At 41.6% G+C, this 144,179-nt stretch overlaps 2 protein-coding genes across 2 annotated transcripts; both read right to left on the reverse strand.

Moving 5' to 3' along the window:
* Nucleotides 1-36,018: 36,018 nt before the first annotated feature.
* LOC133802220 (probable gamma-secretase subunit PEN-2) lies at nt 36,019-41,219 on the reverse strand. The gene is made up of 2 exons (XM_062240492.1): nt 40,791-41,219; nt 36,019-36,547 (listed from the first exon to the last, which is right to left on the reverse strand). Exons 1-2 carry the CDS (start codon nt 41,041-41,043, stop codon nt 36,387-36,389), a joined length of 414 nt encoding a protein of 137 aa, XP_062096476.1. The 5' UTR covers nt 41,044-41,219; the 3' UTR covers nt 36,019-36,386.
* A 6,755-nt stretch (nt 41,220-47,974) lies between these two features.
* LOC133826415 (plastidic glucose transporter 4-like) lies at nt 47,975-97,061 on the reverse strand. The gene is made up of 7 exons (XM_062258798.1): nt 96,986-97,061; nt 50,116-50,262; nt 49,952-50,025; nt 49,136-49,224; nt 48,868-48,982; nt 48,318-48,464; nt 47,975-48,163 (listed from the first exon to the last, which is right to left on the reverse strand). The coding sequence occupies exons 1-7, from the start codon at nt 97,059-97,061 to the stop codon at nt 47,975-47,977; spliced, it is 837 nt and encodes a 278-aa protein (XP_062114782.1).
* Between the last annotated feature and the right edge of the window lie 47,118 nt (nt 97,062-144,179).

The raw sequence follows: 144,179 nt of genomic DNA on the forward strand, positions 1-144,179 counted from the left end.
TAAATCCGGGCAGCTGGCTATGGCCATCTTGAGTGAAGAGGAATCCCAGGAACCCTTGGCGGCTCCTGAGATTGAAAAACCTCAAAACGCCAAAGGGGAAATTGTCACCTTGGGAGAGGACATTGACCCCCGGGTAGGCGAAGACAGATCCGAGCTCCAGGCTATTGAGGAGCTTGAGGAGGTGAACCTTGATCCACAAAATCCATCATGGATGGTCAAGCTCGGGAAAAACCTCTGTAGCAAGAGGAAGACGGAGTTGATTACGTTTCTGCGGGCTAACTTAGATGTATTTGCCTGGTCCCACGAGGACATGGTGGGAATTAGCCCAAGTGTCATCATGCACACGCTCCATCTGGACAAAAGCGTTCCTGCCAAGTCTCAGAAGCAAAGACGTTTAGGAACAACCCGAGCTGAAGCCCTAGAAGAAGAAGTGACCCGACTCAAAAAATGTGGCTTTATCCGTGAAGCCAAATTTCCAATTTGGGTCGCCAACCCCGTGCTAGTTCCAAAGCCCAACGGGAAATGGCGGACCTGCATTGACTTCTCCGATCTGAATAAATCCTACCCCAAGGATTGTTTTCCATTGCCAAGGATTGATCAGCTGGTGGATGCCACGGCGGGACACGAGCTCATGTCCTTTATGGACGCGTACTCAGGCTACAATCAGATCGCGATGAATCTGGCAGACCAAGAACACACCAGCTTCATGACCCCGACTAATGTTTATTGCTACAAGGTCATGCCTTTCGGTCTGAAGAACGCCGGAGCTACCTAACAAAGATTAGTAAACAGAATGTTCGCGGACCAGATTGGGAAAAACATGGAAGTGTACGTTGATGACATGCTAGTCAAGTCAAAGACTGCCGACAACCATGTTTCCGACTTGGAAGAATTTTTAAAATACTACGAGAATATGGCATGAGGCTCAATCCCCAGAAATGCACTTTTGGAGTCGCGTCAGGAAAATTCCTGGGGTTTATAGTCAATACACGAGGAATCGAGGAAAACCCCGACAAGATCAGGTCACTACTCGAACTCCCTTCCCCCAGGTCGCGGAAAGATGTCCAAGGCCTCACAGGAAGAGTGGCAGCACTCAACCGGTTCATTTCCAAGTCAACCGATAAGTGTTTGCCCTTCTACAACCTGCTCCGAGGAAACAAGAAGTTTGAATGGACAGTAGAATGCGAAAGCGCATTCCTTGACCTGAAGGCACATCTGGCTGAACCGCCCGTGCTATCCAAGCCCAAGGCAGGAGAGCCTCTTTTCCTCTACCTGGCCGTCACTGAGGACGCGGCTAGTGCCGTACTAGTACGAGAAGAGGAGCAAGTTCAGAAGCCAGTCTATTACATAAGCAAGAGACTCCTCGAGGCAGAATCACGATACCCACTGATGGAAAAATTGGCGTTCTGCCTAATCATGGCCTCGCGAAAGCTCAGGCCGTACTTCCAATCTCACTCGGTACACGTCATGACCGATCAACCTCTAAGGCAGGTTTTGCAAAAGCCTGAAGCATCGGGACGTTTGTTAAAGTGGGTGGTCGAACTCAATCAGTTCAAGATTTTCTATACTCCACGAACTGCCATAAAAAGTCAGGCCTTGGCCGACTTTGTGGCAGAATGCACGGGATTCCAGGAGAATCCAGTGGAGTACTCATCTCAGCTCACCTCGCCCCAATCGTTGTGGAAGATCTTTGTAGATGGTTCATCCAACGAAAACAGCTCCGGGGCGGGAATCATTCTGATATCCCCCGAGGGACATAGGTTCCACTCGGCGCTAAGGTTCGGGTTCAAGGCCTCCAACAACAAGGCGGAATACGAAGCTTTGCTGGCCGGCCTAAGGATAGCCAGGGAGTTAAAGGCGAGCTCCATTTAGTGCTTCAGTGACTCCCTGCTCGTGGTGAACCAGGTCCTGGGCGAATATCAGGCACGGGGACCCAAGATGGCCGCCTATTTGGCGAAGGTAAAAGCCGATCTGTCCGCGTTTGAGCGAGGATCGATCGAACAGATACCTCGAGAACAGAACACCAATGCAGATGCTCTTGCCAAGCTCGCCACCTCAGGAGAGACAGAGACCCTGGGGTTGGTGCCAATAGAATTCTTGGAAAAACCAAGTATAGAAGGATATCGGGCAGAGGTCGAGATGATCGACACCAGGCCAACCTGGATGACCCCCATTCTTGAATATCTCGTCGAGGGCAAGCTGCCTGAGGGACGTAACGACGCGCGGTGAGTCCTATATCAAGCTCCGAGATATACGATAGTCAATGGAGTGTTGTACCAACGTGGGCACTCCTTACCTCTCCTCCGGTGCGTTCTTCCAAGTGAAGCGAAGGCCATCCTGCAGGAAATTCACGAAGGATTCTGCGGAGACCACACTGGAGGGCAAAGCTTGGCCTTTAAGGTTCTCAGGCAAGGTTATTATTGGCCGAATCTGTCCAAAGACTCGATTTCATACGTGAAGAGCTGTGACAAGTGCCAGGGATTCGCTGCGGTTACCCGAGCTCCTCCAGTCGAGCTAAAAATGATCTCGGCCCCTTGGCCGTTTGCCATTTGGGGAATAGACTTAGTAGGCGCCCTGCCCATTGGAAAGGGCGGGGTCCGTTATGCCGTGGTCGCCATCGACTACTTCACTAAGTGGGACGAGGCAGAGCCGTTGGCAATGATCACGTCTAAAAAGGTGCTTGACTTCGTGATTAAAAGCATCATCTGTCGATTCGGCCTACCCAAGAAGATCGTATCCGATAACGGCACTCAGTTCGACAGCGACCTGTTCACCAAGTTTTGTGAAAGGCACGGAATTGTGAAAAGCTTCTCCTCCGTGGCCTATCCTCAGGCGAACAGCCAGGTCGAGGCTGTCAACAAGACTCTAAAGGCGAGCCTCAAGAAAAGATTAGATGAAGCGAAGGGGGTCTGGCCAGAACAGCTCCCCCAGGTCCTATGGGCATACCGGACCTCGCATCGGACTCCTACGGGTCATACTCCTTTCTCCCTAACCTTCGGGAGTGAAGCAGTCCTCCCCGTGGAGGTTAAGGTTCTGTCGCATAGAGTCCAGTCTTACGACCAAGGTCGGAACCATGAGCTCCTATGCCATTCCCTAGACCTAGTTGATGAAAGGTGAGAGGATTCGCAACTCCAGCTCGCCCATTATCAGCAGAAGATCACTCGCTACTTTAACACCAAAGTCAGAAAACGCGCCTTTAGTGTTGGCGACTTGGTCCTAAGGAGAGTCTTCCTGGCCGGGAAAGATCCCAAAGATGGAGTCTTGGGACCAAACTGGGAAGGACCCTACCAGGTCATCGAAGTCATCAGGGGGGGAACTTATAAGTTAGCTCGACTTGATGGAGGGGCCGTCCCACGGACTTGGAACACCATCCACTTAAAGAAATATTATCAATGATCCACTTGTAAGGCCTGGAGGGCCACTTTTTATGTATTAATAAAAATCAGCTTTTTACGCATATTTGCAAGTGTAATCTTAAAGTAACCACGAAAGACCCTTTCCCAGTTACTTGGGGGGCATATGGTGCCTGGATATAACCAGGTCTCCTTAACGACTTAGATGTTGATTCTTATCGATTGACCGTGGTTTTCTAAAAAACGCGGGGTATTGATAAGGGTTAACACTAACTAAGTCCTATCCTAGTTTTAACCGGGTCATAAAACTTAGAAGTTGATTTAAATCTATTTCTCGTTGTTCTTCTTAAAGAGCTTGAGATATGGATAAAAGTTAACACGAACTAAGTTTTCTAAATAAGTTCTTGGTTTTAACCGGGTCATAAAACTTAGAAGTTGATTTAAATCTATTTCTCGTTGTTCTTCTTAAAGAGCTTGAGATATGGATAAAAGTTAACACGAACTAAGTTTTCTAAATAAGTTCCTGGTTTTAACCGGGTCATAAAACTTAGAAGTTGATTTAAATCTATTTCTCGTTGTTCTTCTTAAAGAGCTTAAGATATGGATAAAAGTTAACACGAACTAAGTTTTTCTAAATAAGTTCCTGGTTTTAACCGGGTCATAAAACTTAGAAGTTGATTTAAATCTATTTCTCGTTGTTCTTCTTAAAGAGCTTGAGATATGGATAAAAGTTAACACGAACTAAGTTTTCTAAATAAGTTCCTGGTTTTAACCGGGTCATAAAACTTAGAAGTTGATGTAAATCTATCTATCGTTGTTCTTTTTAAAGAGATTGAAATATAGATAACGGTTAACACAGGACTAAGTTTATCAAAAAGATATATATATTGTAGCCAAAAGCATAAAATAAAATAAAATAAAAACGTAAGTTAAAGGCGTCCAGGCAAATTGTCTCGAGGTGAAAACACCTCATGCAAAGGTTACATACAAAAAACTTAAAAATATTCAAAGGCAAAAAAGAAAAAGCGCCCTAGGCTCCGTCAGTTGGCCCTTTGGAGGTCGCTGTTTCACCCTGCTCCGCCGCACCAGGGGCTTCCCCAGTTTCTGAAGGCGGCGCCTCTTTCTCAAGGTGAGCTTGATACTTCACCAGCAAGCTCACCCAAAGGCTCGGTGACATGAAGGAGAAGTCAGCCTCCGGGTTGAAAGCCCAGCAGTGATAGAACAGATCCTGCATGGACTGCTCCGATGTGGTCCGTTCGGCCTCCAGGCGACCTGGGCGGCTTGGATCTCAGTCTTCGCAGCCTTGAGGTCTTTCCACGAAGTGGCAAGGGAGGTCTCGAGCTCTTGAACCTTCAAGCGGGTCTTCTCCAACTCGGCCTTCGAGGTCGCCAAGGCATCTTTAGTCACCTTGGCCTCCTGAAGGGTGGCCTGGTGCTCGGTCCTCATATCCTCGAGCTGAGTTTTGGCCCTGGTGATGCTCCGGTGAAGAGCGACGACGCCCTGCGGGAAATGAAAGATAAATTTCCTTAGAGGAAAAGTAGGGCAGAGTATAATGGTAAAAGCCTAAGACAAAGAAAAAAGGAGGGGGCAGCTTACCGTTAGAGTCATGCTCATTGAAGACTCCATTACATCAACCGGGCTCATTGTCTCAATAGCCCGGAGTTCCTTCTCGGTGAACTTATAGATATGGTCAACGGCGTAGTTCGCCGATTCGTACACCGTTCCCCGGAAGGCCTCGGGAATCTTCTCCAGGTTCTGAGGGTTGACGAGGATGCGCACATCGAAGGCCACCGCAGCTGGAGCCCCGAGCTCCGTCCCTGCGTCCTGGGTGACGGTTGGAGTTCGCTGAGGTGGTGGAGGCATTTGGCCTGCTCTGGAAGCAGGAAGAATCGCTCCCGCGTCCTGGGCTGACGGGGTTTTCTCCTTCTCCTTTGCCAGAGACTTGGTGGAGGTCCCAGCAGTGCTCCTGGACCCCCGGAGCCTTTTCAGTCTTGGCCCGGCTGAGGGGTTTCCCCCGAAGACTGCGCCTCGCAGGCTCCCCTCGGGTTGAGACATCTCTTCTGTCAAACAAAAAACATGGTTATTACAAGTTAACAATCATACAGAGATAAAGACAAAAGGTTAAAGCTAAAAAATATACGAATACTAAGGGAGCCCTACCCCCCGAGCTCGAAGAGCCTAAGACGATTATTTCCCGAACTGGCGCAGGTTCTGGCTCCGGGTCCGATTCGGGGCTAGATTCTCCTACGTACTGCCTAAGCCCCGGAGCATAGATACCCCTCTGGAGTGATGGCCATGTGCGTAGGTTTGTCCCATACTCTTGGAAAAGGACCGACCTAAAGGATAAGGTGTTATCTACTACTACGGTACCCCTAGGCCGGCTCTCCTGGTGGTCCAGCACGAGCCGGTCGACATAATGGAGCAGGAGCGTGTTCAGGTCCGGATCGCTCCTGTGACAATGGACGAGCTGCCTAGGATTGAACCTAGCCAGCCGGGGGTCCGCGGCGACCCTATCTAGACTCCTAAACAAGTAAGGGTTACCTTGGCCAGAAGGACCCGCAGCTGCTCTGGATTGGATCCTCTCCTCGCCCGTCCTCTGGGCGACCTCCAAGGTCCTCTTCCTGCTCCTCACGAGCGAAACTTCGTCGCCCTCGTCCTCCTCATCTTCATCTTCCGCGACCTCCTCCACGTTGATAGGTCTGGTGTCCCGAGCTGGAGGCGGCCCCCGGGGCCTCTTTAGGTTCAGGGTTTGATTCGGAAAAATCAACTTGCAAGCCACCATCGTCTCGTCCGTCACGAGCACGCGATAATCCTTCTCACTGGGGGGCAAGCCCGCCAGTGTTTCATACTGTGCCCCGAGGTTCACAGATTTCTCTGTCCTCGCGAAGATGGCTGCGTAATGAGTTTAAGTCAGAAAGGGGTGCAGGAGGAGCTAAAGTGATATTTAAACACACGAGCTAGGGTTAGAGAGAACTTACGAGGACGATTGAAGTAGTGGTACTCGCAGTTCCAGAACCCAGTTGACATGAAGAACTGGTCCTTGAAATCATTGGGGTGGCTGGGCAGCTCGATGACCGCCGCCGTGTTGGGAAAATAGGTTAAATAGTAAAACCCGTCGCCTCGCCCCCACTGGTCCGGGCTGGCTTTGAGGCAAAAGAAATATAAAATATCCGCAGGAGTGGGGACCTCCCACTCTTGCTTCTGGAACAAGTACCTCAACCCTGCCAGCAGACGGTAGGAGTTGGGGGGGAGCTGAAATGGGGCCAACCCCACGTAGTTCAGGAAATCAGCAAAGTACTGATCCAGGGGAAGGAAGGCCCCTGCCTTAAAGTGTTCACCGCTCCAGGCCACGAACGATTCGTCGAGCGGCGCGCAGATCCGCTCGCCATCCGAGGCAGGTCAGGCAATAACGGAGGCTTTCCCCAGCGCGATGTTGTGAGTGAGGAAGAGTTTTTTAATCTTCGTCTGGTCGGTTATCTTTGAGATGATTCTCTCCGCCTCAAAGAATGCGTCAGGGGCCACCTCGTCCTCCTTCTCCACTGCCGGCCCGAAACGGGGGATCGAGGAGCTAGGCATCACCGCCTTTCCTTTCCTCTGCTGGGAGGCCGAGCTTCCAACGTTATTCTGGGGGAGATTCTTTTTTGGAGCCATCTGGTCGCCTAATGAACAAAAGAAAACACTTTAGAAAAGGCGACTCAAGCAGGAGGAAGAAGCAATTATTACTTGCACGAGCTGAGGTAAGCCCAACCCGTGGAGAGTGGAGCCACGCAGTTTAGTGAACACGCGCTCATACTCCCAACAGATCCTCGATTACTCAGAATTCGTGTGTCAGGAGGTTCAGAATAGAATTTTCCTTGGGGGGAAAGTTTCAGTAGGTAGAAAATTGCAAAACCGCTTGTGAGGTGTGTTCCCTAAGCTACCCGGTTTTGCACCCAAAAATTCCCAAAACTCCTACCCAGAAATTTTCCCAGGAAAGGCATCCTGAAACCCATATTCTAAAGCGATTTCCTACAACAAATATACCCTAACCTAAAAAGGCTTTCACCCTCCATATCCACAAAACCCAGAAAACCCTTGCATGCGGCTACAGTAAACTTTTTTTACCTAAGCTACAGTAGCATGTTTTCAAAGCACACAGGGTCAGGAAACTTACAGTGTATGGCTGGGAGGTAGACGAGAGTGTTGCGTTGGTAGGAGCTTCGTCAGTGCAGTAGCTTCCAAAGCTTTGGAGAAATCCGTACGCCTAAGCTTCTTGAACGATGAAACTGGCAGCAACAGAGTCGAGGGTTTCGTTCTTCGGGAATATGAAGAGGAAAGAGGAAAAGAGGTTTGGAAAATTTCGAATGAAAGGGTGGCCCGTGCGTAGGGTGGCCACCCCCTTTTTATATGCGTGAAGGATCACGTGTAGAAGGCTCTTGGATGGCCCTGATGAGGGATCCGAGGCCCTCCACTCGAAATACGAAACGATGGTTGGGCATAGGCTAGGCCATTAAATGCGGTTCTCGTAAGACATACCGTCACCACCCACGATGTTCCACGTATCAGGCGCCTGCATAAAGAGTGGAGCGCGAAGAGTTTGTGGGGAAGTCTAAAAGCCCCTACTGTGGTCTTATAGGCGACATCATATACCACGAGCAGGAGCTTGGGGGGCAGATGTACGCCCTGATTTTCCCACGGGCTGATTAGCAGGCCGAGCTTCGGACTAATCATGGTTAGTCCATAAACATCCCCCAGACCGGAGCTCCTATCTTGAGGTCGTACCCCCCTTAGCTCGAGGAATCCTCAAGGACTCGCCAAGACTCACCAAGACTGGGGCAAGGAATCGGAAGGCCGAAGGTCGGGTCAAATGCGCAGCTCGTGGTACGACCTAGATGTGGAGGCTATGACCCCTTGTAAAGTCAACACACACAAGATAAACGTGCATATATATGACATCACGTGTCCGATATCTCCCTGACTTCTCGGACACGCAGCAGGAACGTGCTTGTTCAGACACCCATGGCTGGGTTGGGCCGTGCGGCCCAATACCTCCTTACCTATCGATTTGACCACACTTATGTGTCAGGTTTAGGAATTAATCATGAATGTCACAGAGTTGATATGACAAATAAGAAGGTCACGGGATGACCTCCTTACCAACCTCCAGGTGCCTTCTCCTATAAATATGGAGACCCTGGGAGTTGATAAGGGTTGGAAAAATAATCCCTTGTAAGAAATACTTTGTCACCAAATACTCAGTATAGATCAATAATATTGACTAGTGGAGTAGAAGGATTTTAACCTTTGAACCACTTAAAAACCGTGTCTTGAGTCACCCCGTTGGTCCCCTAAGATCATACATCTATTTCGGTTCACATTTAGCACTAATCCTTTTCTCTCATTCTCTTAATTACCTGTTGGCGAAGAACCGCGTCAACAGGTATACTGGCAAATATTTCAACACAAGCAATGAGAGCACGAGTTAACATATTTGTTTTTAGCCTGACTTGTAAATTTTCGAAGTTGAAAAGGGCCATTGAGCTAACTTGTTTATCAATGCTTAAGTAACTTGACATCTTTCAAAATTCCAAGTTAAAAGCAAATATTTGTGTAAACATAAATATTATGCTCATAAAATATTAGAGCAATAAGAGTGTGAGAAAGTATACTTGGCAGGAACTTGCAAAATGTCTAGAATTTCTAAGTTATAAAACTGAGTACTCATGCGAAAATATAAAGCATTTATCAAAATGACCTTAATATTCTAAAAACTCATAATGTTTTAAGTCTACAGAGACTTAGAATATTTCAGGTTAGCAACAAAAAGTTAAAGTCAAGTAACTCAGCCATACGAGAAAACTATCAAAGTTGATTATCAGTAATTGTCTCAACAAAAGTATAAGAAAAATAAGTAAATTGTTGGCCAAATATAAAGTTTCTACTGGTCAGATAGGAGGCTCTCTGGTCAACTAAGGCATGTTTACTGGTCAAGTAAACTAGTTTCTAGCTGGTTAACACCATCATCAGCGCCTGGAACCTCCTCTGGTCGGAATGATAGAGCAGGAGAAGCAGGCACAACACCATTTGGATTGGCTGCCTCCTTAGCGGCCTTGGCTTCACATTTGGCAAGCTCTTCTGCCTTTGCCTCTTCTGAGAGAAAGTTGAGGTTAAGAGACTTGTGTTAGCTTCCATATCTGATAGTAGCAGTTGAAGCAAGTCTCTTCATAATGAGAAAGATCACCTTATTTGTCTTGTTTCAACTCTTCATTCTCATGAGTCATTTTCTCTAGCTGGTCAGTCAATGTCTTGTTGGCTTGGATCTACTTTTTATTTTCATCAGCCAACTCCCATAGAGATCTGTCTCGCTTGGCAAATGTCTTCTCTGCCTGCTCAGCCTTGGAGTGAAGATCTTTCTCAGATTTCGTCAAAGTTTCAATCTTAGCTTGGGCTTCCACCAACTGATCATTCAAGACATTGATCAGATCCTTATAGTCGACTGCTCGGTGTTGAGCATAACTAACAGTGATAAGTCCCTGAAGTAAATAACCAGGAAATATTAAAATAAGAATAATCAATAAGAAAGTGAATGATTTTTATAAGATGCTTACACTCATAATTTGAGCAAGGCCTTTGTGTAGGAAAACTTTGACGCTTTGCAGGGGTAGAGTCTCAAAGGTCTGAGTTGTCATTGCATGGTGAAGAGTATGGTCTATTAACTCTTTGTCATATTCACCAACAACGCGAAGAGGCTCGCTTAAGTAGGTTGACCGAGTAGTCTGTAGGCTAGCAGAAGAGGGAATTGACAGAGGAGCCAAGCGTGGGATAATGACTGACTGGTCAGATGGTTTCCCCTGGCTAGGTGGTGTAGTCCTCATAACCTTGCTCGGAGGAGTCAAGCTGCTACCTTCACCAGTTTTCCCCTTTTGGGCAGAAGGAGTGTTGAACTGCTTGAACATGGTAGGATCTGCATAAAAGTAAAGCAAAAACTAGGTTAGTAGAAACAATAAATGAACATAGGTGAAAAAGAAAATTCTACAGACTCATCACAAAATCTAGTTATGGTTAGTGTTAGTAAAACCTGAGTTTAGAACTTCATTGAAAATCTAGTCCTCATCTTTCGACGATGAGCTGTCTTCTCTAAAGAGCTCAATGCTTTTTCCTTTGCCAGGACTGGCGGGGAAGGCGGGTCGGTGAGGATTTTCAAAAAGAGGCTCTCAAATGATAGGACCACTTGGTCGACGTGGCTGAGGGGATGGTATAGGAGAAAACTGGTAAGTCACTACTTCGGTATCAGCATTAGACTGATCAGTCGTGTCTGTTTCATCAGTCGTACTGCCTACAGCAATATCTCAGTTGTTCGGTAACAATCCCACCAATCGGAGATTCTCCAAGGAGACCAACTGCTCAACATCCTTCTCCTCTAGGGGCATGTTAGCAAGATCTTCTACTCGAGCATGCATTTCCCTGGTTGGGAGAGGTTGATCAAAAGGACCTGCATGCGTAAAAGCCAAGTTGTTGGCTTTAATGTCTGGATTAAGGAAGTATTTCATATAATACTTCCTAGGATTCGATTTATGGGCCATACCATGAAGGTACTTAACCCCTTTTTGCCTATGAAAGATGTTGAAAAACCGTGTATTCTTGTGGCTGGGGTTAGTCCTAAAATCAAACAAATAGTGTACCTCGTGAGGAGTAGGTGGGTTCCAGCCCTGGAAGTGGTAGAGAATGTATAAAGCAGACAGGGCTTGTACCCCATTTGGAGCAATCTGGAAGGGAGAAACATTAAAGTAATCTGCTATTGACCTAAAGAAAGGATGCAAGGGGATTGTAGCTCCTGCATAAATGTGATACTTAGACCAGGCACAATAAGCTCCACCAGGATTATTGGCTCTTTGGTGTGGATGTGGACAAATCACATTCACTCCTTCAAGACCCAAAGTCTGAATATGCCTGTCAAACATTTTGGAGTTTAGCTTAGAAGCCTTAGCTACAAACCAGGAAGGCACACGATCTTCTTCTTTCCTCAGCTTAAGTGTATCAGTTTGTTGGATTTTTGTGGCAAAAGTCTGGGTAACCTTTCTCTTGGGTTTGCTAGTTTTTCAAGCTTGGCGAGGAGGTTTTGAAGGAGCTTCAGTCGCAGCTTCTTCTAATAGATTTTCTCCTATATAGGGTACTCGTTCTACCACCTTTTGTGTCGCTCTACGAGCAACTTGGGGATCTTGTTCCTGAGGGAGTCGATTAGACTTCTTCACCCTCATCGTTTGGTGCTGATGTTGTTTCTTAAGGAACTAATCTTCGTGAAGAAAGTATAAAGCTGATCGCGGAAGGATTTTCTTGAGATGACAAAGACAGTCTTCAGGAGTTCGTTTGCTGGGGGATTTGGAAGAGGAATCGCTGCTCGTAAGAATATCACTTGAAGCGGGAACTGAGGAATCAGAGTCTGTTTGGTTGTCACATCCCCTATAGTTGAAGCGATTCATCTACAAAAAATAAGGGGAGGTGAGTAAACCAAACAGAAAGTGAATGAAAATAAAAAAATATTCATTACTCAGTGAAAAAATTTCTCTAAGAAGTGGAATCAATTTATCCCAGATAAATACATTTTTTGGGTAATGATAACAATTGTAAGCGATTCACAAAGAAAAAAGTAAATTGTTTCAGATGCCATGTGTTCGAGGGCATAAGGCCTAAAGTTTTCGTGCTATGAATTTTTGTGCTCGGTTAAATACACACAAAACCGAGCGACTAGGTGCGTGTTCTGAGCGGCTAAAGTACTTCGTCGAACCCGAGCAGCTACAAGGAGTCCTAGGGGGCTAAGGTTCGTCGAGTGGTTAGAGGTATGTTCTGAGCGGCTAGGTGCATGGTCCGAGCAGCTAAGGAGTGTTGTTGAGAAGATGTTTGGATTCCAAGGGCTTTCGGTGTCCGATCGGCTAGAGGATCCCGAGGAGGCAAGACACCCCGAGGAGTTTGGCTGCAAGAGATCCAAGCGGCTAAGGGGCTATTTGGGTGCCGAGAAGATGTTTGGGTTCCAAGGGCTTATGGTGTCCAATCGGCTAGAGGATCCCAAGGAGGCATGACACTCCGAGGGGTTCAGCTGCAAGAGGTCCGAGCGGCTAAGGGGCTATTTGGGTTCCAAGGGGCTAAAAGTGTCCTGATGGCTATAAACTAAGTGAAATCTGGCCGGCTAAAAGGTATGGAGCATAACGTGAAGCATGAACATATTTTCCTAATCTTGGGGTATGCAAACAAGATCAAAAAGTGAAAAATCTCTATTTTACAAAGATTCATCACAAAAATTTCCATAATGCATTCCAAAAGGGGGTTTCGGCATGTACATGTTCTAACAAGTTTTTGTGTAGAATTTTAATGCTTAAAATGCTTGAAAGTAAAGGTCAAGAAGAGAGAACTTACTCAAATGGGTGGAAGAGCCTTGGGTTTCTTGAGATTTTCCTTTGAAATTGCTTGGAGAGACACGAAACCTTGATGAAGAGATTAGCCACAGCAAACAGGAGTATTTTATTATGTTTGTTTTGGTATGAGAGGGTGAGGCAAGCATGGGGTTATTTATAGGAAAAGAAGGAGTCCTTAACTCCTAATTTTTCATGTATCCCATTATCCCACTTTCTGGAAAATTGGTAACTGCCCTTTTAGTGGACTGAAAAATTTAATTATACCTCTATTTGAAAAAGGCGAGAGAGTGCCAAAGGTCATTTTAGAATTTTAAGACACAGTAATTATTAAATTTACTGCGGGTCCTTACAATGAGTTAGAGGAAAAGTTTATCATATGAGAAAATCATATAATAAACTTGGGGGCAAATGTTATCCCTAAAATTTCATTTTAATAACATGGCAATCAGAGATGACAGGTGGCAGGAAATGATCTACCCGACCGGAGAATACTTTTTTCTGGTCAGGGAGAAGTCTCACCCGACCAGACACACGGTTTGGCCGACCAGTCAACTTAGAAAGAGACTCATCCGACCAATCATCTCAGAGATGGGTTTCATCCGACCAGTCGTTTCAGAAATGGGTTTCATCCAACCAGCTATGTCAAATTGAGGGTGTAGCCGACCAGATATGTCAGAATCTCGGGAGTTAACTGCCAAGTGACTTCTTTACAGAACCTCAGTAACAATTTCAACCTGAATAGCTCGCAACTACCACGTGAATCTCTCAAATATCTCGAAGTAATAGCTACATTGTTGTAATTTGAATTTGTTTATTATTTTATTAATTGAAGTTGGTTAGAACAACCAAGGACCCCGTCAAAACAGAATATTTTTTATGTACGATTCATGAGCCTATAAAATAAAGCGCTCATGGCATCATTGAGGGGATCTGATCTTTTTGAGACTGGAAAAACTCTCTAGTTTTGAGACTTTGGGACCATTACTTAGGGCATTCTGGGAGCATTTTCTGAGAGTTTAGAGAGAGAAATATTGTACTTTCCTACTTACACTTGAGAAACTCAGTTTACTCAGGTTCATTTGATCTTAAGTATAAGCTACATATATCATAACTCCAAGTGGATTAGGCTATTACCAACAAATTGGGGTTGAACTACTATAAAATTATTTATGTCATTTATTTTCTATTTAAGGTTTACTGTTGGTTTTGCGTCTACTCGTCGTTGGCCAAAATCGTGGTCAACAAACATGATTTTAATTTTATTTACAAAAATCACCTATAAATAATTATTTACACATATATCTTAATCTATACCTTAAATTTTTTTTTTTAATTATTATTTTTTCTCTTTCTTCAAATCTATCTATTTCTCTTTGCTCTTTTTTCTCCAAAACTTAAAAATAAATTATGGTCACACTGCTAGTCATTTGGACTCACGGGTGGTACCATCGCGACCTACTCTTCAATGTGGTTATTTTGATACGTGGGAAACATAAGTTTTTTCGTTGTCACCTGAGAAGATGACCAGAATTAAAAGTAACATTTTAGTTTCTTTTATATTTGGTTAACCAAAATGTTTCTTTTTTGCTTTGTTGTATTTAAAAAATAACTATGTAGTTGCTTTCTAATTTGGTTAAACAAAAATTCATAATAAAAACCAAAATGTGTATTTTTTATTATAATACGAAATTAACTTCTAAGTTTCTTTTTTGTTGATTAATAAAAGAAACACAATTATTACATGTAAATAACATTAGTGACTAAAAAGTGAATTAAAACTTTTCAATAAAAAAATTACTATATAGTATACTAAAAATAACTTTTGATAATAAGTTAGGTAGTAATTTGTTATAATTTACTGTAACTCATTAGTTCCTAAAACAAGTTTGAAGGTAACATAAAAGTATTTTAAATAATAAGACACTATAATATAACCTAAAAAAAAAACTAATCAGCATTTTAAGATAAAAAAATTTCAACAAATAAATTTTGGAGGGAATTAAAATGTATAAAATAATATGCTCTAAAAATAAATATTTTTGTGAAAATGTAACCAATTGGTAACTTACCATCATTTTAAGTAACCAAAATGTTACTTTTGAAAACCCAGAAAAATGAGAAATTTGGGATTTCAAAAATGTTTCGAATTCAGGTATATTATTTTTTAAATCCGGTATTTTTTGATGATGTGGCAAGACATTTTTGTAAATAAAATTATGTAGGTGATTTTTATAATTATTTTATATTATATGTATATAATTGTAAAGATCCCAACCATTTAAGTTATTTTGATATACTTAGCCTTGATTTTGAGACTTTTATATTTAAATTTAATTAATACTTATTTAGTTGTAATGTAATATTTAATTCACATAAGATGATATTTTACTTATTATTTTATTTGTATTATTATTTATTTAATAAATATTAATTTGTAGCCTTTAAATAATTATTTGAAATTAATAAAATAAAGAGAGTATTATATATATATATATTTATTCAAGAGAATGTATTTTTTAATGTGATATTTAGAGTATTGGGCTGGAGATTAAAATAAAGATAGAGTATGAATATTGTAAATATATAATGTAAAAGATAGAGTAAGAAGAAGAATGTCCTAACATATTATAAAGTAATAATGATATAAGTCGACAAAATACAAAATAAATTAAATAACTATACTATAATTATTATGGCTTTGATATATTACATTACTTGTATGAAAACTCATTACATTGCATTCAAAATGTATTTACAAATTTATTTGTTTAATAAATATTTTGTTAAATTTTAAAATCTTAGGATTTTGCATTACCACCCATTAGTCACAACTAATATATGGGTACGTTTGGAAAACTATTTTGTAATTGGAATTGGATTTAATTAGTAGTAATTACTAGATTTAGCAAGATTGTTTAAATAAGTAATTACATAGTAACCATGTAATTGGAAGTAATTGAGATGTCTCAATTACACTCTTCAATTCTCATGTCCCTAAGGTATTGGTGTGATTACATTGTGCAATCACTACATGAAATAGGTCTTTTAGTGGTGATAGATGTCGATGCTGAAAACCCTAGAATTTGTCGCTAATAGCCTTTCGCGGCAACATGTTACTGCTAATATGTCGTCACCGATATCTCGTCGTTGATACCAACTATTAACGACATCATCACATGACCCCGCTAAAGGTGAACTATTAGGGGTGACTATTACCTGCTACTACTTGACACAGTCGCATCAAATTGGACACAAATTTGTTGAATCTAGTACTTATTTGCGATGATTCATTTAAATATGTCATCGCTAAAGTGATCTGTGTCGTCGCTAATAGTTTTGTATCTCCGACAATAATTTAAATGTGTCATCACTAATAGTTTTGATTTGTTGCTGCTAATGATAATTTTTAAATAAAAATTTATTTAGAAAAAAATTAAAATTAAAATATTATATTAAATATTCAAATTAGTTGATTATTAGTTTCCATGTTCGTTTCTTAATTAGTATTCGATTATTTAATATAGCAAACTTAGTTAACTATATCTCTTCTATATAATACGTGTGTAAATAACGGAAATTCTTGGTTTTGACGGTTTTTTTATTTTTTTAATGTTAACTTTAACGGAATATTTTTATATTTAACAGAATATTCTTATATTTAACGGCAATTTGTAAACACTTAAACTTAAATACAATAAAATAAAATAAATAATTAAAAAAATTAAAATATGATATGTTTGAGATATTTATAATGATAATTATTTAAAAATAATAATTAATTAAACAAATTAAAATATGATATTTTTGAGATATTTTACAATAATAATTATTTATAAATAATAAATAATTAAACAAATTAAAATATGATATTTTTGAGATATTTTACAATAATAATTATTTGAAAATAATAAAATCATACGTTTTATAACTTAAATAAAATTTAATTAAACTTAAACTCACTTAGAATAGTATCATATTAAACATATAATATAATCTACTGTCAATTAGCAACAAAATATTTTAAAAAAAAAACTAGCAAGAAACTTAAATTTAAAATCCACTTATAATATTTAATATTACATTAAACATCTAATATATAATCTCTTGTTGTCACTCTCAAATTAAAAAACTATAACAAACATGTACGCCCTGGTTTTCTCACGGGCTGTTTAGCAGGACGAGCCTCGGACTAAACATGATTTAGTCCGAGGCTCCCACAGGCCAGAGGCTCTATTTCCAGGACGGGCCCTTTCTAGCTCGAGGGGGTCCTGTTTCCAGCTCGCTCTTGTTGCACCAGGAGCTGGGAATAACATCCGGCGACCACTGACGGATAAGCTCGGGTTATGGATTGCTTCGGTAGCGAGCTTCTCAGGAAGCTCTGACCTTATGGGAAGTCAACACGCAAGATAAACGTGCATATTCCTGCCATCACGTGTCCGATATCCCCCTGACTTCTCGGACACGCAGCAGGAACGTGCGTATTCAGACACCCACGGACGAGTTGGGCCGTGCGGCCCATTATCTCCTTCCATACTGATTAGACCACACTTGTGTGTCAGGTTTAGGAATTAATCATGAATATCACAGACTTGATATGACAAATGGTAAGGTCACGGGATGACCTCCCTACCAACTTCCAGGTGCCTTCTCCTATAAATATGGAGACCCTGGGAGTTGATAGGGGTTGAATAAATAGTCTTTTAAGAACTATATACTTTGTAAACCAATTACCGAGAGAATATCAATAATATTGACTAGTGGAGCAGAAGGGTTTTAACCTTCGAACCACTTAAAAACGTGTCTCAAGTCACCTAGTTCTTCTCACAAAGATTTCATATCTGTGACGGTTCTACTTTTAGTACTAATCTCTTTCTCTTCTTCTCTTAATTATCTGTTGCCGAAGAACCGCGTCAACAGTTTGGTGCTTTCATTGAGAGCAAGTCCGATTAGTACAACCACAAACATACAACTATGGTGACCACTCGATCCAAACATGGCAACGAGACAGAACAGCATGATGGGCAGGAGGCCCGCCATGTTGCCCTCCCTGATGAGCAAGTTCCTGAAGTCCAGCAGAGGCCAGGAAAGCATCCGGCCGGCCAAGACGACACTGGTAGTTCGGCGCCCCGACCGCCTAATCCGAATCCATGTTATTACACAGCGGTGGAGATGGAGAATGCTCAGCTGAGGAGCCAGCTAGCAGCAGCTGGTCAGCAAATCCAGGATATTCTGAGTCGATTACCCCCTCTCACAACCAACGGTAACGTTGGAGAGAGGCAAGGAGAGGCTCCTAAGTCTCGCCGGAGTAATCGATCCAGGCATAGCCGTTCGGGTAGACTCCCTGCAGCCAACTCCACCCCTTCATCACACCACCAAGAGGCGAACTTCAGGGAAATGCCTCAGACCGAACAGCAGCAGTACAGCCGTTCGGTTAGGACATCAACCCCTAGCTCTCAGCCTTCCTCGAGGACGCCCAGAAGAGATCGAGGAAGTTCCCAAAGGAGGGCCGAGGGGATCCGGAGACGTCAGCCCGTCCCCGAAGAACGTCCAGTTCCTCGTCCAGCTCGCCCAGCGCGAAACCAGCAAGCTGGCAGGGCCGAGAGGCCCCCACCAAATTTAGTCCGTCCGGACGGCACTAGGATCGCCTCTCCGGTCAGGCATCCTCCTTCTCCCATCAGATATCCGTCTCCTCAGCCCGTCCGAGACATCCCGACCTACGGAAATAGTAGGAGAGACTCGCCATCGGCCGGGCCTTCCTGGCGCAGTAGGGTGCCGGGGGAAGGATCAGGTCGGAGCCGCCAAAGACGCACCTCGAGCCTGTCCAGCAGGAGTCACTGGACCGGTAGTGCACGGAGTGATCTTTCGGGAGGAGACCTGCGACAGCGACTAAGTTCAGCACAAAGTCATCATACTACCCAGGGAAGCGACCTTCGAGATCGCCTCAACTCTCACAGAGAGGATCGAGTTAGGGATGGTAGCCAGGCCCGCTCAGTTGGGGTCCGATCCGAAGTACGTAATGGCGGGAATGCCCCAAATGACCTATCTCAAGATAGGAGGGGCAACAACCCGCCTAATATGTACGACGGGTCCGGAGCTGTTGAACAGCCCCGGAATAACCCAGGATCTCAGGACAAAACCCTAGAGCGCTTAACTCAAATGGAGGAGCTGATGAAGAAGCTCCTGTCGGAGAAAGAAAAAGACGAATATGATTCAGGGGATGAGATGGAACTCTTCGCCCCCAACATAGCAGCAACGGCATACCCTTCTGGCTTTCGTATGCCTCACTTGTCAAAATTCAACGGGGATGGAGACCCATCTGACCACTTAGGGATGTTCAACACCCTAATGATGGCTTATAACATCGGTCCAGAGCTTCGTTGCTTGATCTTTCCTTCCACCCTAACTGGACCTGCCAGGCAGTGGTTCAAACAAAGTAAAAGGCAGTCAATCAGCTCCTGGAAGACCTTTTCGGCTGACTTCAAGAGGGCATTCCGCGCCTCTCAGGCCGACTCCCTAGCTGCTAACGTGAGACAGCAACCTGGAGAGACACTAAAAGCCTACTTGAGCAGATTTGTAAATGTCGCTGCTCGAGCCAGAGACGCCGACGACAGCTCCAAACTCATGGCTATGAGGATCGGGATCCTAGTAGGCGGAGATCTGTGGAAGGATATTCAAAGGAGGGGGGTCAGCTCGGTTAGTGAATTCCTTAACAGAGCCCAAGAGTGGATAAACTTGGAAGAAGCTGAAGCTTCAGCCGCGGGGACCAGCCAGGTCCTCGAGAAGCCCGCTGGGACAGGAACAGAGATCGTAGTAGCGACTCCCGACGTCACGCAGAGTAACCAGCCCGGTGGCGGCAAAAGAAAAGGAAATGGTGAAAACAGCCAGCACGGTCAAAAGAAGAATAAGCCCGTGGATAAATTCAAGCCCGTGTTCACAACGTATACCGAGCTCACCCAAACCAGAGAGAATATTTTCCTGGCCAACGCTACGCGAGTCCCCTGGAAAAGACCGGAGCCAATAAAGCACCCTAAGGGAAAGAGAGACGCTTCCAAATTCTGCCGTTTTCATAACGACGTCGGGCACAATACCGACGACTGCAGGCACCTCAAAGACGAAATCGAGACTCTCATCCGAGCAGGTCCGTTGGCGCAATACTCGGGGAACAGGGTCCCGACAAGTCGACCCGCTCCGGAGATCCCAGCCAGTCAACCTGGACCTCGGGTAGATCAGGACGTCCTTCCCCCCGTGGTCGAGGGAGAGATTTCCACCATCTCTGGAGGACCACACATGGCTGGCACGAGCAAAGGCGCCCAGAAGAGGTATGTGAATGAGTTGAAGGCCCACAATGGAGCGGAGTTCGTCCCGGAACAGCGTCAATCAAAACAACAAAGATTAGAGAAACAACCGATCACTTTCACGGAGGAAGACGCGAGCCATGTCCAATTCCCTCATAACGATCCCTTGGTCGTAGCAGTCCAGCTCGCCAACCGGAGAGTAAGGAGAGTGTTAGTGGACAATGGGAGCTCGGTGAACCTCCTATTCCGTTCCACCTTAGAAAAAATGGGTCTAACCGTCTCCGAGCTGAAGGCAACCTCGATGATGCTATATGGTTTTTCAGGAGAAGGGTCAGCAGCGATAGGAACGATTGAGCTGGTGATCACCCAGGGGACGAGTCCCGAACAGTGTCCAAACTACTCGAATTCGTAGTCATTGACTGCTCCGCTGCCTACAATGCAATTTTGGGCCGACCTACGCTCGTTGCTTTCGAAGCTATCACGTCCGTCCGGCACCTCGCCATGAAGTTCCCTACTTCAACAGGGGTCTGCACTATCAAGGGCGATCAGCTCGCTGCCAGGGAATGCTACAACATTTCCATGAAGGGAAAATCTAAACCCGAGCAGGTGACGATGGCCATTCAGGATGAAGAGGAATCACAGGGACCCAAGGCGGCTCCTGAGATTGAAAAACCTCGGGTTTCCGAAGACGAAAAGCTCGCCCTAAGCGAGGACATTGACCCCCGAGTAGGCGAGGACAGGTCCGAGCTCCAAGCTATTGAAGATCTCGAGGAGGTAGGCATCGATGAACAAAACCCGTCACGGACGGTCAAGCTCGGAAAGAACCTCTGCGATAGAAGAAAGGCGGAACTGACTGCGTTTCTGAAAAGGAACCTGGACGTATTCGCATGGTCGCACGAGGACATGATAAGGATCAGTCCGAGCGTCATCATGCACACGCTCCACCTGGATAAAAGCATTCCTGCCAAGTCTCAAAAGCAGAGGCGCTTAGGGACAACCCGAGCCGAAGCCCTTGAAGAAGAAGTGGCCCGGCTCAAAAAAGTGTGGCTTTATCCGCGAAGCCAGATTTCCCATTTGGGTTGCCAATCCCGTGTTAGTTCCAAAGCCCAATGGGAAGTGGCGGACCTGTATCGACTTTTCCGACCTGAATAAAGCCTGCCCCAAGGATTGCTTCCCATTACCGAGGATCGATCAACTGGTGGATGCCACGGCGGGGCACGAGCTCATGTTCTTCATGGACGCGTACTCGGGCTACAATCAGATCGCGATGAATCCAGCAGACCAGGATCATACCAGCTTCATGACCCCAACTAATGTCTATTGCTATAAGGTCATGCCGTTCGGTCTTAAGAATGCCGGGGCCACCTACCAAAGGCTGGTAAATAGAATGTTCGCGGATCAGATCGGGAAAAACATGGAAGTGTACGTCGATGATATGCTTGTCAAGTCAAAGATTGCCAGCAACCACGTCACCGATCTGGAAGAATGCTTTAACATACTGCGAGAATATGGCATGAGGCTCAATCCTCAGAAGTGCACTTTTGGTGTCGCATCGGGGAAATTCTTGGGTTTCATAGTCAATACCCGAGGAATCGAGGCAAACCCCGACAAGATCAGGTCACTGCTCGAGCTTCCTTCCCCCAGGTCGCGCAAAGATGTCCAAGGCCTCACAGGAAGGGTGGCAGCACTGAACCGGTTCATTTCCAAATCGACCGACAAGTGTTTACCCTTCTACAACCTGCTCCGTGGAAACAAGAAGTTCGAATGGACAGTAGAGTGTGAAAGCGCATTCCTCGACCTAAAAACGCACTTGGCTGAGCCGCCTGTGCTGTCAAAGCCCAAGGTAGGAGAACCTCTTTTCCTCTACATGGCCGTCACTGAGGACGCAGCTAGTGCTGTTCTGGTACGAGAAGAGGACCAGGCTCAGAAACCGGTTTATTACATCAGCAAGAGACTCCTCAGAGCTGAGTCAAGATACCCATTGATGGAAAAACTGGCGTTCTGCCTAATCACGGCCTCGCGAAAACTCAGGCCATACTTCCAGTCCCACTCTGTACACGTCATGACCGATCAGCCTCTAAGGCAGGTTTTGCAAAAGCCTGAGGCCTTGGGACGCTTGCTAAAGTGGGCGGTCGAACTCAGTCAGTTCGAGATTTTCTATACTCCCCGAACTACCATAAAAAGTCAAGCCTTGGCCGACTTCGTGGCAGAATGCGCGGGATTCCATGAGATCCTATCGGAAGACTCACATCAGCTCACCTCCTCAGGTTCATCATGGAGGATCTTCGTTGATGGCTCATCTAATGAGAATGGCTCCGGGGCCGGAATCATTCTGATATCCCCAGAGGGGCATAGATTCCACTCGGCGCTGAGGTTCGGGTTCAAGGCGTCTAACAACGAGGCAGAGTACGAGGCCTTGCTAGCTGGACTTAGGATAGCTGGCGAGCTAAAGGCAAGCTCTGTCCAATGCTTCAGCGACTCCCAGCTCGTGGTGAATCAGGTTCTAGGTGAGTATCAGGCGCGGGGTCCCAAGATGGCCTCCTATTTGGCTAAGGTAAAATCCGAACTGTCTACGTTTGGGCAAGGGTCGATCGAACAGATACCTCGGGAGCAGAACGCCAACGCAGATGCTCTCGCCAAGCTCGCCACCTCGGGAGAGACAGAAACCCTGGGGTTGGTGCCAGTTGAGTTCTTGGAGAAACCCAGCATAGACAGAGATCGAGCAGATATTGAAATGATTGATATCAGGCCGACCTGGATGACTCCCATTGTTGAGTACCTCGTCGAGGGCAAATTACCCGAAGGGCGCAACGACGCACGGCGAGTCCTTTATCAAGCTCCGAGGTATACGCTAGTCGAAGGGGTGTTGTACCGACGTGGGCATTCCTTACCTCTCCTCCGGTGCATTCTTCCAAGTGAAGCGAAGGCCATCCTGCAAGAAGTTCATGACGGATTCTGCGGAGATCACACTGGGGGGCAAAGCCTGGCCCTGAAGATCCTACGGCAGGGGTATTACTGGCCGACTCTATCCAAAGACTCGATCTCATATGTAAAAAAGTGCGACAAGTGTCAGCGGTTTGCCGCGGTTGCACGAGCTCCTCCGACCGAGCTAAAAATGATTTCGTCTCCCTGGCCCTTCGCCATTTGGGGGATAGATCTAATAGGCGCCCTGCCCACCGGAAAAGGTGGGGTCCGTTACGCCGTGGTAGCCATTGACTACTTCACCAAGTGGGCCGAAGCAGAGCCGTTGGCGACAATAACATCGAAAAAGGTGCTAGACTTCGTGGTTAAAAGCATAATATGTCGATTTGGCCTACCCAAAAAGATCGTCTCCGACAATGGCACTCAATTTGACAGCGACCTGTTCACCGAATTTTGCGAAAGGCACGGAATTGTGAAAAGCTTCTCGTCCGTGGCCTATCCCCAGGCGAACGGCCAGGTCGAGGCTGTCAATAAAACTCTGAAGGCAAGCCTCAAGAAGAGGCTAGATGAGGCAAAGGGGATCTGGCCAGAACAGCTCCCCCAAGTTCTGTGGGCCTATAGGACCTCACATCGGACTCCCACGGGTCACACTCCTTTCTCCCTAACCTTTGGAAGTGAAGCAGTCCTCCCCGTGGAGGTGAAGGTCCTGTCGCACAGGGTCCGGTCCTACGACCAAGACGGGAACCACGAGCTCCTATGCCACTCCTTAGACTTAATGGATGAAAGGCGAGAGGATTCACAACTCCAGCTCGCCCATTATCAACAGAAAATCACTCGCTACTTCAACACTAAGGTCAAAAGACGTGCCTTTAGCGTCGGTGATTTGGTCTTGAGGAGAGTTTTCCTGGCTGGGAAAGATCCCAAAGATGGGGTTTTGGGACCAAGCTGGGAAGGACCATACCAGGTCATCGAAGTCATCAAAGAGGGAACTTATAAGTTAGCTCGACTTGGTGGAGGGGCGGTCCCGCGGACTTGGAATGCTATCCACCTAAAGAAATATTATCAATGAGCCATTTGTAAGGCCTAGAAGGTCACCTTCCATGTATAAATAAAAAACAAATGTTTCTCGTTATTTGCAAGTGTAGTTTTAAAGTAACAACGAAAGACCCTTTCCCAGTTACTTGGGGGGCATATGGTACCTGGATATATCCAGGTCTCCTTAACGACTTAGGTGTTAATTTTTATCTATGGATAAGAGTTATCACAAACTAAGTCCTATCCTGGTCTTAACCAGGTCATAAAACTTAGAAGTTAACTAAAATTTGTTGACCGTGGTTCTTCTTTAAAGAACCCGGGATACGGATAAAAGTTGACGCGAACTAAGTTTTTTCAAAATAAGCTCCTGGTCTTAACCAGGTCATAAAACTTAGAAGTTAACTAAAATTTGTTGATCGTGGTTCTTCTTTAAAGAGCCCGGGATACGGATAAAAGTTGACGCGAACTAATTTTTTTCAAAATAAGCTCCTGGTCTTAACCAGGTCATAAAACTTAGAAGTTAACTAAAATTTGTTGACCGTGGTTCTTCTTTAAAGAGCCCGGGATACGGATAAAAGTTGACGCGAACTAAGTTTTTTCAAAATAAGTTCCTGGTCTTAACCAGGTCATAAAACTTAGAAGTTAACTAAAATTTGTTGACCGTGGTTCTTCTTTAAAGAGCCCGGGATACGGATAAAAGTTGACGCGAACTAAGTTTTTTCAAAATAAGTTCCTGGTCTTAACCAGGTCATAAAACTTAGAAGTTAACTAAAATTTGTTGACCGTGGTTCTTCTTTAAAGAGCCCGGGATACAGATAAAAGTTGACGCGAACTAAGTTTTTTCAAAATAAGTTCCTGGTCTTAACCAGGTCGCAAAACTTAGAAGTGAACTAAAATTTGTTGAACGCGGATCTTCTTTAAAGAGCCCGGGATACGGATAAAGTTAACTCAAACTAAGTTCATAAAAATAAAGAGATGAATTGTGACCAAATGCATAAAAATATATATGTAAAACTGGCTGAGCAAATTGTCTCGAGGCGGAAACGCCTCACATAAAAAAGAGAATTACAATAAAAAGAGTTCAAAATACTTAAACGAGAAGTGTCCTAAGCCCCATCAGTTGGCCCTTTGGAGGTCGCGGTCTCATCCTGCTCCGCCGCGGCAGAGGCCTCTCCAGTCTCCGATGGAGGAACCTCCTTATTCAGGTGAGCTTGAAGCTGCGGCAACAAGAATGCCCAGAGGTCCGGCGGCATGAAAGAAAAGTCTGCGTCCGGATTGTGGGACCAGCAGTGATAGAACAGGTCTTGTAAGGACTGCTCCGATACGACCCGCTCGTCTTTCAGGGCGGCCTGGGAGGCCTGGGCTTCGGCCTTCGCCGCCTCAAGGTCTGTCTGCGAGGCGGCCAGGGAGTTTTTAAGCTCTTGGTTCTCGGAGCGGATCTTCTCTAGCTCGGATGCGGCCAGGGAGTTTTTAAGCTCTTGGTTCTCGGAGCGGATCTTCTCTAGCTCAGCTTTAGAGGCCGCCAGAGCGTCTCTCGCCTCCTGAGACTCCTGGAGGGCGGTCTGGCGATCAGCTTCCAAACCCTCGAGCTGGGCCTTGGTCCTAACAATGCCTCTGTAGGCGGCAGCAATGCCCTGCAAGAAAAGAATGATAAATTAACAAACCGGAAGGGCCCGCGGCTGCTCCGGATTGGGCCCTCTCCTCGCTCATCCCCTGGGCGACCTCCAAGGTCCTCTTCCTGTTCATCACCAGAGGAACTTCCTCACCTTCTTCCTCGCCTTCGTCGTCTGCGACCTCCTCCGCGACGATCGGTCTGTTGACCCGAGCTGGGGGAGGCCCCCGGGGCCTTTTCAAATTCAAAGTCTGATTTGGGAAAATCAGCTTGCAGAATACCATCGTCTCGTCTGTCACGAGCACGCGGTAGTCTTTCTCACTGGGGGGCAAGTTCGCCAGTGTATCGTATTGACCCCCGAGGGTCACAGACTTTTCGGTCCTCGCGTAAATGGCTGCAAGGTTGGTTGAAATCAGAAGTGGAATAAGGGATGAGCTAAAATAAGATAACCTTTAAAAGGCGAGCTAAATCAAGGATCACTTACGAGGACGGTTGAAATAGTGATGATCGCAGTTTCGGAACCCAGTTGACATGAAAAACTGGTCTTTGAAGTCGTTTGGATGGCTCGGCAGCTCGATCACTGCTGCTGTGTTAGGGAAGCGGGTTAAGTAATAGAACCCGTCGCCTCGCCCTCGCTGGTCCGGGCTGGTTTTGAGGCAAAATAAATATAGAATATCAGCAGGAGTGGGGACCTCCCACTCATGCTTTTGGAACAAATACCTCAATCCCGCCAGCAGACGGTATGAGTTGGGGGGGAGCTGAAATGGGGCCAACCCCACATAGTTCAGAAAATCAGCAAAATACTGATCCAGGGGGAGGAAGGCCCCTGCCTTGAAGTGTTCCCCGCTCCAGGCCGCGAACGACTCGTCGAGCGGCGTGCAGCTCCGCTCCCCATTCGCAGCAGGTCGGGCGATCACGGAGGCCACCCCCAGGGGAATGTTGTGGTTGAGGAAGATTTTGGTGATCTTTGCCTGGTCGGTTATCTTCGAGACGATTCTCTCCGCCTCGAAAAACGCGTCAGGAGCCACCTCGGCTTGCTTCTCCACCGCCGGCCCAAAGTGAGGAATTGGCGAGCTGGTCACCACCGCCTTTCCTTTATCCTGCTGGGAGGACGAACTTCCCACATTCTTCTGTGGCAGATTTCTCTTTGGAGCCATCTGGTCGCCTATCGAACAAAAGAAAACACTTTAGAAAAGGCGACCCAAGCAGAAGAGTGAAGCAAGTATTATGTACACGAGCTGGGGTAAGCCCAGCCCGTGGAGAGTGGTGCCACGCGTTCCAAGGAACACGCGCCTATGCCCTCAACAGATCCCAGATTACTCGGAATTCGTGTGTCAGAGGACTCAGGGTAAAAAATTGCCTTGGGGGGAAAGTTTCAACAGGCAAGGCGTGGCAAAACCGCTTGTAAGGCGTATTCCCTAAGCTACCCGGTTTTTGCACCCAAAATTCCAAAGGATCCTACCCAGAAATTGTTCCTAAGAAAGAACCATGGAACCCATATTCTAAGACGATGTCCCATGGCAAGTGTGCCCTAATCTAAGAAGGGCTATCACCCTCCATACCCGCGCGACCCAGAAAACCTCTGCATGTGGCTACAGTAAAAAAATTTACCTAAGCTACAGTGGCATGCTTTCAAAAATAAACAGGGACAGAAGACTTACAGTATATGGTTAGATGGTGAGCAAGGTTGCTGCGCTGGTAGGAGCTTCATTGGCACAATGGTCTCCAAGGTTTTGAAGGAACTCGTACGCTTAAGCTTCGTGAACGGAGAAGATGAGAGCAATGGAAATGAGGGTTTTTGTTCTTCGGAAGGTCAAAGAGAAAAGAAGGAAATTTGAGAGGTTTTGAATGGTAAGGTGGCCCGTGCGTGGGATGACCACCCCTTTTTATACATGGGAAGGATCACGTGTAAAAGGCCCTTGGGAGACCCTCCACTCGAAATGTGAAACGATGGCTGGACAGTAGGCTAGACCATTTAATGCGGTTCTCGTAGAGTGTACCGTCGCCACCCACGGCGTTCCACGTATCAGACACCTGCGAAAAGCATGGAATGCGAAAGGTTGTGGGAGAAGTCTAAAAGCCCCTACTGTGGTCTCCCATATCTGACGTCATGGACCACGAGCAGGAGCTTGGGGGGCAGATGTACGCCCTGGTTTTCCCACGGGCTGTTTAGCAGGACGAGCCTCGGACTAAACATGATTTAGTCCGAGGCTCCCATAGGCCAGAGGCTCTATTTCCAGGATGGGCCCTTTCTAGCTCGAGGGGGTCCTGTTTCCAGCTCGCTCTTGTTGCACCAGGAGCTGGGAATAACATCCGGCGACCACTGACGGATAAGCTCGGGTTATGGATTGCTTCGGTAGCGAGCTTCTCAGGAAGCTCTGACCTTATGGGAAGTCAACACGCAAGATAAACGTGCATATTCCTGCCATCACGTGTCCGATATCCCCCTGACTTCTCGGACACGCAGCAGGAACGTGCGTATTCAGACACCCACGGACGAGTTGGGCCGTGCGGCCCATTATCTCCTTCCATACTGATTAGACCACACTTGTGTGTCAGGTTTAGGAATTAATCATGAATATCACAGACTTGATATGACAAATGGTAAGGTCACGGGATGACCTCCCTACCAACTTCCAGGTGCCTTCTCCTATAAATATGGAGACCCTGGGAGTTGATAGGGGTTGAATAAATAGTCTTTTAAGAACTATATACTTTGTAAACCAATTACCGAGAGAATATCAATAATATTGACTAGTGGAGCAGAAGGGTTTTAACCTTCGAACCACTTAAAAACGTGTCTCAAGTCACCTAGTTCTTCTCACAAAGATTTCATATCTGTGACGGTTCTACTTTTAGTACTAATCTCTTTCTCTTCTTCTCTTAATTATCTGTTGCCGAAGAACCGCGTCAACAAAACATAACCTTAAAAAAAAATTATTTAATTAAAATAAAATATTTATTTGAAATTTATATGATATTAATATAAATTTAATAAAAATAATTAATAAATTCTATAAATAAAACTAAACAAACGTGCATATTGCATGTTGCTTGTATCTAGTATCCTAATAATCTTCTAAGTAGGTAGAGTCATCCATATGGTGGTCCTCATCATTCGGTGGTAACTCAACGATGAAAGGCTCCCACGATTGTGGTGGCTCCGACATCAACCACGAATATTGGGGAGGTTGTGACGACACTGCTCTAAACATATAGGGTTGGGTCGGAGGTTGAGACAGTGCAACTCCAAACTTTATGTGAGGTGGTGGAGGTTGAGACGACACAACCACAAACCTCCCAACAATGTTTTCATAACGATTATGCATCTCAATATTCTGTGGCGGATGGGATTTAGGTAGAAGATGTTGAGACGTGTAGTGGAGTTGCTCAATAAAATTCTTCAACTGAGTGGCCAACTTCTGCATAACCTCGGTTAATTTCTATCCTCCAATTCAAGTGTATGGGGGAGACGCCTAAGATTGGGTGGATTAGAGGGTGCTATTTGCGGTGACAGTCTTATTATGTCTCTGCAAATAACTGTATTATTTGCAGCTACTGCTAAAGACTTTTTTCTTGTATTGAATTACACCAATAAATAGTATTTTAATTATCAAATATAATTTTTTTTATTTTTTCTATCAAATTTTCATATTTTCTACAATCTTCCAGATTTCTTAGCAAAAATATTATTATTTTTATTCTACATTGTTATTTTTCTATGATTTAACATTTTCTGTAAATTTTTCAAGCTGAAGTAGTTATGAAATATTGTAGGAGAACATAATTCCTTCACTAAATTTTATATTTACATAGATTGTTTACCAGACATAATTTTAAGTCAAGAACAAAACAAAAAATCAGCACCAATGTCAATCTATATATCTATGTGTTGATTTCCATTTATGTATTATTTAATGTATTTGAATGATAAAATGTTATATACTTGAATTTTTAATTGGCATAGGAATGAAAAATACTTAAATATCTATATTAATTTTAAATATTTTATGTAAATAAATTTATTTTAATTTTTTCTATTAAATATTATTCATTTAATATATTAATTATCATATAATATTTATTTTACTAGATAATTACTATTTGTCTTACCAAACAAAATAATGAGAATTAAATGTAATTACTATTTGATATCTAAATATTTTATGAATGTAATTGTTAGTCTGTGTAATTACACACAATACCTTTTTTTACATATTTATATATATGTGAGAGTATGTATTAAAGAGAGGACATGCAGGTAAGTTGATTTATATAGACATAACTAGTATGTGCATAAGGAAGAACCTGATCACATAAAATAATATTTCTTAATTAACCTGTCAAAGCAAAAACCAACTGACAGGTTTTCAAAGTTTTTAGCAAAAATGTCATAAAAGTTGCTAGATGAGGTATAATCAAGATTAGCACATATTTTAAATGGATTAAATTAATTTCTTATTTATTCGTTGCAAACTTCTTGTAGTCTGGTATATATAATCTTTGACTATATATAATAGTTTCTGCCCTTATTTGGGAAATTTATTATCTTAATCCAGGAAGTTAGAGTTGCAATGAAAAGTATACAAAGGTTGTCTATACGCTATCAACACGAGCGAAAAAGTTGAATTACCCCCACATCACAATATACCATAAACATTCATTTTTTTCATTTATATATTATTGCACAAAATATAACATACAACTTTCTTTTTTTTTTGGAGAAACAGTATATACATGTATTATTTTAGAGTACGCAACTGAAATTATTATTTTTCATCATTTTTAGAAAAAAAATTCCTAGTTACTTCCACTACATATTTACTATATATATGTGTGAAACATTTAATACGTTGTTACTCTCACATGGCCAAGCATGCATTAATATTAATATCCTCTCTTTTAGGGAATACCTACGAAAATGTTTAACAAAGTCTAGCCGATTCCATGTAAAACTAGTGCTTAATTAACACACCAAACGCCATAAAAATATATTATTCTAACAAAGCTAATAACATATATATACAAATATATGCTCCACAAGTAACCCTAAATTAGATACAAAGACATATGTTGTCTTGTGGCCATAAAGTTAAACTTATAAATAGTCGTCACCAAAAGTTGAATATAAGGTCATTTCAGTCATTGTCTTTAATTAGTAGTATAGTGTATTTAAAACAAAACAAAAAACAAAACTGTGTTGTTATTATTACTATGGTAATGTCATTTTTTATGCCCCTTGAATAGGTAATATGCAACTAAAATTACATTTGAACAGTTACACTAGCCAACTATAGTTCATTAATTAATGTGAGAGTGCACCAAATTAACTGAACTCCTCATCATTGGAATACATTATTATCTAACTTTAGCCAAGTTAAGATCAAAGGTAAATAATCTTGAGCTCAGCTGTTATATTAATCAAGACATCTCCCACAGTTTTATGTGTATGTTAGGGGTGAGCATCGGTCGATTTGGACGGTTTTTTTACAACAAAAAATTCAGAATTCGGTTTTCGGTCCGGATTGGTGCAATCCAAAAACCAACCGAACCAAACTAGTTTAAAAAAAAACCGACTGTTTTGGACCTTGGTTTGGTTAGTTAAACCGACCAAACCGAATTGATTATTGTTTTTTTTTTTTGAAAGTTTTAGTTAAAAAATTAAAAATTTTGGATTGTTGGAATTCATTTTTGTGCATTTTTAAAATATAAATATATAGAACATAATTACATTTACAAATTTTAAAATTTGAAACATAATTAAAAGTACAAATTTTAAAATTTTTAATAATTAATAATTATATAATATTATATTATTATTTTATTATGTTCGGTCGGTTTCGGTTTTATTGGTCGGTTCACCCAAAATTTTAAAACCGACCGAACAGTGGCAGTTTGCACCGTCGGCGGTTTTTTCGGTTTTCGGTTTAAACGGTTTTGGTTTTTTCGGTGTTCGGTAGGTCAGTGTACACGGTTTTTTCGATTTTTCAGATTTTATACTCAGCCCTAGTGTGTGTGTATATATATATATCATTATTATATCTATATATACAGGCATGCTACACACACATATAAATGTACATAATAAAAGAAACAAAGAAAAACACAATATGACCATGGCACAAAACTTGTGTCATTTCCGATTGATAATCCACAGATGAAGACAATTAACAAGATTTCTGTTCCTGCTTAATTACCTCATAAAAAGAAGCCCATTTAAGCAACACAAAATTCCCATTTTCCCTTAATCTCTAACAAACCCACTTAGTTAATTAATATATATATATATATATATTTCCAAAATTTCCATAGGATGACATTAACAAGCACTGTTAAAAAATTGAAGATAAAATGTTGACTAACGCATCAAAACCCACTAAACCCCCCTTTAAATGAGATCTTGTAACCAATCCAGTGTGTTAAGCTCCATATTTGGACATGTAGGGTCCATTTTAAGCTTTTCTTGCAAAAACCCAACCATTTCACATCCCATAATCGATCTAACATATTTAATGCGATCTGTTACAATATTGCAGATGCTTAAATGCTAGCTCACACTATTAATATATTCAAGCAACAGATTTGGTCGATCGACCTTTTAATAGAAAGAAAGAAAAAAAGAGCTCAATCAAACCATGGTTAATTCATCACCCTACAAAATGAGAAAAATAAATATACAATTTGTATTATTCATTACCAATGAAGATTCCCTAGCCATGCAATCAGTTTTAGGGCCAAGTTAATTAAGAGGGAGTTCTCTCAAACCATTATGCAGGATTTGAATACTCTGGCATGGCATCGACTTATAAATTAAACAAAATCATCTATAATAACTCAAGTAGTTTTTTCAATGCATAGCGAGTGTATACCTACATGCATGGAAACAAAAATCCAAAATGTTATTTTTGGACATTATGATATGATGGGATCCAATGCATGATGACCCTAAATAGGCGATGCTCAATCAGTTTGGTGTCTAATTCCTTTGCTTTCTGGGATATAATTTTGTTTTCATTGTGAACTTTTTAATAAGGGATTAAATTAAACTAATTAATCCCACTTTGATGTATAAGCAAAAAAAAAATGGTGCTTTGGTAAGATTACAGTTGGTAGGTCTTTAATATGGATGTCTTTTTCAATTTGTTTAGTCACATTGGGTAACAAACATTATGCCCCAAATAATCAATATCATTGTACATCGAGTGGTTAGGATACAAAGCTTAATTGAATTAAAGGCACAAGAAAATGACAGTTGAACTACCACCTTGTAGTTAAAAAGAATATTAATCATAATAATAAACTATCAACTTGTCTCATTTTCTGGTGAAATTATATTAATATCCAACGGCTCAGATTTTTACATTCACATTTTATTGTTGTGGTGACCTCTATGATTATTTTTATTCTGGTCTCTTCCCTGTTAAAGAAAAATTAAACACTAACAATCTTATGGCCAATGCATATGGAATATTCTTTATTCTTCTAAAGTAATTATATTGGTGTTAATTCTGAGTCTTATATAAACTTACATCAACTATTAGATAAATTACTATTACATGCGGTAGGCTGCTCACTTAAGTCTCTCATGTCATGATATACATGTAAGAAACCAGGTTATATGAATTTGCTAAATTAATTGTAACATGACACTTGGAAAGTACTAGATCACGGCATGGCTCACCAGGATGATATATTGGACTACATAGTTATTGAAAAAAAATACAATGAAAGATTTTTTAAAAAAAAAAGAGCAAATCCTACAGTGTTATCTAATATTGATCTATAATATATTTATACAAATATAGTTACATTTATATAAATAAGTACATGGTGGTCATAGGCATAGTTTATAGTTTAGTATTCTACACTTTTTTTCTCTCAAAAAAAAAGTTCCAATTACAAACCCCACTCCCCAAGTGTAAAAAAAACAAAAATTTATGTAAATACCACACGTAACATGACGTAAGCTTTGTTTTATAAATTAAAAAATAATGATAATAATAATTTATTTTACAAAATTTATATAAAAAAATAATAATTTCATGTTAAATTTTTATCCCTCCCTCCCCAACATACCAACATGAAAAATTAAATAGAAGAAGAGTTAAAAGAAAAAAAAAGAGTTTGAAGAAGAGGGGGAGTTTAATAATGAGATGAAATCTTTTGTATTTTCGACTAGTTATTGAAATAAACAAAATTATTTATTATATACGTATATATGGATTTCCCTTTGAACAAATATAGAGGATATGGGTTTTAGGTTTACACCCTTACCAGAGTCAGGGTGGTTATGTGGTTTAAACACCTGCCTGAGTTGGGGTGGTATAGGCTGAGTCATCCCATTCTAAAATTATCTTGTTGTATAATTTTTAACTTGAGTGTATAATTACCAAATTTTAAAAACTTGAGTGAACATGGAATTCATCAACTACTCATCCTTCTTTGGCTCCGCCTCAGTTTAAAGGAGAGCCAATCTTTGACCTCATTTTGCCTCATTTCCAACCCTAGAACTAGAAGAGAGTGAAATTATACACAAAATATGAAAGTAGTAGACAATGTTACTCTTTTTAAAAAAAAATATAAATATATATATATATATCAGCTAGGGTATAGCATAATAGAAAGGAAGAAAGGCCACAAACTACGGTGTAATACATGTACTATCACAAGAGTTTATGTATATAAAGTATCAACGCATGGTTAAAGTATCTTTGTATATATTATTGAGTAGCTCCATACAATCGACCATTTTTTTTTTTGACAATTGCCTCAAATGACAAATATATATTGACTATAAAATCAACTTAAATATGGCAATTAAATACAAGTCAATTTTTTCTCCACTTATTGTCACCCAAAAGGAGATTACATCATTCAATTTATGAAATAAAAAGTAAATGTCAAAATGAATATGGTGTGGTTTATTAATAATTTTCATCTAAATTCAAAACAATACTTGAACAAAAGCTATTTCGACTTAGGTTGGGTTTTCTAAAAAGTTTTGAGACCCAAAAATAAATAATGTAATTTACAAGAAGAAAAAATGGATTTTTAATGGTAATAATTAAATCTTATGGATATCGTTCACTAGATTTTCCTCTCAATGGAACTTTTTTATCCAAATCAAAATCCAATGGTTCATGATGACCTTAGAACACAATTCAACCAATCCTAATAGTAGTTGTGGATAGAAGTCAAAAAAAGTGTTGTCCTCAAGTAAAGTTTTGGGATGTTTTGCAGTCTAGGAGTTCTATCTTGACGGCAGAAAAATAATATGAAAGCTCCTTTATTTCTCAGTGGAACTTGACTTGACAACTTAACCAACAATTAAGTTGCGTAACTAATTTTAATTATATATATATATATATACAAACTTCATTCTAGACGCCCACGTCTCATAATTTCTTTATTTCCAAAACCTGTCAACTACTCAAATTTCTTATGGGCAGCCATTTTACTATTTCACCATAATGAAAATTTTACATTGTCACTGGTTCTAAGTACAAGTAACAAAAAATAAAATAAAATAAAAAAGCAACTCAATTACACTATTATAAGAAAATAACATGTCTATCGAATTCTTACAATAAAAAATAATAATAATAATAATAAAAAATGGATGAGCTCAAAAACGTTTATAATGAGATGAAATAACATTGATACAAAGTGAGTAGCAAAATCAAATAACTTGTCCATTTTGAATTTAATTACATGACCAATTCACATACTATATATGGGACACAAGTTAACCAAATCCCATGTCCAAGAAATTATATCAAATACATCAAACACTCATACAATGAACTTATAGAGCTTTATCACGTGACATTGACATTCTATCTACGTATTTGAACCATCACGTGCTTAACCCAACAAACCATACATTTAGGGCAACTACTACTGTTTCTCCCTTCAAGACTATCTACTATTACGTTTACCTTGACCAACAGGTTCTGGACTAAACAAAAGAAACTGTTGTTACCATTGACCAATAACCCTTAAAGACTCGGCTTATTTATTATTATCATTCTTTGCTAAGAATGTTTTTTTATTGATAAATAGAAAAAATGACGGAAAGAAGATGTATCCACAAAGAAAAAACAGACCCAAAAACAGGATTTTTTTTTTCTTGATAACAAGAGAAACAAGGAAAAACTAAACAACCTACACAGTATTTTTCCAACCAAGAATAATTATAGCAAGCGTAAAGTCTTCAAAATATTTTGTCATGCCCAAGGTTGAATTTTATTTATAGAGCAGCTATCAAGCTAAACATCTTAAACGAATAGGTGGGAGGGAAGGATACTTCTTAGATTTCTTCTTGTTTCTGTCTCTATTTATAAATGTCCATTTTCTTTTCTTCGTAATCATTGTAAATTGTGGAAAATCAAAATGGAACATTAAGAAAAAGGTTACTCGTACAAACAAATTATTATTAATATAGTAATGGGTAACAATTAACTTGTTAACAAACACAGCAATAAAAAAATGGGATTCCTTCATATTCTCCCTTGGTGTAAGGATTGATTCCACACCAGATTTTATGTCATGTGGTGTCACGTGGTTGATTTTTGCACACAAGATGAAGATAGAGAGCACCAAGTTCTCACTTAATGTCAGCATATAGCACCTTACAGCAATAGGATATACAAGATCCTTTATGGTAATAAGCAATAATGCAAACAAACCAAACCTTTCCAATACTCCCAACTACCCAGATCAACATATATAGTAAAGCAAAGGAAGGCAACGCAAAAAGAATAAGAATAGACATACATCTCTAGCTCCAGTTGGTCAAGCCTAATTTGTCAGCAAGGTTGTACATTACTAGTTGATCCCATACAGGGCCAAAGAGGCGCTCCCCTCCAATGGAAAATGTAAGGGCCCATGAAGAGAGAAGGGTAGTAAACACTGCGAACCCAATTGCAGATCTCACAACATCTACAAAAGCAATTAAATGTTAGACCGACTGGCAATGCTCAATAGAAGAAATCTTCTTTTATTACACAACTAGCTGCACCACACAGATGGACTTGATGTTCATGGGAACAGTCCAAAGTACTAACAGTGTAATTAACTGATCATGATCTAAATACTGTAAGAGTCAAAATCCTAAATCACATGTCCTCGTAAAGGAACATGAAATTAAAAACATTATCGGTGGTTCAAGAGATTAATATATATATATATATATCTGAAAAAGCAAGAGCTTTATATACTTTGTAGCTATGACAATTTGAAGTTAAAGTATCCTACTGAGAATCAACTTTTACTTCCTGAAGCTTCTATACTTTGTTAAAAGACCTTCGTACCATGTACGTTCAGAATGCAAGCATCACACTGCAAGTACAAACGATGCATGTAGAACTATTTCTAGCTTCGCATTGAACAAGTAAGAAAGAAATCACTAGAAAAACACCGAACTAAATCCCAGATTACAGTAAATATCAGGACCACAAACCATAATCCAAGGGATAATCACAAATCCCCTCATTCCTAAAGTATAGTGAAATATTGTAAATTTGAAAGTTATCTACTTCTATCAAAAGAAGCACCAGAAGAAAGACCTTAAAATGAATTGAAGAAGGTATAAACTTCTAAAGCACCATCTCAAAAGGGAGAGTGACATGTCTTTTTTAAAAAAAATAAAAAGAAAGAAAAAGAAAAAGAAAAACAGTACTTGCATTATTAACAAAGAGAATTATACAAGAAGTAACAGGGTGTACAAAAATCGTACCACCCAAAGTACAGAGAAGTATTAAGAGGCAAAATTAAAGTTCCTAGTATAAACACAAACAGGAAACTATACAAAATCATTACAAGAAAACCTGCCAATCTCTACATAAATCAGAGAAAGGCACATTCTAAAGTCTTTAACGTTGAACACCCATGTGGCTACCCAATATCTCACTCTATCCCAAATGCCTTCTGCACTATCTTCAACACCTTCAAACAATCTTTTATTTCTTTCCAGCCAAATTGCCCACCAAACAGCTACTGTCCCGGTCCTCCACAACACTTTTTTAGCTTCATTTCCTGGCACTAACTGAATAATGAATTCAGCACAACTACTTGCATGCACCATTGGTTATTGGAGGAATTCAAGAACCTAGACCAAATGTTCCTAGTGAATGAACAATGCAAGAAAATATGGGAAGAGTCTTCCCTGCTACTTTTGCATAAAACACACCATCAAGGGAGAGCTTCCATCGTTGGAGGGCATCATGAACCTTAAATCCTCCTCATTTGAGTGATATGTCAGGTAATAACCAATTATTGTTCAACATTAGAATTTTAGTAAGAAGATGAGGTATTTGAGATGACTACTACATGGACCAAATTTATTCAAGTATTTAAATATACATTTTTATAATCATTGTTATGATAACTAACATTGACCACATTGTCATATGAGAATCGAATAGAAGGAAGTCCTGACCTCGCCCGACCATTCATTGGGTCGATCTCGCCAAACTCTTAAGGTTGGAGAGGGTGAGTTGGATCACGCCAGAAACACATTTTGATGGCTGACGTGAACCAATCATGATAAGTGTTTCTGTCCTTAACCGACTTATAGAAATCTATAAATAATAGCACTCAATGGGATCTAAAAGAGACCTTGGATTGTTACACACACACTTACACTTTTTGTTGTTGATCTTGAGAGATTCATTGTTGACTAAGCATCAGAGTGCCTCCTTGCAGATACCCAAGAGGTTTCTTTCATACTCAATCAATGTTTAAAAAGGCGACTTTGAGGCGAAAAAAAATACACCAAGGCATGCGCCTTGCTTAGCAGAGGTGAGGCGTAGTGAGGCGCTGAGTTGGGGCAACTGAGGCAGAAATTGAGAGAGGCGTATGCCTCAGAGGTGTATTTTCGTAATGGGCTTTTTTATGCCTAAAAAGGCCCAAAATCAAATTAGAACACAACCCAAAAAAACTGATCAGAAGTTTGTTCTAGGATAGTAGAATCTAGGATTCTAGTTCTAGAAACAAAAGTTAACTTTATTTTAGAAATTTTGATAATTTATGAGATATTTATGTTTGAGTTTTATGATACATTTTATGGTATGTTTGAGTTTTATGACATTTTTTATTCTATGTTTGCGTTTTATAAGACACATTCATCTTTACTTTATATCTTTAGGTGTTCTAAAAATATTTTTCTAATTAAATATTTGAGGCTTACACCTCAATGCGCCTTGAGGCGTATGCCTCGTGTCACAAAAACAAAACGCCTTGAGGCATAAAAGTGGTATTTTAAACATTGCTCAATACCGTAAAAAAAATAGTGATTCAATCCTTGTAGTTATTTCATTCATTCAATCTAAGTGGTTTCATTCCATATGCTACCCTTAGCCTAAAATATGGAATGAAAACACTAGGCAACTTTTTGAATCAAACAACTACAATCTACAACTATGGGAGGAATCAATATATGCTACAAGATCTCCATGGCCATCACCCATCATAAGAAACATAGGCAGAAGCTATAGAGATAGAGGAACACTTTCAATTTCACAAGTGAAATTTTTTTGTGGAAATAGCTAACACCTCCTAAGGTAGAGTGTTTGTGTAGCTACTTCCTTTAGGGCGTGTCATTTTCCATAAAATTTTATGAAGGAGAACCCTTTCAAGTTCTTTCACCAAGCTGGTGTGTGTTGTGCAAATAACATGGAAAGTCGATAGATAGTTTGTTTCTGCATTTAGTTTTCCTTTGCAGATTTGGGATTAAGCTACTAATGGAATTTAGATTAATTTGGAAGATACTTGCACAATGTACAGATTTACTGATTTTCTACACAAAGGGAGGTAAAGTTAGGTAAACACTATGAGTAAAGCGGTAAAGGCTATTTTCTGGACTTTGTGGTTGGAAAGAAACACGAAAAATATTGAAGATGCAGAGGGTAATGTTGAATCTGGAATCAGATTAAAAATTGGGTAGCTATGTGGTTATATCGTGCTAACGAGTTTAAAGAGAATTTTTCTGTATTTATCAGAGATTTGCATCATTTTTTGTAATAGTATGCTTTTGTTTTGTTTTTTTTTGGCTTCTGTTGTTTATGTTGGTTTCTGTTTAGTGGGTGTTTTTCACTCAATTTTTCTTGTATTAATTCTCTTTTGTTAATATATACAAGTTTGAGGTTTTGTTTGCAAAAAAAAGGCTTAAAAATTAGTTTGGCAAGTCAACAGAGATACTAAGCGTACGATTAGTAACTCTTTCCCGCTAGACGTGTAACCTTATAAGTTGGCTTTACTTCTCAACAATCAAGAGTCCTTGAAGTCTTCTATCTTAAGTAGATTTACTATTCAAATATTTAAAAGAATTTTAACAAAAGTAATTCCTAAAAAATAATTTAAAAGAAACAAACAATGAAATTAACTGAATCAAGTCAAGCTAAAGTTACATTCAGAGTATCACCCTTTAATTTTTTATCATAACCAGTCTCTATGAGCTTATAATAGGACTTCGCTGAACAAATTCCATGCTATATCTAACATTCATCGTTTTCTCCTGGTACATAAAACATTCTTTCAAGAATGACCACAATAATCTTCCCGTGTTCAAATTAAAAGCTCAATCTCTTTCATCTCCACCATTCTAAATGTTACATTTTATTTCAAAAATATCTCATAATGAAATTAACACACATCGTAAATAAGTTCCTATAGAAAACCTACTTGATCCAATAATACCTTTCACGGTATCTATAGCTGTTCTAAAACACCTGCTACGCTCCCAAAAATTTGCAGTAATAAACGAATGAGACTGCACAAAATCATACCTCGTACTAAATGGTAAAGCCAATGAAATGAACCAAAATAACAAAACTCAACCCATGAAAACAGACAAGCTTTGTACGACTGAGGTTGCTAAAATAAGGATTGAATAGAAACTATACATGTTCTTAAAATGAAGTTGTTTAAGCAATTACACTCTTTAAACTTGGCAAAATCGCCCAACCCAATATTCCCAAAATCGCCCAACCCAAAAAGTAAAATAATATAGTCCTAAGCAAACCACAATTTCCCGCACCAATAACAGAACAAGGACAACAACTGAGGCACCTAATAGTATAGTTTCTAAACTATCAAATTAACACAGATTAGTTATATCATAACAATCAGTACAAATTTGAAACGTCAATCAAAGTAAAAGAGAGAGAGGGATATTGGGGCATACAGTGGTAAATGCGCGGGAAGGAGCGAGAATGACGAAGAACGGGCCAGAAGTAGAAGCAGTTGACCGCCCAAAGCAAGGGAAGAAGAAGGAAGCCGAATTTGTAGAATCTGCGGGCATAATTAAGTGAGTCTTCCTCTGAGAGTCCGAGTGGGCCGTCTATGGTCGGCCACACCGGCGAAGAAGAAGATATCGAATTCGCATTACGGCTAGGGCTAGGGTTGTCGGAATTGGTCTGTGATGCCTCCATGTCCATGAAAAGAACACTGCGAAACTTGAACGACGACGTTTGGCAACTGAAGCGCTCGGATTTGGCGAGCAAGGTCGCGGGGATAAACGGATGTTGTGCTGTGTTGTACAATTAAACGATAAACGACCATATTTTACACTGCACTGTCAAGTCGTTTCTTTAGTAAGTACACTAAACGGAGTAGTCACAATTTTTTCAATCATGCAGTAATTACGTAACTCACAAATGCAAATCTGCTTATAGGGTGCTTCTCCCGGGCACCACATACTTTTGGATGTACCCGTCTTCTCTTGTTTTGTTTGGAAATTTGAGATAAAAAAAATGCTAGGTCTTCTAATCATTTTTAAAAAATATTAAAATTTTGTATTATTTTACAACATTCAAACTACTTCTCAAATAATTTTTCTCATTCACCTCTATTTCTGTCTTCTCTCTCTCTCAGCCCATTCCTCTCAACTCTCTCTAGAAAAAAAATTCATGGGTAAGGTAAAATATAAGAGAACTCAATAAAATAGCAAGTATTCCTTACTAGAACACTAAAATATTGCATTTCGAATAGATCTGGGCATGATTTTTTGGTTTTTTTTTGCGATTTTTTTCAAATCTAAAACTTTGAAATCTATAGAAAATTAACGTGGTTCGATGGTGCTCAATGCTAGCTCGATGAAACCTTCAAAAAAAGATTTTCATGAAAATTTTGATATTGCTCGATGGTTATTCGATAGAGGTTCGATGGTGTTCGATGCGATTCTTACAAGATACGTAATTTTTCACTCGAGTGTCCGTTTGGGGTGATTTTTTTTTTATTTTGGGTATTTTTTCAAGATCTACACGTTTGAGATGTGTATATACACATTTGGGAAATGTAAATCTTGAAAAAAATTACAAATGTAAAACATACCTCATGTTCAAGATATGTTTTTGTATGTTTTCAAGTTCTAAACTTTGAAAATGTATATGTGAACATCGAAAACATGTAGATCTCAAAAAATACAACAACAAAAAAAAATCACCCAAATGGACACCCGAGTGAAAAATTATGTCTCTTACAAGAATTGCACCGAACCACCATCGAGCAACCATCGAGCAACGTCGATTTTTTCATGAAAATCTTGATTTTGAAAGCCCCATCGAGCTGGTATTAAGCACCATCGAGCAAAGTCAATTTTCTACATATTTCAGAGTTTCAGATCTGAAAAATAACTCAAAAATCATGCCCAACTCGATGGTTGCTCGATGGTGTTCGATGCTACCTCAATGGGGCCTTCAAAATCAAGATTTTCATGAAAAAAAATCGACGTTGCTCGATGGTTGCTCGATGGTGGTTCGATGCAATTCTTGTAAGAGACATAATTTTTCACTCGGGTATCCGTTTTGGGTGATTTTTTTTATTTCGATGAAGACAATGACGAACTGATCCAAAAATTCCTTGAATATTCTGTTCATTAAGTCCATGAAGGCTGCTGGGGAATTGGTCAAACCAAATGACATGACCAGAAACTCATAGTGCCCATACCTCGGAAGGTCGTCTTTGGTAAATCCTCGTCCTTGATCCTCAGCTGGTGATAACCAGTTCAAAGATCAATCTTCGAGAATACTGTCTTTCCCTACAGCTGATCGAACAAGTCGTCAATCTTTGGTAGAGGATACTTATTCTTGATAGTCTACTTGTTCAACTCTCTATTGTAACGACCCAAATTCACTAATTAGGCTTAGGGCCTTGATTAGTGTGCCTGGAGGGCGTGATGGGAATTATGTGTGATTTTATTGATTAAGATGCATGACTATGATTTAAAGCATGTTATATGACTATGTGTATTATGTTATGTGATAATTATGTTATGTGATTTGTACCACGTGGGTGTGGTGATATCAATGTGATGCACGTGCCGAGACGGTCCTAGGAAGCTAGATAATGGTAACTGGTGATTTGGTAACTTGTGTAACTGTTAGTAACCATAGAGGGTAACAGGTTTTGTTGGAGAAGTGGTAGAATTGTAATGTAAGTAAAAGGACAGGTGTGCCCTTGAGGTTTAGCTAGAAAGGGATATTAGTGGAGGGATAAGGTGGTCTTTTGGCAGTGAATAGATGAGCTTCAGCTGAGAGGAAAAGTTAGTCACGTATAACACTTTGGAAAATTGATTTATGCTGAAATTGGAGGAAAATCTAGAAGAAAAGAGAAGAAGAGGGAAGCTGAAGTTGAGAGACCTAAGAAGAGAGTTTTGATGGTTCAAGGCAATCAAGTTGAGCATAAGTCAAGATTACTCATAGGTAAGGATTTGTCTATGATTTGTTTGAGTTTCAAGTCTGGTTTTTAGAGGATAAGCATGAATTGAAACAAGATAGTGGCTGGTTTTGCATGAATTCAGAGTTGGGATAATCAACAGAGAAGGTGATTTGAAGCTAGAGTTGAGGAGAATTCAAGCTGGGTTCTTGACTGAGGTAAGGGTGTATCATGTTTAATTTTCGTAACTGTTATGGTTTAAGAATCTAAAGGTCTGGTTTGCACTTTTCTCAAGCTTTGGTTCAAGGGTTTGAATCTGAAATTTAAGTATGAATTATGTGAGTGGTTGTGTAATTGAGTTAGATTATAATGTTTTATAGGTTGTTGAATGGTCTATTTGGGGTTTTGAATTGGTTTTGGGGCTTAGGTATGAATTTGGAATGATTTGGAGTGATTTGGGTTCGGGGAAAACCCAGAAATTTGGGTTCGCGAAGGAGCGCCACGGCCCTGTTCTTGGGTGCCGTGGCGCGAGGCTGTTTCTGGGCAGAGCAAGTTCTCTGACTTGTTGGGCGCCGCGGCCCTATAGGGCAGCGCCGCGGTGCTAGGCCAAACTCAGAGCATGGGATTTTGCAATTTTGAGCCTTTGCTCCGGGGGTTCGGGGGATGTCTTCGGTGCATTGTTTTAGGGATTTGGGGGATTCCGTGAGTGTGGGATTGGTTCCGGGAAGTAGTTTTGGATTGGTTAGTGACAAAGGATGTTTCATTTGTGTTGTGACTAGGTCTTTGGAGAGGCTCGGGGTAGAGGACCGCGCTCGCGGCTTTGAGGCATCGGAAACTAGTGAATTGAAAGGTAAGAAAACTGCACCTGGTTGTATGATTGTGATGGGACTAAGTGCTCCCGAGAGTTGTATCGTGTCAATGTTGGTATTACGCCATGGGACATGTAAAAGCGGTCTAAGAGTGTCGTACATGATTTTAGCGCACAGGGCGCATTGGCCACTGGTAGCCAAGGACAACGGGATAACGGAGGGAGCAGCCTGAGGGCGCTAGCCCTAGTTATCATTTGTGAACTGTGTATGCTATGAATTGATATGCCTAGTATGTGGAATACTTGATTATACTGATTGATGATATGGCTGAGTTTATGTGATGCAATGTGAGATGTTGACTTGTCTGCTAAATGTTTATGCTCTGTTGTTGTTGTGTTTTCTTGCTGGGCCTTGGCTCACGGGTGCTATGTCGTGTAGGTAAAGGCAAGGGCAAGCTGGACCAAGCTTGAGGTGGAAAGCTCCGAGGTGGAATGTACATAGCCGGCGGTTCGACCGCCACGGTCGAGGAGTGGACCAGGACAGGGATCACCTAACTGCTTGTTTTGCCTTAGTATGGCCGGTTGTTGTGCATAAACCTTGTGTCTTTTGCAAACAGTCTTTAAACTTAATATTTTTGGGATCCCATGTAACAGATGATGCTTTTTAATGAAAATGTGGCTTTTGAGACCAAAACGCTTTTAACCCTAGTTCCTTTATAGTTTCAATAACACGATTTTATTTAAATGACTTGATTAGCAAGTCTGACACTTTATAAACACACAGTGTAACGGTCTTGGCTATCCAGGGCGTTACATCTATAGTCTATACACATCCTCATAGTCCCGTCCTTCTTCCTCACAAACAAAACTGGAGCACCCCATGGCGAGTAGCTAGGCCTGATAAACCCTAAATCCAGAAGTTCCTGCTCCTGTATGTTCAATTCCTTCAGTTCTGCCGGTGCCATTCTATATGGTGCCCTCGACACTGACTCTGTCCCTGGTGCCAACTCAATGACAAATTGAATCTCTCTGTGCGGCAGCAACCTTGGTAATTCCTCATGGAATACATCCAAGAATTCACAAACCAATCTAGTCTCCCCGGGCCCCGTTGGCAAAACCCTAGTGGTATCCACCACACTAGCCAGAAAGCCCATACATCCATCCTGTAATAAGTCCCTGGCTCTCAACACAGATATCATGGGTATACGGGGTCCACATACAGCTCCCATGAAAACAAAGGGATCCTCGCCCTCTGGCTCAAAGGTCACCATCTTCTTCCTACAATCAATAGTAGCTCCATATCTAGCCAACCAATCCATCCCCAAAATCATGTCAAAATCCTCCATACTCAATTCAATCAGGTCTACTAACAACTCCCTACCATCAACCATCGCTGGCAGTGCTCTAATCCACCTCTTAGAAACCACCAGTTCCCCTGTAGGCAACATAGTCCCAAACCCCGCAGTACAATACTCACTAGGTCTCCACAATCTATCAATCACCTTACTAGACACGAATGAATGTGTAGCACCAAAATCAATCAATACAGTAAAAGGAAAGCCAGCGCTAGAAAGTTGACATGTCACCACTGAGGGACTAGCTTCGGCCTCTGCTTGCGTCAGGGTGAACACTCGAGCTGGAGTCAAGCTGCCCACCTTCCCTGCTTCCCCTTTCTTCACTGTTGGGCAGTCCTTCTTGAGGTGTCCCACCACCTAACACACATAACAGGCTTTAGCCCGACATTCACTCGGATGGCGTCTTCTGCACCTCGCGCACTCAGGATAACTCCTCCATGTATCACCGCCTCCCTGACAGCCACCCTGAATACCCCGACCCCTCCTATCAGGACCACCAGCGGTCGTAGTGTCAGGGGTCTTCCTCTTTAGATCACTGGGGCCTCTGCCCCTACCAAACCCAGAATAGGGAGGCACCACTCTGCGACCCTCTTGCCTTGCAACACTTTCCCTCCAGATCTTGTTCTCCGCTTCCTCAGCGGTAAGAGCCTTCTCAACAGCCTGGGCATAAGTTGTCCCCCCAGGTACTGTTGTAATTCTCACATCTCGGGCTATCATAGCATTAAGCCCTCTGATAAACGTGTTCTGCCTAGTTGTATCTGTAGGCACAAGATCTGGTGCGAACTTTGCAAGTCTGTCGAACTTCAGGGCATACTCTGTAACTGTCATATTGCCCTAAACCAATCCCACAAATTCATTAACCTTCGCTACCCTGATGGCAACATTGTAATACTTTTGACTGAACAAATCCTTAAATCCATCCCAACCAAGAGTAGTAACATCCCTGGTCTGTGATGCCACTTCCCACAAAATGCGGGCATCCTCTCTCAACATATATGCAGCACAGGCCACCCTGTCATGACCCTCTACCCTCATGAAGTCTAGAATACCAATAATCATACTCATCCACTGTTCGGCCTTTAGTGGATCTGGTCCCCCTTCAAAAGTTTGAGGATGTTGTTTCCTAAACCGGTCATACAACGGTTCCCACCTATTCCCAACCTCCACTTGTTGTACAACTGGTGCCACTGCAGGTGGCACAATGGATGCAGCCACTACTACAAAATTGACATGGGACGATGGTTTTAAACCGTCGTATGGACTCTCATACGTCGGTTCTAATACCGTCGTCCCATGCAATGTCATGCCATGTAAAGCATAAAACGACAGTTGAAATAAAAGTGTCATCTCCTGTCATACATGAGATGATGGGTCCTATACAAACGTTGTCTCTTGTGGTACATGAGACGACAATTTCTGTGCAAGCATCATCTACTGTAATAAATGAGACGACAGTTCCTACTAAAGCGTCATCTTCCTCTAGTACATGAGATGACAATTTATGTGCAAGCATCGTCCCCTGCAATACATAAGATGACAAGTTCATGGAGACCGACGTCCCATATAAAATATGGGAATTTTTTCATTTCTCTATTTTCAACCACTATATTCATTCATAATTTCCTGTGTAATTACAACATAGTTCAGACATAATCAATAGGCAGACAAAATCAATAGAACCTTTTATCATAATAATCCATTAATCATAAAAAAATTAACTACATTTGGCAGAACCTTTTCAAACACATATAATACAAATTTCCAAATCGGGGTTGAAGATTAGTAATAGCATTTGTTTGTTAGCCACTTATCTTACAGTACAAGTAGGCCACATGCTTCTGAACATCCACTTAATGAAATAAACCAGTTATATTTATGTACATGAACTGTTGTCCATGATATGAAACATTTCAGACTAAAATTACATACACAAACCAGGGAAAAAGGAATAGAAGGATACAGAAGTACTGAGTCAGAAGATTCTTCTGTACATGCAAATCTAGCTTTTTCTTTACGCTTCCAAGATCAAAATTCTTGAGTTTGAAAGTTGTGTTGGCACTAGCAGTCCCCTGTTGGTGAAAGAAAACATAAATGCCACCAGTAAAGATAGAGGACTTTAAGAAGAAAGTGAAAAAGTCAGCCAAACTGTTATGGCATATAAACATAGGAATTAGGAAACTAAAATGACTTATTATTAGTAAAATCTCTTTCTGTTACTAGGCTATTTAACATAGGAGAAATTGATATGGTTGCAGTTGCCAGTTAAATGATTAAGAACAAGAAAACGTGTAAATCAATAAGAAATAACATTCAATTGTGGAGGACGCACTTCTAGATAATGGTAAACTTGAAACTCTTCAACCCCCAAGAAGTAATAAAAGTAAATGCAGAACAATTACCTGAAATGGCATTTTGGTGAATGGATCAAGATCACCTTCAGCTATACCTTTAGCTATATCTTGAGGTATCATTGTAAACATAGTTAAGGGATCTCAAGTATTTCACAATTATTAAATAGAAGCAGAAATTTTAACTTGAGAAAAAGTATATTTAAAAAGGATATGGCCCTAAGAAATCCCTATCATCCTCAATATTCCCAGAAATGTCAGACAAATGAACAATTTTTTCAGTAATTGTATCGTAAACACGTTGATGCTGAAAGGTCAGTAGTGCTTTCTTGAATGATTCTTCATAAAGAGGTGGAACCGAAGAAATGCTGTATCTTAGGTGCTTTATCACCTGAAATGGACCAATCATTAGCTAGCTATAACATTTATTCAAAGGAGTTAAAGAAAAAGTAATTAAGCACGTGCAAAGGGCAAAAGAACAATATTCTCAGCCTATTTAGTTTTAAGGGATACAAATGTCAAGGTCGTGAATGATAAGACTTCACCTGGTCGTAAGTTGTAGATCGTTTTATAAGTGCATGAGCCCTTTTCAGTCCCATTCCTGGTAATGACTGCAGATAGTCACAGCCACTCAAAATGCACATTTCAAGAATCATTTGCTTTGTAAATCCAGCAAAACTCAAATCCTTGTTCTGTTGTAGCATGGAATGCTGAAACTGAACAGCTTGCCCAAATTTGTCCATTTTAAAAATGAACTGGATATAAATGTAAGAAAATTTCCTTCACTTCATTTGACTTGTAGGAAGAAAGGCAGTGCTGCCAATACACAATGCCATTGTTTCAGCACGAAACTGAAGCAGTATGTATTGTCTCAAAACTATATGATAAGAAAAATAATAGTTCACCTTTTAGGCATTATTTTCTTTTTATCTATATATATTTCATTTTTTTCCCTTGCCTTGAATATAGTACAGCTAAGGAAAGCATTCTCTGAATTATTCATCAAGTGGAAAGTACACAAGTTCAAAGAAATTTGATTATATAGGTACGAAAACACTGGTGCATAACATAAAAAACAGAACAAAAGTCACTCACCCAATGCATTCCTAATGACAAAGCAACTGCTTTTGCTCTGATTCTTGAAGCAAATATCTCTGGTAGAAGAAGAGCAGGCACAGGACCAGCACCAAGTGAAAACGACAAGACATAGCTGTTAATGAAACAAAAGGCCAAGTTCAGGAATTCACGGTGATAAAATGGTCACTATGTGAAGGGACTCACTGAGTCAGAGTACTACTACATTATATTTATTTTTGAAGGAAAAAAAGCTTTTCAAAGGCTGCCATGAAAAGTAAAAACTTACAGAACAGTCCCAAGAACAGCAAAGGGGCCAGAATATGGTGCCAGAACCTTCCAAGTAAAGGACAGAGAAAGCAGCATCATAGAGGCAGCCTAAACAAGTCAGCAAGAGCGTTATCAGTTTTAATAATACCATAAACTGAGAAAGTTTCACATTGAAAGACTCGAAAACAGAACATCCCACACGCTACTTGAAAGGTTTCAGAGATATCACACTTTTGTCAAAATATATTTTATGTAATTGGGAACACAGCAACAGGTGAAAGTAGTACCATCAATATATGTCTAATTCAAGCACTGCCTTATTGGACAGGTACAAACTTTGCTCTTGATTACTACATAAATTCATTAGTAGTTGATTGGTAGTAAAATAGAATTTTCTTCTCTTTATAATCTATGTAGATTCAGTGTCCAAGTTCACAAGCTACATGATTAGACTCTTGTCAGTGCACTAGTCTAATATTGGATCAAGAGAGCAAGACTAAGCAATCCCAAGTACAGATTGGATTAGTTCTAGAAGCTTCCTCTCCCTAAACAAGAAAATTGTCTACTTTCTGTTTGAGTCTCCTTGCAATCTTAGTTCTTAAATACAGATTCATCCCTAATGTAACTAACCTAGCAACAACTTAAAAAAATCCTACAATTAAATTCTTAACAGAAAAACAGAGCTTTAACAACCCTTTAACATATACAAAGCTTATCACTATATTCTTGAATATAGTGGAATACAAAAAAACATAATTTTTTTACATCAGTTGATGAAAGTATAAATACGTATATCTATATACAAATAAATGTTCATGGGGAAAAAACACAGTACCATTCCACCAAAGCTTGTGATTAGAAGACTCTTTCTTCCTTGTCTATCCATCAAGGATGATGCAACAGCTGTGCCTGAAAGAGAATCAGTTGGAAGTCTTTATGGCATGATGCAAAGTGAAACCAAAATTTAGAAAACCAAGTACAAAAGACACAGAAACTAACCAAAGACATTTGCGGCTCCAACAAGAGCACTTGCTGCAACATCAGAGGCAATCCCCGCACTACGGAATACAGAAGTTGAATAGTATACAACAGCATTGATCCCAGCCAACTGTTGAAACAAGAAAAGTGCTACACCAATGCTAACAACTGCAACAAGAAATAGTTGTCATAGAAAAAGAAAGAAAGGAAAAAGATTAACAACATTAATTCTCAGCCTAGTCTAGTTTACCCCAAGGTGGCCTGGTTCTTGCGTCGGTGGGGGGGTCGCCTGGTTCTTGCGTCGGCAGGGGGGGGGGGGTCGCCTGGTTCTTGCCGAGGCTGAGTGTGAAAGAGAGCAGCTCGATGTTATGGAGAGAGACGAGATCTGAGTTCTTGCAGAGGATGAGTTCTTGCAGAGGCTGAGTGAGAGAACGAATCGAGAGGGCTGAGTGTGAGAGAGAATAGATCGAGTGGGTGAGCTGGTGAGCGTGAGAGAAAAATGATTGAGGCTATTTTGAGTGAGTTTCAGAGAAGCCAACTGGTAGAATTAAAAGATTAGGGATTTTTCTTGATTTGTTAAATTTCATTTGGGGCTATTTTTGACGATTGAGGGTTTGAGTGAGTCTCTTATTGTTTTGTTTTATTAATTTCGTGTATATGACTCATTATTTAAAAAAAAAATTATATCACATATTAAACATGCAAACATTTTTTTTTTTTTTAGGAATAATCTTTTTTTTACAAGTGGATTAAAATTTTTTTTATATAATTTTTTTTTAGTTTAAAAAAAATAAGAAACATATGCATGAGTAATATATCTTAATATTAGACATATGCATGATTTTATTTTATTTAAGTTTTAAGTATTGTTAATATAATATAATTAATTAAAAGTATAATATTATATATAAAAATTTAACAACTAATTAAAGTATTAATAGATATGTCTAGACAATATATTTTTTATAAATATTAAAATATATATGTGATCCAATAATATTAAATATATTAATACCCTTTTAAAAAAAGGCTTATTAGGATTTTTTTTCGGACTATTACAACTACCAAATCGTGCCTCCTGAATTTTTTGGCCTGTTAAAAATTCCCCCTGAACTATTCATGTTATTGAAATGAGGGACTTCCGTCCAATTTTGCTAACAGAATAGTGATATGGCGACACTGGAGTGCTGATGTAGATTGCTACTTGTATAATTTAAAAAATAGATAGACTTTTACCCCCCAAACTATTATAGTTACCAAATTATGCCCATCGAATTCTAAAATTTAAAATTAAAAGGATATTTTGAATATTTGATTTAAATTTTAAGTATTATTAATATAATATAATTAATTAAAAGTATAATATTATATATAAAAATCTAACAACTAATTAAAGTATTAATAGATATGTCTAGACAATATTTTTTTATAAATATTAAAATATATATGTGATCCAATAATATTAAATATATTAATACCCTTTTAAAAAAAGGCTTATTAGGATTTTTTTCCGGACTATTACGACTACCAAATCGTGCCTCCTGAATTTTTTAGCCTGTTAAAAATTCCCCCTAAACTATTCATGTTATTGAAATGAGGGACTTCCGTCCAATTTTGCTAACAGAATAGTGATATGGCGACACTGGAGTGCTGATGTAGATTGCTACTTGTGGACGCCCAAATTCCACCAAGGCAAAATATGAAGGTTAGGTGAGGTCCTCGGGCCACCACCGTCTCAGGAAGTCATCACGCTGTCACGCCACGAATCTAGACCCATGCCGTATGGGATCATTGCCATATAGCCCCCATTTGCGAGACATAGACGCGAAGCCGCCCTGACCTCGTTCAGACGTCCAGCACGACGCCATGGGCCTCGCTCGGCCACCGTGCGCGACGCCCCCCGGCCTCGCTCGGCCACCGCGCGCGACGCCCCCCGGCCTCGCTCGGCCACCGCGCGCGACGCCCCCTGGCCTCGCTCGGCCACCGCGCGCGACGCCCCCTGGCCTCGCTCGGCCACCGCGCGCGATGCCCCCCGGCCTCGCTCGGCCACCATGCGCGACGCCCCTTGTCATGGCCTAACTGGGAAGCCCGTGCCACCATCTCGCACCAGCCGCCTCGCGTCCAAGGGCCTTGCCATAGGCCGAAGTGGCCTCGCCTCATAGGCCGAAGTGGCCTCGCCTCCTAGGGGCCGAGTGGCCTCGCCTCTTAGGCCGAAGTGACAAAGTGGCCTCGCCTCCTAGGCCGGAGTGGCCTCGCCTCCTAGGCCGAGTGGCCTCGCCTCATAGGCCGAGTGGCCTCGCCTCATAGGCCCGAGTGGCCTCGCCGTGGTAGCCCCGTCATCGGGCCTCGGCGCCCATGGCCTCATGGGGGCCACATCCACAACACACTCGACCTCGTGGACAGCCAAAGAGCCGCGCCTTCCAAGGGGGCCTCGCGAAGGAACGTGAGCCACGCCGCCTGGTGGCCACGTGAGCGGAGCCATACACCAAGGGTCCCATTCCTTACCTCTTGAGACCCTTATGCTTAGAGACTCCAGTACGAGTCAATTGGGACATACTTGTACGATCTAATGCTGAGTACGAACGCCCGTACCAGTGGGACTGCTGGGATAAGAGTCATGGTCCGTACGTCTACGGCCAAAGGTCAGAGCCGACACCACTACCTCCTGGGCCACTATGCCTGCCACCACTCATCAGACATGGGTACAGACAAGTAGTGGAGGCATTCTCCTGACACCTGCTCCTGTACTAGATCTACGACCACAACCTCTGAAGCCACTCCCCTGACACAGTACTTATGTACCCCTTGGTCTCCTGCACCACTATGTACCTAAGGCCATTAGAGCCTACTATAAAATGAACTCTAACACCACCTGAAAGGGGGTTGGAAATTTTACTGTAGCAAAGGCTTGAGTGTGAATGAAAGACTGAATTCTCCATTATTGTTCTATCATTGTTCTTGAGTGATTGTTTAAGTTTCTACAGCTTTTCCATTAGAGATCTTGATTTGATAATTTTCCAACTCAACTTAGTTGACGAGTTCTCACCATCAACACTACTTGTATAATTTAAAAAATAGATAGGCTTTTACCCCCCAAACTATTACAGTTACCAAATTATGCCCATCGAATTCTAAAATTTAAAATTAAAACAATATTTTGAATATTTAAAAGAAAATATTAAAAACATTAAACTAAAAAATCATTTTTTAAAAATTAAATCATACAAAATAAAAACTAAGCGATATAGGCGACACCAAAGTTGAATGTCGCAAGGGACCCGCATGAGCCCAGTCTGTCGACGATGTCACTACCCTCATTCTGACGCATGCCCAACACCCAAGCCAATTTTTTGTCACCATTAATTTTTTTTATTATTTTTAATGATTTTTTCATTTTTTTTAATATTCAAAAGATTATTTAATTGTAAATTTTTAAAAATCAGGGGGCACAATTTAGTAATGGTAATAGCTCGGGGGCAAGAATACTATTTATTATTTATATTATAAATGAAGCATTGACGTGGCAATACCACATCGGCCACCAAACTACCACATCACCATTCCATTAGCAAAATTGAAAGTAAGTCCCACATTTCAGTAACGTGAATAATTAAGGGGGAATTTTTAACCAGTTCAAAAATTTGGGGGGCACGATTTGGATCGGTAATAGTTCGGGGAAAAAAATCTCAATAAGCCTTAAATAATAATAATAATAGAAGACGACGGACATAAGACAACAGTCTAAGTAGAACTGTCTAATTGTGTTAAAAATAAACACGTGACGACATTCTTCTAAGAACTGTTGTCTAATGTAAGTTTTGTTGTGCATGGCATGACGGTTCTAGAGAGTCAGTCGTCATATGTTTATTTTTAACATAAGAAGACAGGTCTACTAAATCCGTCGTCTCATGTGTGTCATCTAAGTACAGTTTTGTAGTAGTGAGCACTCCCTGACGGAGCCTACTGCCTCAAAAGTCGAATCTACTCATCTTGGCTTTAAAGCCGGGCTTGCATCTCTGCCATAATCTGCTGTCAGTTCTTAGGGACTGGCAGAGGGTTCTGGCCCTGGTCATCATCTCTTGCCTCAGACCCAGTGCCGGCTAGTCGTATAGATTGTCTTGGATGCATAGCTATCCAAGTTAATCTGCAATTAACGACTCGGCAGTCAAACTATGATGATAGGGTAACAATCTTTCCATGCAACACCATTGAAACACAACCAATCACAAGGAGTAAAGATATAACAATTTATCTAAATATTCATCCACATGCAACAACAATACTAATAAGCATGCCTCAATACCATCACACAACAGTCAAGGGCCAGGCCCTATTAGTATCTCATGCTCCCTATTAATCAAACATATATCAACATTCATAATTCTTTCTAGTCACTTAAGCACATAACACATGTATACACAAATACCAAATCTTGAGTCGAGCTTGTCTTTAGCGGTGAATGTACATGTCCAACCAGTCTTCAGGAACCCTTAAATCTAGACTGCTATGATACCAAGTTGTAACGCCCTGGATAACCAAGATCGTTACACTGTGTGTTAATAAAGGTGCAAGACTTTCTAATCAAGTCATTTAGTTGAAAATGTGTCGCTAAACCATTATTGAACTAAGGTTAAAATATTTTGGTCAGAAAAGACAAATTTCCAATTAAATGAGTGTTTGTTACTTGGGATCCCAAAAATAAACAGGGTTAAAGAACAGTTTACAAAATTTCAAAGGGTATATACAACCATATGCCACTCTAATGGAAAAATAGGCATTTGAGTTTCTTTTGTCCCTGTAATATCCCTCGATCGTGGCGGTCGAGCAGCCGACTATGTACATTCCGCCCCCAAAGCTCTCCATTCAAGGTTGGTCTAGCTTACCCTTGCCTTTACCTGCACCACATAGCACCCGTGAGCCAAGGCCCAACATGAAAACCATATAACAGATCATCAGGGATAGAAAGAACAAACTTTTAGCTCTATCTCAAGCAGCTTACATTGATAAAGTGCTTGAACGTTTCTCAATGAAAAATTCCAAGAAAGGGCGTCTACCGTCTCGCCATGGAATTCATCTTTCAAAGAAGCAGTCTCCCCAGACTCCTGAAGAGGAAGATGCAATGAGAAAAGTTCCTTACGCATCTGCAGTTGGAAGTCTGATGTATGCCATGTTGTGTACTAGACCAGATATCTGCTATGCAGTGGGAGTAGTGAGCAGGTATCAGTCAAACCCAGGACCGGAACATTGGATAGCAGTTAAGCATATCCTGAAGTATTTGAGACGGACTAGGGATTATATGTTAGTCTACAAGGGTGGTGTTCTAAACCCTGTAGGCTACACCGATTCAGATTTTCAGACTAATGTCGATGACAGAAAGTCTACTTCTGGAATGGTGTTTACTCTTGGGGGTGGAGCTATGATTTGGAGAAGCGTAAAGCAGTCTGCAATCTCAGATTCCACCATGGAGGCTGAGTACATAGCCGCATCAGAAGCAGCTAAGGAAATAGTCTGGCTAAAGAAGTTCTGTTCAGATCTTGGTGTTATTCCAGAAATGGATAAACCGCTTGTGTTGTTTTGTGACAATACAGGAGCGATAGCCAACTTGAAAGAACCTCGAAGTCACAAGAGGAGTAAGCATATAGAAAGGAAGTATCACATTATTCGAGAATATGTGGCCAGGGGAGATGTGAAGGTTATGAAGATTGCAACTGAAGACAATCTTGCGGATCCGTTTACAAAGACACTACCAGAAGCTACAATTAAAACCCAAATTCTTTGTAATCTCATTTTATTATCAATAAAAGAATATAAATCATTTTTTGACTTGGTCAATCACTTTGCTCACATGTTTTATTTTCATGATTATTTGTTTAATATAAACTTCTATTAAATCCCGAGCATATAACTATTCTTATTTATAGTGACGTAATCACAGTGGAATATAAATATGATTATATGTTCAAAATAAGTTAGTCCTAAGATTAGTCAGTGCATCGGATTTACACTGACTTGCCAATCTACGATATGATCTACTTACACATTACAGTGTTATGTTCTTTCCAGAACATTAGCAAAGTAGATAAGATCAGATGTATTTGTTACATCGGACAGGACCGATATTGACAACTGATAAGATAAGTAAACATACCGTTATTATCTATTCTAGTCATATCATATAGTTGACCATAGGTCAATTCAATCTCAATTCTGAGTGGTTATTATTCTAACTGATTGTATTATTTGAGTTCTTTGACTTGTTCGTTACCAGCTTACCCTACGGACTAGCCCATACTTACATCTTGGGAACTCGGTAGTATAATTGAGTGGGAGTGTTAATCATAGATATGAACATCTATAGCTTCTGATGAAGAAGTGAAACGATGGTTTCCTTTTAGTTTGGTTCAAGGTGTTAAATGATAGAGATCTCATTTCAGTAATTAAATTAGTTTACTGAAATATCATTTACAAGGAACTAAGTGTTTTAAGGATAAAATACAATGAGGGGTAAAATGGTATTTTAGTCCTATCTCATTGTAGACCGTCTATAGAGGATTGAGTGACAATTATGGTTGTAACAATGGATAATTAACAGCGTATCTATATTTGTTATAGAGCGTTCTATGAATTCAAGAGTGCAATTCCAAGTCTATAGTGGAGTCACGAGGAATTAATAAGTTAGTAAATTTATTTGTTAGATTTATGATAACTTATTGGAGCTTGATTTCATAGGCCCATGATCCCCATTTTACCTTGGATAAAATCATCTAGATAGTCTCAATTAATTGATTTAATCATCAATTAGAATTATCAAAGTTGACTAGGTCAATTTTGGATAGTTTCACAGAGTTGTGTAATTTTGAGAAGAAAAGAGAAATTATGGCAGATTTATTAATTAAGATAAATTGGTATCTAAATTAATAAATAAGTTTAAATCAAGGTTCAAATTATAAATAATTAATTTGATAAAGGATTTAAATAATTATTTAATTAATTAAATCAATAGAAAATAATACAGGCCTTGATTTTAAGTCCAATGGACTTATAATCAAATGGGAAATTTCACGGGCCTATAGCCCATGATAATTTCGACCTAGGGCTTCAAAATGGCTGTTATTTTATTGATTTTTTAATTAAATTAAATGGCCTAATTGAGTCTATAAAAGGAGTGCTTATAGAGAAGTCAAAATAGGGTTTTTGATAAGTTAGATTTTCTGATAGTTTTATATTCTCTCTAAACACAAGTCCTTTTCTAAGCCTCTTTGTATTTTCTCTTCTTCTCTCTATATCTTTCTCATGTGTTGAGAATTGCCCACACTAGTCTAGGTGGTTCTAAGGATACATTGGAAGATCGTGAAGAAAATAGAAGATCGGTTCAGTTTCTTAGTAATACTCTGCGACAGAGAGGATACAAGAGTTAGAGAAACTGAAGGAAGGACTCTTTAATTCCGCTGCGTATACTGTAAGTATTCTATTATTTGTTTATCTTTGAATTCAATTTTAGGAACATGTTTTAGGCTATCTCGTATTAATTTGTTTAATATTAGATATACATGAAAATAAATAAAGATCCTGTATAAGTTTTTCCAACAATACCCTCATATGACATTACATACAAGTATAGGGAACTCTTAGTCCCAACATAACCACATAACCGGGTGCAGATTTCTTACCTTTGTTTCCGAGTGGAGAAGGTGAACTGAGTCCGAGCACGATCCCTAACCTCGAGCCTCAGCGACAAACCTAGTCACAAGAATTACTGGTATTTATAAACTTCCAATCAGAAATAAAATACTTAGATAGCAAAACCAGCTTCCGGGACCTCAATTCCACCAAATTGGGCAGTAGAAATTGTCCCAAGCCCCTAGGTTTGAACCTCCAAGCCCTAACAACACTAAGAACACTTCTAAGCTCAAAACTCCCAGGCAGTCCTGACTTGCCCCAAGTCAGAGAGCAAGCTCTCACACCAAAGGGGAGGCGGGTCGCGACTTGGCCAGGCAAGTCGCGGCGCGCCCCCAAGTCAGAGAGCTCTCATGGCCAGGAGGACCACATGCGGCGCGGCGCCCCCAAGCTGGGTCGCAGTGCGCCCTGCGAACCCAGGGAAAACCTGGGTTTTCCTCCTTCTTCTTCCAGCCATGCACACACAAACTTACCCAGAATTTACCCAACATCTTACTCCAATTCTATCTTCTATCAAGCTACGAATTTTAAGAGTAAACCACCAATCTTAATCCTTAAAATCTCAGCAACAAACTTGAAGTCACTAGTCAAATCCATCAACTAATAACATCCCAAGAACTTGGTCTAACTCCATCATTCATTTCAAGCTTAAGAGTCTAAACTTACCTAGACAACCTAGCAGTAAAAACCATAATTGAATGCCCAAAATTCTTACCTCAATGTAACAGTTTCCTCCTCTGAATTTCTAGCTACAATTCAAGCTTAATTCCCTTCTGTTTTCCTCCAAGAATGCCCAGCCCAAGCTTAGCACAAGCCCTCAACAATGAAGAGTGAGAGAGAGAGAGAGTGAGTGTGCGTGAGGGTGAGGGTGAGGGTGAGGGTGAGGGTGAGGGAGAGAGAGACCTCAATTCAGTTCTTCTTTCTTTTGTTAATTGTTCTATACCGTTCTGCATTAGTCTAGGATAAAGGCTGAGCATATCTCTAGCTTAGAAATGACCATAATGCCCTTCCAAATAAAACTAACATAAAACTTAATCTAGGGTTATAATTGTTATTTTCCCCAATTCCCACTACTTCCTCAAGTGTTCATAATATTTACCACTTAAATCCTACTATTCAATTAATCAACAATTATTAACCCAATGTCTAATAATCCCCAATATATCTCCTAAATTCCCAAAAATACCCCCAAGCTCCCCCGAGCCGGGTATAAATCCCCATTGTGACTATTTCGCCAAACTGCTCACTAGGATAGTCTCGAGTCATATGCCGCAAATATATCCACATAATAATGTGGTCTCGACAATTTATCGCAATTAACCGCATTTATGCCCTCGACGGGCCAAAATTACAGATATGCCCCTATAATCTAAACAGGGCTTACATGCATACTAATATTCATAATCATGCATCTCATATATCCATATAACCATATAAGCATGTTCATCACATAATCATGCATTAAATCATTTAAATCACACATAAACCAATTATGCCCTCCTGACACACTAATCAAGACCCTTAAGCCATATTAGTAATTTTGAGCGTTTCATAAAATTTGCTCACATCAAAATTTTGACATTTTCAATACTTTTTTTAAAATTCAAACTCATAAATATACGGCTTAGAAACATATATTTAAAAGATTAAAAAAATAAAAATAAACGTAATTATTTAATGCAAAATCACAATACACCATATATAATAAATAAAATACAATATATATAAAAAGTACCAAAACTTGAATTATTATAACTATTAAACTTTAAACTAATAAAGAAAATTAAACAATATATCTCTTAAGTTACACACAAATTAATGTTTTGTTTATATTTATTTATTTATACACCATATATAATAAATAAATTACAATATAAATAAAAAGTACCAGAATTTGAATTCTTATAACTATTAAACTTTAAACTAATAAAGAAAATTAAATAATTTATCTCTTAAGTTGCACACAAATTAATGTTTTGTTTATAGTTATTTTATTTTATTTATTTATATTGGAAGCATAGGATGATATTACATTTAAAAAAAATTAAGCACCATAGCTTAATATTATATTCTATTAAATATTAATAATCTCAAATAACTTTTGCTTAATATAATTTTATCCTAATTTAAAATAATTATTCTTATTAATTTCATTCTATATTTTTTTTCTCACGTCTACAAATTCCTCCCGAAAATGTCTATGGTTTTTTTTACTTTTACATGTTTTATGGTTTTGTCCCCTAATAATTGCTATAAAGTTTATTTTAAAAAAAAACAACAATGGTAACACTTTTAAAAACAATAGAAGATAATAATTTTTTTAAATTATACTTTTTTTTTCTTAATATATAGAGCATTTTACAAAATTTTAGGTGTCAATATAATACTCCATTTTTTAATTACAATTTTTTTTATAAATTTCCAATATACCAGAGGATATGGTATCGTTCTAATCTTAAGTATTAATTTATAATGCAATATTTGATACAATTATATACATTTTAATATTGATATTCTTAGAATCATAAGTTATATAAAAACTAAAACAAGAGATGAGAAATACAAAAATTTGAGTAAAAAAAAGGGATGATAGACATAGTTGTTAGAAATAAATTATGAAAGGAATAATATATAAGAGAAGGACATATTAGATTAATTTTAAAATGTGTTTGAATATATATAGATTTCTTTAATTAATTTAAAAAGGACGAGGTTAACTTTATTACGTGGGAAATATATGTAGCATTATTTTTCATATTATGTAGATATATATTAGCACAAATAGTAATTTTTCTCCTTGAACTATAACCCTTGTAAAGCTTTTCCCATGAACTATATTTTGTGGCAAAAATACCCCTGAACTATTTAAATTATTGCAAATATATCTCTTTTGTTACATTCTATTCCTTTTGTTGAGGTCTATTTAACTAACTAAAGTTAATTAAAATCGAGTTTATTGATGCTAAACATACAAAAATTAGTTATGAGAATCCAGATACATATACTCAAAATTTCATTATACAACTATCTATATATGTATTTGCTTGTTATGACTATCCAATTCTGCCACATTTGTGCGACATTAGTGCTACATGAGTAAAATGTTTGAAAAAATGAATGAAATGCAATATAAATGGCACATTACAGTAGTTGCTATAGTTCAAGAATCATTTTCGCCATGAAAAAAAACTTAAGGGACAAAACTCTACAAATGCCAAAGTTGAGGGGGAGATTTTCATATTTAACGTATATAGTATTAGTAAAATAAATGACATATTACTTTTTTTTTTGTATAAAAAGTATTTTAAAAAAAGGGCAGCACGTGCATTGTATGTCCATTACAACTAATATATATATATATATATATATGTACGCCCTGATTTTTCCACGGGCTGATTAGCAAGCTGAGCTGCGGCCTAACCATGATTACCTCATGATCATCCCCAGGGCCGGAGTTGCTGTCGTAATGTCGTGCCTTCTTAGCTCGAGGAAGCCCCAAGAGCTCGCCTTCACCGCCCAAGGCCGGGGCAGGGATTCCGAAGGCCGAAGACCGAGCTAAGTATGAAGCTCGTGGTACGAGCTGGATATGGAGGCTATGACCCTTTGTGAAGTCAACACACGCAAGGTAAACGTGCATATATCAGGCATCACGTGTTTGATATCCCCCTGACTTCTCGGACACGCAGCAGGAACGTGCGTATTCAGACACCCACGACTGGGTTGGGCCGTGCGGCCCATTACCTCCTTACCTATCGATTTGACCACACTTATGTGTCAGGTTTAGGAATTAATCATGAATGTCGCAGAATTGATACAACAAGTAAGAAGGTCACGGGATGACCTTCTTACCAACTTCCAGGTGCCTTCTCCTATAAATATGGAGACCCTGGGAGTTGATAGGGGTTGGAAAAAATTAATCTCTTGTAAGAAATACTTTGTAATCAAATACTCAGTATACATCAATAATATTGACTAGTGGAGTAGAAGGATTTTAACCTTTGAACCACTTAAAAAACGTGTCTTGAGTCACCTCTTTCATCCTCTAAGATCATATATCTGTTTCGGTTCTACATTTGGCACTAATCCCTTTCTCTTCTTCTCTTAATTACCTGTTGGCGAAGAATCGCGTCAACAGTTTGGTGCTTTCATTGAGAGCTTTTTCGATTAGTGCTGCTGCAAACATCCAACTATGGTGACTACTCAGTCCAGGCATGGTAACGAGACAGAACAACATGATGGGCAGGAGGCTCATCATACTACCGTCCCTGATGAACAAGTTCTTGAAGTCCAGCAGCGGCCAGGAAAACAGCCGGTGGGCCAAGATAATACCGGTAGTTTGGCGCCTCGGCCACCTAATTCGAACCCATGTTATTATACTACGGTGGAGATGGAGAACGCTCAACTGAGGAGCCAGTTAGCAATAGCTAGCCAGCAAATCCAGGATATCCTGGCCCGACTACCCCTTCTCACAACCGACGTTAACGTCCTAGAGAGGCAAGGCGAGGCTCCTAAGTCTCGCCGGGGTAACCGATCCAGGCATAGCCGTTCGGATAGACTTCCAGCAGCCAACTCCACCCCTTCATCACACCATCGAGAGGCAAACTTCGAGGAAATGCCTAGGACCGGACAACAGCAATACAGCCGTTCGGTTAGGACGTCAACTCCTAGCTCCCAGCCATCCTCGAGGACGCCCAGGGGAGCTCGAGGAAATTCCCGAAGGAGATCCGGGGAGGGCCCGCTACGCCAGCCCGTCCCCGACGACCGTCCTGCGCCCCGTCCAAATCGCTCGGCGCGGGACTAGCAGGTTGGCAGGGCCGAAAGGCCCCCACCAAACTTGATCCGTCCAGACGGAACTAGGATCACCTCCCCAGTCAGGCATCCTCCTTCTCCAATCAGATATCCGTCTCCTCCTCGGCCCGTCCGAGACATCCTGGCCTATGGGAGTAGTAGGAGAAACCCGCCATCAGCTAGGCCTTCCCAGCGTAGCAGGGCGCCAGGAGAAAGCTCAAATCCTCACCACTGAAGGCGGGCCCCAAGCCTATCCAGCAGGAGCCACTGGACCGGCAGTCGCCGGAGTGATCTCTCTGGGGGAGACCTGTGTCAGCGGTTAAGTTCGGCACAAAGTCACCAAACCACCCAGGGAGGCGATCTTCGGGATCGCCTCAACTCTCATAGAGAGGACCGAGCAGGAGATGGTGGCCAGGCTCGTTTAGGGGGGGTTCTTTCCGAAGTACGTAACGGAGGGAATGTCCCAAATAACCTATCTCAAGACAGGAGGGGCAATAACCCACCTAATATGTACAATGGATCCGGAGCTGTTGAACAGCCTCGAAATAACCAAGGACATCAGGACCAAACCCTCGAGCGCCTGACTCAGATGGAGGAGCTGATGAGGAAGCTCCTGTCCGAAAAAGAAAAAGATGAATATGATTCTGGGGACGAGATGGAACTCTTCGCCCCCAATATAGCATCAACGACATACCCATCTGGCTTCCGTATGCCCCACTTATCAAAATTCAATGGGGACGGAGACCCATTGGACCATTTAGGGATGTTCAACACCCTAATGATGGCCCATAACATTGGCCCGGAGCTGCGATGCTTGATCTTCCCTTCCACACTGACTGGACCTACCAGGCAGTGGTTCAAGCAAAGTAAAAGACAGTCAATCAGCTCCTGGAAGACCTTCTCAGCTGACTTCAAAAGGGCATGCTGCGCCTCCCAGGACGACTCCCTAGCTAATGTGAGACAGCAGCCCGGTGAGACGCTGAAGGCCTACCTGAGCAGATTCGCGAACGTCGCTGCTCGAGCTAGGGATGCGGATGATAGCTCCAAGCTCATGGCCATGAGAACCGGAATCCTTGTCAGAGGAGATCTCTGGAAGGATATACAAAAGAAGGGAGTCATCTTGGTCAACGAATTCCTTAATAGGGCCCAAGAATGGATAAACTTGGAAGAAGCCGAAGCCTCAGCTGCAGGAACCAGCCAGGTTCCCGATCAGCCCGTTGGAGTAGGGATGGAGGTCGTGGCAGTGACCCCAGACGTCACACAGAACAACCAGCCCGGTGGAGGAAAAAGAAAGGGAAATGGAGAAAACAGTCAGCACGACCAAAAGAAGAATAATTCCGTAGACAAGTTTAAGCCCATTTTCACGACATATACCGAGCTCACCCAGTCCAGGGAGAGTATCTTCTTGGCCAACTATACTCGGGTCCCCTGGAAGAGGCCGAAGCCATTGAAGCACCATAAGGGAAAGAGAGACACTTCCAAATTTTGCCGTTTTCATAACGATGTGGGCCACAATACCGACGATAGTAGGCATCTAAAAGACGAGATCGAGACTCTCATCCGAGCCGGCCCCTTGGCTCAATACTCACGGAACCGGGTTCCAGCGAGTCGACCTGCTCCAAAAGCCCCAGCCAGTCAGCCCGGGTCTCGGGTAGATCAGGATGTCCCTCCTCCCATGGTCGGAGGAGAGATATCCACCATCTCTGGAGGACCGCACATGGCTGGCACGAGCAGAGGTGCCCAGACGAGATACGTGAATGAACTAAAGGCTCACAACAGAGTGGAGTTTGTCCCGGAGCAGCGCCAGTCAAAGCAGCAGCGATTGGAGAGGCAACCAATCATTTTTACAGAGGAAGATGCAGGCCATGTCCAGTTCCCTCACAATGATCCCTTGGTTGTAGCAGTCCAGCTCGCCAACCGGAGAGTGAGGAAGGTACTAATAGACAACGGGAGCTCGGTGAACCTCCTATTCCGATCCACCTTAAAGAAGATGGGTTTGACCGTCGCCGAGCTAAAGGAAACCTCCATGATGCTGTATGGTTTTTCGGGAGAAGGATTAGCCGCGATAGGGACGATCGAGCTGGTAATCACCCTAGGGGAAGAATCTCGGACAGTCTCCAAACTACTCGAGTTCGTGGTCATAGACTGCCCCGCTGCCTACAACGCCATTTTGGGTCGACCTACGCTCATAACTTTCGAGGCTATCACTTCCGTTCGACACCTCGTCATGAAGTTCCCTACTTCAACGAGAACCTGCACCATCCATGGTGATCAGCTCGCTGCCAGGGAATGCTACAGCATTTCCATGAAGGGAAAATCTAAACCCGGGCAGCTGGCTATGGCCATTCAGAGTGAAGAGGAATCTCAGGAACCCTTGGCGGATCCTGAGATTGAAAAACCTCAAATCGCCAAAGGGGGAAATGTCGCTTTAAATGAGGATATTGACCCCCGAGTAGGCGAAGATAGATCTGAGCTCCAGGCTATTGAGGAGCTCGAGGAGGTGAACCTTGATCCACAAAATCCATCACGGGTGGTCAAGCTCGGGAAAAACCTCTGTAGCAAGAGGAAGGCGGAGCTGACTACGTTTCTGTGGGATAACTTGGACGTATTCGCATGGTCGCACGAGGACATGGTGGGGATTAGCCCGAGTGTCATCATGCACACGCTTCATCTGGATAAAAGCATTCTTGCCAAGTCTCAGAAGCAAAGATGTTTAGGAACAACCCGGGCTGAAGCCCTAGAAGAAGAAGTAGCCCGGCTAAAAAAATGTGGCTTTATCCGTGAAGCTAAGTTTCCAATCTGGGTCGCCAACCCCGTGCTAGTTCCAAAGCCCAACGGGAAATGGCGGACCTGCATCGACTTCTCCGACCTGAATAAAGCCTGCCCCAAGGATTGTTTTCCATTGCCAAGGATTGACCAGCTGGTGGATGCACGGCGGGGCACGAGCTCATGTCCTTTATGGACGCGTACTCAGGCTACAATCAGATCGCGATGAATCCGGCGGACCAGGAACACACCAGCTTCATGACCCCGACTAATGTCTATTGCTACAAGGTCATGCCTTTCAGTCTGAAGAACGCCGGAGCTACCTACCAAAGACTAGTAAATAGAATGTTCGCGGACCAGATCGGAAAAAACATGGAAGTGTACGTTGACGACATGCTAGTCAAGTCAAAGACTGCTGATAACCATGTTTCCGACCTGGAAGAATGTTTTAAAATACTACGAGAATATGGCATGAGGCTCAATCCCCAGAAATGCACTTTTGGAATCGCGTCAGGGAAATTCCTAGGGTTCATAGTCAATACCCGAGGAATCGAGGCAAACCCCGGTAAGATCCGGTCACTGCTCGAGCTTCCTTCACCCAGGTCGTGGAAGGATGTCCAAGGCTTAACAGGGAGAGTGGCAGCACTCAACCGGTTTATTTCCAAGTCAACCGATAAGTGTTTGCCCTTCTACAACCTGCTCCGAGGAAACAAGAAGTTTGAATGGACAGTAGAATGCGAAAACGCATTCCTCGACCTGAAGGCACATCTGGCTGAACCGCCCGTGCTATCCAAACCCAAGGCAGGAGAGTCTCTTTTTCTCTACCTGGCTGTCACTGAGGATGCAGCTAGTGCCGTACTGGTACGAGAAGATGACCAAGTTCAGAAGCCAGTCTACTACATCAGCAAGAGACTTCTCGGGGCAGAATCACGATACCCACTGATGGAAAAATTGGCGTTTTGCCTAATCACGGCCTCACGAAAGCTTAGGACGTACTTCCAATCTCACTCAGTACACGTCATGACTGATCAGCCTCTAAGGCAGGTTTTGCAAAAACCTGAAGCATCGGGACGTTTGTTAAAATGGGCGGTCGAACTCAGTTAGTTCGAGATTTTCTACACTCCACGAACTGCTATAAAAAGTTAGGCCCTCGCCGATTTTGTGGCAGAGTGCATGGGATTCCAGGAGAATCCAGCAGAGGGCTCACCCCAGGTCACCTAACCCCAATCGTTGTGGAGGATCTTTGTGGATGGTTCATCCAACGAGAACGGCTCCGGGGCCGGAATCATTCTGATATCCCCCGAGGGACATAGATTCCACTCGGCGCTAAGGTTCAGGTTCAAGGCCTCCAACAACGAGGCAGAGTACGAAGCTTTGTTGGCCGGGCTGAGGATAGCCAAGGAGTTAAAGGCGAGCTCCGTCTAGTGCTTCAGTGACTCCCAGCTCATGGTAAACCAGGTTCTGGGCGAGTATCAGGCGCGGGGATCCAAGATGGCCGCCTATCTGGCAAAGGTAAAAGCCGAGCTGTCCGCATTTGAGCGAGGATCGATCGAACAGATACCCCAGGAACAGAACGCTAATGCAGATGCTCTTGCCAAGCTCGCCACCTCGGGAGAGACGGAGACCTTGGGGTTGGTGCCAATAGAATTCTTGGAAAAACCAAGTATAGAAGAAGACCGGGCTGAGGTCGATATGGTCGACACCAGGCCGACCTGGATGACCCCCATTCTTGAATATCTCATCGAGGGCAAGCTGCCTGAAGGACGTAACGATGCACGGCGAATCCTGTATCAAGCTCCTAGATATACGATAGTCGATGGGGTGTTGTACCGACATGGGCACTCCCTACCTCTCCTCCGGTGCGTTCTTCCAAGTGAAGCGAAGGCCATCCTGCAGGAAGTTCATGAAGGATTCTGCGGAGACCACACCGGGGGGCAGAGCTTGGCCTTAAAGGTTCTCAGGCAAGGGTATTACTGACCAACTCTATCAAAAGACTCGAGCTCGTATGTGAAGAAGTGCGACAAGTGCCAGCGATTCGCTGCAGTTGCCCGAGCTCCTCCAGTCGAGTTGAAGATGATCTCGTCCCCATGGCCGTTTGCCGTTTGGGGGATAGACTTGGTTGGCGCCCTCCCCACTGGAAAAGGCGGGGTCCGTTACGCCGTGGTAGCCATCGACTACTTTACTAAGTGGGCTGAGGCAGAGCTGTTGGCAACGATAACGTCCAAAAAGGTGCTTGACTCCGTGGTTAAAAGCATCGTCTGTCGCTTCGGCCTGCCCAAGAAGATCGTCTCCGATAACGACACTCAGTTCGACAGCGACCTGTTCACCGAGTTCTGTGAAATACATGGGATTGTAAAAAGTTTCTCCTCCGTGGCCTATCCTCATGCTAATGGCCAGGTCGAAGCTGTCAACAAGACCCTAAAGGCGAGCCTCAAGAAAAGATTAGATGAAGCGAAGGGGGTCTGGCCAGAACAGCTCCCCCAGGTCCTATGGGCATACCGGACCTCGCATCGGACTCGTACGGGTCATACTCCCTTTTCCCTAACCTTTGGGAGTGAGGCAGTCCTCCCTGTGGAGATAAAGGTTCTTTCGCCTAGAGTCCAGTCTTACGACCAAGATCGAAACCATGAGCTCCTGTGACATTCCCTCGATTTGGTTGAGGAAAGGAGAGAGGATTCGCAACTCCAGTTCGCCCATTATCAGTAGAAAATCACCCGCTACTTCAACACCAAGGTCAAAAAACGCGCCTTTAGCATGGGCGACTTGGTCCTAAGAAGGATTTTCCTCGCCGGTAAAGATCCCAAAGATGGAGTTTTGGGACCAAACTGGGAAAGACCATACCAGGTCATCGAAGTCATCAAGGAGGGAACTTATAAGTTAGCTCGACTTGATGGAGGGGCGGTCCCGCGGACTTGGAACGCCATCCACTTAAAGAGATATTATCAATGATCCACTTGTAAGGCCTGGAAGGCCACTTTTTTATGTATTAATGAAAATAAGCTTTTTACGCATATTTGCAAGTGTAATCTTAAAGTAACCACGAAAGACCCTTTCCCAGTTACTTGGGGGGCATATGGTACCTGGATATAACTAGGTCTCCTTAACGACTTAGATGTTGATTCTTATCGATTGACCGTTGTTTTCTTAAAAATGCGAGATATTGATAAGGGTTAACGCTGACTAAGTCCCATCCTAGTTTTAATCGGGTCATAAAACTTAGAAGTTGATTTAAATCTATTGATCGTTGTTCTTCTTAAAGAGCTCGAGATATGGATAAAAGTTAACACGAACTAAGTTTTCAAATTAAGTTCCTGGTTTTAACCGGGTCATAAAACTTAGAAGTTGATTTAAATCTATTAATCGTTGTTCTTCTTAAAGAGCTCGAGATATGGATAAAAGTTAACACGAACTAAGTTTTCAAATTAAGTTCCTGGTTTTAACCAGGTCATAAAACTTAGAAGTTGATTTAAATCTATCGATCGTTGTTCTTCTTAAAGAGCTCGAGACATGGATAAAAGTTAACACAAACTAAGTTTTTAAATTAAGTTCCTGGTTTTAATCGGGTCATAAAACTTGGAGGCTGATTTAAACCAATGGATCGTAATTCTTCCTAAAGAGTTCGAAATATGAAAAAAAAAAGATCAGCATAAACTAGGTTTTTCAAAAATTGTAACCGAAGTGCGAAAAGGCAAGAAAAAGCGTAAATTAAAAACGGCAAAGCAAATTGTCTCGAGGTGAAGACACCTCGCGCAAAGGTTACATAAAAAATACTTAAAAATATTCAAGGGCAAAAGAGAAAAAACGCCCTAAGCTCCATCAGATGGCCCTTGGGAGGTCGCTGTCTCACCCTGCTCTGTCGCGCCAGAGCCTTCCCCAGTCTCTGAAGGCTCCTCTTTGTCAAGGCGCGCTTGGAACTTCACCAGCAAGCTCGCCCAGAGACTCGGTGACATGAAGGAAAAGTTAGCCTCCGGATTGTAGACCCAGCAGTGATAGAACAGATCTTCCATGGACTGCTCCGAAGTGGTCCGTTCGGCCTCCAGGGCGGCCTGGATATCAGTCTTCGTGGCATCGAGGTCTGTCCGCGAGGTGGCAAGGGAGGTCTCGAGCTCTTGGACCTTCGAGCGGGTCTTCTCCAACTCGGCCCTCGAGGTCGCCAAGGCATCTTTAGTCGCCTTAGCCGCCTGAAGAGAGGCCTGGTGCTCGGTCCTCATATCCTCGAGCTGAGTTTTGGCCCTGACGATGCTCCGGTGAAGAGCGACGACGCCCTGCGAGAAATGAAGGATAAATTGCCTTAGAGGAAAAATAGGGCAAAGTGTAATGGTAAAAGCTTTAAAAGAATAGGGCAGCTTACCGTTAGGGTCATGCTCATTGAAGACTCCATTACGCCAACCGGGCTCATTGTCTCAATGGCCCAGAGTTCCTTCTCGATGAACTTGTATATATGGCTGATGGCGTAGTTCGCCGACTCATACACCGTTCCCCGGAAGGCCTCTGGGATCTTCTCCAGGTCCTGGGGATTGACTGGGATGCGTACATCGGAGGCCACCACGGTCGGAGTCCCGAGCTCCGTTCCTACGTCCTGGGTGGCGGCTGGAGCTCGAGGAGGTGGTGGAGGCATTTGGCCTGCTCCTGCAGTAGGAAAAATTGCTCCCACGACCTGGGCTGCCAGGGTTTTCTCCTTCTCCTTTGCCGGAGACTTGGTGGAGACCCCAGCGGCGCTCTTGGACGCCCAGAGCCTTTTCAGTCTTGGCCCGGCTGAGGGGTTCCCCCCGAAGACTGCGCCTCGTAGGCTCTCCTCGGGCTGAGACATCTCTTCTGTCAAAACAAAAACATGGTTAGTACAAGTTAGCAACCATACAGAGACAAAGACAAATGGTTAAAGGTAAAAAGTATGCGAATACTAAGGGAGCCCTACCCCCCGAGTTGGAAGAAGAACCTAAGATGATTACTTCCTGAATTGGCGCAAGTTTTGGGTCTGGGTCTGACTCAGGGCTAGATTCTCCTACATACTGCCTAAGCCCCGGAGCTAAGATACCCCTCCGGAGTGATGGCCATGTGCGGAGGTTGGTCCCATACTCCTCGAATAGGATCGACCTAAAGGCTAGGGTGTTATCTACTGCTATGGTACCCCTAGGTCGGCTCTCTTAGTGATCCAGCACGAGCCGGTCGACACAATGGATCAGGGTTGTGTTCAGGTCCGGATCGCTTTGGTGACGATGGACGAGCTGCCTAGGATTGAACCTAGCCAACCGGGGGTCTGCAGTGGCCCTATCTAAATTCCTAAACATGTAGGGGTTACCTTGGCCAGAAGGACCCGCGGCTGCTCCGGATTGGATCCTCTCCTCGCCCATCCTCTGGGCGACTTCCCAGGTCCTCTTCCTGTTCCTCACGAGCGGAAATTCGTCGCCCTCATCCTCCTCACCTTCATCTCCTGCGACCTCCTCCACGTTGATAGGTCTAGTGTCACGAGCTGGGGGCAGCCCCCGGGGCCTCTTTAGGTTCAGGGTCTGATTTGGAAAAATCAGCTTACAGGCCACTATCATCTCGTCCGTCACGAGCACGCGATAATCCTTCTCAGTGGGGGGCAAGCCCGCCAGCGTTTCATATTGGGCACCGAGGGTCACAGATTTCTCTGTTCTCGCGAAGATGGCTGCAAGATTATTCTGAGTTAGAACGGGGTACGGGAGGAGCTAAAATGACACTTAAAATACGAGCTAAGGTCGGAGAAGACTTACGAGGACGATTGAAGTAGTGGTGCTCGCATTTCCGGAACCCAGTTGACATGAAGAACTGGTCCTTAAAGTCATTAGGGTGGCTGGGCAGCTCGATGACCGCCGCTGTATTGGGAAACCGGGTTAGGTAGTAAAACCCGTCGCCTCGCCCCCGCTGGTCCAGGATGGCTTTGAGGCAGAAGAAATATAAAATGTCTGCAGGAGTGGGGACCTCCCACTCGTGCTTCTGGAACAAATACCTCAACCCTGCCAGCAGACGATAGGAGTTAGGGGGGGAGCTAAAATGGGGCCAACCCCACGTAGTTGAGGAAATCAGCAAAATACTGATCCAGCGGGAGGAAGGCCCCTGCCTTAAAATGTTCACCGCTCCAGGCCGCGAACGACTCGTCGAGCGGCGCACAGCTCCGCTCGCCCTTTGAGGCAGGTCGTGCCACTACAGATGCTTTCCCCAGGGCGATGTTGTGGGAAAGGAAGATTTTGTTAATCTTTGCTTGATCGGTGATCTTTGAGAAGATCCTCTCCGCCTCAAAGAATGCATCAGGAGCCACCTCGACCTCCTTCTCCACTGCCGGCCCGAAGTGGGGGATCGGGGAGCTAGGCATCGCCGCCTTTCCTCTGTCCTGCTGGGAGGCCGAGCTGCTGACGTTCTTCTGTGGGAGATTCCTCTTTGGAGCCATCTGGTCGCCTAACGAATAAAAGAAAACATTTCAGAAAAGGCGACCCAAGCATGAGGAAAAAAGCAATTATTATTTGCACGAGCTGAGGTAAGCCCAGCCCGTGGAGAGTGGGACCACGCGGTTCGATGAACACGCGCTTGTGCTCCCAACAGATCCTCGATTACTCGGGATTCGTGTGTCAGGAGGGTCAAGATAGAATTTTCCTTGGGGGAAAGTTTCAGAAGGCGGAAAATTGCAAAACCGCCAGTGAGGCGTGTTCCCTAAGCTACCCGGTTTTGCACCCAAAGTTCCCAAAACTCCTACCCAGAAAATTTTCCCCAGAGAAAGCATCCTGAAACCCATACTCTTAAATGATTTCCTACAGCAAAGACACCCTAACCTAAAAGGGCTTTCACCCTCCATATCCACAAAACCCAGTAAACCCTTACATGCGGCTACAGTAAAATTTTTACCTATGCTATAGTGACATATATTTTCAAAACGCACATGGTCAGGAAACTTACAGTGTGTGGCTGGGAGGTGGATGAAGGTATCTCCTTGGTAAAAGCTTCGTAGATGTATTGGCTTCCAAAGCTTCGAAGAAATCCGTGCGCCTAAGCTTCTTGAATGCTGAAAGTAGCTATAACAGAGTAGAGGGTTTGTTCTTCTGAAATGAAGAGAGAAGAAGAAGAGAAGTTTGAAAAATTTCGAATGAAAGGGTGGCCCATGCGTAGAGTGGTCACCCCTTTTTATATGCGTAAAGGATCACGTGTAGAGGGCCGTTGGATGGCCCTGATGAGGGATTCGAGGCCCTCCACTCGAAATACGAAACAACGGTTGGGCATAGGCTAGGTCATTTAATGCGGTTCTCGTAAGACATACCGTCACCACCCACGATGTTCCACGTATCAGGCGCCTGCGTAAAAAGTGGAATATGAAGAGTTCATGGGGAAGTCTAAAAGCCCCTACTGTGGTCTTACATACGACGTGATATACCACGAGCAGGAGCTTGGGGGGCAGATGTACGCCTTGATTTTCCCACGGGCTAATTAGCAAGCCGAGCTGCGGCCTAACCATGATTACCTCATGATCATCCCCAGGGCCGGAGCTTCTGTCGTAATGTCATGCCTTCTTAGCTCGAGGAAGCCCCAAGAGCTCGCCTTCACCGCCCAAGGCCGGGGCAGGGATTCCGAAGGCCGAAGACCGAGCTAAGTATGAAGCTCGTGGTACGAGCTGGATATGGAGGCTATGACCCTTTGTGAAGTCAACACACGCAAGGTAAACGTGCATATATCAGGCATCACGTGTCTGATATCCCCCTGACTTCTCGGACACGCAGCAGGAACGTGCGTATTCAAACACCCACGATTGGGTTGGGCCGTGCGGCCCATTACCTCCTTACCTATCGATTTGACCACACTTATGTGTCAGGTTTAGGAATTAATCATGAATGTCGCAGAATTGATACAACAAGTAAGAAGGTCACGGGATGACCTTCTTACCAACTTCCAGGTGCCTTCTCCTATAAATATGGAGACCCTGGGAGTTGATAGGGGTTGGAAAAAATAATCTCTTGTAAGAAATACTCTGTAATCAAATACTCAGTATACATCAATAATATTGACTAGTGGAGTAGAAGGATTTTAACCTTTGAACCACTTAAAAAACGTGTCTTGAGTCACCTCTTTCATCCTCTAAGATCATATATCTGTTTCGGTTCTACATTTGGCACTAATCCCTTTCTCTTCTTCTCTTAATTACCTGTTGGCGAAGAACCGCGTCAACAATATATATTTGATTTTTGGTGTATAGGTGATATATATACATACATTTTAATGAAAAATTGTTACAAGTTTTGTAGTTCACTTCACGTGAATTTTTTTTTTTGAAAAATCAAAATATTTAACACTATCGATATATGAGTAGTTTACTGATTATTTTTTTTCCAAATATCCCGATATTTCAGGAAATTTATGGCAACCTCAAACATATATGAATCGGTATATATTAATATCGATTTTACTCAACTTATCATTGGACAAGTCGACGATATTATGCCGGAAAAAGATTAACTTTAAATATAATATCGGCGCTTTAAATATTATAATATTTCCTTGATAAATCGACCGATAAAATCGATTTTTAACACCTTGTGCTGTACTTGTAATTGAAGGCTCAATTCATTTCATTGTTGTTTTTAGTTCCAAAATCAATCATAATATGTGTTCTTGAAGATACATGAAAATTATAGAAAACAAAAATAAATGAGACCTTTAAATCACTTAGTCAACAACAAGATAATCATTTTGATTACACGGGAACATTAGTTGAAGAGTGAGGAACAAGAACCTTTTAAGATGGGGACACAAATTGAGTTGATCTTTATAGAGTTGAAGTGTAGAGCCTCCATAATGGATAGCATAATCAGTGGTCATTTCAAGAATGGGAGAATTTTATGGTTTGCATCGTAAAACAACCAATATAACTTTTATAACATGCAATTTTGGTGTAGTATAAGATAGTAAAATTATCCCCACAAAAGAATATCTTGGTTGAAACAGGCTCATCAAGAATTATTTTTCCTCCTAATCTAGTAACTGGTATTCCTATTGAAAAAAATATATCACATAATAAAGTTGGCACAATAAGTTGAGTTACAACATCTTGTAGGTTTATATGAACACATGCCCTAGGAAGAATATTGATTCAGACAAACTAAAATGCCTGTTGTAATACATGAAAAAGCTTACAATATTGTTTTTAGACCACAGAAAAACTTGAAAAACAAATTGTAGCCAATAGTCAAGAAAAAGAAGAAGAAGTGAAACCTGATTATACAAGGGTTGTGAAAATCTTCCTAACAAAATCTCAAGCATATAGAAGTAGTATGAACCATCCTCAATCAAAAAAAGCATTAGCCGTTGATGGTGAATGTAAACAGAAATCATATCTGAAGTATATTGAGAAGCAAATGAATCACAACCTTATAAAGTGGAAGAAGTTATCTCTAATGTGTGAAGTGGTTTGATGAGTCAACAAAACTACTCCTATTGGGTAAAAATTTAAAAGCATAAATTATTATCCGAATAAATCTATTTATTCAACATAACAAGATCATAAAGATACAGTAAAACCTCCATAAAGTTTTTCTCTATATTGGAATAACTTTCATATAGTCATAAAAAGTTTTAATCCCAACTTGGGACAAGTTATAAATAAGAATAAACTCCACATTGTAATAAGTTATTGTTGACCAGAGATTTGGCCAACGACACCGAGTCAAAATAATGATATAAAATATGAACTGAACTAAGAATAACAAATGACACACATATTTATAGTGGTTCGGCCCCGCTGATTGGTAATGACCTATGTCCACTTAGCACTCTTATTTATGTAAATTCTCAAAACCTGCAATTAGATGACTAGAGTCAACCAAGTTTCACAAGCTAAGAGAGATGATACAAAAACGTGTATAATAGCACTAGATTATCCGAATTCTCTGAAAGTAAAGAATTACCGCCCACCTCTAAGGAATTCTTAAGTCCTCTATTTATAGACTCAAAAGTACATAGATGGGCCATGGGCCTTATGTAACTTGTAAATATAAAATAATATGTAAATAATACACTCTATATTTAAAATAACAAATATCTCACAAATATTTGTATATTAAACTAACTTTGAGCTTTAATTGCATTTCATTGAGCCGCTCTGATCGCATGTCTTTTGTCAACTTCTTTTTCTGCTACTCCACATAAATTCTGAATTGACCTAATAGCATGTTTTATTCTCCTGTCTGGTCGTGGGTCGACCAGTTCTCTATAACTTTCTTGTCATGTCTTATTCACGTGCCTTATGTATGTGCCACGTCATCATGCTAAATTTTTGGGAAACATTTGCCCCCTAAGTTTATTATGATGCAATCGACATTAAATAAACTTAGTGGCCAGCATTCACCGACTTGTCACGTCCAATTGTACTTTTACTTCTTCGAAAAGGTAAATAATCATGGTTTTACGGTTTCCAAGGAAAGATTTGATGGCTTCACATTTTCCAATGTTCCAAAACCCTCTTTTCACTCATGACCTTTCAACTACCTTGAGCAGTATAAATAAAATTTTCCTTGTTTTTCACTTTTTACCTTTACATTCTCTTTCTTCAAGAACTTTTAAGACTTCCTCAAACTTTCTTCAAGCAATCTGAGACACATCTCAGGCGTTCCTAGAAGATTTTCAATCGATTTCTTTGGAAATATTTTCTTCAAGTAAGTTTTTGAACAACCTCCTCCCATGTTTCGTCATTTTTTTATGCTTTTGTGAGGATTTGCCTTTTTCATAATTGTTACTATGAAGTTGTTGATATGTTCTTGAGAGTAGTCAGTTATAGGTAAGACTGTGTATGATTCTGGGCTTACGCAAGTGTTTAGGTAATATTTAGAAATGTGAAAATATTTAGGAAGACCTTATCTGGGTATAACTACTGATTTTGGGTCCGAATTGAAGTAAAACTTTGATTTTTAGGTATAAAAAAAAATGGGTTTTTTCCCGCTTGTGATGAAATCGAAAAGTTTTCTTGAAAAAACTTTTTATTTTTGCTATTTGATCTATTACGTTCACCTACTCGTGTATTAGAGCCTGCTTGTCGCTAAATACTTGATGGTTGGCTAAAAACTGAATTAATTTCCATGAAGAGTAGTTATTTTCTTAGTTCTCCCCCTATTGGTTGTATATTCTCACTTCCCCTTCTTCTTCTCAGATATTCATGCACGATCCCTGGGGAGGTGAGAGGCCAATGGATGAAGATCTTCTTAATTTGCTGTTCGTAGACTTCGAGCAGCCTACTTTGCCTATTCCACAAAATCCAACACATCCAATACAATCAACCAGCTATCCTAGTTCAAACCCTTCTATGGCCCGAGTAAAGCATGTTTCTTAGAGAAAGAAAAAGATCCCTGTTCCTCACATTGGTCAGCATGCGGCCAATGCTGAGGGTCCTTTGACTACCAACCAACCTGTAACAACCAAGCAGCCTTCCGAGCTTCTCCTTTCCCATGCTCTTGTAAGATAAGTCATAAAAAGGGATGTACCTTGGTACATTGCCCCTCCTAGCATTATATCGAGCAGGATGGTGGCCAAGTATCCAAAGAAATATGGCCTCCCTGGGATTACTTTATTCAAACCAACCCCTGACCAGAGGGAAAATGTGCCTGGTGGTGCTTACAGTGCACGGTCGAGGTATCACATCGAGTCAGGAGCAACTCTGCCACTGCATGATTTTTTCCGAGGAATGGCAAACTATTTCGACATTTCTCCATTCCAAATTACAACGAACGAGTATAGAGTGTTATCGACGCTCTATATTCTTTACCATCACAAGAAATGGCCTGTACCCACTCTCCATGAAATTAACTACTTGTTCGATCTTAAATCCAACCCCAACCAAAATAATATAGAGTTTTTTCATTTCTGCCATCAGGAATCTTCTCATACATTCTTAATCAATATGACCTATAAGTCCAATGTGGGTAAATACCTCCAAGAGTATTTCCTCACAACCGATCTCGTAGCAGACAACTTGTCCTTCACTTGGGGAGGTGATTTTTCTTCCTGAATCTGCTCAAAATTCTGGTTGTTTCTTTCTTATTTGTCTTAGTTTATTTTGTTAAATATAGGCCTATGGTTCTGACCAGAGCCTACCCAAGGCATGGTAGAGAGGGTCATTTCCCTAGCCAGCATGACCTCTGTAAAGAAGAGTGTTAAGGGAGCTGGTAATTGAAAATAATTTAAGGTTGGTCGGCCCATTGGAGCCTCACCAAGATGTGAAAGAAACAACTGCTGGGAGTGCCACATGAGAAGGTACTGAGGAGAAAATGTATTCTGATCAGCCACAAGATGTCTCTTAACCCTCCAGGCGTAGTTCGACGGGGGTCACCATCAGGGAACCAATCTTCAATCCTCGACCAGAACCTATTCCTCCTTCCCACGGGAAGGAAAAACAAAAACTACCTGATCATCCTGGTCGTGTATATGACTCATCTGAGGACGAAAATGGTATGGATTTTTCAACTCCTTTAAATACGTTGCCCATTCCTAGTAGTATGTTCGACCAGAATGACAACTTTATTTTTCCAACAAGTAGCATTAATTTGGATTTCTTCGAGGGGGATAATGTTTGTAGCAGTAATAACTTAGTTAACGTAGCAACCAATAACTTTAGTTCGAGTACAATACTTAGAATATTTCCTTGTCGATCTTCATAAATTCTTGTTAACACTTTAACTAATCTGTTCGCCCTTTTTTCCAGTCATGCAGTCGAACAACGCTTTTGACATCTACACCTCGGGAGGCAGAACCACTGGCTCAAAGAAATCAAGCAAGAGAGAGGCCGGAGGCACCAGCGGGGCGCCTCCGAGTAAGAAATTTCGATCAACGAAGACTCCTCCTCCTACAAAGTTCACTACTCCTCCCTTTTCTCCACTTGAATCTTCCACTGAACAGATGGGATATCCTTCTGTGAACGAGATGCTGACCAATGCTTCCAACTCCACAATATATAAGTTGCAAAAAGTGGCCAAACATTGACTTAGCAAAGAGGTTTTTGCCTCTCTTCCTTTGCTGAAATCGACTAGGTCATTGGTCGTGATTTCAATGAAATGCTCGCCGTAAGTCTTTTCTAACTGTTGTATTTCTGGTTAATATTTTTTCTTTTACCAACATCACCTTTATGCTGCTAGTAGGCCATCCTGACCATACATAATGGGTGGCATCGTGTTGAAGAAGATGGCTTCAAATTTAGGCTCTCTAGATATTCTCAGCACATGAGATCTAGAAAGTTTGTGTAACGTCCTCCTAATCCAGGACTGTTACACTATGTACTTAAATAGTGCTTAACTCGCTAAATGAGTCATTTGGACTTAAACTGTGTAATTGAAACTAACCACAGGTTTAGGTACTAAAAAATTCAGTCAAAAGTCAACCATTTCATTAAAAAGCGTTTAGTCTCAATACATGGGATCCCAATAGAGTTTAAAACGGTTACAACCCAAAACGTATACAAAAGCTGACCTAGGTTGTGGAAGGGTCCAGCCCTAGTTCCCACTGATAACCTTGGCTGTGGCAGATGAACAGGCCGCATATGTACACTCTACTCCTGAAGCTCTCAAACTCATGGCTGGTCCAACTATTCTTTTCCTTTATCTGCACCATTTAGAACCGTGAGCCAAGGCTCAGCAAGAAAACATAGTCATGCTTATAAGAAGTAAATCATCAGATCACAGAATCATAAATAGCATGCCTAGCAGTAATAACCCTACTCATGCATGCTGCCAATCCAGATAAGTGTTTATAAAGTCACACTAGGGCCTATTGCCCAATTCCTCATATAATCAGCCTTAGAGTTGGCCAAGCGGGTTTGGCGCTTAACATTTCAGACGGCCTTAAGGCCGTTCAAGCATATATCTCGCTTCCTGGTTAGTTTAACTACATCAGCCGGTGTCCAACACACTATCACTGCTCTCGACTCATAAGTCGAGCCTTTTAACCTTCAACTGATAAGTCAAGTCTTTTAACCTTTGACTGGAAAGTTGAGTCTTTTAACCTTCGACTGATAAGTCGAGTCTTTTAACCTTTGACCGATAAGACGAGTCTTTTAACCTTCGACTGATAAATCGAGTCTTTTAACCTTCGATTAATAAGTCGCGTCTGTTAACCTTCGAATGATAAGTCGAGTATTATAAAACAGGTATGTCCATGACTATTAAGCCAAGATTTTCATCAGATAACATAGATGAATCCTCGACTTATAAGTCGAGCTTCACAATTAGATAACCAGATAAGTAGTTATTACTTAACATAGGCAAACACAATGCAATTAACATGTTTAATAAAACATTCTCAGCATAGTAATAATTATGTACTATAACTAGGCCAAGCCCTAAACACAGACCGGGTGCAGTTTTCTTACCTTAGGTCCTGAGTAAATAGTGTTTGACGACCCTTGAGTACGGTCATTTCCTCCCAAGCCTAACGGCTCACCCTACTCACAACCATAATAATGAATAACTATCAGGAATGAACTAATAAAGGCTTCCGGACTCAGTCCTAGCCTTTGGGACCATGGATTCTACTAAATCGGTAGTAGAACTGTAACGCCTTACTTCCTTAGAGTCGTTACTAAGTGAGTTTTAAACGTGCATTTAACTCGCTAATCGAGGTTTTAGGTCAAAAGTGTAATTAAATCATAAACAGAGTTATAAACTTTGAAAATAATTTCAAATATTGAAAAACATGAAGTGTTTGACACTTGGGATCCCAAAATACTGTTTAGAAATATTTACAACATATAAGTACAAACAAAGTCGACTAGACGACAAAATCTAGGTTTTAATACAATCTTCTCTAAAAACCACTGGCTGTGGCAGCCAGGCAGGCCAAACATGTACGCGCCGCTTCACGCTCTCCGTACTCATGGTTGGTCGACTATCCCTTTGCCCTTACCTGCACCACAGAGCACCCGTGAGCCGAAGCCCAACAAGAAAACCCTTACAAGCAGAAAACATATGCATAACAAACACTTAGCATATAAACAGGCCATTAATAGGTAAAACACATACGACCATGCTGTCCCAGGCGCTTTACCAGGCCTTGGGTTCGCGGTCCACACCATGAGGATATCCCAGGTATCCTTTAGGGTCTCACCCTGGCAACTCACACTCCACGTGCTCAACACTGCTCTCAGCCCCTTGCCGCACTCGGCCTTGCATTCCACGTGCCTAATTCCATTCCCGGCCCCTTGCCGTTCCCGGCCTCTGCCGACCTCGGCCTGCGCCGTTCCTGGCTCTTGCCGAACATTTACACATTTGCATTCATAGCATAATAAAGCATATACTGAACACGAACAAATTCAATCAAAGGGCTACGCCCTGCAATACAAACATATTGGGCTTTGCCCTGCATAGAAGCTCTATGGGAACAGTGGTTTTCTTACCTGCGTCTCGAGCTTTCCAAGCACCGATGTCCCGAGCACAGTCCCCTAACCTGAGCCTCGCTGAAACCCTAGTCACAACGCATTAACAATATCCACCCATCAAGTTCCAATCCATTAAATAGCTTTAGGTGATAATTCTAGTCTCCGGGACATTGAATTCTATCAATCCGGGTGATAAAATCCATCGTGAGCCTTAACTATTGAATTCCCGAACCTAAAACCTCTTAAAAACCCAAAAGTACCTTAAGCGCCACGGCCCTAGGGACCCATGCTGTGGCCCCCAGCTCAACCCGAGGCCCTGCCTCAAAATTGCCCAAACGCGCCGCGACGCGCCTCCAATTTATGACGCCCCAAGTTCTAAGGGGCTGTGGCTCAGCAAGAACAGGGTCGCTGCCCGACCCCTCGAGCCTAGAAAAACTCACCATTTTTACCATAGAAACCCATCCAATTAACCCCAAAATCAACCCAACTACTCAAGCTAATCATCACAGAGATTATACTATGGATTCAACAACCAAACCCAATAAGAATTCAAGTTCAAAGCCTCATCAATCTCAAGAATAATCCATCACTCAAAACACATGCAACACTCTAATATTCAACTTAAAACCAGAATGATAAACCAAGATCAAAGCTTACCTTGAGCTGTGTTAAGTCTTTGGATTAGGTCCTTAAGCCTCAAGCTTCTAGCTCCCAAGATTTTCCCAGCCCAATTCCTTGTTTTGATTAGCTTCCACCACAATTTTCCTCAAGCTTCCAAAGGAGAGAAGACAACTTCAAGAGAGAGGGAAGGAAGGAGTCAGTTCCTGATTTTCTAGAAAACTTCCTAAGTTTTGTTTTATTTATCTTAAGTCTATAAGGTTACCTCAAAGCTCGGGGTGCCAAAAACGTCCCCGAGGGAAAAATGGTAAATTTCCCCAATATTCCCTCCTAGACATTCGAACCTCAAATATATCTCCAAATATTTCTTTCCATAACCTGATAATCCCATAAAACATCTAATACCCAAAATACCCCTCGACTCGCCCTGAGTCGGATTCTCAACCCCGTTGTGACTTTCCGGCTATCTGCTCCCTAGGACTGTCTCGGATCGTGCTACACAGATATATCACAAACATATCACATTTATCACATTTATACCCTCAACGGGCTAAAATCACAAACATACCCCTACCAACCAAACGGGGCCCACATGCATATTTAATTCCACCAAACATGCATCTATATCGCATATTCACATAAATTCACATATTATATCCATAATTCACCTATTGCCCTCTAGGCACGCTAATCAAGGCCCTACGCCTTATTAACAAATTTGGGTCGTTACAAGAACCATTCTTGAGCCTTTATACTTGGGTTCCTAGCTCCCAAAACCCATTTTTTCTTATTTCGCCAATTAGATCTGCAACGCCCCCCAAATAGGACTGCGGTGCAACAAGTCAGAGAGCCTCGAGCCCAAAACCACAGGGCATGTGCTGCAGTGCAATCCGCCTGGCGCCGTGGCGCCAAGGAAGTTCGAGGCACCTACTTGTCCCTTTGAGTTCATAAGGGCCGCGTCGCCCAATAACAGAGCCGCGGCACGACATGGCGAACTCAGAAAACCAACGATTTTCAAAATCGCCAATCCTCCAAAAACCATCCCAAACACATGGTTTTCACCTATTTCGACCATAATAATGGTCCCAGTAGCTTAGAAATACAATAAACAATCTTAAACTCAATCAAAATCCCTTCAAACTAGTATTTCAATATAACTTTAAAAGAAAACTATAATAACCAGAACTAAAACTCAAATAATTGAGTTACCTCTGCTTGAATTCGACCTAGCTATGATTCCCTTAAGCTTAAACAACTTCCTACTTTCCCTTAACCTTCTTAAAAATTCAATCCTCATTCAAATCCTCCAAGCTTAGAGAGAGAGAGAGAGAGAGAGAGAGAGAGAGAGAGAGAGAGAGAGAGAGAGAGAGAATGCCCTGCCTTGTTTTACTCTATTTTACCCTGCTTCCTGAGTTATAATACTTAGCCAACTCAATATAACTAATGGTCTAAAGACCAAAATCCCCTTAAGGCTCTCTCTCCTCTCAACGCCCCTCAAGGGCAAAATCGTCAATTACACTTCCGTCTCACATAACACTTAAAATTCCCAGTTAATTCCGCTAAACCCGGAATATCACTAATTCTCTCAAAATATGTCTCATACTCTAGTGAGTCTCGGTAACTCATCGAATTATTGAAATACTCCTTGGCTCAGCCCGAGTCAGGATAAATTCCCCGTTGTGACTAACTCGCTATCTTGCTCGAAAGGAACGACTCCTGTCGAATATCTCAAATATATCCACATAATAATGTGGTCTAAAACACATAATATCATATAATTACAATTAGACCCTCAACGGGTCCAAAATTACAATATGCCTCTTTAAATAAAAGCGGGTTTGTTTTGCACATTTAATACACCTAAGCATGCATAATTAGCTATATAATAATATAACCCATGCAATTCACATAATATTCCAATATTTCCCTCCTAGACCCCTAATCAAGGCACTAAGCCTTATTATGAATTTTGGGACATTACAGTTTGGTGAAGAGAGAAGTCTTGTAGAAAGTTCTAGAATTCGCAAGCCTAGAAAATTGAATCGATACATTTCTAAGAGAGTCTGATAACATATTAAACAAATGATTAAAAGAATCGCTTCTTTTTTAGGTTTGTAAAGATAAAATAAAATAATTTTATTTTTCTTTAAATTTATTAATTCAAACTGGTCAGCTATCTTTTATTTTAATTGTTTATTTAAATCAAAATATAAAATTAATAATTAAATAAAAAAATAAATTTGAAATTCAAAATTCAAATCCCAGGGATAGGTTAACACCAAAGGGGCGCCACTATAATATCATCCCTAATTTTTCTCACTTTTTGTTTAATTAATTTTAAAATAATATATTTATTCCCAAAAATAAATATCAGTTAATTAAAAATTAAACTTATCTTAAAAAACTATCAATTTGAATAATTATCTTATAATAAGATAATAATTAACTATCTCAAATATTAATCCAAACATTGATTAATATTTATTTTAACTAATATAAAGTTTTTCAAATAAAAACTAATTAGTTAAATAATTAATTAATTGCACATAATTATCACATAATTTTTACTTTGCCCTAGAAAATAAATTCATTTGCAATTTACTCATTTTCTTCATTAATCTTGCCCGTGACATCCTTACCCTTGACAGTGTAGCACAAAGGCGACCCGGGGACCATAGACCTATAATACGAAGCTCCAATAAACCAGAATATTAATTAAACTCTTTAATTTAATAATCTTATTGATTAATTATATTATTACTCCACTATTATATTTACAGAATATGTAATCAATAAATATAGTTTTGTCTTCCATTTATTAGTTCGCTAATTAGAGCTGGTCAAGAATTATCGTTTTACCCTTCTAATTACCTTTTATTCCTTAAGTGCCATTAATTCACTAGTGAATAATTAATCTATAATCATATTATAGATTTGAGCTCAATGACTATTCAGTCCCAAAATTAACTCTTAAGGGATCTAATATTCAACCCATTAGGAAAGCATGGATTCCAATATTATTAAATTATGTTCTCAGCCATTCAAGTTATTGAATCTCCAAAACAAAAGTCACTAGCCTCATTATATTAAGAGACCTTAACGAATGAATCAAAAGATCAAATAAACATGAACATGAGTTCATGATAACTCAGGATTTAGACTGATCTATAAAATGATCATCTATTAAGATATGAATTAAATATTTTTGGAAAATGGTAAGTTTATAAAGAAATTAATTCACATCGATCTTGTCATATATAATCACTATTATATAAAGTAAATTTACCAAGATGTCTATCTTCATCAGTAATCAGAATCTAGATTACTTGTATCCCATATGCTTAGTAAACCATACTAGCAACCATTTTAAAGATTTCATACTTTAACCTGTTGCTGACTATTTTATTCATTATATATGATCTTAATTCTCTCGTACGCATACGAGATCATATTTTCATAAATGAATATGGAATTTTTTGATATTTATATATAAATTATTCAAACAATAATTTCAATAATCAAACATAATAAAATTGTACTTTATTTAAATCAATAAAATGTCTTTTCACATACTTTTAGGGCACCAACCCTAACACTTGACATCTGACTACCGTTCTCCTGGTCCGGAGGAAGATTCTCACAGACTCAGAGGAGGTAATCAGGGAGGAGATGGTCTTGTAATTAGACTTGGAGGACCATATAGTGACAAGGTCCATGGGGAGTTATGCTTCTAGGAAGATGTACTCCTCCGGTGGTGGTGAACTGTGGCGAAGAATGGACTTAAACCCCGTGGAACTTTATCAGTTTACGTGGAACCCTGATCGCCTTTACTTCGTGTCATGTGTCACTCAGAGAAAACACAGACAACACAATTTATTTTTAATCAAAGATACAAAATATATATACGTATAATTGAGCACAAATCTAGGAAATAAAGACATTATTAAATAATAAATGATAAATATTTTTAAATTTAAATTTCAATTTCTTAAAAAATACCTACAAATGATATCTACTAAATGCCTAAATATATTATTACTTGCACAACTATTATCAATAGAGGCAAAGTGTATGTTATTCTAGTAAATCAACACTATCGATTAATTATATTCATTTTGAAGTACATTTTATGTTGCTCATTCTCAACATAGACATGCAAATTAGTGCCAAATTTGGAATTAATTTTTCAATTCAAGCAATAGATTTCCATACAAATATTTTCTTCTATTTTTTCTATCTTTTTTTTTACCACAAAAGTGTTATTTTATTTATCACATCCGGTCAAATAGAAAAAGAAAACAATCACACACACTTATAGATTGGAACCCAATAATCCTAAATTGAGCTTATCTAAATAATTTTCTCATGTTAAACAACGCAATCAACTATAGTATTACCTGTTTATCAATAGCCTCTTCACTAAAACTAGAGTATTATCAAACAAAACACCACAAAAAACTGTTCCACAATAAATATTTTCTCTGGCAAACCTATTTATTGCAACATCAATATTTCTCATTCATGCTAAGCATATTCATCCATGTATCCTTGAGAAATTTGGGTTGTTGCTCCCATCTGCCACTCACTCGTGATTGTTGAGAAAACAATGGCACTCACTGCTCAGTCATACAAAATACCAAAGTCTACTCTCATCCCAAGGTACCCAATATATTTGTTAATAACTATGGATGCCAAAAATCTGCCAAGAAAAAAAAGTTGATCCCTTGTTGAAATAAATGGCTAAGGGTCACTTAGCCATTCCATCAGGCTCACGCCTATAGGTCTCACGAGACCACAATATAGGTAGAACTCCAAAGTTCCCCACGAGGTCCATGCCTTGTTGAAGACCTAAATGCCACACCCAGGAGGGGCGCATCTTCCGAAGCCTGCACCTCGCTCCAGCGAATGTGCCTCACGCCCAAGAGGGGCCATGCCTCGCGAGGCCCACGTCTTGCGCCACCACCACTGCCTTGCATGCCCAGCGTCTTGCATCAGCAGGGGCACCTCACGCCCAAGAAGGGTCATGCCTCGTGCTCCCTACACCTCACGTTAGCAAAGGTGCCTTAGGCCTAAGTGGGACATGCCTCGCACGCCCAATTTCTCCCACCACCATAGGCACCTCGCATGCCCAGAAAGGGATCACCTTGCGCGCCTAATGTCTCATGCAACCACAGGTGCCTCACACACCCAGAAGGATCTCACACCACCAAAGGCACCTGGTGCATTTTGTGAGTGTCGAACCTCGTGAGATGGATGCCTTGTGTCTGAGCTCCAATCTGCATGGCTATCGTCCCTTGTCTCCTTGGAACGTGTGCCTCACTGACGAGGCCCTGCCATACTTTCTACGGTTGGTATCACCAATGGGGAAGGATCCACTCTCGTGTATACCCTTTCCAAAGTCTGCAAGTATTTTGATACTATGCAAAATAAATAGGGGCTTGAGGCACAAACACACCTCGAATAGGTTAAAACACATACTTGGCCTGTGATACATTTACGGGTACGGAATGTACGTATCAAACAAAAGGAGATAGAACACGAATGTAATGCCCATGCCAGACAAGTAGTGGCAGTGCGAGGGTAGTACCTGGTGAAGCCTCCCTTACCACTCTCATGACATTCGTACCAGACAAGTGGTGGTGGTATGTGTAACATCCCAAATTCCCTAATATGGCTTAATACTTGGATTAGGGGGCCAGCAGGCAATAATTGTTTTAATTGTGTGCTAATGTATTATGAGCATGTCATTATGTGAATATAAAATAATTATGCTTGCATGTTTAGAAATATTAAATATGCGTGTGTATGATTGAGACCACATTATCATGTGGATATATTTTGGGTTACTCGACGCGAGGCGATCCTGGTGAGCAAGTTAGCAGAAAAGTCACAACGGGGTTAAATACCCGGCTCAGGGTGAGCCTAGGGGTATTTTGGTAATTTAGTACATTACCGGGGTTTATCGGGTAATGGGAGGTTAAATGGTTATTATTTTTGAGATAGTTGGGGATTTAGAGGAAAACTCGAGGATTTTCGAGAAGTGGCAATTGATGAATTGCCCTTGAGGTCACTAGAGGATTAAGTTAGTTATAAGGGCATTTTGGAATTTTTGGCATAAAGGTTAAGTTGACTTTTAGCTGAGACTTTAGAAACACTCAGAAAGAAGTAGAAGATTTCAGCTCTCTCTCTATCTCTTGGTTCTCTCTCTCCCTCATTTGGTGCTTGGTGATTTGAAGAAATTTGGAGGATTCTAAACTAAGGACTTGAAGGTTTAAGATTGGTTGAGCTAAGGATTTTTGCTCAGGGCAGAGTATAGCTCAGAGGTAAGGACCTGAACTTGAATTCCTTATGTCAATTCTGTTGTTTTTGTAGGAAGTTTATAGTTTGCATGTGGGAGGGTTTGAAGAATGAATTTTGGATTTTGATGAGCTTTTAATCAAGTTCTGAGTTAGGTTTTAATGCTGGAGAGGTGTTAAATCGGTTATGGGAATTGAATCGAGGTTTTAAGTTTGATTTGGGGCAATTTTGATTGGGTTTGGCTGATGGAAAACCCAAGAATTCTGGGTTCGAAGGGGGTCGGGCTGCGACCCTGTTCTTGGGGTGCTGCGACCCCTTAAACCCAGGAATCTAGAGAGGGCTCTATCACGAGGGCGCGCCACAACGCCTATTAGGCAGTTCCGCGACGCGTGTTTAGTAAAAAGGGAGGCTGAGCCTTTGACTTGGGGTGGGTCGCGGCATAGGGGCATGGGGGGCGCGATGCTTATGGGGGTTTTTCGACTCCAAGAGGATTTTTGAGTGCGGAAACTCAATCCTAAGGGCTCGGGATCAATCCTACTACCTAGTTTAGTGGAATTCCATGTCCCGAAGGCTAGGACTTGGTCCGGAATCCTTTATTCACTCGTTTTGACAGAATTCTTTATCATGGTTGTGACTAGGTCATCACTAGGGCCTCAAATCAGGGATAGTACTCAAGGGTCGTTCATATGTAGCTTGCACTTGGACCAAAGGTAAGAAAACTGCACCCAGAATATGATATACATGATTAGGGCTTGGCCCGAATGCTGAACATAATCTTGATTTGGGCGTTGGTCCTATAAGTGCGCATGATTATTATTATGCTGTGTATATCTATTTAAATGTATTGTAATGCATTGTATCTGTATGTATGATAAATGGATTATGTGATTGTTTGTTGTGATAAGGAGGCTCGGTTTATAAACCAAGGATTTGTTGTTGTATCTGGTTAAAGATCGACTTACTAGTCGAGGGCATACTTGATTAAAGGGGGCTCGACTTATAAGTTGAGAATCTCCAAGGCTCGGCTTATAAGTCGAGGGTGTTTAAGGCTTGACTTATAAGTCGGGGGTCTGTGAGGCTCGACTCATAAGTCGAGGATCTACAAGACTCGGCTTATGAGCCGAGACTAGCATTACCCGCGTTGAGCACAGGCCGCTATGGCTGGGCCACCTTGGGAGTGCACCAAGCACTTGACTGACTCTTATGCCATAAGAACAAAAAAGAGTGCAACACGTACTTGTGCAGCCCTATGGTTGCTGATCTGAATAGTGTTTATGCTTAGTTCCAGTTATTACTGCTAAGCCTGCTGTATTATTCCGTGAATTGTTTGAATATGTTTTCTTGCTGAGTCTTTTGGCTCACGGGTGCTTTGTGGTGCAGGTAAGGGTAAGGAGAAGCTTGGCCAACCATAAGTTGGAGAACGATAGCAGTGATGTGTACATGTGTAGTTTTCTCAACCGCCACGGCTAAGAAATTTCAAGGAAGCTAGGGTTGGACCCAGTTTTGTCGCCTAGGTCGGCTTATTTTGGAACCTTGGACTTTTAAACTTGTATTTTGGGGATCCCATGTAAAGACCAAAGTTTTTGTTTAATGAAAATATTTATGACTTGACCAAAATTTTAAATACCTAAGCCCTTATCACATGTTTAGTCCAAATGACTCGTTTAGCAAGTCCAACACTAATTTTAAATACACATGGTAACAGACCCTAATTATTAAGGTGTTAAAACTTGGTATCAGAGCTGTCAAGGTTTAAGGGTTCCTAATGATGGACTAGGCATGTACACTCACTGCTAAAGACAAGCTTGACTCAGGGTTGGGTAACTATTAATATAATTATGCATGTACTTGCTTAAATGAACTGTATATCCCTTACCTGCTAGCCTAAATAAGAAGCGTGAGCTATTCTGATAGGACCTGGCCCTTGACTGCTGTGTGTAGATTAAGGATGTGCTTATTAGCATGATAGACACGTGTAAATGTTGTAGGATTACTTATAAGCATCATTATTACTTTAGAATGTCAGAAATGCTTATTAGCGCTGCTGTATGTGCATGTATGAGAAGGGATGCTTAATAGCATCATTACATGTTAAAAAGGAATGCTTATTAGCATTGTTAAATGTCTACACATGCTAGGAAATGCTTATTAGCATTCTTCTTGCCCTTGAGTATTGAAAATATTTAATAGCATTATGTTATGTGTATGCATGCTAAGAATGTGCTTACTAGCATCTTGTCCGAGTATGATTATGAATTGCTTTGATTATTAGCATGATTGTTTATGTGTGAACTACTGGGATGCTTATTAGCATTGTCAATGCATGTAGATGCTTAATCGATCGATTTTGAACCGTGGGTTGGTATGAGATATAGTTATTGTTGTCTGATACGCCGAGCCATTGATTGTAGATAGACTTGGAAGTATGCTTCCAGGGAAATCTAATGAGCCAGCCTGCACTGAGAATCAGCTTGGAAGTAATGACCAGGGTCAGAACCCTTCACCAGTCCCTGAGACTAGCAACAGGTGCTTGTTGACAAGCAAGCTACGCTGCAGAGACAGGATGAAGATATTTGCCTGTTGAGGCAACAACAGGTTCTGGTAGGGAACGGTGCATCAGAGGCCCCATCTGCTGCTCCAGTATCGGCTGTACAACAACATACATAATTAGATAACCGTTGGGAGTTAGTGTATGAGCGGTTCATGAAACAACACCCTCCGGTTTTCGAGGGTAGTGCAGATCCACTTAAGGCAGAACAGTGGATGGCTATGATTACATCCATCCTAGATTTTATGAGGGTTGTGGGCAATGAGAGAGTGGCCTGTGCCACGTACATGTTTCGGGAGGATGCCTGAATCTGGTGGGAGGTGGTGTCCAGACTATGGATGTAACCACAATGAACTGAGAAAAGTTTAGAACCCTCTTCAATGAGAAGTATTATAATGAGGCCATTAAAGCTGCAAATGCCGAGGAATTTAGTAGATTGTTACAAGGGAATATGTCGGTGACCGAATACACTCTGAAATTCGACAGATTAGCCAAGTTCGCTGTAGACTTGGTGCCCATTGATGGGACAAGGAAGGAAAGATTCCTTTAGGCGCTACAACCTATGATAACCTGGGATGTTAGAATTACCACAGTACCTGGAGTGACGAGATACGCTCAGGTAATAGAGAGAGCACTTACTGTAGAGGGTGTTGAGAACAAGATCTGGCGAAAGAATGCAGCCAGAAGGGATATGAGACGGACATGACCTCCCTTTACAGGATCAGGTAGGGGCGGAGGCCTTAGTGACCAGAAAAGGAAGACCTCGGTACTGCTTTGACTCCTGGACCTGATAGGAGGCCACGGGGTGTACAGATTGGCCACCAGGGCGGCAATGAGAACTAGAAGAGATATCCAGAGTGTGTCAGATGTAGAAGACGTCATCTAGGGGAGTGTCGGGCGAAGGCTTGCTTTTTATGCGGGATTGTGGGGCATCTCAAGAAGGACTACCCAAGATTGAAGAAAGAAGAACTGAAGAAGGCAGACAACTCAATTCCAACCTGAGTATATGCATTGACACAGGCTGAGGCTAAGCCCTCAGTGGTCACAGGTCAGCTTTCTAGTGCTGGCATTTCTTATATTGTGCTGATTGATTCTGGTGCTACACAATCTTATGTTTCTAGTAGGATTATTGATAGATTGTGTAGGCCCTGTGATTATTATGTTGTGGGGTTTGGAATGTTGCTACCCACTGGGGAGTTAATGGTTTCCAGGAGATGGGTCAAATCATTGCCAGTGATGATGGATGGCAGGGAGTTGTTGGTTGACCTAATAGAGTTGGTTATGACCGACTTTGATATGATTTTGGGAATGGACTAGTTAACTAGATATAGGGCAACCATTGATTGTAAGAAGAAGATGGTAACCTTTGGACCTGAGGGTGAGGAACCCTTCGTATTCGTTGGCACTGTGTATGGGCCCCGAGTGCCTATGATTTCAACATTGAGGGCTAGAGATCTACTGTAAGGAGGTTGCATAGGATTTCTAGCCAGTGGGACCAGAAAAGACTAGGTTGGTCTGTGAGTTCGTAGATGTGTTCCCAGAGGAGTTACCAGGGTTGTCGCCTCACAGGGAGATCGAGTTTGTTATTGCGCTGGCACCAGGGACAGAGATAGTGTCTAGGGCACCTTACCGGATGGCCCCAGTAGAGTTGAGGGAACTCAAGGTACAGTTACAAAAGTTATTGGATCTGGGTTTTATCAGACCCTGTTTCTCACCGTGGGGTACGCCAGACGGTTCTTTGAGGATGTGCATAGACTACAGGGAACTGAATAAGTTGACCATTAAGAATAGCTACCCTCTGCCAAGGATAGATGACTTATTTGACCAATTGCAAGGTAAAATGGTGTTCTCAAAGATAGATCTTCGGTCTGGTTATTACCAGTTGAGGATCAAGGAGAAAGACATACCAAAGATAACTTTCCGTACCAGATATGGGCACTATGAGTTCCTTGTTATGTTGTTTGGTTTAACTAACACCCCAGCAGCTTTCATGGACTTAATGAACAGAGTGTTCAAGGACTATCTGGACTGATTCGTGATTGTTTTCATCGATGATATCTTGGTATATTCACAGTCAGAGGAAGAGCATGAGCAACACCTCCGGTTGGTCTTGCAGAGACTGAGAGAGCACACATTATTTGCAAAGTTCAAGAAGTGTGAGTTCTGGTCACCTCAAGTGACTTTCTTGAGTCATATTGTTAGTAGAGGTGGGATTAAGGTAGACCTAGCTAAGATTGAGGCTTTCAGGAATTGGCCAAGGCCAAGGAATGCCTCTGAGATTAGAAGCTTCCTTGGATTGGCAGGCTATTATAGGAAGTTTGTGGAAGGGTTCTCAAGAATAGCTACCCCACTAACAGAACTGACACGTAAGAATCAGTAGTTTACGTGGTCAGACAGATGCGAGAACAACTTCCAGGAGTTAAAGCGGCGACTGATTACCGCCCCAGTCCTGAGTCTTCCGACAGATTAGGAGAAGTTCATGGTTTATTGTGATGCTTCGAGACAAGGGTTAGGCTATGTCCTTATGCAGGCAGAGAAAGTAATTGCTTATGCATCATGCCAGTTGAAATATTATGAGCATAGGTATCCCACCCATGATCTAGAGTTGGCAGCGGTGGTCTTTGCATTAAAGGTATGGAGAGAAGTGTGAGATATATACAGAGCACAAGAGCCACAAGTACTTCTTTACAAAGAAGGATTTGAATATGAGGCAGAGGCGTTGGTTGGAACTGGTGAAGGATTATGATTGTGATATCCTTTATCATCCAGGGAAAGCCAACGTGGTGGTAGATGCCCTAAGTCGGAAAGGTCCGGGGTAGTTATACGGTTCGAGGCAGATATCCAAGGAGCTAGTAGAGGATATGACCAGAGCAAGGAATCAGTTAGTAGTGGGCCAGTTAGCAAACATTACCCTGTAGTCTACTCTTCTAGAAAGGATAAAGGAGAGTTAGTTACAAGAGCCACAATTGGTGAAGATTAGAGAGGACGTCCTAGCTGGAGCGACTAGGGACTATATAGTATCAGATATAGGTTTGCTAAGATATAAAGGTCAGATCTGTGTTCCGATGGATACTGTTATTAGATGGGAGATTTTGGATGAATCTCATACTACCCCATATTCTTTGCATCTCGGCACCATGAAGATGTACCAGGATCTGAGAACATTGTATTGGTGGCTGGGGATGAAGGGTGATGTAACAGAGTATGTAGCCAAGTGTTTGGCATGTCAGCAAATCAAAGCTGAACATCAGAGACCAGTAGGGCTATTACAGCCCTTGGACATTCCAGAGTGGAAATGGGAAGACATCGCAATGGACTTTGTGGTAGAATTGCCCAAGACGGTGGGTTAGCACGATTCGGTGTGGGTGATTGTAGACAGACATACCAAATCAGCTCACTTTCTACTAGTGAAGATGACTTATACCGTTGACCAGTACACAGATCTCTATGTAAAAGAGATAGTACGTCTTCATGGAGCCTTGAGGTCGATCATGTTGGATTAGGACCCCACATTTACTTCCAAGTTTTGGGGAAGTTTGCAGAAGGTGATGAGCACGCAACTAAAGTTTAGTACAACCTATCATCCTTACACTGCTGGTCAGTCTGAGAGGACTATCCAGATGCTGGAGGACATGCTGAGAGCATGTGTACTGGACTTTGAGGGGTCCTGGATTAAATATTTACCCTTGATAGAGTTTTCCTACAACAACAGCTACTAGGCGACCATTGGAGTGGCTCCTTACGAGATGTTGTATGGTAGGAAGTACAGATCACCTATTCACTGGGATGAGGTGGGTGAACACAGATACTTGGGTCCTAAAGCAGTTTAGAGGACCAATGAAGCTATTGACGAGATTAGAGCTCGGATGCTTGCATCACAGAGTAGACAGAGAAGTTACACAAATTCGAAGTGTAGGAACGTGGAGTTCTAGGTGGGAGACTATGTCTTCCTTAGAGTCTCACCACTCAAGGGGGTGAGGAGGTTTGGGAAGAAGGGAAAGCTAAGCCCTAGGTTCATAGGACTTTTTGAGATCCTGGAAAGGATCGGTCAGGTAGCCTATAGTTTGGTGTTACGTCCGGCACGGTCGATCATGCACAATGTGTTCCATATTTTGATGCTGCGGAAGTATGTATCTAACGAGACTCATGTACTGAGCTATGAAGATCTGGAGTTGCAGGCAGATTTATCCTTTGAGGAGTAGCCAATCCATGTATTAGAAAGAAAGGACAAGGTCCTGAGGAATAAAACTATACCTTTAGTTAAGGTATTATTGAGGAACAACAAGGTCGAGGAAGCAACTGGGAGTTGGAATCAACCATGTGAGACTAGTATCCCGAGTTGTCCAGGTAAAATTTTGAGGACGAAATTCCTGTAAGGAGGGGACAGTTGTAACATCCCAAATTCCCTATTATGGCTTAGTGCCTGGATTAGGGGGCCGGGAGGCAATAATTTTTTTTAATTGTGTGCTAATATATTATGAGCATGTCATTATGTGAATTGTATTATAATATAATTATGCTTGCATGTTTAGAAATATTAAATATGCGTGTGTATGATTGAGACCACATTATTATGTGGATATATTTTGGGTTACTCGATGCGAGGTGATCCTGGTGAGGAAGTTAGCAGAAAAGTCGCAACGGGGTTAAATACCCAGCTCGGGATGAGCCCAGGGGTATTTTGGTAATTTAGTACATTATCAGGGTTTATCGGGTAATGGGAGGTTAAATGATTATTATTTTTGAGATAGTTGGGGATTTAGAGGAACACTCAAGGATTTAAGGGAAGTGGAAATTGACGGAATTGCCCTTGAGGTCACTAGAGGATTTAAGTTAGTTATAAGGGAATTTTGGAATTTTTGGCATAAAGGTTAAGTTGACTTTTAGCTGAGACTTTAGAAACACTCAGAAAGAAGTAGAAGATTTTAGCTCTCTCTCTCTGTCTCTTAGTTCTCTCTCTCCCTCATTTGGTGCTTGGTGATTTGAAGAAATTTGGAGGATTCTAAACTAAGGACTTGAAGGTTTAAGATTGGCTGAGCTTTGGATTTTTGCTCAGGGCAGAGTATAGCTCAGAGGTAAGGACCTAAACTTGAATTCCTTATGTCACTTTTGTTATTTTTGTAGGAAGTTTAGAGTTTGCATGTGGGAGGGTTTGAAGATTGAATTTTGGATTTTGATGAGTTTTCAATCAAGTTTTGAGTTAGGTTTTACTGTTGGAGAGGTGTTAAATTAGTTATGGGAATTAAATCGAGATTTTAAGTTTGATTTGGGGGTAATTTTGATTGGGTTTGGCTGAGGGAAAACCCAAGAATTCTGGGTTCGAAGGGGGTCGGGCCGCGAACCTGTTCTTGGGATGCTGTGACCCTCTTAAACCCAGGGAGCCAGGGAGGGCTCAGTCGCGAAGGCGCGCCATGATGCCTGTTAGGCAGCGCCGCGGCACGTGTTTAGTAAAAAGGGAGCCTAAGCCTCTGACTTGGGGTGGGTCGCGGCGTAAGGGCATGGGGGTGCGATGCTTATGGGGGTTTTTCGACTTCGAGGGGGTTTTTGAGTGCGGGAACTCAACCCTAAGGGCTCAGGATCGATCCTACTACCCAGTTTAGTGGAATTTGATGTCCCGAAGGTTAAGACTTGGTCCAAAAGCCTTTATTCACTCGTTTTGACATGATTCTTTATCATGGTTGTGACTAGGTCGTCACTAGGGCCTCAGATCAGGGATCATACTCAAGGGTCGTTCATTTGTAGCTTGCACTTGGGCCAAAGGTAAGAAAACTGCACCCAAAATATGATATACATGATTAGGGCTTGGCCCGAAGGCTGAACATAGTCTTGATTTGGGCATTGGTCCTGTAAATGCACATGATTATGATTATGCTGTGTACATCTGTTTAAATGTATTGTAATGCATTGTATTTGTATGTATGATAAATGGATTGTGTGATTGTCTGTTGTGACAAGGAGGCTTGGTTTATAAACCAAGGATTTGCTGTTGTATCTGGTTAAAGATCGACTTACTAGTCGAGGGCATACTTAATTAAAAAGGGCTCAACTTATAAGTCAAGAATCTCCAAGGCTCGACTTATAAGTCGAGGGTGTTTAAGGCTCGACTTATAAGTCGGGGGTCTATGAGGCTTGACTCATAAGTTGAGGATCGACAAGACTCGGCTTATGAGTTGAGACCGGCATTACCTGCGTTGAGTGCAGGCCGCTATGGCTGGGCCACCTTGGGAGTGCACCAAGCACTTGACTGGCTCATATGCTATAAGAACAAAAAAAGTGCAACACGTACTTGTGCAACCCTATGGTTGCTGATCTGAATAGTGTTTGCTTAGTTCCAGTTACTACTGCTAAGCCTGCTGTATTATTCCGTGAATTGTTTGAATATGTTTTCTTGCTGAGTCTTTTGGCTCACACGTGCTTTGTGGTGCAGGTAAGGGTAAGGAGAAGCTTGGCCAACCATGAGTTGGAGAGCAATAGCAGTGATGTGTACATATACAGTTCGCTCGACCGCCACGGCCGAGAAATTTCAAGGAAGCTAGGGTTGGACCCAGTTTTTCGGCCTAGGCCGGCTTATTTTGTAACCTTGGAATTGTAACCGACTTTTAAACATGTATTTTGGGGATCCCATGTAAAGACCAAAGTTTTTTTTTTTTAATGAAAATGTTTATGAGTTGACCAAAATTTTAAATACCTGAACCCTTAGTGGCTTAATCACACGTTTAGTCCAAATGATTTGAATAATGAGTCCAACACTAATTTTAAATACACATGGTAATGGACCCTAATTAGCAGGGGTTATAGTACGACATAGTACAAAGCTAGGAGCATTTCAAGTCTCTGACTTGTACTAGACCAAACCACCACTCCTCCACCACCACTACCATCTGCACCACGATCACCTGCAACCTGCAGATGCATCTTTTTGTCCCATCGGGACCAGTATTGTAATGCCCTACTACCTTAGAGCCATTACCATGAGATTTATAAATGTTCCATTAGCTCTCTGTTGACCCTCGTTTTGGTCAATTGACACGGAGTCAAATGGTTGATGTGATAGAAAGTATTGAAATAAATCTAATGGAAAGAAAAGTAAACGACACAACAAATTATAGTGGTTCGGCCCCACGAATCGGTAATGACCTACGTCCACTTAAGCTATTATTGATCTATATTCTCAAAGGAGTGATCAAAGAACTAGGGTTCTTCGAGTTTCACAAGCCTTAGAGGGACGATTAATACAACCGAAAGATAATAGCTAAAATTCTCTTCTAAGCATAAAACAAAATCAGCCAAAAGTCCCTCCCTTGAGCTATTTCTCTCTATTTATAGGCTCAAGGAGGGTTACATGAATTAGTTACAAATATTTTTTCCTAACTAATCAGATAATCGGGTATCATGGGAGACAATCTCGGATATCATTACAATTGTACAAGATTATCTCAAAATATACGGAGTACACGACCAAGCTGGTCGTATATAAAACCCAAATGCTGTGTCAGGGGAATCTCCCTGGTCGATGGTCGAACAGAACCTCTGCCAGGTGTCAGCCACGTGTTAAAAATGTTTGTCACGTCATCCACACTGCTTTTTGGATAACATTTGCCCCCCAAGTTTATTTATTACGACCAACAATAAATAAAATTTTAGGAAAATGACCCTTCGGTTACCTCACCAAATCTGTCAGAGTAGTTCGTGCCTCCTCGAAAAAAGTGACCTACCCACGTACAATCATACCTTTTTGGTTCCCAAGAAAACCTATGACGGCTATCACTCTTCCCCATGCTTCGAAAAAAGGGAACTTATGATTACCTCTTTTTTTCCATATCTCAGGCAATATATATAGCTTCCAGAATTTCCTTTTCACTTTTTACAAGCTATTTTTCTGTCAAGAACTCTTCCAAGAACCCCTGTGGATGCCAAAAATCCACCAAAAAGAAAAAATATCTAAGTCCATGGTTGGAATACAAGTTGTGGATGCTCAAATTCCACCAAGGGAAAATATGGAGGTCAACCCTCATTAGCCTCAGGAAATCTGAGCCACCCGATACTTTTCCCTCAGCCCGTGTCTCATAGGAAGCCTTGATAAAGATGCACCAAGAGATCCGAGGGGTCCCGCGAGGCCCAGCCTCGCTCGTCAGCGCGCAGCCTCACTCCTTTGCGTGCGCCCACGCGAGGCCCCGCCTCGCTCTCAGCACGCCCATGCAAGGCCCCGCCTCGCTCTCCGCGCGCACCCAGGCGAGGCTCAGCCTCACACCACCGCGCTGCAAGAGACCCACGTGCCCACGGCCTCACGACACCACCAGGGCCTAGCTCCAAGAGACCCGCGCGCCCACAGCCTCGCGACACCACCAGGGCCTCTCTCCAAGAGACCCGTGCGTCCACGGCTTCGCGACACCACCAGGGCCTCACACCAAGGGCCGTGCATCAGGGCCTCGCTCCAGGAGACCCGCGCGCCCACGGCCTCGTGACACCACCATGGCCTCGCGACACCACCAGGGCCTTGCTCCAAGAGACCCAAGCGCCCACAACCTCGCGACATCACCAGGGCCTCGCACCAAGGGCCGTGGTCATGGCCTCGCCTAGGCGCCATCTCGCACGGGTGCTCCTATGGCCTCACGCCTCATGCAACCACGGTCTCGCGCCTCACACAGCCACGACCCTCGCCTCGCCTAGGAGCCGTCTCGCGCGCCTAGGGGCCTCGCCTCGCATGACCACCCATCACAAGGATTGCTGAGGGTGTCCCGACGAAGGCATCACGAGACACCTCTCGGCTCATTTTCATGGAGCCATCCCGCAAGGTCCATAATTTCCAAGCACCTTAGAATAATGTATAAGGGTACATTGGAGGTGCCTTGTAGTGATTCACACCAAGTTAGATGGAGTACGGATGCTGAGCCCCTGTCAGACAAGTGGTGGCCGTACAAGTGAAGTATTTGCTACGATCCACACCAGACAACCTCTGACACTCGTACTCAGTAGGTAGTGGAGACATCCCCACGGATTCTGACCATGTACTGGAGCCGACACCACTACCCCTGAAACCACTCTCCTGCTAGTGTATTCATGTACCATCTGGCCTCCTGGACCACCATGTATCAGGGGCCATTAGAGTCCACTATAAAAGTAATCTCACTTCCACTTGGAGGGGGGTTGGAAAATTCATTGTATGCAGAGGCCATTGAGAAATATACAGAGGCTTACTCCATTGTTGATCTGTTTTTACTGGTCCTTAAAGTTTATTCTAAGTTCTTATGTAAAGATCACCTGACTTACCTTTGAGTTTTCCGATCTAATTTCGTTGACGAGATTTCACCGTCAATAACCCCCAAGTCAGAACCCAGAATCTCTTTGAAGACCATCCTTTGTCGTTCCAGGAATTGGCTGTTCGCACACCTACACTTGGAATTTCTCCAGGACTTCACAATCTTCGTATATGTAAGCTTCAAAACTTTTGCACCCTTTATTTTGCTGTGCATGCCAATTTAAGCTAGCTTTTTAGGTTCTGACACTGCTCTGTGTTCTTGGGTAGAGATGTATGAAAATAGGGCATTTGTCGAGTGATGCTAGATATGGTACTGTATATTTGCCTTTTAGGGGTAATGACTCAGTTTGATAGTCGAGATCATAAATTTAGGACGTAAAATCGAAGTAAAAATTCGATTTTTAGGCTAGTTGAAAAACTAGGTTTTTCCCGCCCTTACTGAAGTTGAAAAAGCTTTTTCAGAAAAAAAAACTTTTTACTTTCACTTTTTGATCTGTTTTTCAAACTGTTCGTATGAAAAATTTAGTTTTCGTTAGAATGCTGCTGTATAAAAGTTAGACTTTTATACACGAGTAGCGTTATTCTAACCAGCTTTTTAGGCTCTTCATCCTCATCTCCCCCTTTTTCTGTTCGCAGCTTTTAATGCCAGATTTGTGGGGAGGTGAGAGGCCGATAGACGACGATCTACTTGTGCAGCTGCTTGAGGGCAAAGAACAGCCATCCCAATGCATCCACGAGATTCCTTTCTCCAGAATTTCTCCTCCCAGACCTAAACCAACTCCAGTTAGAATGGGTCGTGTTAAGTCCACCGCCCAAAAGAAGAAAAATCCTGGAAACCCTTCAAATCCTCTAGCCCGGCCTAACTCGCAGGCTGGGGTTCCATCGACCAGTTGTCGAGAAAATATTGTTCTTGACCCTCACATCCAAGTTAGGGCCCATCCTCGATATTTAGTTCTTCCCGACGTCGAGTGGTATCTTTCCCCACTCAGCCAAGTAACCCCTAGGATGCTAGCCAACTACCTCAGAAAGTACGGTCTTTCTGGGGTAACCCTCAAAATTCCTACTGCGGATGAGCGAGCGAATTTTCCTGGAGGCGTTTACAGCGCCTGGTCGAGATATCACATAGAGGCTGGGGCTACCCTTCCTCTCCATCCATTCTTCCAGGGGGTGGCGAACTATTTTGGAGTCGCCCTTTTCCAAATTACACCAAATGGATATAGAATGCTTGCTGCACTCTATATCCTTTATAACCACAAGAAATGGCCAGAGCCTACCCCCACGAGGTCAATTACCTTTTTGACCTTAAGTCAAACCCCCAACAATCTGGTACGGGGTTCTTTCACTTTTGTCACCAGGAGACCAACTAAACCTTCCTGATTGACACAACCCACATTTCCAACGTGGGGAAATACAGTCGGGAGTATTTCCTCACGCCTAACATGGTCGCGAATAACTTGGCCTTCACTCGAGGAGGTAAAAATATTTTTCCACTGGTCGCTGTTTTTACTTAGCAATTTTCCTTGCATTTTTCTGAAACTTCTTGTATTTTTCAGGCCTATGGTGACGACCAGACCCAACACTAGACATGGTGTTAAGGTCTGCCATGTTGGCCAGCATGACGGACATTGAGAAGAGCGTCAAATCTCTGGTCACCGAGGCCAACTTGAGGTTAGTTGGCCTCCTGGACCCTCACCAGGATGTGAGGGATCCTGCGGTAGGAAGTGCCACTGCCGAGGAAAATCCCGAGCAGCAACCACCAGCGTCTCCTCCTCGACGGAGACCGACTGGGGTTACAATCAGGGAACCCGTTGCCACTCCCCCAGCAGAAAGGTCTTCTGCCCCCAAGGAAAGGGAAAACAAAAGGCAGCCGAGCCTGTCATAGACTTGGACGAGTCCTCTGAATAAAACGGTATAGTTATTTCACTCTTAGATAACTTGCCAATTCCCTATCATTTATTCGACGGGGACGACAATTTTACATATGCTCCAAACCTAGGGCCAGACTTCTTCATGCCAGAGAGTGAGTGTATGACTAGTAGAGTCAATAGTATAGCGACCAATAGTAATAGCTCGGGTATTTGACTTTGTAATTTTCTTTATTTCTTTTCTGATACAACATAACTTGTCATCTATTTTTGGCTTACTGTCCGCATGTTTACCTCTTTGCAGAAATGGCTTCTGCAAATGTCTTCGATCTTTATAGCACTCAGGAGGAAGAAAAAGTTCCCTTGGTCCGAAAGAAGAAAATGACCAGGAAACATGACAGGGAGCCCAGTCAGATGCCTTCAGCCAAGAAGAACCGAGCCACCGATCCTTCGAAGGATGGGCCCTCTGGTCAAACATCTGCCCAGCCTCCTGCTCCTCTCGAGAAGGAAATTCCACCTCCACCTACTCCTGCTGCCACAACTCCATCACCTCCGACCCCTACCGAACAGGCTCAACAAGCTGATGGTGTTCCCCCTGAGGCTAAACTATCGGGCCGCTCCCTAAGGTCGACCAAGGATCGCCTTGCTCACATTCTTAAGCATGATCACTGCAAAGAGGCCATGGCTGAAGCAGAAACAATGGGGGTCGACCAGATCCTCAATAGAGCCCTTAATGAAGTGGCCAGTGTAAGTAATCTTCCTTCCCTTTTGTTCTCATGGACCTGATTTTCATTTTTGAAGTCAGTCTAACTCTTACTCTTTGATTGCAGGCAATGCTAACCATGATGGCTACTCGCGCCCGCGCGGGTGCAAGCGTTGATCAGTCCCATGCTAGGGAGTTGAAGCTAATGGCGGAGCTTCGAGCCGCGGAGGCAAGGCATGCGGGAGAGCTGGAGGTGGTGACCTAGCAGAAGGATTCTTTGGCTGCAGATCTGGTGGAGAAATAGGCCTTTTTGGAAAGTGCCAGAAAACAGAGAGAGGAATACCAGGAGGCCAGTTGAATCCACTGGTGCAAAGTCAAAAAGCTACAGGAGGAAATCTTGTGAAGGACAGGAGCATTGCCATCCTCAAGAGCCAAGTGGACCAACTCAAGCTCACGAACACCAAGGACCTGGAAAGGTACAAGAATGTGACACTTTGATGTTTCTACGACTTCTGGAAACATAATCAAAGTGCCAATTTTGGCTACCTTCCAGAGGATGTGAGGAAAGCCGAGTTGGCTCGCTGTGCTGCTCGACTGGCTGCAGAAGAAAGGGCCAGAGTTCCTGCCTCCCCCGAGATTTCGCTGGCCACGGGGATGGATGGAGGGGAAGTTGCAGAAGACGCAGTTAACCAAAATGCTCCCCAAGATCCTCCCGCTGCTTCTTAGCTTGTTTTTTACTTGTTTCATTTTCTTTTCCTTACATGACCCACAGGTCATGATGTTAAGACAATATTTATTTTCTTATTGCTGCATGGACATCTTTTCCTTTTAACTTAACATTTACATCCGAGCAGTACTGCTCGCGGTGTAAAAGGATTCCTTTGATATTATAATATTTTTGCTTTATTATAACATCTGTTCATATGACCGAACTTAGCATAGTACTTTGGCTTGATTTAACAAAATATAAATTTTGAAAAATACTCTAAGTACCATAGCATGCTTTCACTTATTTTGCTCATGTGTTTACATACCTCTTGGTATGCTTTGCTTTCTATGTACCTTATATGCCCCCCAAGTGATCGAGGAGCTTTAGGTCCTTGGTCACTTGCCTTGACCATAACCTGTACGAACATTACTGCTCGATATAAAATGTAAAATTTATAATACAGCAAAATAACACACGTAATGAACAAATACTTGTAAAAAATTACAAAGTTTGGCAAGAATGACTGGTTGCGCACAATCCCTTATAATTCTCTTATTTAAATGGACTAAACATGTCTTTATGAGTGATCTTTGAAAGATCTTACACTTATAAGCGATTAGCCATATAACATGGCTAAACCTTTTTCAAAACTTATAAAAAGTAAAAATTAATATAAGCCAGTCCTTTAAGAAGGACTGTTTATTGATAATACTTGCGCAAGTGTTCTCCATTCCAATAACACGGAACGCGATCTCCCTTTAAGTGTGCAGGTTTGTAAGTGCTTGGATGAAGGACTTCTTCAATCTGGTAAGGTCCTTCCCAGTTTGGTCTGAGTACTCCAGCAGCTTGGTCGCGGGTGTTTAAGAAAACTCTTCGAAGTACTAAGTCTCCGATGTTGAACTTTCTTTCTTTTACTTTGGAGTTAAAATATCGAGCGACTTTTTCCTGGTACGCAACTACTCGGAGTTGGGCTTTTTCTCGTTTCTCCTCGATCAGGTTTAGGGACTCCATCATCAGTTGGCTATTTCGGTCTTGGTTGTATGTGATTCTGCAATGCGAGGGCAGATCTAACTCGACAGGCAACATAGCTTCATACCCGTATGCTAAGGAAAATGGGGTATGACCTGTTGCTGTTCGGTGAAAAGTTCTATACAACCAGAGGACTTCAGGTAGCTACTCTGGCCATGCTCCTTTAGCTTCCTCGAGCGTTTTCTTCAGGGTATCTTTCAATGTCTTATTTACTGCTTCGACTTGCCCATTTTCTTGTGGATGAGCAACTGAAGAAAAGCTCTTGATGATGCCATGCCTTTCGCAGAAGTCTGTGAACATGTCACTATCAAACTGGGTGCCATTGTCCGAGACAATCTTTCTTGGCAATCCATATCGACAAACAATGTTCTTGATGACAAAATCAAGTACTTTCTTTGTCGTTATGGTTGCTAGTGGCTCAGCTTCGGCCCATTTGGTGAAGTTGTTGACCGCTACCACTGCGTATTTCACCCCACCTTTTCCTGTCGGCAAGGACCCAATTAAATCTATACCCATACTGCGAAGGTCCATGGACTTTGCATTTGCTTTAACTCATTAGGAGCTGCCCATGGGATCTTGGAAAACCTCTGACACTTATCACATTTTCGCACAAACTTCATCGAGTCTTCGTTCATGGTCGGCCAGAAATAACCCTGCCTTAGAATCTTTTTTGATAACCTCTACCCCCCATCGTGGTCTCCACAGAAGCCTTCATGTACTTCCTTCATCAGCTCTTTAGCCATTTCTGGTGTAACACACCTGAGCAGTGGCATTGAGTATCCTCTTTGGTATAGAATACCACCGACCAGGATATACCTAACAACCTATCTCTGAAGGGTCCTGGCTTTGTTTCTATCTGCTGGTAGTATACCGCTTGTGAGATACTCCAAGTATGGTGCCATCCATGTATCTGCAAATCGAACCTCCATATTGGTTTTATCTGCTCGTATGCTTGGCGCGTGTAGCCGCTCAACTGACACTATATTTAAAGTGCCAGCATCCTTTGCACTCGCGAGTTTGGCTAAGGCATCTGTGTTTGAATTATGATCTCGAGGTATTTACTGGAGGGTATATTTTTCAAATTGTGCCAACAGATCTTTTGTTTTGTTCAGATAGGCCACCATTTTTAGGCCTCGTGCTTGATACTCCCCTAAGACCTGATTCACTACCAGCTGTGAATCACTGTAAATATCCAACACTTTTATGTTCATGTCTTTGGCTAACCTTAACCCAGCGAGTAGGGCTTCATACTCAGCTTCATTGTTCGAAACGGTGAAATCAAACCTAATTGCACAGTGAAATCGATGCCCTTCTGGTGTTATCAATATCACTCCTACTCCTGTGTGAGATTCGTTGGATGATCCGTCTGTGAATAGTTTCCACGAAGGAGCTTCAACTTGAGGCTCAGGCGCACTAGGATTTTCACCCTGCTCGCTGTCTGGGAGTTCAGTGAATTCAGCAATGAAATCAGCCAAGACTTGTCCTTTTATTGCTGCTCGCGGTGAGTGTGTTATATCGAACTACTCGAGTTCGACTGCCCATTTTCAACGAACGACCTGCAGCCTCCGGATTTTGCAAAACTTGCCAAAGGGGTTGGTTAGTCAAGACTGTGATTTGATGGGCTTGGAAGTAAGGACGTAACTTCCTTGAGGCCAAAATTAGGCAATAGGCTAATCTTTCAATGGGAGGATATCTCAATTCGGCTCTGATTAACCTCTTGCTCACATAATACACCGCCTTCTGTACACCGCACTAGCAACATATTCGGTGATCACCAGGTATATGAACAAAGTTTCCCTATCTACAGGCTTTGATAAGACGAGAGGCTGCGCCATGTGGGCTTTTAAGGCTTGGAAAGCCTGTTCGCAGTCTTCAGTCCACTCGAACTTCTTGTTTCCCTTAAGTAGATTAAAGAAAGGGACGCACTTATCTGTTGATTTTGAAATAAATCTACTGAGAGCGGCAATCCTTCCAGTCAAACTTTGCACATCTTTGATTTTTACTGGCGATTTCATATCGATTAGGGCCTTGATCTTTTTGGGATTAGCCTCGATTCCTCTTGAATTGATGATGAACCCCAAGAACTTCCCTGATCCTACTCCGAAGGAACATTTGAGAGGATTTAACTTCATTTGATATTTGTTCAAAACATTGAAACACTCTTGTAAATCCTTCACATGTCCTTCTGCCTTTTTTGACTTCACCAGCATGTCATCAACGTACACCTCCATGTTTACCCCGATCAACTCCTTAAACATGTGGTTAACTAGTCGCTAGTAAGTTGAACCAACGTTTTTCAATCCGAAGGGTATTACTTTGTAAAAATATAGCCTTGTAATGGTTCGAAAGCTAGTGTGATCCTCGTCAGGGGGATACATACTAATCTGATTGTACCCTGAGTATGCATCCATGAAAGAGAGGATCTCATGGCCTGCAGTTGCATCGACCAGCTGGTCGATCCTTGGGAGTGGGAAGCAATCTTTAGGGCTGGCTTTAGTAAGGTCTGTGAAATCCACACAGGTCCGCCATTTTCCATTCGGCTTGGGAACCAGTGTTGTCTCTAAGTTTTTGCTGACCTTCACAACTCTGGTCGGATGTTCTTCGTCGAGTTAGACCTCCTCAAGGTCCTCAACATGTCCTATATCTTCTTCAAAAACCCCAAAGCGAGGATCTAATTCTCTATCCTTACTTTGGGCAACACCATATTTGGTGACTTCATCACCTGATTGGGCTTGTACATCAATGGCTATCTGCAACTTTTCTGGGGGAGCACTCCTCGACATACCCTTCTTGGCCTTAGTGATTGAGGCATTGTAGCACTCCCTTGCTTCCCTTTGGTTTCCCAATACGCGCCCTAATGCTGCGTCTGTTGGAAATTTCATGGCTAAGTGCCATATAGAGGTGACGACCTGAAGGTCGATCAGTATTGGCCTTCCAAGTACAGCATTGTAGGCTGAAGGAAAATCAACTACTATGAAAATAGTGAGTAATGTCCTGGTGGCGGGCGCAATACCTGCTGTTACTAGAAGCCTGATTGACCCTGTTGGAGCGAGTCCCTCACCAGAGAAACCATAAATTGTTTGGTTGCAGGGCTCCAAGTCCTTGACGGACAACTTCATCCGTTCCAGCAAAGATTTATACAAGATGTTAACTGAACTTCCTGTATCGACCAGTACTCTTTTCACCATCATGTTGGCAATCTGAACATCCACGACCAACGGATCCGAATGTGGGAACTGGACATGCTGGGCATCACAATCAGAGAAAGTTATTGCACCGTCCTCTGTTTGAGCCTTCTTTGATGGGATCCTCCACAGTCATCATCTCGATGTCCTGGTCATGACGTAGGGTCCGAGCGTATCGTTCCCTTGCCTTTCCGCTGTTTCCTGCAAGGTCCGGGCCTCCGCAGATGGTGAGTAAGGTGCCAGCCACGAGATCAGGTTGTAAAGGTGGCGAGCGTTGGCGTGTAGGCGCCTGCTCATTGCCACTTGGAGCCTCTCGTTGGGAAGCTCTCGTGGCCCGCATGTATCTCCTCAAGTGTCCTTGTTTAATAAGGAACTCGATTTCATCCTTCAGCTGGTTACACTCGTTTGTATCGTGTCCGTAATCATTGTGAAAATGACAGAACTTAGTTGCATCCCTTTTTGAAATATCCTTTCGAATGGGAGCGGGTCTTTTGTAAGGCACACTGGAACTTGTGGCCTGATACACCTCTGCTCGAGACTCGACAAGGGTGTGTAGTTGGTGAACCTTGGCTCATAACGATTGCCCTTAGAGCGCTTACTCTCGGAGGTAGAGGGTTTGTTATGGGGCCTCTTCCCCCCATTCTTGCCGTTGCCATTCCCATTTCCTTTGCTGTTGCTGTTGGGCTATGACCCATTGGCGGCTTTGGCGGGGTCTTCAGTCCCCTTATCTTTATTTGGGGTCTTTCCCTCGTTGGCAATTGCATCCTCGAGCTTGATGTATCGATCAACTCGATCAAAAAATTCTTGGGTTGTTTTAACCCCATGCTTCCCGAGGCTACTCCAAAGGGGCGTACGACACCTAACTCTTGTAGTTAGGGCCATCATTTTGCCTTCGTCTCCCACTGTTTTGGCCCCAGGCGTTGTTCGCATGAAACGCTGGACATAGTCTTTCAGTGGTTCTCCTTCTTGCTGGCGTATCTCGACCAGTTGGTTTGCCTCAGTTGGGTGCACACGACCCGCGTAGAATTGTCCGTAAAACTCCTTTACGAACATCTCCCAAGATATAATACTTGCAGGAGGGAACTTAAAGAACCACTCCTGTGCAGCATCAGAAAGTGTTGCAGGGAAGATCCTGCATCGAACGTCTTCGGACACCTTCTGAATGTCCATTTGTATCTCAAATTTGTTGACATGAGATACCGGTCACCATACCCGTCAAAGTTCAGAAGTGTGGGAATTTTAAACTTACTGGGGGTTTCAGCCATTGTGATCCTTTGTATGAAATGAGTGCCCCTTCTCCTGTCATACTCGATATGAGACGTTCTTCCCCCGACCAGCTGTTGCACTGCTTGGTTCAGGGCATCTATTTGGGCCTGAACGGCCTTAGGAATTGCCGGGGCTTTTGGTGCCGGGGGAATGTACTTGTCGTGCCGTTCTCGGCAGTCGTTGAGTACATCCCTTAGATCGTCATCTCTTCGCTGCTGCTCGCTGGCTCCGAGCTGGCTGAAGACGTTATTTTGTCTGGGCTGGCCCCCAGCATTATGTCCTGCATGTCGATTTTCTCTAGGTGGGGGGCTTCTGCCTCCACCTCTCTCCTCGTTCCTCCGACCAGCGTTCCCTCTGCCTGAGTCGGCCTCATTGTAGCCGTGGCCATCTCTGAATCTCAATTGGCTATGGTGGGACCGACTGTCTCCTCGGTTGCCTCCTTAGGCTGGAACTTCTTGAGCGTTAGGGAGAGGCCTGCGTTGGTCGGTAAGTCCCCGTACATTATCATGCCGTGGGGGGCCCCTGACCGCAGAGCCTGTCTCCGAGTTCCTTCTGTTGCCAGAAGGACGCTGCCCCCTGCTCGGTGGGTGCGGCTCTTCACCTCTTGGGCGTCTAGGGTTGTGGGGTTGCTGCCCAGCCCTATTCTGCCTTGGATGTGGGGGATTGCCTCGACCAGCCTAGGATGGAGGCTGCGTCTCAGGGTCCCTAGGTGGGACATCATCCTGAGGCATTGGTGGGTGCTTCGACCTTTGAGGGCATGTTGGCTAGAGCGGAGGGCTAGGATTGGGACCTCTTTGAGGTGGCCATTTGAGGGTTGGTCAGGCTGCGAGGCAGGCGCAGCTTGGTTCCTAGCCAATTGGAGGGCTGCTTCGAGGGTTGCCAGGGCATCCCTCTGACGACGGTCCATCTCCGCCTGTCTTTCACTCAGCTCTTGGCACTGGCGCTCTATTTCTTGCTGCTGTCACGCCATGGTCTCCGCATCACTTTCTTGACTGGCCCTCAGATTGGCCAATTCATCTTGCAATACTCCTAGAGTAGTTCTTAGCATTTCAGAGTCCAGTTCCTCCTCATCAAACTCCAAGTGTGGCTCATTCTTAGCCATGTTCGGAGGAGGAGGTTGAGATGGTGCAGCATCAGCAGCCTGCCAAGTCTTCCTGGTTGTCTTTGCCATTAGTACTTCAACCACTTCGTATCAAGCTCTCAATGAAAGCACCAGAATGTTGACCCTTGTTTTGGTCAACTGATACGGAGTCAAATGCTTGATGTGATAGAAAGTATTGAAATAAATCTAATGGAAAGAAAAGTAAATGACACAACAAATTATAGTGGTTCGGCCCCACGAATTGGTAATGACATACGTCCACTTAAGCTATTATTGATCTAGATTCTCAAAGGAGTGATAAAAGAACTAGGGTTCTTCGAGTTTCACAAGCCTTAGAGGGATGATTAATACAACCGAAAGATAATAGCTAAAATTCTCTTCTAAGCATAAAACAAAATCAGCCAAAAGTCCCTCCCTTGAGCTATTTCTCTCTATTTATAGGCTCAAGGAGGGTTACATGAATTAGTTACAGATATTTTTTCCTAACTAATCGGATAATCAGGTATCATGGGAGACAATCTCAGATATCATTACAATTGAACAAGATTATCTCAAAATATACAGAGTACACGACCAAGCTGGTCGTATATAAAACCCAAATGCTGTGTCAGGGGAATCTCCCTGGTCGATGGTCGAACAGAACCTCTGCCAGGTGTCAGCCACGTGTTAAAAATGTTTGCCACGTCATCCACACCTGCTTTTTGGATAACACTCTCTAATCAATGTTTTAGGTTGAAAAGTGTGATTAAATTGAAATAAAGACTTATTTGACAACATTAGTTATAAAGATTTGGACATTCATTTAAATTCTTAAAATTTATCATTGGGATCCCAAAATACTATTTCAAAAATGTATTACAACTCAAAAGTTTTGATATAGTCGACCTAAGCGACAAAACTAACTATTACATTATATCCCACAAAACAGCCCCAGTCGTGGCATCCAGGTTGGCCGAGCATGTACACTCCGCTCTGTGCTCTCCAACTCATGGTTGGTCGACCTTTCCCTTGCCACTCGTGAGCCGAGGCCTAGCAAGAAAACTCAACACATAGCATATCACAATCCAATCCAATAATATACAACTTAAACAGAAAATAGATTAAACACACAGCGACTTATTTTTTAGCATATAATCATATTTATATTCCATTGTGATTATGTCACTATACATATGATTAGCTATATGCTCGAGATTTAACAGAAGTTTATACTAAACAAATAATCATGAAATTAAAACATGTGAGCAAAGTGATTGACCAAGTCAAAAATGATTTCTTTTCTTTTATTGATAATAAAATGAGATTATAAAGAAATTGAGAAAGGGCATAAAACCCCAAAAAACTCCCACTTGCACTAATTGAAACTAATGCCTTAATTCTACCAATCCCATTTCCTTGACATGCTTATTAAATGTAACTTCTGGTAGTGTCTTTGTAAATGGATCCACAAGATTGTCTTCAAATGCAATCTTCATAACCTTCACATCTCCCCTGGCCATATATTCTTGAATTATGTGATACTTCCTTTCTATATGCTTACTCCTCTTGTGAGTTCAAGGTTCTTTCGAGTTGTCTATCACTCATGTATTGTCACAAAACAACACAAGCGATTTATCCATATCTGGAATAACACCAAGATCTGAATAAAACTTCTTTATCCAGACTATTTCCTTAGTTGCTTTGAATGCAGCTATGTACTCAGCCTCCATGGTAGAATTTGAGATCGCAGAGTGCTTTACGCTTCTCCATATCACATCTCCACCCCCAAGAGTAAACACCATTCCAGAAGTAGACTTCTTGCCATTGACATCAGTTTGAAAATCTGAATCGATGTAGCCTACTGGGTTCAGAACACCACCCTTGTAGACTAACATATAATCCCTAGCCCACTTTAAATACTTCAGAATATGCTTAACTACTATCCAATGTTCCGGTTCTAGGTTTGACTAATACCTGCTCACTACTCCCACGGCATAGCAGATATCTGGTCTAGTACACAACATAGCATACATCAGACTTCCAACTGTAGATGTGTAAGGAACATCAGACTTCAGTAGTCTTGGGAGACTGCTTCTTTGAAAGATGAATTCCATGGCAGGACAAAAAATGTAATATCCACTTTCCTTAAAGGGGGTATTTTGGTAATTTATCGTGGTACAAGGGAATTGGTAAATCATTTTGTGAATTATGTGTTTTATGTTATGTGAATATGTTTTCATGATATTAAAATGTATGAATTAATTAAAATGTATGTTATTGTTGTCCAAAGAATGAAGACAGTGATCCCATGTGTTGTTTCAAGTAGTAGGGGCATATTTGTCAGGAATATCTAAGATTTGGGGTTAATGTGAAATTATGTAATTTATGATAGAAATTATAATTTCTAAGAGTTGAAACTATTATTTTAGGAGTAAATTACTATTAAGGGCATAGGTGAATTAATGTGGAGCTTAGGATAAGGGATAGGATGGTAATTTGGGGATAATGATGATTATAAATAGAATAAGATGATCTAGGGTTAGGGTTTGGAATCATTGAAGAAGAAGAAGAAGAGGAGTTCTCTTGTCAAGCTTCGATCTTAAGGGTTCTATGGACTGAGATTGAAGGAAAAATTCTTGATTAAGGGCTATTGAATTCGTGTGGTAAGATTTCTTGTACATTCTTAACTTTTTCGTTAAAGTTTCCATTAAAGTTCTAAAGTTTGAATGCATGATAATGGTGATATGGGTAGATGTGCATGGTAGATTATTTTTAAATGATAGAAGTGCATGCTAGGGTCTATACTGTTGTTATATAATGTTTAGAAACATCATAGGAGTGAATAAATGGGTGATCATAGATTTGATGGTTTGAGTTTGAAATAGCTTGATGAGGAAGACAAAGTTAGTGTTCTTGAACCTTAACCATGCATGAGCCATGATCAATGCATGAAAGTTTTTTGATGTTGTTATTATGGATAGAACATTTTTTAAGGGTATTATGTAACTAGTTTGGGGACAAAACTGGGTTTAAATGTGGATTTTTGGAGGTTTAGGTCAAATGGAGGTGATGAACACGAACGAGAACTTGCACTTGCAAATTCTGGGAACGACAACGGGCGCGACTGCGCTCGGTGTCTGGCGCGACTGCGCCGCACACCCAGAAATGAAGTTCTCATTGTTTTGCTTGGTTTGATTTGGGTTCGACGTTTTTACTTTGAGGTTTTCTGTTAGGTGGTCGTAGGATTTTCTTGGGGACACTTGAGAGTGATTTGGGTCCTAGAAAGTATGAGGGTACTTGCATGAGGATTTGTTTTGATATGATTTTATAAAAGATGAAAGTTGTATAATTTTTGACATAGGGCTCGCTAAGACTACTTGAAAGGACATATTGTGAAATTGGGTTGCTGCTACATTTGAGGTAAGAAGAGTGGACACCTGTGTACATAGTAAATACGCGTTATACCTGTTTGTATATCATGTTAACAGTATGTTATGATGCATCTAACATATGTGTAAAGGCTAAAGGAATACATATTCTTGTAACTTGGTATGTGGTAAGATCCAAGGGGTTGTCACAAGGGTAGTGGGTTATCGCAAAGGCAGTGGGTCGTTGCAAAGGAGGTATAATGTTCGTGATGTGTTTATGATATGTTGAGATTATATTGTAAACATGATGTTAAATTTTGTATATGAAATGTGCCTATGTGTTGTTATTGTATTATGCATGATTTTTTGTTTCGGGTTTGGGGGGTTGTGTCCTATATAGCTCTTCTTGCTGGGCTTGGCTCACGGGTACTCTGTATGCAGGTAAAGACAAGGGAAAATGTGTGCAACAATGAGTTGGAGGGTTGCGGTGGTGGGGAGTACATGTTTAGGATATCTTGACCTTAGGGGTTAAGGTCCCACGTTTATTTATGCGTTTTATGACTTTATGCAAATGTTACTGTTGGGTATTTTATGAGTTGCTTTAAAACCTAAGAAGTATGTTAGGGTAGTAGTTGAATGGTTTTGTTTTAACTATGGATTCTAGAATCTACTTTTATTTCAATGTATGGAAGTCATTTTTATTTTGATAAAAGTCAAACTTTATTATTTTTTTTCTTAAATTTTTATTTAATTTCACACAAATAATGTCCTATGAAATTGAGGTGTTACAGTAGACGTCATTTCTTAGAATTTTTCATTGAAAAAATGTTCAAACACTTTATCAATATAAGATGCTTGAGATAAAGCTAAGAGTTTGTTCTTTCTATCCCTAATGATTTTGATACCAAGAACATAACTCGCTTAACCCAAATTCTTCATCTGGAATTGAGTGCTCAGCCAATTCTTCACATCTGACAATTTCTTAACATTGTTTCCAATGAGTAAGATATCATCTACATAAAGAACCAGGAATACCACTATTTGATTTGCCTTCAGTTGGTAAACACAAGGCTCATCAATATTTTGTTCAAAGCCATAGATTTTGATTATTTCATCAAACCTAAGGTTCCAGAAACGAGAAGCTTGCTTAAGTCCATAAATGGACCTATTCAACTTGCTAACTTTTCCTTCTTGTCCAGCTACTTTAAATCCTTTTGGTTGATCCATATAAATGACTTTGTCAAGCTTCCCATTAAGAAAAGTTGTCTTGACGTCCATTTGCTAGATCTCATAGTCGAGAGCGGCTGCTATGGATAGGAGGATGCGAATGGACTTGAGCATGGCTACTGAACTAAAAGTTTCCTCATAGTCCACGCCTTCTCTTTGGGTATAACCCTTTGCCACTAATCGAGCTTTATAAGTTTAGATCTTTCCATCAACACCTCGTTTCTTCTTGTAGATTTACTTGCACCCAATGGCTCTAAAGTCAATAAGTGCTTCCACAAGATCCCAGACGGAATTTGAGTACATGGAATCCATTTCCTGTTTCATGGATTTGATCCATAGCTCCTTTTTAGGGCTTGCCATTGCCTGTTTGAAAGACAAAAGATCATCATCACCAGTGTCACCGAAAACCATATTGGTTTCACCATCCAAACCATAGCGAAATGGGTTCCTAGAAACCCTCCCACTACGACGAGGCTCTGTTACTGTTTGCTCAAGAACAGTGGTACTTTCTTCATTTAAATTGACTTGCATCGGTTGGACATGAAGACTAGGAATTTCATCATCAACTTGTGTTGATGACAATGGAACATTGGTTGGAGTCATTTCTTCAACCATCTCCTGTAAAACTACTTTGCTGCATGGTTTGAAGTTTTGGACATAGTCATTTTCCAAAAATGTAGCATTCATAGAAGTAAACACTTTCTTTTCTGAATGAATATACAAAAATCCACCCCGAGTGCCTTTAGGATAGCTGACAAATATGTAAACTTCAGTTCACGGTTCTACCTTCCCTTCCTTTTTCATCAGGACGTGGGCAGGACACCCCCAGATTCTTTACTGAAGTAAACTAGGTTCACGACCATTCCAGCATTCTAAAGGTGTTTTGGGGATTGATTTTGACGATACGACATTTAGAATGTCATTTTTAGTTTCAAATGCATGTCCCAGAATGAAGTTGGCAGAGTTGAGTAGCTAAGCATGCATCTAACCATTTCCAATAAAGTTATGTTTCGGCGTTCTGCTACACCATTTTGTTGCGGAGTACCTGGGGCAGTAAGTTGTGATAAAATCCCAAGTTCAGTTAAATGATCTTGGAACTACATATCCAAATATTCTCCACCCCTATCATATCGCAAGATCTTTAACATTTTACCTAATTGGTTCTGAGCCATAGCTAGGAATTCCTTAAACTTTGAAAATGTTTATGATTTCCTATGCATTAGGTAAATACATGAGTATCTAGAGTAATCGTCAATGAAAGTGATGAAATACTCAAAATTACCCCTGGCTTGTACATTCAAAGGTCCACAAACTTTTGAATGAACAAGTCCAAGTGGTTCTTTGGCCCTATCACCCTTTGCAGGGAATGGACGCGTAGTCAGTTTTCCTTATAGATAAGATTCACAGACAGGTAATTCACCTAAGGTGAGTTCCTTCAAAGGCCCGTCCTTTGAAAGTCTTTGAATCTTATCATAGCCAATGTGACATAGTCTCAACTGCTGTAAATACGTCATGTTATCATTATTAGTCTTTTGACATTTATTAGTCCTAGGCTTAGCTACTTTGAATAAATCATTATTAAGCGCGAGGGGTTTGCTAGGTCGCAGAATATAAAGCCCATTTTCCAAACATGAAATACACCATTGAGATCCATTGAATGCAATAGATATGTTAAAGCTTGTGAAAGTCATAACTAATCATTCTAATTGCAACATGGAAACTGAAATTAATTTTTTACTAAAATCTGGAATAAAAAATACATCATTCAAAATCAAATTTTTATTTCCAAAATTCAGGCGAGCTCTTCCTCTAGCTTGGACCGTAACGAACGCTTCGTTCCCAACTCTAAGCTTTAAGCCACCTTCGTCCACTTCCTCCCACGATTCAAGAAGTTGTAAAGAGTTACAAACATGGTTAATAGATCCAGAATCAATAATCCAAATGGATATATCATTCTCTAAAACACATGTATCTAAGATAAATGAACTATAATCGTTACCTTTGTTTTTCGCTGCTAGAAACTTGGGGCAATCCTATTTCCAATGCCCCTTCTCATTGCAGTGAAAGCACTTACCTTTACCTTTCTTGTTTTTCTATTTCTTCCCCTTAGGCGTCTATGCACTTGGATGTGCACTCGTCTTTGCAGCCTTTGCAGGCCTGGGGTTGGTGTTTTGTCCATCTTTCCTCTTGTTTCTAGCTTTCAGAGATGAAGCTAGGTTAGCTTCATCCTTAGCTAGATCAGTAGCAACAACAATAGTCTTATTTTCTCCTCCCTTACTTGGTCCACCCATGATTGACTCAAAATTCTGAAGCTCTTTCATGAGATGCGTCAGACCATAGTTGAGTTTGTTCATCACATTGTATGTAGTGAATGCCAAGAAAGCTGGAGAGAGACTGTTGAGGATTAAGTTGACTTGAGTCTCCTCATCTATTATTGCTTTGTGCAATTCAACTTCCTGAAAGTAGTTGGTCATCTTGATCAGGTGATAACGTGATCATGAACGTGCTAAGGTGGTGCCATACGAGCATTGACATATTTCTTGGTGGCCTCAAAACGAGTTTGCACAAACTTTTCCTCGAACATGTCTTGGAGTTAATCCATGATTTCGTAGGCCATCTCGACATTCTCTATCTTTGTCTTGAGAGTTTCGAACATACTAGTCAACATCTAGTATCGTGCCTTGTTATTAGGCGCCTGCCAACACTCATATTTGTCTCTTACAGACTTGGTAGCTCCTTCAGCTGGAACTTCTGGGGATTCTTTAGTCATGAAGAACTTGGAGTTGTCACCAATCAATACTATGTTGATGCTCTGCTTCTACTTAAGGAAGTTTTCTCCAGTGAGTTTCTCCATTGAAAGTTGAGAAAGGATGGGAGTAGACACAACCATAATAATACTACATATTATCAATAAAATAGAAATCCATCACATTTGCTGAATAAAACTTCTATTCACTTTAATTTCAAGAAATAACACAATATATACCATAAATATGTAAGTTATCGAAAAAAATACCAAAATAATCATATCTCTATTTCTTTAGGTTTTTAACTAATCTATGATATTCATGTCCCGGTTGGTGAGAGTAAGAAAATAGCATTAGTTAAATAGAGTTGTAAACTCATTTAATAATGGGAACCATTATTAACAACCTATTATTCGATCAAAATTAGAAAACAAAATTTCTTATTTTATGAGCTAGATCCACGGTTTAAATAATAATAGATTTAGTGCTCGTAGTCACCATAGAAGTGAGTCTAGTAGAATTTGACCTATAATTATTTATCTTTCGAAATCTAACCTTGTAAAAATAACTAATGAACACCTTCCGTAGGGAGACGAATTGAAGCGTCTCGAGTCCCCATTAAGCTATTGACATTGTTAAACTAACGATGAAGATGGAATATAGTTCTTAAAATAAGCTCATAATTTAATTAAAAATAGTATTTTTATTATTAATTTTCAAAAAATTAATGACTATGGTTCTCCAAAAAATTAAAAAATAATTAAATTTTTAAAACTAAAGTCCTATAATTTTTTATTCATTCTAAAGTGTCACATTGAAACAAATTCAATTAAATTAGAATTACCTTGTTGCTAATCAACATTTAGGTTTAACTATTATAATGAACATATACAATTAAGTCTAACTCAGGCAAATGAGCCTTAACAATTGGGCTTGTATGAAGGAGGGTTGGGTCCATTATGTCGTTCCCACTACTAGGGCCCCCAAACTTCCATACAAGGTCCAAAAGACAGGAATTTAAACATTCATTTTATTAATTGTTATTAATTGATTAGACTCACTATAGTCATGCAAAGCAAATGAGCATTCACAAGTGGAATCACTCACAAGAGAAGAATTTAAACTTTACATATTTCTAATGGGCCCAAATAAAACCTATCATTTTATGAATATTTTATTTAGCAAAATACCATATATTGTACAAATATATGGGCCACTATATGCATTTAAGCCTAATTGCAAAAATACCACATATAGTGCAAACAGACATATTATAATTGGATGGTCCTAATCATGTTACTATATGAACAAGTCTACGAATTTATGCAAAAATACTACAATTATTTCATTTGCAAAATTAGCACAATTAATTTTCTAGAATTTATCAAAAATTTGAATTAATTAAATTTTTCCAAAAAATATATAAGTCAAGTTAAATGAAATTTTATCAATAATTAACGAAAGTTAATTCAAATTTTATTTATTAACAATCAACTTAGTTAAGGTCATTTTGAAAAAATATTAATTTAATTTAAATTGGATTTATCAACAATTAACAAAAGTTAATTTAAATCCCATTTATATAAAAAAATATTTTATTAATTGGTTTGCTAAACGTGATATTTTTAAAAATTTAACCAGTTTTAAATTTTTAAAACAAATATCATTAGCTGTTTTTCAAAACATATTTTAAACAGTTAAACAAATTCAAATATCCATAAAAATATATAGTTAACAAATTTTTAAATTTCAAATAATTTAATTATTAAAATCCATAGAATAAGCAGATATTAATATTTTCAAATAAAAGATTAAAAAAATATCAATGTTGACCTGTGAAATTGGCCAACGGTCTTATGTACGGTATACGACACCTTTTGAGCGATATAAATATAAATATATGATAGAGTACAAATATCTAAAGAAAGTACATAGAAATTTATAATGGTTCAGCCGTGTTCTGATGAACAATAATAACCTAATCCACTTAGTCTTTAGTATTGAATCACTGAATTGACAATTACATAGATGAACTGAAGAGTTCACTTGTCACAGATTTTCCCAGAGGTTAATAAAATGATCGATCTAATCCCTTGTCCAAAAAGATCTGTCCCCCTTAAATGAAGCCCTGGGTCCTTTATTTATACTACCAAGGGACTGTTACATGATCAACAAGACCGGGGATCGTGGTTTGGTACAAGATCATTGGGAGTGGAAATACGTGTCCACCTCCCCATGATTATGAGATCGTGGGTCTTCTCGTTGTTTCCCTGGATCGTGGTTGACGATGCATGATTGAAACCTTTGGGAAAACGTTAGGTCTTGGTTGGTCTATGAGACTTAGGTGCTAGGCCTGATGACCCTTTAGAGCTTGGGTGCTAGGCCTGTTGATATTCTGGGTGCTAGGTCTGTTGATTTCAGCTTGAATGAGCGTGAACTTTATCCAACAAAGTGTATTTGGGAGTTTAAGCTGACAACCCTATGAAGAATAGGGTGGGCCGACCACCCCATGCAGTTCTTAAGCATGCTAGGCCGACCACCCCTAGGGGTTGGGGTCAGGCCGACCACCCCTAGGGGTTTAGGCTTGGTCGACTTCCCTATAGGTCCCGGACCTATCCATTTTTGTACATCGGTCTTTTTCAATACTTTTTCGTTTTTCCATGACTTGTGATGCCACGTGCTGCTTTATCATTCGCCACGTCATCTCTTGAATTTTGAGAGATAATAGTCAAGTATTTAAAAAAAGTATCCTTAATATATGATAACTTATTTATAATATTTTAACATATTAAAATATTCAAAATTAGTTAGTTAACCTATTTTTAAATTTGAATTTGAATCTTTATAGACAATATCTAATATTGAAATATCAAACAACAAAAATATCGTATTTTAAAAGAAAAATAAATCTGGTATTTTTGGTTTAACCCTTTACAAAATACATTCAAAATTCAAAATTTAAGAAAAATTATATCGTAGGTCGCGGCCAGTGAATCTTGTTAGCCGCGGTCACGTGACGGTTCATGGCAATATACGCGTTTTGGCTACGGCCAGGAGTTTATGGTGGCCGCGATCACTAGTCGCTGACTCCCAGGCCGCGACCAGTGATACCTGGTGGCCGCGACCACAACCCAAAAATGTTTTCTAAATAATTAATTGCATTTATGATTTAAAGTCCAATATATATATATATATATATATGAGCGTTGAACCTTATAAGACACCAATTGATTCTATAAGGACTAGCTACCCTTATAGAGGCTAAGAAAGTTAAAATGTCCCTTAAAAGTGACTTCCTCACAAACATACCCACCCTACAAAGGGACCTCATCATAGAAGACAAAAGGGGAGCCCAAAGAGATCCCTAAGTCTAGATCTACCAAGTTGCCTAAACTAGGGAAAAAGGGCCATAAATGAGGTCTTTGCAAAAACCTCCTTCGCAATCAATAAAAGGTCCTTGAAAATAGGCGCGTGCGAGGCTTCACAAGAACTATCTCCCTATAAAGGTCCTAACCCAATGGGAGATCACATCAAGGACCAAAAAGGGTCCTCATAATAATCCTAGGTCGACCAAAGTCAACTAGACCAAAAAGGGTCTCAAAGAAAATGCTTGCGAAAAGGGTCTCAAAGTAGATGCTTCCAAAAAAGGTCTCGAAGAATAAGCTTGAAAAAATATTACTATGCATAATAACAAGAAGGACACTTCTCGATCAAAAATAAAAGTCAAAAGCGTGTGCATGACGAATATAAAAAAAAAGAGGATGGGAGATAACCAAACGGTCAACACATCCTTAAAATAAACCAGCATGCATATAAGAGGAGCTCAAATGCTCCTCTAATGAGCATGAAGCACAAAAAAGACACCAAGAGTGTTTCTTCAACGAGTAAGTACTGGTAGACTTTGCGATTAAGTCGACCTGCTGCTCTGATAGTGAAGAAGAATCCAACAAGAAGAAAGGACCACAAGAAAGAATTGCTAAAGCACTCTTCACTCTGAAACCTGACAAGTGTTGGGTACACGCGAACCACCCAAAAAAACATCTTAGGAGCACCACACAAGGGCTCATCTTGTCTAGATAATACTTCTTGGGACCCAACGGGTAGTGTGCCTCAAGCTCCTTCATGTGGCTCGATGTTATGTACACCAATGACATATGTGGGATCTGTATAAAGGAATGATTGGCATGAATTAAAATTTTAAATAGTCTTGAGGACCACCACTCATGAAGTATGCTTTTCCATATCTCATAAACAAGGAAACACACTTCTACCTTTCATGTCATAAATATGGCACAAAAAAAAGGTCTACAAGAATGCCTAAAGGCCTCCTTATGGACTGGGGGAAAGTGTGGATGCCAAAAATCCGCCAAGGAAAAAAGGTTCGATCCCTTGTTGAAATAAATGGCTAAGGGTCACTTAGCCATTCCATCGAGCTTGTGCCTATAGGTTTCACACGACAACAATCTAGGCAGCACTCCCAAGTACCCCACAAGGTCCCTACCTCGCTGAAGATCCAAGCGCCTCGCGCCCAGGAGGGGGACGTCTTGCGAAGCCTGCACCTCGCGCTAGCGCCCAAGAAAGGTCGCGCCTCGCACGCCTTGCACCGCACGCCAACAAAGGAGCCTCGGGCCTAGTAGGGACATGCCTCGGGCGCCCAGAAGGGGATCGCTTCACACACCTTATGTCTTGCGCCACCTGATGGGTATCGTATGTCGCATCAACTTTAATTATTAATTTTAATCACTTATAATAGCTACTTCAGTATAGCGGTAAATAAGGTTCGAATCCACGATGACGAATATTCAATTTATTATTCAAATGACAAAAAAATTATAATAAATCAAGGGTTTTGAAAATAGAAATAAAAATAAAGTTAATAGTTAAAATAGTTAAGTGGTCATTCTCCACCACTAAATACTCATTCAAGCATTTTAATAATAACATTGATCTATATTCTCAATTAAGCTATTAACCCCACGGATAACACTTAAGCAGTCAATTATCCTAGTTTCCATATTATAATTAATTAAAGCTAAGCGCTCTTAATTAACCATTTTTACCAAGCAATAAACCCATTAAGCATGCGATCTATTTAACCGAGGAAAAACATTACACTCTATGGAGACATGTTAATCTAGGCAACAAATTCATTAAGCATGCAATTCATTTAACCTAAGTTCTATTTTAAATCACAATTAAAATACCAGTCACAATACCTTAATTGCAATTTATTACTTCTACTTAGAATCCTAAACTATTAGGTGAACAACAATCCTAAGATGATAGTAGAATAATGAAAAACCATAATTAGTTGGCCACCTAACAAGATCTCACAAGATTCATAACGTTCAATTAGAAAAATAGAATCAATTTAATATAAGGGAATAGATGATCAATGAAAATTATTAAAACCAAGAAATCATATTTAGGGCTTTGAAAGCATCCTTAACAATAAGCACAACAATAAATAAAATCTAAAATTATTAAAAGAATAAGAGTTGAAGGTAATGCCTCTCTCTAAAAGAGAGAATAGAGAGTTTGTTTTCAAATAGAGACAAACCTCTATTTATAATAGTCTCATACTAACAAAAACTAATCAAAATAAAATTTAAAATTTAAAATTTAAAACTTAAACTTAAACTAAAACTAATAGAAATTATTTTTCTTTTAATATTATTGTGATATCTCCAATTTTCGAATTTGGAGTAAAAATATCTGTTTGTTGGTTGCAAAATTGGAGTTTGAATATGATATTTTTGTATTCCTCAAGAAACTGAATTTTCCCACGAAGCGAATCGTATTTTGGCCATATCTCCCTCGATATAACTCCAATTTGGACGATTTAACATGTTTTTGGAAAGCTTAGAAAAATATCTACAACTTCTATTTCCTGAATAATTTCCTAAATATGGTTGGAACAGTCTCAAAATCGCTCGTGAAGTTTCAGCTCTAGCTTTGTCTCAGACTCTTGTTCACATTTCAATACTTTATTCTCTTCGTAAAAATACACAATTTCCTATAAAACCAAATAAATCACATCAAAATTAAATATTTCCAAATAAAAAAAAATATTTAAATAAAGTTAGAAATATTAATTCAAACTTAATTTATTTTTATATTGATAAATGTGTATTTTACTCTTAAAATTCTTTTTAAACCAAAAATCACAAAATACCAAAAACAAAATTAAAATCATTAAAATAACTAAAAACTAACAATTTCTAAGCCTAAAGAATTTAAAAATATATGATCAAAATTGAACTTATCAAATTCCCCACACTTAGATTTTGCTAGTCCCTTAGCAAACACAAAAACTAAAAGTAAACTAAACACATAAACAATAAAAATATAAAGCCATGGTCTTGTCAAAAATAATAATCGTCTCAAAGATTGCACAAATATATAATTCCAAGAAACATCTAGATTCACAATCCTTAGAATTTCAACTTAAGCACGATGACCTCTTAAACCTAATTCTCGTATGTGTGTGCACAATTAAATTCACCATATCACTTGCACCTAAATCAATTTATACATGCCAAAACTAATTAAAATTGTCTCAAATATATAGATTTATTATTAAGAATATCCACCCCATAGACTTATTATCAAATCATTCTCCACTAATGTAAGTACACATAATCAAAGGATGAATATGACTTATTAGGCTTATAATGTATGGCTAAGGTTAAAGGAAGATGAGAAAGACAATTTAAGTTCAAATCACACCATAACATACAATTTCTTCTACTTTCAACCCTTACAAATATTCCCTAACAATTTACAAAATGTTTACTTTTTTTTTCCAAACATAAATCTCACTATTTCCCCCACATTTGAATTGTTGCAAGTATTTTTTTTTCTTTCTTTTTTCATTGATTTTTTTTTTCATCTTGAAAACTTTTTTTTTTCTAGAGGAATAGGGGATTTTATACATTTAAAGCACAACCCCAATACAAAACCTTAATCTCAATACTTTCCATCTTTACAACTCCTTCATAACAAATAAACAATCAAACACTATATCTGTGGTGTTATAGGTTTGAAGATAAGGATATATATTTTTTTTCATAAGGTTCGTGTATAAGGGTAAAATAAAAGGATATCAATAAAGATCAAAATTAGTAACTAGGGGATAAATAAATAAGGTAGGTTTGAAAGGCTCAACCGGTCTAAAGAAATTGCCTAAATTATATCTGTAAGCATATGCAACTTATAAATTTTGCCTCAAATGATCATCTAATAAGTTCTAGAGTGGTAGAGACTAAACAAAAATATTATCTTCTAAGTACTAGCAACTAAGAAAATTTAATTATGTACATAAATTCAAAATTAAGAATCAAGCCTAAGTAGTAATAAACAAAAGTCAAGCACACAATTCATGCAAAATCTATCATTCTCCTAAAATCATATCAATCACAACTAAAAATCTTGTCATAGACTAATTATTTTTCACTTAACCATGCTTTTCTAAAACTAATAAAAAGAAAAACAAACTAAAAAAATAAGATAGAATACGACAATTGTTCTCCCCCACACTTAATATAAGCATTGTCCTCAAGGCACAAATTAAATAAAAATCAATGCAAAATAAAAATATAAGAGTAAGAAAAACTTCTGCAAATGCTTTGTTTAACGTCGTTAGCTCGACTGAGTCTTGCTCATGTGGTCATTATTGTTATGGTGGGCCATTTAACAGGATCTTCTTCTTCTTGTACTTCTCAATAGAATTCAACATATCAAACTGTATAACTTCACCATCAAATTTTATTGTAAGTGCCCATACTTCGACATCCAGCTTTGTACTTCTAATAAGTTGGAATGGCCTACCAAATTGAACATGCACCAAAACCAAATTGAACATGCACCAAAACATCTTCAACTACCCTTAGGGATAAGCATTAGTGCGATCGGCTAATTGAATAATAACACTAATTTTTTTTAATAACCATAGATTTAAAGAAGCAAAAATAGAATAAGATATAACATTAGTAGATGCTCCTAAATCTATCACACAATGATAAAACCTGGTTTTATCGATAGTGTATGGATTTGTAAACATCCCAAGGTCTTGATACTTGGGTAGCAACTTCCTTTGGAGAATAACAGAAACATTCTCCCCCACACTTATCTTTTTTTATCACCCTTAAGTTTCTTTTTATTTGTGCACAACTCCTTAAGAAGTTTAACATACTGTGGTACTTGCCTAATGGTTTTAAGGAGCGAAATATTGATTTTAAGGATCACTTTATTTTCCTCCTAATTCTTAAATTTTGCCAATTTGCTCGGAAAAGGAGAAATAAGGACATATGATCTGACAGTTGGTTTGTGTAGCATGTTCTATGATGATGGACCAACTGACGTGAATGTTTCGATCTCTAGTGGGGAATATGCTTCTGGGGTTGACTTGTTGACTTCTTGAGTTAGAATTAGATCAAATGTTATGTCTGGATGAGGTGACATGTCAAGTTGTGCACCACTTTGAAGAGTTAGGGTACCATCATTCTCTATTGGAATACTCTCTAATTCTGTGGGTAATTATCCAATATTCTCAACCTCAAGATTATTCAATGATGTAGCAATTTGTCCCATAGTACTCTCCAAATTCTTGAGGGATGCTTCTGTACTCTGAAGAATAACCTGGGTCTATATAGTTGAAGCCACCAAAGTTTTTAGCATATCTGAAATTGATGGTTCTTGATCTTGTGACATTCCTGTAGGAGGTTGTTGAGGATGATGCACGTAAGCTTGCTCTGACATCTGTTGAAGTTGGAGATTGCTGGCATTCATTGCATTGATGAGATATCCAATTGATGGATCTGAATATTGTGGCGTGAACTCATTATATTCTGATTGAGAGTAGTAATTTGGCTCAACATATTGATTTCCACCATAGAAAGTATTAAAATATTCCTCCCATTGTGAATTGTTATTGCTAGAATAGGTGTCATATCTATTCATTAGAGGATCATAACAATGTTGATAGTACATTGCCATGTCTCAAACCAAGTTTATGCAAGCCTAAAAAAACGTAAACCACAACTAATATACCAAGTTAGTAAAATAAAAAAAATGAATAACAAATCAAATAAAATAGTCCCCGGCAATGGCGCCAAAAACTTGATGGGTGTCGTATGCTGCATCAAATTTAGTTATTAATTTTAATCACTTATAACAACTACTTCAATATAGCGGTAAATAAGGGTCGTACCCATGAGGACTAATATTCAATTTATTATTCAAATGACAAAAAAATTATAATAAATCAAGGGTGTTTGAAAATAGAAATAAAAAAATAATCAAGGGTATTAAAAATAATGTTAATAGTTAAAATAGTTAGGAGGTCATTCTCCACCACTAAATACTCATTTAAGTATTTTAATAATAACATTTGTTGACACTTGATTTGGCCAACGACACAGAGTCAAGAATACAACAAGAAATGTGATAATAATAAAAAATGTAATCTAATGGTAAAGAATAGACACAAACGATTTATAGTGGTTCAGCCCCAATGAATGGTAATGACCTACGTCCACTTAGTGCTATTATTAATACTGAATCCCAATGCTGTGATCAAAGAACTCGTGTTCTTGAGTTTCACAAGCCTTAGGGGACATACAACTATCTGGAGGATAATCTCACTGTATGCTCTTTTTCTCAATATTCAGGAAAAAGATGAAAAGGCCAAAAGTCCCTTCCTTAAGCTATTTCATGCATATTAATAGGCTCAAGGGGGGTTACATGGGCCAATGGGCCTGAAATTTTCTTTAATATCCATGTATCAATGTCATAAAGAGGTAATAATCAACGTAATTATTAGAAGATTACAATTTTTAAAGGAAATAAACCGAATCATACGACCAGACTGATCGTATCTAATCCTGAAGTATGGTGAAGCAATATATAACTGGTCGTTCATCGAACAACACATCCTTGTCTTGACTCTGCCACGCGTCAACCACGTGTGAGAAATCCTTGCCACGCCATCAACAACCATTTTTGGGTAAACATTTGCCCCCAAGTTTACTTTATTGCGACCAGCATAAAGTAAACTTGGAAACTGACCCTTCGCTTACCCCACCAAATCTTTCAGAGTTGCCCGTGCCTTCTCGAAAAAAGGTAACCAATCTTGTCCAATCAAGTATTTTCGGTTTCCCAAAAAATTGTCTGACAGCTATTGCACTTCCCCATAATTTGAAAGAAGTAATTCCATGATTACCCCTTTTACGGCACCACGATCACTATAAATAATACCCCAAAATCACATTTTTTTCTTTTTACCTTTCACTCGCCTTCTCTTCTTCAAGAACTTTGACCTTTAGAGCTCATATTACCCATAAGCTTTCATCGCTAACCTAAGGAACTTTTACTCAGACGATCAAAGCGTTCGTGTTCATACTCCAACTTTCATCCAAGTAAGTTCCCCAAATCTTTCTGTCGTTTGGGATGCCATGCAAAACCTTCTTATATCTGTTTTATCTTTGAGCTTTTGAATGTTCTTGGTTGAAGTTGCTTTGGGGTAAGTGGGCATATTGATCGATATTTGATAGGGTAGTGAAATAATGTTTTATAGGTGATAGGAGTTAGTTTGGTAGTTAAGATTGTAGATTTAGGGTGTAAAATTGAAGTAAAAATTCGATTATTAAGCTAGCTGAAAAACTGGGTCTTTCCCGCCCTTTCAGAGTCGAAGAGTTTTTCCTGGAAAACTTTTCACTTCTGCTTTTTAATTTGTTTCTCAAACTGCTCGTACAAAACTTAGTGTTTTTGCTAGAATGCTGCTGGCCGTATAAAATCTTAGCTTTTATACACGAGAAGTGCTATTCCAACTCTCAACACGAGTTTTTAGGCTTTAAGTTCTCATCTCCCCTTTTTCTGTTCGCAGCTTTTCATGCAAGATCCGTGGGGAGGTGAGAGACCTATTGAAGACGACTTGCTAGCCCAATTACTTGAGGACGAGGAGCAACCATCCCTGTTGATACCAGAAATTCCCTTTTCTCGCGTCACCCCAAACACTCCATCGACCCTACTTCAAAATATGGGTCGAGTAAAATCCAAAGCCCAGAAAAAAAAACCGTCCGCTTCCCCTTTAAATTAGCCTGCTCCTCGGGCTGAAACTCCTTCGACTAGTGGTCGGGAAGAGAACACCCCCGACCTTGCTATCCAATCTCAAGCCCAACTTCAAAATTCCATTAAACCAAATGTTGAATGGTATGTTGCCCCTCCTAGCTGAGTAACGGTTATGATGATTGCCAATTACATTAAGAAATACAGACTTCCTGGGGTGACCCTAGTCCAACCTACCAGAGACCAACGGACGAATCTGCCTGGAGGCGCCTATAGCGCCTGTTCGAGATATCACATCGAGGCAGGAGCGATCCTGCCTCTCCATTGTTTTTTCCAAGGAGTGACCAACTACTTTGGGGTCACTCCTTTCCAAATAACCCCAAACGGGTATAGAATGCTCTCTACACTCTATATCCTTTATAGCCATAAGAAATGGCCTGTCCCCACACCACATGAGGTCAACTATCTGTTCGACCTAAAATCCAACCCCAATAAAGAAAACACGGGGTTCTTCCACTTCTGTCACCAGGAAACGACCCGCACTTTCCTAAGTCACACAACCTTCATATCCAATGTGGGGAAATACCATGTGGAGTACTTTCTGAATACAGCCATGGTTGCCAACAACATGGCCTTCACCCAAGGAGGTAATATTTTAACTCCTCTGGTCGTTTATTTTTCTTTATTTCTTTCTACATTTCCCTTAGATTTTTAGTGCCTTTTAGGCCCATGGCTACGACCGACTCCCACTCCAGACATGGAAGTCCGATCAGCACTCTTGGCTAGCATGACTGACGTAGAGAAGAGCATCAAGCATCTGGTCATAGAGGCTAACCTGAGGCTGATCGGGCTTTTGGCACCTCACCAGGATGTGAGGGAGTCAACAGCAGGGAGTGCCACCGGCGAGGAGATTTCTGAGCAACACCCAGATGTATCGCAACCTCAAAAGAGGAGGATGACTGGAGTGACAATCAGGGAACCCTCCAGTACCCCGCGAGCTGCTGCTCCCCCAGCTCCACTGGGAAAGGGAAAAAAGAAAGCTACCGAACCCTCTGCCCCCATCAATAAGTCCTCGGATGAGAACGGTACTGTTTTCTCATTCTTAGATAGTTTGCCAATTCCCTGTCACTTATTTGACGGGGACAACAACTTTAAGTATACTCCAAACTTAAATTCAGATTTCTTCCAGGCAGTAAGTAGTTCAGTAAGTAATGTAGCGAGCAGTGGTTGTAGCACGGGTACTTTACTTATAATCTTCTTACTTTTTTTTTATTTCCATCTATATATATTGTCTCAATGCTTGTATTGTTTCCTTTTGTGCAGATATGTCATCTGAAGACGTATTCGAACATACAAGGCCGCTGCTGCTTCCTCAGGCAGGAAGAAAGACAGCAAGAGGACTCGGGGAGAGAGCAGCAAAACCGCCTCAAAGAAGGCCCAGACTGAGGGTCCTTCAGAAGTTGTTCCTTCAAAGGAAAACGCGCCACCTCCATCTCCACTCGAGCAGCTGGCCTCAACGCCTCTGGCCGACCAGTATTCCACTCCTCCAGCACCGGTCGATCAGCATCCCACTCCTTCGGCGCCTACTAGCCAAACACATTGCACTCAGCCCGAAGGCTCCCTGTCCAGCTCCATGGTCAGTTCAGCCAGGGAGAGAATATACAAGCTCTCCAAACACAAACACAGTCAAGAGGTCATCGACGACACCATCTCCATGGAGACCGACCAAATACTAAATCGAGGGCTGAATGAGATAGTTAGTGTAAGTTGCTGAGTAATTTACTTTTGATTTTCTGCCCTCGCCTTATTCTTTTCATCTGGTTGCAGGGATTGCTGACCATGACTGATGGCTGGTGCCGTGTGGGTGCAATGGTGTCCCAGACCAAACAATTTGACACCAGGCTTGCTGAGGCCATGAAAATGCACGAGGGTAAAAATGCTGACCTGCTCGAGAAGAACACTAAGCTGACCAAGCAGAACGGTGAACTTCTCGAGAAAAACGCGGAGCTGACCAAGGTGAATGATGAACTGCTCGAGCAAAAGGCCACGCTGACCTAGGAGATGTTGGAAAGCTGGGACACCCTGAAGAAATCTAATGAAGATAAAGAAAAATTCAAGTAGAGTGCCAAGCTCAATTACCAACAATCCAAATAGCTTGAGCTTGATCTGATTGCAAGCAGGCAGGAGACGGAGGAGTTGGAAAGACGCGTGAAGGAGCTCGAGGAAACTGAAGCCAAAATCTTGGAGAAGTACAAGGAAGCCACCCACCTTTGCTTCTATGAGTTTTGGAATCACAATCGGAAGGCCAACTTCAGCTACCTGTCTGAGCGCTTGAGATGGAATCTAATGTCTCAGTGCGCCATTCGCCTGGAGGAAGAAGAAAGAGCTAGAATTCCTGCTTCCCCAGAGATTTCCCTGGCAACAGGGATAGATGGCATAGACAATGAAGCTGGCGCTGCTATCGACCAGGATGCTCCTCAAGACCCTCTAGCCTCGTAGTCTTTTTCCTTTTTTTCTTTCTATCTTTTGACTACACGACCTACAGGTCGTGATGTAAAGACAATTACTTTTTTAATTACAAAATTTTATTGCTGCATGGGCAACTTTTACTTTTAACAAACAATTACATCCGAGCAGCGACTGCTCGCGGTGTAAGGGAATTCCTCTAGATATTATAATATTTGCATTTATCATAACATATGTTCGCATGACCAAACCTAGCATAGTACTTTGGTTTGATTTAACAAAATACAAAATTTTGAAAAATACTCTAAGTTCCTTAGCATGCTTTCACTTATTTTTCTCATGTGTTTACATACCTTTCGATATGCTTTGCTTACTAGAGGCCTTATATGCCCCTCAAGTGATTAAGGAGCTTTAGGTCCTTGGTCATTTGCCTTGACCATAACCTGTTTGAACATTACTGCTCGGAGCAAAGGAATTTAAATGATAATACAACAAAATAACACACGTAATGAGCAAATACTTGTAATAAATACAATAATTGGCAAGAATGACTGGCTGGGCACAATCCCTTATATTTCTCGTAATAAATGGAAAAAACGTGTCTGTATGAGTGATCAATAAGATCTTACACTTATAAGCGATTAGTCACATAAAATGACTAACCCTTTTTCACAACTTGTAAAAAATAAAATTTATACAAACCAATTCTTTAAGAAGAACTGTTTATTGATAGTACTTGCGCATGTGTTCTCCATTCCAATAGCGAGGAATGAGATCTCCATTTAAGTGAGCAAGTTTGTAGGTGCCTAGATCGAGGACTTCTTCAATCTGGTACAGTCCTTCCTAATTAGGTCCGAGTACTCCAGCAGCTTGGTCGCGGGTGTTTAAGAAAACTCTTCGCAGTACTAGATCTCCGACATTGAATTTCCTTTCACGCACTTTAGAATTGAAATACCGGGCGAATTTTTGCTGGTAAGCAGCTACTCGGAGTTGGGCTTGCTCACGCTTCTTATCGATTAAGTCCAGGGATTCCATCAATAGTTGGCTGTTAGAGCCTTGATCGTACGTTATTCTGCGATGCGAAGGCGGATCTAACTCAACAAGCAACATAGCCTCATACCCATAAGCCAAGGAAAATGGGGTATGGCCTGTTACTGTTCGGTGGGAAGTTCTGTTCGACCAAAGGACTTCAGGCAATTGTTCTGGCCATGGCCCCTTAGCTTCTTCAAGTCTTTTCTTCAGAGTATCCTTTAGCGTTTTATTGACTGCTTCGACTTGTCCATTTGCTTGGGGATGAGCGAATGAGGAAAAGCTCTTGATAATTCCATGTCATTCGCAAAAATCCGTGAACAGATCACTATCAAACTGCGTGCCGTTATCTGAGATGATTTTCCTCGGCAATCCATAGCGACATATGATGTTTTTTATCACAAAATCCAGCACTTTCTTGGTCGTTATGGTTGCGAGTGGCTCGGCTTTGGCCCATTTAGTGAAGGAATCGACAGCAACCACAACATACTTGACGCCTCCCTTTCTTGTGGGTAGAGATCCAATCAAGTCTATACCCAAGACTGTGAATGGCCACAGACTTTGCATCTGTTTCAGCTCATTAGGGGCTGCTCGTGGGATTTTGGAGAACCTCTGGCACTTGTCGCACCTTCGCACAAATTCCATCGAGTCTTCATTCATTGTTGTCCAGAAGTACCCTTGCCTCAGGATCTTTTTTGTAAGCTTTGCCCCCTAGCGTGGTCCCCACAAAAGGCTTCGTGTACCTCTTTCTTCAATTCTCTGGCCTTCTCTTTCAAAATACATATGAGGAGTGGCATCGAGTATCCCCTTCGGTACAAGATTCCATCGACCAGGATATACCTAGCGGCCTACCGCTGAAGGGTCCTGGCTTTGTTTCTGTTCGTTGGTAACACGCCATGTGTCAGATACTCTATGTACGGTGCCATCCATGTATCCGCCATCTGGATCACCAAATTAATATACTTTGTTTGGATGCTTAGCACAGACAGCCGTTCAACTGGCACTATGTTCAGAGTATCAACATCCTTTGTACTTGCTAATTTGGCCAAAGCACCAGTGTTTGAATTATGGTCGCGAGGTACTTGCTGAAGGGTGTACTTGTCAAACTGTGCTAATAGATCCTTTGTTTTGTTTAAGTAAGCAACCATCTTTAAACCTCGGGTCTGGTATTCTCCCATGACTTGATTTACCACTAGGTGAGAGTCACGGTAGATGTTAAGTGCCTTTATGTTCATGTCTCTAGCCAATCGTAACCCAACGAGTAATGCTTCATACTCGGCTTCATTGTTAGAAGCAGTAAAGTCAACCCTGATTGCGTAGTGAAATCAATGCCCTTCAGGCGTTATCAAAATCACTCCTGCTCCTACGTGGCACTCATTAGAAGAACCATCTGTAAATAACTTCCATGAGGGAGCTCAGTTTTGAGGCTCAGGTTCTTTAGGTGTTTCTGACTGCTCGTTATTTGAGAGCCCAGTGAACTCTGTGATGAAGTCAGCTAGGGCTTGCTCTTTTATTGCTGCTCATGGCAAGTAAGAGATATCGAATTGCCCAAGCTCGAACGCCCATTTCAATAATCGTCCTACAACTTCTGGCTTTTGAAGAACTTGCCGTAGAGGCAGGTCGGTCAGAATCGTGATTGGGTGAGCTTGAAAGTAAGGCCGCATCTTCCTAGAGGCTAAAATTAAGCAATATGCTAACTTTTCAATAGGTGGATACCGCAGCTCCGCTCCAATTAGCCTTTTGCTTACATAATAAACAGCCTTCTGCACGCCCTCTTCTTCACTTACTAAGACAACACTAGCAGCGTATTCTGTGATCGCCAAGTAGACGAACAAAGATTTCTTATCGACCGGATTCGATAGAATGGGTGGTTGCGCCATGTGAGTCTTCAATGCTTGGAAAGCCTACTCCTCCGTCCATTCGAATTTCTTGTTGCCTCTAAGTAGATTAAAAAATGGGATGCACTTGTTCGTTGATTTGGAAATAAATATACTCAGAGCAGCAATTCTTTCGGTCAAACTTTGAATATCCTTGACCTTTGTTGGAAATTTCATATCGACCAGGGCTTTGATCTTCTTGGGATTGGCCTCAATTCCTCTTGAGTTTACTATAAATCCCAAGAACTTCCCTGATCCTACCTCGAAGGAGCACTTGAGGGGATTCAGCTTCATCTGATATTTGTTCAAGACGTTGAAGCACTCTCGCAAATCCTCTATATGCCTTTTTGCCTTCTTCGACTTAACCAGCATGTCGTCGACATAGGCCTCCATGTTTGTGTCGATCAGCCCCTAAACATGTGGTTGACCAGTCGCTGGTAAGTCGCACCAGCATTTTTCAAACTGAAGGGCATTACTTTGTAACAGTAAAGTCATGTGTCAGTCCGAAAGCTAGTGTGATCCTCATCAGAAGGATGCATACTAATCTGATTATACCCGGAGTATGCATCCATGAATGAGAGAATCTCATGCTCTGTAGTGGCATCGACCAGATTGGTCGATCTTGGGGAGTGGGAAACAATCCTTAGGGCAGGCTTTATTAAGGTCTATGAAATCCATGCATGTACGCCATTTGCCATTTGGCTTGGGAACTAGCACGAGATTAGAGACCCATGATGGATAAAACGCTACCCTAATGAATCCATTCTCCTTAAGCTTCTCAACTTCTTCTTTCAAGGCCTTTGATCTATCTTTGTCGAGCATCCTCCTTTTTTGTTGTACCGGTGGAAAGCATTTGTCTATATTAAGGACATGGCTAATGACTGCAGGGTCTATTCCAACCATGTCTTTATGCAACCAGGCAAAGACCTCCTAGTTTTCCTTCAAAAATTCCACCAATGCTTGTTTTGTTGTTGTCTCTAAGTTTTTACCGACTTTCACAACCCTAGTTGGATTTTCTTCATCGAGTTGGACCTCTTCAAGGTCCTCGATGGGTCCTATCTCTTCCTCAAAATCCCAAAAGCGAGGATCTAAGTCTCTATCCTCACTTTGGGAAACGCCCTATTTGGTGACATTATCACCTGATTGGGTTTGTACATCAACTGCCATTTGCAACTCTTTTCTGGGAACCTCCCTCGATACACATTTCTTCGCCTTAGTTATCGAAGCATTGTAGCACTCCCTTGCTTCCTGCTGATTTCCCAACACGCATCCTACCCCTGCGTCTATTGGGAATTTCATGGCAAGGTGCCATATTAAAGTGACGGCTCGCACGTCGACCAGAATTGACCTCCCAATTACAGCATTATATGCTGAAGGACAACCAACTACTATGAAAGTAGTGAGAAACGTCCTGTTAGCAGGCGCAGTTCCTGCGGTAACTGGAAGCCAAATCGACCTAGTTGGGACGAGCCCTTCGCTAGAAAAACCATAGATGGTTTGGTTGCATGGCTCCAGGTCCTTGACAGACAGTTTCATTCTCTCTAGTGAAGACTTGTATAGGATGTTGACCGAGCTTCCTGTGTCGACCAACACCCTCTTCACCATCATGTTGGCAATTCGCACGTCCATAACCAGCGGATCGAAGTGTGGGAATCGTACGTGTTGGGCATCATCTTCAGAAAAGGTTATTAATTCCTCCTCTATTCGAGCCTTCTTTGGTGTTCTATCCTCCACACTCATCATCTCAATGTCCTAGTCGTGGCATAGGGCTCGAGCGTATCGTTCCCTTGCCTTCTCACTGTCCCCTGCCAGGTGTGGGTCGCCGCAGATGGTGAGTAAAGTGCCAATCACAAGAGCTGGCTGTAAAGGTGGCGAGCGCTGGCGTGCAGACGCCTGCTCGTTTCCACCTTGACCCTCTCACTGAGACCCTCCTGTGACTCGCACATATCTCCTTAGATGTCCCTGCCTAATCAGGAACTCAGTTTCGTCTTTCAATTGGTTGCATTCGTTAGTGTCGTGCCCGTAGTCGTTGTGAAAACAACAGAATTTTGTCATATCTCTCTTAGAGATATCCTTCCTTATAGGTGCGGGTCGCTTAGAAGGCACATTAGAGTTGGTCGCCTGTTAGACTTCCGCTTGACTTTTGACAATGGCCGTGTAGTTGGTGAATCTCAGCTCATATCGATTGCCTTTGGGGCGCTTATTGTCAGAGGTCGGCATCTCATTGTTCGCCCGTTTTCCACCATTCCTACCATTGCCATTCCCGTTGCCGTTGCCATTGGGTTTCTTTGACCCGTTGGTGGCCTTGGTGAGTTCTTCCTTTGGCCCCTTGTCCTTCGTTGACAATTTCCCCTCATTGGCAATCCTCGAGCTTGATATATCGATTAGCTCGATCCAAAAACTCCTGGGTACTTCTTACCCCATTCTTTCTTAGGCTACTCCAGAGGGGGGGGGGGGTGGCGCCTAACCCCAGCAGTTAGGGCCATCATCTTGCCTTCGTCACCCACTGTCTTGGCTCCAGCCACTGCTCGTATAAAGTGCTAGACATACTCCTTCAAGGGCTCTCCCTCCTTCTGGTGTATCTCGACCAGTTGGTTGGCCTCTGTGGGGTGTACGTGACCCGCATAGAATTGTCCATAAAATTCCTTCACGAACATCTCCCAAGATACTATACTAGTAGGAGGGAACTTAAAGAACCACTCCTGGGCGGTGTTAGATAGTGTCACAGGGAAGATCCTGCAGCGGGCATCTTCTGACACTTTATGTATATCCATTTGTATCTCAAATTTGTTGACATGAGATACTGGGTCTCCGTACCCATCAAAGTTTGGTAGTGTCGGCATCTTGAATTTACTGGGGGTTTTAGCCATAGCAATCCTTTGCACAAACGGAGTGCTCCTCCTCTGATCGTACTCTATGTGGGAATTCATCCCCTGACCAGCTGTTGTACTGCCTAGTTCAGAGCATCAATCTGGGCCTAAACTACATCTGGGATCGCTGGGGTGATTGGTGCCGGGGGAGCGTACTCATCATGCCTCTCACGAAGGTCGTTGAGTACTTCCCTTAAATCATCATCCCCGTGTCTCTGCTTGCTAACCCCTAGTCGATCAAAGACGTTATGCTGCATGGGTTGCCCCCCAAAATTATGGCTAGCTGGTATGTTCTCTTTAGGTGGGGGGCTTCTGCCTACACCTCTTTCCTCATGCCTCCGACCAGCATTCCCTCTGTCAGAATTGGCTTCATTATAATCGTAGCTGTCTCGAAACTGGGACCGACTACAGCGTGACTGGCTATTTACACTATTTCCTCCTCGGGCTGGAATTTCCCGAGCATCGGGGGGAGCCCTGCGCTGGTCGTTGGGTCCCCGTGCATTATTATGCCGTGGGGGGCTATTGACCGCAGAGCCTGACTCATTGTTCCTTCTGTTGGCAGAAGGACGCTGTCCCCTGCTCGGTGGATTTGGCTCTTCATCCCCTGGGCGTCTAGGGCTGCGGGGCGGTTGCCCGGCCCTATTCTGCTCCTGGTGCAGGGGATTGCCTCGACCAGCTTGAGATGGAGGCTGCTGCTCAGGATCCCGAATTGGGAGATCGTCCTGAGCCATAGGCGGCTGCTCCGGCCTCTGAGGGCTGGAGTGGAGGACTCGGATTCGGAGCCCGCTGTGGTGGTGTGCTCGGTGGCTGATCCGACTGAGAGGCCGGCATAGCCTGTCCTCGAGCCAATTGAATGGTTGCTTCGAGAGCGGCCATGGCATCCCTTTGCCGATGGTCCATGTCCGCCTGCCACTCACTCAGCTCCTAGCGCTTACGTTCAATTTCTCTCTGCTGCAGCGCCATTGTCTCCGTTGCGTTCTCCTAATTGGCCAACTCATCTTGCAACACCCCCAGTGTTGCCCTCAGTGTTTCCGTATCCAACTCCTCCTCTTCAAACTCTAAATGTGGTTTATTCTCTACCACATTTGGAGGAGGAGGTTGTGATGATGCAGCGCCAGCGGCCGGTCCAACTTTCTTAGATGTCTTTGCCATTAAATTCTCTTATAGCTTCTTGATCAATCTCTCAATGAAAGCACCAGAATGTTGACCCTTGATTTAGCCAACGACACGGAGTCAAGAATACAACAAGAAATGTGATAATAATAAAAAATGTAATCTAATGTATCATAGGCCATTAGAAGCCCCTCTATAAATAGGCTTCGACCCCTCAAATGGGGGGGGGGGGGGGTTGGAAAAATTCATTGTAGGCAGAGATAGAGAAGAAATATATGAGATTATTCTCCATTTTTGTTTTGCATCTTTCTTTCTTAAGTTTTTCCTAAGTTTTATCTACACAGTTTTCATAGCAAGCTTTGAGTTTTCCATCCATATATCATTGACGAGTTTCTGCCATCAATAGTTTGGTGCCGTCTGTGGGAAGAACAAGTATCAAGCCAACGTTCTTTCATCTCTTCCAGCAAGGAATAATGCCAAGGCGTTCGAAACGCTTACGTCAACTACAAGATGTTGAGGTTCACCTGGATGGAGGACAGCTGAGGGCCTCCAAGAAATACCCTCCTCCGCTTAAGCATGGAGATATGCTGGAGGAACATCCTTCCCCAAGGAAGGAGCAGGAAGTATCATCTCCAGCTGTCCAACCCGATGGAGGTCAATCAGAGCTGCCAGTGCGCCAACATCCTCGGCCTCCTGTGGCACCACGCTCTAGCTGCCAGGGCCCAGGTCCCTCTATGCACAGGCCAGGCAAGAGTCCCCGAGTACACTCGGGGAGTTCTAGCTCTAGGACTCGCTTTTATGAGGACGAGATTCATGAGTTACACAAAAAGAATCATAGGCTGGAAACCACACTAGAGAACATGCATGGGGTTCTAAATGGCCTTCTATAAGAAAAGTCAAGCATACCCCTTCCCAAGTACAAGGAGAAGGAGTGCGAAAGATGGGAAACCACTGTCCTTGTAGATGATGGAAGAACCTGACTGTCCACCGGCAACATTCCCCAGACAAAGCACCATGAAGGACCTAGGCCGGAAAAGTACTCCTAAGAACAAAGGCAGAAAGACAACACTAGTCGTAAGAACGAAGCCAAAGTCACCTCTAAGGAGGCGCCCCCTGACCTAAGAGACAAGCTCAATGGAAGAAGGTCCAAAGTAAGGACGACACCTCCTATGGATCCCCCATAAGACAAAAGGAAAGAAAAGGCCAACCCATCCAACTTGAGAGATTCCCTGAGCAAGAAGAGGCAAGACTTAGACACAGAGACGAGGAGCCTATGGAGCAAGATAATCACTGCGTCTGGGGGGCACACTGTCAATGTTGAGTTTGATTATGAATCACCATTCATTGGGGAAATCCAAGCCGTGCGGATCCCAACCAACTTCAAAGAACCTCACATGACCCCTTAAGAGGGCAATACAGCTCCAAAATACCATCTTGAGCCAGATGAAGCTAAGGGGAATTACTAGTAGAGCCAGATGCCACTGTTTTACTGTCACGTTAAAGGGTCCTACGTACAAGTGGTTTAAGAGACTCTGGCTAGGGTCCATCAGGTATTGGCAACAATTTTTTGACGAATTTCTCGAGCAACATCACGCTGTGCATGATTACGCCATGCCAGGCACCAGCCACCCTATTGTAAAGCAAGGAGAAAAAGAGAGCCTGAAGAACTATATCCATAGGTTCAATATGGAGGCAGCCAAAGTAGGGAGCCTAATCCTTGGGGAGTTAAAAATGGCCATCACAGCCAGAGTGTGGCCGGGTAGTAAGCTGTGGGATAACATGCTAAAGAGGGAGGTCACTGACTTAGGAAATTTCTATGAATGCACACAAAAGTACATTCGTGTCGAAGACGGCCATGAGAACCTGAAGGCATCACTTGTCAAGCCCTCGACCCCTAAAGGTTCGAATGATGCAAAAAGGAAAAAGGGTGTATGAAGGGCCAAGAGATGACCACCAGAGGAAGCACAAACACGGAGGTAACCCTAGGAAAACATCCCACACCTTCTACATTGACTTAACACATACTAGGGAACATATATTCGTAGAGAATGAGAATCAAGTCCCCTTTAGAAGACCCCAACCAATGAAGAGAGATCCCTAAAAGTACTGTCAGTATCATAAAGACATTGGCCACACCACGGCGGAATGCACTCATTTAAAGGTGGAAATTGAAGAACTCGTACGCAAGGGGCACTTAGGTAGATACGTCCGAAAAGAAAATCAAAGACCAGATGACAGATCACCCTCACCACGAGCATGAGATGTAGCCCTAGAGGTGCAAGGAGAGGTGAGGACAATCTTCAGAGGTCTAAGATTTGGAGGAGAGTCTAGGAAGGGGTGAGACCAGTATGCTAAAAAGGCTAGACGAAGTCCGCCACTGTGTATCATGAGTTTGGAGCAATGACCCCTGATGAGTATTAAGGGAGAAAATGATTCAATCACTTTCACAGAGGAGGATGTACGAGGGGTGCACTTCCCCCACAATGATCCTTTGGTGTTGACCATCCAACTGGCCAATATGAGGGTACATCGGGTCCTCATAGACAATGGAAGTTCCATGGACATCTTGTATCGCCCTACCTTGAAGAATATGGGTTTGGGCACTAGAAACTTGAAACCCTGCCATTCCTCCTTATATGGATTCACGGGGGACTCGATACAATACCTAGGAGTGACCGAATTGGCCTTCACCATGGGAGAGCACCTAGACAAATTACTGTCATGACGAACTTTGTTGTAGTATATTGTGCTTCATCTTTCAACGCGGTATTAGGGAGACCCTCCCTAAGAGAATTGAAAGTGGTGACCTTGATATATTACCTGTCTATTAAATTTCCAACTCCTGGGGGGATAGCAAGCATAAAAGGAGAACAAAAGGAAGCAAGAGAGTTGTATAATATCTCTCTTCATACAGCAGCCAAGTCATGAGAACCCATGACAATGGTGATACATGGAGGCACAAACCCACATTCACACTTGGGGATGGATGACACGATCACACCCCGAGTATGGGATACATGACAACTCAATTAATATTACCAGTATGAATTTTGCATCTACTACAAGAATATACGTACTGTGTTTGTTCGTCTTATGTTAATTTCAGAAGTTAAAAATCAAAGAGGTTTCCTAGATAACCCCATAATAGTTGCAATGTTGACATACGTGCCTTTGTAGTCTACTTGCTATCAATGAAAATGTTTCCTAACTCGCATATTACATTCTTTCTATATGCTTATGCCTATATGACAAATATGCACACATTGTCAAAATCTATGTGAGGAGTGAAATGGTCAAAGTGCTCAATGAAATAAATCCCACCAAGCACTTGGGGGGCAAGATGGGAGGCATATATATATATATTGCAAAAAAAAATTGTACTATGCATAATGACTAGAAGGACGCTTCTCGCACAAAATAACCAGCACATGCAAAGAATATAAAAGGAAATTGAGAACCCAAGGGGTTAACGTGTCCTTACAAGTATAGTCAAGGTGCACCAAAAATACTATCATCATCAAAGTCCCTTACACTTGATACTAAAAAAAGAATGACAAAGGCAAGAAAGACCGATGCATCCTCATAGTCGATATAAAAAATAAGCAAGGACTTAGAAATCAAGAGTCCCACATACCATTAAAGACTTATGAGGAGTTCCATAAAAAAACCAGCATGGAGGGCTACACGACAGCAACATATATGTATACAAATAAGCCTTGAAGAGGGGTCTATAGGTTTCCACTCTGACCTCTCCACTCAACAATTTTCCCAATCGCATACTCTCCAAAAGGAGACAAGTCGACGTTAGGATTGGATCTCCACACTGCATGCAACGTGCGCTCAATTATGCCATTCTCAGCATTAACAAATTCAACCTCAAGTGCACTAATCTTCTCCTTTAGAGTGTGGATAGTAGCTTCAAGTCTAGTATTGGAGTGAGAGGTAGAAGCAGCCTTGGCCAGTGTAGTATCCCTCTGGAAAACCGCTTCAGCAAGCTGGCCCTCCAAATCACGGACTTGTGTGGACAAACTATCTTTCTCTTCCTCGGCCATGGATAGATTCTTCATTGCCCCCTCATGCTCGAGCTATAGCCCTTTTTTGGATGAGGAGCTTGAGGCAAAAAATCAGTGGCCTAAGATGGAAGCCCAAGTAAGGACAAAGAAACAAAAGAAAACATCAATGATCAGGCAATATCAAAACCAAAAAACATACATGTAGTACCTGCATAGTGGCTGGCATATAAGCCTCACCCAACTCGGCATCTGGAATGTCATACATGGACCCCTACTCGCCTTCAGAAATATTGCCCATGTGACGGTTCATGGCCTCTCCATACTGGCTCTCCAAAGGATGGTCTCCAGAAGCAGAAATATAAGCTCGACAGGGGGAGGCATGTATACCCGACGAGGAATGCTTAGGCAAGGAAGGAGACTGAGAAGGTCTAGATCCATCCACAGAGGCACGAGAGGCAGTGGGGCACGAAGTCACCTCTTTAGGAAGAGAGGCACCTGAAGACGCCTCCCCAAAACACCCCAAGGGTGGAAGGGCATCACAAAAAGAAGGTATGACAAAATTCCTCTTCGGGAGAGAAGGGGCAGGAGCAGGGGTGTCGAAAACAAACTCGCCACCAAGCATCGACGATGGAACCCGAGAAGTAACATCGTCAGTATGCTCATCGTTAGCAACATCCCTAGCCCTGCCAGCCAAGGAACGTAAACATGAATAATTCTTGGACTCCACCTCGACCTCATCGCCCGTGTCCATTTGGTCACTTGATGAGTTGTCGTAATCTTTATCATCTTCATCATCATAACCGTCTTCATCATCACCTACTACCCTCAGGATGGTAGATTTGGACGAGACAGAGCATAAGGAAACAACTTGATCTGGAGATAGCAACTTGTACGAATAAAGATTACCCTCCGTAAAAAGGCCACAATCCTATTTGCGCAAGGCCCGCACACCCAGGATCTTTGCCGCGCGATCGCAAGCTTTCGAACTCAAGGTAGGGCCAACAATCCCTTCGAGGCCTATGGTCAAGAAAAAGAAATGATAATAGTTAGATAAATTAAAAAAGGGGGGTAAAGAAAAATTTCGTATATATGCACTTGAGGGGGAATAACCTTACTTGATGTGTTGAAATCCGTATGTTGAGTGGATACGCTGTTTGTGAAGAAAAAATCGCTCTTCCACGATCCCCTATTGGAAATGGAACCCTCCACGAGGGGATACCCTGTAAGAGCCACAACTTTCTAGAGCTGATAGAAGCCGGGGGTTGTTGGGTTCGCCCTAAGAGTGTAAAGATGGTGGAATCACTCATGGAAGGCCCCCTAGAGTGCACTTGCTTATATAATACGTATAAACAACTAAGCATAACCCAAGAGTTGAGCGATAGTTTGAGGGGTGTTAGCTCAAAATAGTTGAGTACCTTAACAAAAAAGGGGTGAAGCGGCAAGACTCCACCAGACTTGATTATTGAGTCGCTGAAAGCAACGAGCCCTTCAGGTGGCTCAGATGCACGGTCCTCGCGAGATGGAATGATGAAGTCGATGTCTGGCGATAGTTGGTGGGCCTTCAGCATGTTGGCAAGCTTAACCCGAGTAAGAGTGGACATGATGCCCGCATCCTCAGAATTGTCAAAAATTCCCCTTGGCATGTTTGATACTTGGACAGAGACAATGGGCGATTTATGAGAAACTGACTTCATCAACCCCCTAAAAGGCCCTCTACGTGTCTTGCGACTACCTGCATACTGCTTGACCCTATGACATACTAACCTATAGCCCTACCCTCGTGTAAGAGATAAGAGAGGCATGCATATCACTGGGGGAGGAAGGTATACCTGGGTGCGTGTATGCAGGTCCTTAGATGTGCGAGGATGAACCTTTGGATGTGCAAAAATGAATCCACAGACGTGCAAGGGGTAGGTCTTGGGGGTTGCGGAGACAACCTTCGAAGTGAAAACACCTTATGCTCCTTGCAATTCAAACATGGGACAAGGAAGAGTAAGTTTAAAAAAAAAGGGAGACGAATTGAAAAGGGCGAAAATTACCTTAAGATTGCTTCTATGGAGGATAGAACTTAGGAGCCTTTGGAAATAGCCTCAATGAGATACCACTAGGCTAGACAAGTTGTGGGTATGAAAAATGAATCCAAGCATTGAGGTATTTGTAAGGAGAGTCAAAACTTCCAAGCCCTTGGATCAAGTCTAGGGTGAATGGTGGAGATCAAGAGCCTTGGTAACCTTGGGATCCGCACTAAGAAATGGTTGGCCCCCATCACATTTTAAGGACACACTTGGATCACCACCAAAATTAGTTGGTTTTTGTGTTTCTTTATGAATTACAAAGAAACACACCACCAAGGTCCATTTGTGTTTCCTCATTCACTCCAAAACATCATTCAAAAGGTGAGACTTCCACGCCCTTCAAGGAAAATGAAGCATAAATGCCGTTCATATCACGCAAAGAACATATGAAAGAGTATACGAACACACTTAAAATTCATAGACTCGGGGGAAAGTGTGAATACGGGAAAATTTCCTTTGAGACATCTGTCGGCGTATATGGGCATGGACGTAGAAGGGGCGAAGGCCTTGCTATGTGAGGCCTAGCTAGCCTTAGACGTGCGCACACACCCCCGCAACACTTAGCACACCCCTCGGTAAGCAAGGGCCTCGCAACTCAGTGATCTGGCACTCATGAGCGCCTCAAGGTTGAGATCCATTTGTGTAAGGCCCTACTTCCTTAGAGTCGTTACTAAGTGAGTTTTAAACGTGCATTTAACTCGCTAATCGAGGTTTTAAGTCAAAGTGTAATCAAAGCATAAACAGAGAAATAAACTTTGAAAATAATTCCATTTACTAAAAATCATAAAGTGTTTGACACTTGGGATCCCAAAATACTGTTTAGAAATATTTACAACATATAAGTACAAACCAAGTCGACTAGACGACAAAATCTAGGTTTTAATACAATTATCTCTCAAAATCACTGGCTGTGGCAAGCAGGCAGGCCAAACATGTACGCGCCACTTCACCCTCTCCGTACTCATGGTTGGTCGACTTTCCCCTTGCCCTTACCTGCACCACAGAGTACCCGTGAGCCAAAGCCCAGCAAGAAAACCCTCACAAGTAGACAATATATACATAACAAACACTTAGCATATAAACA

The sequence above is a fragment of the Humulus lupulus genome, chromosome 1, assembly GCF_963169125.1.
Source record: "Humulus lupulus chromosome 1, drHumLupu1.1, whole genome shotgun sequence".
In the NCBI taxonomy this organism is placed as follows: domain Eukaryota; kingdom Viridiplantae; phylum Streptophyta; class Magnoliopsida; order Rosales; family Cannabaceae; genus Humulus; species Humulus lupulus.

Coding starts and splice junctions, on each gene's coding strand:
- LOC133802220 (XM_062240492.1), bottom strand. CDS start 41,043: ATGGACATGGAGGCATCACAGACCAATTCCGACAACCCTAGCCCTAGC. Junction 36,548..40,790: donor CTTCCCGCGCATTTACCACT/GTATGCCCCAAT, acceptor TTGCTTTTGTAG/ATGTTGTGAGATCTGCAATT.
- LOC133826415 (XM_062258798.1), bottom strand. CDS start 97,061: ATGCATCTGCAGGTTGCAGGTGATCGTGGTGCAGATGGTAGTGGTGGT. Junction 48,983..49,135: donor GCTGTTCTTGGGACTGTTCT/GTAAGTTTTTAC, acceptor TTTCATTAACAG/CTATGTCTTGTCGTTTTCAC. Junction 48,164..48,317: donor GATCTACAACTTACGACCAG/GTGAAGTCTTAT, acceptor GGTCCATTTCAG/GTGATAAAGCACCTAAGATA.